The 144,179-nt window shown below is 37.4% G+C and overlaps 3 protein-coding genes across 5 annotated transcripts in view; 1 reads left to right on the top strand and 2 right to left on the bottom strand.

Annotated features, from left to right (window-relative positions):
• The window catches only part of WDR49 (WD repeat domain 49), a 135,696-nt gene extending 133,821 nt beyond the window's left edge, over window positions 1–1,875 (bottom strand). The window contains exon 1 of the mRNA XM_034663424.1: window positions 1,430–1,875. Coding sequence (XP_034519315.1) covers window positions 1,430–1,615 — 186 coding nt within the window. The 5' untranslated portion in view covers window positions 1,616–1,875. The remainder of the gene's footprint in view (window positions 1–1,429) is intronic.
• Window positions 1,876–23,952: 22,077 nt separating this feature from the next.
• PDCD10 (programmed cell death 10) lies at window positions 23,953–68,004 on the bottom strand. The gene is made up of 8 exons (XM_002917421.4): window positions 67,851–68,004; window positions 50,310–50,521; window positions 41,717–41,770; window positions 34,989–35,106; window positions 34,218–34,344; window positions 28,237–28,315; window positions 27,862–27,944; window positions 23,953–25,031 (listed from the first exon to the last, which is right to left on the bottom strand). The coding sequence occupies exons 2-8, from the start codon at window positions 50,403–50,405 to the stop codon at window positions 24,950–24,952; spliced, it is 639 nt and encodes a 212-aa protein (XP_002917467.1). The 5' UTR covers window positions 50,406–50,521; window positions 67,851–68,004; the 3' UTR covers window positions 23,953–24,949.
• Window positions 68,005–68,278: 274 nt separating this feature from the next.
• Window positions 68,279–139,714, top strand: SERPINI1 (serpin family I member 1). 3 transcript variants are annotated; one of them, XM_034663406.1, is made up of 10 exons: window positions 68,737–68,869; window positions 71,923–72,036; window positions 111,859–112,125; window positions 113,158–113,388; window positions 115,561–115,755; window positions 117,282–117,486; window positions 123,086–123,183; window positions 135,974–136,060; window positions 137,667–137,756; window positions 137,994–139,714. In XM_034663406.1, the coding sequence occupies exons 3-10, from the start codon at window positions 111,876–111,878 to the stop codon at window positions 138,068–138,070; spliced, it is 1,233 nt and encodes a 410-aa protein (XP_034519297.1). In that variant the 5' UTR covers window positions 68,737–68,869; window positions 71,923–72,036; window positions 111,859–111,875; the 3' UTR covers window positions 138,071–139,714. The 3 variants fall into 3 exon arrangements, with proteins under 3 accessions (XP_002917466.2, XP_034519297.1, XP_034519301.1); XM_002917420.4 differs by lacking the exon at window positions 71,923–72,036 and having other exon boundaries at window positions 68,279–68,869; window positions 137,994–139,713; XM_034663410.1 differs by lacking the exon at window positions 71,923–72,036 and having other exon boundaries at window positions 68,776–68,858.
• The last annotated feature ends 4,465 nt before the right edge of the window (window positions 139,715–144,179 follow it).

Raw genomic sequence — 144,179 nt, 5'->3', positions numbered from 1 at the left:
TGAAGAGAACACCCACCCCTAACTTCTGTAGCACTTTCACTCTCTAACATATCGACTTTATAATGTCGACTCTCCTAACAGGCCCTAGAATTCAGATTCTTTGTGTTCTTAGCAGAACAAACCGCCACATTTCTGTTCATTCCAGAGTCAAAGCTGTCAGTCTGCTGTCACGTGTCTCTGAATGTCCTCAAGCTGTCCAAGTGTTTGCTGTGTCTATCAAAACATGCCAAATTCATTTGGGGCATTGGACATGAGCAGCACTGAAATTTTGTGGACAAATGGGGTTGGATGAATAGCAGATATATGACAATTAAAATGAGAAAAGCATAGGGCAGAGCATGTCTTTGCTACTAAATAAACCGGTTAGATTATATTATAAAGAAATGATTGATATACGTGAGATGTTAATTTATTATTATAGGTAGAATCTAACTTATTATGCAAAACGGGACATTGGCAGACTTTTTCAGTGGTTAGCAACTTTTGGGGGGGAGAGATAAAGATTAAAATTTATGCCAATTACAGACAGATATAATTGTTCATTTCATCATGCTTTATTAATTTCGAGGTGGTATTCCAAAATGTTGTATGTCTGTTTCAAATTAATGTGGATATTCCCAAGCACCCTCAGAGGATCTTCTGAAGTCCTGAGACCGTAGTTTAGCAAACATAACGAAGTAGAAAGGACGGCGGCTCATGTCCGCCTAACTTCTGCTGCACCAAAGAGCACTTCTTCCTATTTGCACAAGAAACTAAAAATCATTCTGATGTATGCTGTTTACTGTGCTTAGCTGCAGAATTCCAAATTAATTAAGATAGAGAGAAGGACGTTATTCATGTATGGGTAAAATTCCTAAGGCCTGTTTTATGTAGAGAGTTAAAAGGAGAACTTTAAATTTCGTGTTGATTGGCATTGCCCCAATATTTACCCAAAAAAGTGGGAGACTGGTCCTTCGCCCAGGATCTTGGGACAACGAATTGCCAAAATTAGCTTTGAAAAGGAGCTGTGTCACTTGCAGTGAGGCAGGGGAGACTGTTTGCAAACTGCCTATTTGCATCCCCAGAGTTCTCCTTGAGTGCCCCATGCAAGGACAGTTGTACTGGGGGTCACCTTAGAGATCCCACGTTCCCCACTCACAGCCATAACTTCCGGGTTTCCAGCACTGTGGTGATCTCTAAGGAAAATTTCGTCCAAGAATTCATCCTTCCTTGATGGCAATGATATTCAACAGCAGCAACTGCAAACTAAATCATATTATTTGGCCCAAAGAACTGAGGGATAAAGTTACTCTGGTATTAAATGCAAGTCCGACAGATTCAATTCCCTGTTTGAACCATTGAATATATCAACAATTTTAAGAGAAAAACCTGTTTCACCCCGGTCTTCATGAACAATTCAAACTCTCCAGTAAAGAAGATTAAGGCTTACCTCAAAGGCACTCTGTATTTTGAGAAAGTCGCCCACACTGAGTTGGTTTTCAAGCAGGGCTGGGCAGGGGTCTTGGTCTGTGGCAGCTCCTGCTTTCCCGGGGCTCTGTGACCCAGGCGGGGGCGCCTTGTTCAACTCAAGTGCATTCTGGTAACTCATAATGGCTTCACCTCTTTTCAGCCGCATTCAACTACTTGGACACTTTTTTTCCCTTCAACAGGTGCCTTTGAAAAGAAACCCAGTTTAGCAACAGAATTTCAAAATGAAAGCACATTACAAGGCAGACAATGAGGAGGCAAGGTGTTTGAGCCTCGAGGTAAGGAATAAAAGCCCTCGACCCCCACCCTTCTTTAATTCCACAGTTTACTTTCAAAATCTACAGTCGAATCCTTTTAAAACACCCTCCTTACATTGTGTTTAATCTGGCTTGATTAAAAATGCGTGAAGCTTCCCCCACGTTTATACCAACTGATGGCAGAACGCAGCTTCTAAATCTCATTTTAAATGCATTAGAAAAGCAACTTCTCAAAATCTCTTTGGCTAACCTTGTTTGTTTCTATTAACATGTTGGGGCTTTAAACTCCATTTTCTTGTATGAGGCAGCTGTAAGGGCTTCTGTCCCAGTAAAGGGCTTGCCTCTGAAGGCCACCTTCCCAGCAATGTGGAATTCTTTGTTTTCATCTGTTCCTGCTGCCTTTGTATGTTTCCTGGCAACCAAAGTCAAGCCAACTAAAACTTTCCTGCACCAGCACCAACCCCCACCCCCTGACTAATTACTGACCTGGAGGTCTGAATATGTGACTTGAATGTGGGTTTTTTTTTAAAGGACCATTCACCTCACTTATTTTTAATTAAACTTCATTGCTACATTATTTAAAGGCAAGTTTTATAAATATATTTTCTATGAAGCATGTTATATATTATGAAATAAGAGAATTAGCCAAAAAAAAAAAAAAGAGAGAGAGAGAGAGAATGACATTCTGGAATTGCATGTTTTCCACATAGGAAACATTTCATTCTTCATTAGTAAGAATCTGTTCCTTTCTGCTCTCTCTGTCTTAGTTTCTATGTATCCAAAATGGGGACGTTGTTCAATTCATTGAATATAAGGGGGAAAACCACATCATAATGTGATGAACTTTTAATAAAACCATGCACAGTACCATCACTGATACAGCTAATACTACTGAAAGGGAAGGAAAAAAGAGAAAAGTTAACTCGGTGTTTTTTTTGTTTTTTGGGTTTTTTTTGAGTATTTACCATGTGCTAGGCACTACACTAAGCATTTTGCATTCTTTTTCTTATTAAGCTTTACATAACCCTGAAAAGCAGACAAGATCAGTCCCCACTTTACAGACGAAGAGGCAAAGAGAATGCCCGAAGCCACAGAGCTCATAAGGCCTGACCTACGGCAGGGTGGCTCCCAAGCTTCACAGACTGCTCTCGGGATGCGTGCTCTCTCTGCACTTTAGGGTCATCTTTGTAAAACTAAAAAGGTGTCCCCCGGTATTTTCTAAGGTCTCTTCCAGCTCTATCATTCTATGGGCTCGTGTTCACAAGACCCTAGGTGATGCACAGTACATTCCCTACAACACAGAGAAGGAAGCTGATGAGGTTACGGAATACACGTGAGGTTCAGTGGGGTGGAGTCCAGAGCCGACGACCAAGAAAGAATTCTTGAGGCATCTTTCATGCAAAATTGATGGTTTATTAAAGCACGGGGACAGGACCTGTGGGCAGAAAGAGCTGCTGCTTGGGGGTTGTGAGGGGTGACTGATTATATACTATGGGGTTTGGGGAAGGTAAGGAAAAAGGGAGGTTGAGAAATACTTTCATATGTTAAAGAAGATTCACAAGATACCAGAGACCTTGCCATTGTCAAGTTAAGGTTGTTTTTCCCTCTAGGAAGGCATTAACATGAAGATAGTTGAGAACTTCCTGGAGCCTGCAGAGTATAAGGACATTTAATTGTATCTACATTCCCTTCCGGAAGCTAGGTTATTGGTACAAATCCTTCTGTTCTTGTCAACTGCTAAGACCTTGGGAAACTGAGGGACACTTAAGTCTTGCAGGATTGTGGTGTCTACAGGTTAACTATTTCTTTGACCTTTAGGGCAGCCAGGAGTGCCTGAGGAATGTCACGTACAACCCATGGTGGGGGGGGGGTCAATTCCTGCTTTGTCCTCAGCTTGCCTTCCGTTCCCTCATCAGAAGCATCCTATGGGCATTCCTGTAATGGTTTAAAAAAAAAAGAAAGAAAAAGAAAGGTCATTCATGCGTCCATTTAATTTATCCATCTCTCTGCCCACGGTTCATTCCAAAAACCATTTATTAAGAACCTACTGTATGTCACATCCTGAATGGGACCTGGCGCCTGCACCTGAGGGGTTTACAAGCTTTGGGAGCAATTACCTGGCTGGATCATCTTTCATGCCAATCCCAACCTCTTGCCGTTTACAGCACCGTGTTGAGAAGGATTCTGAAGTCATAGGAAAAGAGTGGCATTATAGATTACAGACATGGATCACAGGCACGGAAGGGCAAAGGGGGGCAGGTTTACCATGCATTTGCCTTTCCTGATTTAGACTTTCATGAAAGTTAGGAAAATGTTTTGAAGCCCTAATATAAATTCCCCTAAGTTATCTCACAGAGGAACAAAACAGGTCTTTTTACCATCCTAATTAGAAAATTGATAATAGTTTAGAGCAGCTGAATCAGTCCCATAAATGTTTGTAAAATATTTTATAGTGATATTCTGGAGAGTTGGGCTTTGTTCAGGAAGAGACACTAATGAGGGAAGGCTGAGGAAACAGAAAAACCATTTTCTGAAGCTGTACCAGGAGAGGTAGGTGTCACACTGGCTAACGATGCAAAATTCTCTAATTATTCTAAGACCATGGAAGTGCCTGGCCTACTTAGCTTCCACAAAGATGCAGCTCTAAACGTTTTCATTAGTCAAAACAGTAAAGTCTAATGAGCAGCTAATAAATTACTGCAGAAGTTAATCAATTGACACAGTTTTCTTTATGTAAAATTACAGCGTTAGGAATAATTTTTGATCGTAAAGTCTTAAATGGTTTTAACCTTCTTCGTAACTGTGCAGGTAATGTTCGGGTTAAACTTCCACAGCACTGTAAAATCTATAACTAGCCTCTTGACTCTGCTGAAATTTACCTTCTTGTTTGCCATGAATCAATTACGATTGTGTAAAAACCTGCCACGTGGCCAGCGCAATAGCGGGCTCTGGGGGGCAATGTGGAGCGATGAAGACAGTCTGTGCTCTCCAGGAGGGGATGGTTTAGTCAGGAGACTAGGGGACCCTGGCCCCCTTCCCCTGTAGGGACCCGCCGACACTCACCAGTGCCGGGCAGGGGGGATGCGGCTCACTCACGAGAAAGGGCAGAGCATGCTCCTGGATCCACTGACCTGTGCTTCCTTTGGAACCTTGGCACGGAATCATTCTCCCCGCCGAACACGCATCCCTCAGTGTCCTTATCATAATTCCTCTGTCCACCCCATAATTTGTACCCACCCGTGTAAATGTGGGCCTCATCTTTCCTCCAATTCCCCTTCCTTTGTTTGCTCTCCCCTCACGCTGAAGCCCATTCTTCCTGACATGCTTCATCTTTGCCTAGAATTCTCCCTCCTGCTCTGCACTGTAACAGAAAGCAGCTTTCCCTTACCAACCCAGTTTTCCACCTAACCCTCCCAAGCCATGGCTGTCCCAGTCCCTGTTCCTCAGGGACAGTAGAAGGGTGAACCCTGGTATCCTTGCTTCTTGAACCCAGGTCTTCCCAACATGGCCCCAGGGGCCAAAGACCCCATAGCTCAGTTTAAACACAACCCCCTGCCAGAGCCAGAGGGAAAGCACTAGGCTTGCCTTGGGTACTTTTAAGCCCTCAATACATATTAGCTTCTTTCCTTCCTTGTTCCTGATTCCCAGTTTGAATTTATTACTCCTTCCACTCTGCAACCACAGCATTTTGTTTATACTTTAAGCACAGCACTTTTTCTTCCTGCTTTGCAGTGTAATTAGTTGTCTGTGTATCTCTGTCTGCTACTACATTAAGTCCCTGAGAACAAGGATGATCCCTCACTAACGCTCCGGTGAGCTAATACCAACACAGAGCTTTGCATACACCACACAATAGTACAGTCCTGTGTGCTCATTTATCAAATGGAATGGGCAGAATGTGAACTTCACCAATAGCTTTGAGTTTTCAGGGACGGGTCCTGGGGATAGGTGGCATTGAACCAGAAACACAGGAAGAATTCTATGAAAAATAAAATGAATGAGGGAAACAAAATTTAGGATTGGATCCTCAAAGCACTTAGAAAAACCATTTAAGCACTTTCGAAACAGAGCATTTTTATACATATAATTTCCATGTAAGGTGGAAATGTGTGGAGACTCTGCTCTCTCCCAGACACTGCTCTGGGCACCAGAAAAGCAATGATGACTGAGACACACCCACCATTGCTCAGAGACACAAGTAACAGTAAATATTGGTTTTAAATTAATCCTACCTTTTGAGAAAGCAGATCTTCGGTTAACTTTAGGCAACGTAATGTTTGCCTTTGTTGATCTGCCAACCAATGTCCAAAGTAACAAAACTGTATTTTCATAACAGCACTTCTCAGACTGTCCAAGTGTTTGAACACTGAGAATTCACAAAATAACGATATCCTAAAATAACTAAATATATAATTCTGCAATACATTGCATATCGTAAGGTTAAGTTCTGGTCTAAGCAAGCAGTGGCAGCCAGATGTAAAAATATGTGAAAGTGGAATGTAAAATTAACTCTAATTCTAAAAACAATTCTAATGACAAGTATTTCTACCATTTGAAAACATGCCTTCTACCACGTGATTTTCTTGTTATCAGTAGACACACAGGATCCACTGAACTGGATATTGAAAATCACTGTTTAATAATATTCTCAAGTTCAAAGAGCACCCAGGTGGCTCAATCTGTTAAGCATCTACCTTCGGCTCAGGTCATGATCCCAGGGTCCTAGGATCCAGCCCAGAGTCAAGCTCCCTTCTCAGTGGAGAGCCTACTTCTCCCTCTCCCTCTGCCCCTCCCCCCAGTTCATGCCCTCTCTCTCTTTCCCTTTCTCTCCCTCTCTGTCTCTCTCAAATAAATAAAATCTTTTAAAAAAAATATTCTCAAGTTCAATCTTTTCATGCAAATTCTGATGGGTGTTCCTGACAGTTAATCACTCTTGAACACCTTTTGCTTTAACAAATCCTTCTTGAAATTCCAAGTCCATGCCCAAAGTACCTGTGGGCTGTTGGTTAGCGGGGCTTTCAGTGGGGAGCCTCTTTCTGGGTGATTACTCTGAAGTAGGCTACCAAATTCCTTTCTGTTACCTCTCTGAGAGGACACTGCAGTTTATTCTACTAGGAGCTTGAGAACAGTTTGTCAAAGTCACCTTGATATCGAACACTTGCATCCATGTATAGAACCACTAAAACATAGTCATAAAATCATTGCATGAAAAAAGTGACTGGAAATCCAGTAAACATTTATTGATTTTCTCCTTGAAGAAAGACAGAAAACAGGTAGGTTGAAAATGAAAAATTATTGCATTCTAAAGACTGTTAGGCACTTACACAAACGTTACTCATGACAGCCCTGCAGATACTTAATATTTTCCCAATTTTTTTTAATGATGATGGAGCTAGATTAAGTATCTTGCCTAACCTTACACAATTTGTAAATCGCATAATCTAATAATACCATGAGATGGTCTCTGCTAAGACTTCACATCGATGATTTCATTTAATTTACTTTGGTATCCTATGATGCGGGCACTGTTATGGTCACCATCTTACAGATGAAGCAGCTGAGACTTCATCTTCAGATGATTAAATAACTTATCTAAGATCACCCAGCAAAGAAGTAGCACAGCTGGAATTGAAAACCCAGATCCTTTTATGTGTAAAACCCTATGCAGAGCGATCTGGTAAACACCAGGGTAAATTCGAAGCCAGTTTGGGATCTGAGATGTGTAAAAAGTGGGGAAATGGAAAGCACACACTAGGTAATGAAGTAAAAGGAGTTTAGAGTTTGGAGTCAGAATATCATGGTCAGGTCTTGGTTCTCTCATTTTCAGGCCCTGTGATCCTGGGCCAAATTGAGTAATGACTCAAAATAAAGATAGCAATATGGTTTATCGCAGAATTGTTTTAAGGTTAAAATGAGATAATATGGTCAAAACTGTGTATAAATTATAAAAACATTATGCACATGAATTAGCATTAATATTAGTACACAGTCAGAGGAAGGCAAATTCCCTGCAAACTCCAGGCAGGAGCTCATGAAGGGAACAGAATATTGTAACTGTAAAACAGAATGAAGCAAAATTATCCACATTATGATATTTTGTATTGAAGCCAAGATTCTGTAATTGTTTCCATTGCTTCTAAGATGTTCTTACATCTAAATTCATCCCAGAGAGAACAATGACCTATCAGTTTTTTTCAAGATTAGTTATTAAATGCAATTAGTGTGTGCACGTGTGTGCGTGTGCGTGGTTTTTTTTTTTTAATCACTTTGAAAAAAATTTTTTCTGCCTTAGGATTGCTAATGGCAACTATCAAAGTTTTCTCTAAGAAGACCTGGTCTGTTTGGCCCTGTCTGAATCTATTTTTAATAATAACAGAAATAACTTTTTCCCATTACTAAAGCAGTGTAATAATTGTATGTCATAATGTGACCCTCTTAGACAATTCGAGTGCCCAAATCCCCAGAATTAGGTGTTTTTGTATAAAGCATTAAGAACTTTTTTCTAGAAGGTAAGTGGATTTTATTCACTATGGATTCTCTGAATGGCTTAGCCCCAGGGAAGAGACTACATACACATGTGCATACACATATACAAGGGAGACAGAAACAGAGACCGAGAGAGGAGACATGTGAGAGTGTGAGACCAGGAGCTCCTCATACAAGTTGCCTCGCAAGGGAGGGCTATGGGTGTAGTGCTTTGGGTGAGCACTGACTGCACAGTGGGGTGGCAGAGGTGAAATCTGGAAATGAAAATATCTCCCAAAGGTATGCAATACAATAGGACAACAGCTCCAAGGTCAGGGTAAGGAAACTTGGATTTTCATGCGTCCCTGCCCAGATTCATGTAACTCTGGACATTTATCTTTTTTGGGCTTCAGTTTCTACAGTCCTAAGTGGAGACAACAATTGCTACATGCCCGATTCAAACACTTGCTTTGAGGTTCAGATGAGATGTGGAAATGCAAGAAAGACAGTTTATGTATAGAAATGCATGCTGTTACCATGCTCATTATTATTATTAAACTAATATAAAATGTAAATACAATCATTCTAATAACATACTGAGCACCTAGCACAGCTAGCTTGCTTGGCACATAGCGCCAAATAAATATTTATTGAGTGAATGTTTTAATAAAAAAGAGCTGAAAGAAAAGAATTAATTGGGATTTAATAGATATTTTTTAATCTGTTTCATACATTCTTTTTTCCTGGGCCAATCCTCCACTGATCACAACAACAGAAAAACCCCTAAAAAAATCCATACTACTATGAAAACTGTTGCCACTTCACCTTTGTTGACTCTGAGAAACTCTGCCTAGGAAAGCAAAGGGGAAAAAAGGCAATAAAAAGGAATTCAAAACTTATAAAAAGCAAAGTTCTGAGACAAACTGTACTTTAAAAGATTGAAAGCTGGGATCCCAAGAGAACCCTGCCTCAATAAATATTTCCCACAGAACACAGTGCTCCCAAACGTGGTGGTCTGATGAAGAGCCCTAAAGACCAGGGGGCTCTATTTCTCCATGGCAGGAGCAGCAAGAGTCAAATTAATATCAGAAGTACACTCCTAAATCAAGTTGTTGCAAGCGTACTCACAGAGAAGTCATCTTACAAAATGCAGATGGAGCTTTGCAATCATCGCCTAGACCAAATGCTGTCAGAGAAAATGGATCTTAATTTACTCAACATATCTTGATTTTGTAATTTTCAAGATTAATTTTTGCCAATGTCTGAAAAACATGAGGTCCTTTAAAGAAAAGCATTAAAAATACACTCTCGAATGAGGCAGGGAGTTACACATGTGTTGAGCAGATGGTAGGAGTGCTGATTATGTGTTTTCATGGCCACCTCAGGTGTGTGTGTGTGTGTGTGTGTGTGTGTGTGTGTGTGTGTGTGTGTGGTGCAGGGACTTAGCTCAGAAAAGTGTTCATCCCTATGAGAAAATGCAACAGTGGTAATGGTCTAGCACATAACCTTACCAAGCAGGATGCTACATTAGGGAAGTGAGTCAGGTCTCAAGGGGAAAATGATGCAAATTTATGACAATCACCAGCTCTTGACCTTGGGGAAGTTATTCAACTTCTCTGGTTTCAGAATCTTCATCAGTAAAATTAAAAGATTAAATGACATGATCTGTAAAAGTCCCTTCTAGTACTCAGTTTTAAAAAGAGGGGAGGAGAAAGGGTAAGAATGCTATGGGCTTCCCAGGAAGAGAAAAGATGCTATATTCTAGTAATAATACTGCATTCACACTAGCAGTAAGTACTTTTTAAAAAAATGATGACCATGAAATCATCATATGGATCAGCTAATGGGTCCGTCCATCAAGCATGTCTGCACCTGCCAGACCCGACTCCTGCATGACCAGCTTCTCTTGTCGGATTACCAGTGGAGATTTTAGCACTTAGTAACAGCAAATGGATTCTCTGACAAGAATACAATTGAAGTATAGTTGTTTATTCACCTAATCATTCACTTTCATACACTGATACTGGGTCCCAAGCAGTGTTCAGCACTGCTGATATAAAGTGACAAAGACAGCCCTACTCTCATGAAGCTTATAGTCTAGTAGGTGAGATAGACGAATCAGTAAAGATTATACAGTGCTATACTCAACAATAGTGATCACATATATTATATAACAACTAGACACACACACATGTAGATATTACTGCACTATTCTTGCAGTTAGTGTAGCTTCACATTTTTTTCAAGCTAAAAGTTAAGAGAACGGTGAAAATTTCGGGATTCGAGCTCAAGGAGGTGCAGCACCACTGATGCCCAGCTGAGTTTCTGAGGACAGCCTCACTCAGGGAAGTCACTGGCTCTGGGGTCAGTGCAGCTTTCATAGGTGGGAGTCACCTAGCATAGCACCCCTCCTCTCCACTCAGGTACCCGTGACAGTGCCCCCTCGCCAGTGGAGCCTGCATCCCCTAATATTGCTTGTTTCTGAGTGGCGGTTATTCGGTATAATCATTTGCAACAGTGAAGTATAGGTGCTTGAACCATTTCCTTGGTCAGATTCTCATTTTCCTTCATTCTGGTGTATGTAAACTCCTTATAATTCCCAGAGTTAACGTGGCAAGGGCAAGTTTACAAAAGATCCCATGCCAAGGCGTTTCTGAGGCTCAAAAAGGCTACTAAACGAGCCGTTAACATTCTTCTTCTAGCTGTCTTGCAAGCAACTTGGGTTTCCTATCCAACATCTTTTCCTCCTCTGCCTTGTTAATAGAACCCCCATTACATACAGAAGAACATCGTGCCCAACATCAGGAAAGACAATCTGACTTCCCAAACTCCCTTACAGGCAGAAATGACAATGACACAATTCAAGACTATGAAACTATAAGTGGAACACTGTTGGGGCACTAGAAAGCCTTTTGCTTTATATAAAACAGAAAAGGTCTTCCCTCTTCTCTTTATCCTGTCCTGAATGTCCACATGATGACTGGAATGGCTAAGGGAAAAGAACTATAAAAATCCCAGAAAATCAATACTTGAGCTACTTAACCAACATCAGCAGCTGTCTTATTCAAGATTTCTTGTTATATTAAAAAAAGAAAGGGGCGCCTGGGTGGTTCAGTGGGTGAAGCATCTGCCTTCGGCTCAGGTCATGATCCCAGGGTCCTGGGATCAAGCCCTGCATCAGGCTCTTTGTTCAGCAGGGAGTCTGCTTCTCCCTCTGCCTGCCCCCTGCCTGCTGCTCATGCTCTCTCTCATTATCTCTCTGTCTCTTAAATAAATACATAAAATCTTAAAAAAAAAAACAACCATCTATTTAAACATTAGAGTTTTGTTACCTTTAACTTAACACATTCCTAACAGATATAAACAACTAGGAAGATAACATTTGTCTTGTTAGAAAATACTAGAGAATAGGCAAGGTCAGAAGCAGTAATAAGTGCAGCATTTGGGATGCCTGGGTGGCGCAGTTGTTAAGCCCCTGCCTTCGGCTCAGGGAGTGATCCTGGAGTTCTGGGATCAAGCCCTGCATCAGGCTCGTCTGCTGGAAGCCTGCTTCTTCCTCTCCCACTCCCCTGCTTGTGTTCCCTCTTTCGCTGGCTGGCTCTCTCTCTGTCAAATAAATAAATAAAATCTTTAAAAAAAAAAATAAGTGCAGTGTTTGACTTGTTTGGACCCAGGTTTTCGAGAACTAGCTAAGTGACATGTCCAATTAAGAACCGGCCATGTATGCTGGAGTGTGTTCTCTTAGGTGTTTTGTATTTGGGGAGGAGGGAAAGAAGGGAGATCAAGATGGGGGATCAACGTAGATCAGCATTCTGACCACTACTCATAGGAAAGCGACATCTGAAATAATTTTTCCTCTATTTCTCTGCCTTTTGTATTTTGAACACAAAGGCAGCAAACGAATAGGTAAAGATTGCTGTTCCTTGTTGCTCTTTCTATTACCTGGGAACAGAGAAGTTCTGTTGCGTGTTTTTTTCTCTAAGGAAAAGAAAAAGCGGAAAACAAATAAAAAAATGTAGCTGTCTTTTATTAGTTAGTTATGGGTAGAATTTTTGGGATCGTTCTTTCCTAAATTACAAGAAAATTCGGATTAGCCAGGGGATTTGTGTCACTGAGCACTGCGCTCAGCCCCAGAATGAACAGCAATGAATTAAGACACCGTCCACCTCCTTTTTCTCTCTCCTTTCCTTCATTTTACTGGTAAATTATCAGCAAAGATAAGGTGGGTGGCACATATTGGGGGAAATGGAGAAAAGTAAGAGAATACATAGAGTGTTTTGGCATTAGGAAAATGATACTCCATGAATAGAGTTACCCCATCACTACCATGAGGCAATGCGGGCAGGCTCTTTGGGTTATAAAAACAAACTTACTTAGATAGCCAAGTGATGGGAGTTTGTTATATAGTGGAGGGCATGGGGGGAGAGAGGGAGATTGCGTGCTCAGAAGTAAGGAATTATAGAACAGCCAGGTTTGATGGAAGGTCATTCTGGGTCCAAACAACGGCCTGGAATTAGATTATTTTATCTCAATAACAATCAATTGAATTTTCATCTAAATGTAACTTGAGCAACTCACCAGCGGGTTCTTTTGTATTTCTACACTCTACTTTTTCACTATAAATGTCAACTTACCCCTCTGATCAATTTTCTTTACCTCATCTTTACCCATGGTTTCTGCTTCCTCCTAATGTTGGCTCATGAGTGCACCTTCTGCTTTATAGCTCCCTATATACTTTCAGCTTCCTTTCCCACTGCCAACCAATTTGTAGAATTATTCAGTTTAGAATTGGGAGCAAACATCTGAAGCGACCCAGCTCATCATGATTGAAGAGAGCCATACTATAGATGGGCTATCTCAAAGGCCATCACCAGAAATTCAGTCCTTGGACAAGATTGCTGCCCCATTCCAGTCAGCATAGCTGGGAAGGCTAACAGAAATAGTCAAGATCCTTTTCCTGCAGCAGTGACCATGGTGGGGCAGTTTCCCTCAGAAGAAGAGTCTGGAGGACACCAAGATGACTCATCTAGCACTTGTGAGGACCAGCAAAAAAGGGGAAAGATAAGAAATATGTGAGTAGAGTGGCTGGCAGAGAATAAATTCCTATTCATACTCGCAAAACCAGACACTGTAGGTTAATTACAGAATACAATGAGGTATTAAATAAGCCCATGAAAAGCTGATTTGATTTAGAAAGATGACTGCTATTTCCCTGCAGTGGTATCAAATGATGGTTTATTTTCTCAAAGACCTTAGTATACATGCTTGAAAAAGCTTAGCATTTTGCTTGGAATATAAATGTCAAACTGTCAAAATCATAAAAACTCTCTAAAACAATTTTTGGAAAAAGCTTAATAGAAAAGAGAAATGCACAAACATAAAAAGGTCAGATAAAAATGCCAATCAAGAAAATAGGAGAAATTGAGCAGTTTTCAGCTATTTTCACCATCATAGAAATCTTAATTCCATTTAGAATTTAATCTGTGTAATTTCTTCATTTTCAAATTTCCTTTGAAATTATATCCTAATTTGTCACTACCCAGGGAAGGTGCCCAGGTGAAGGGCCACCTTTCCTTAAGCACTGTTTGCTTTCTTATTTAACATCCTTACAAAACAGTAACAAATAAATTATTTCATGTTGAGTGAAAGATTTTGATACAATTTTAAGGTAATGTTTCGATTCCTCCTCTAGGATCTTTTACCCTAATTTCTTTCTTTATGAAGTCTTGCAGCTGAAATTCATTACATTCTTGTGGTTTTTCTCTTTCCCCTCCATGGATTTGTAACCTCCTTACAGCCTGTGATGGTTGTATTTGTGCGTGAGCTTGAGTGGACCAGGGATTGCCCAGCTAATTGGTCAAACATTATTTTGGGTGCTTTTGTGTACTTTTGGATGCATTCAACATTTTTTTTTTTGAGATTAATATTTAAATCATAGACTACATAAAGCAGATTGCTTCTGTAGCATGGGTGGGTCTCATGCAATCAGTTGATGGCCTGACCAGAACAAAAAATCTGACCCTCCCTGAGATAGAATTCTCTCCTACTTGATGGCCTTCCCATTAACTTTTTTTTCTTGTCCTCAGACCAGAACTGCACCAAAGTTCTGGTTCTCAGGCCTTCCAACTCAAACTGGAACTAAGCCATAGACTCTCCTGGGTCTCTAGCCTGCCCAAATCATCCTGCAGATCTTGGGATTTGCCAGCCTCCATAAGCAAATGAGGCAATTTCTTATAATAAATCACACACACACACACAGAATCAATAATAGGTTTTATATATATCTAAAACCTATTGATTCCATTTCTCTGGAGAACACTAATACAAAGTCCTACTGCCCATCTTCCATCCCATCATCTCCTGGAGGGGAGAAAGCAATGAGGGAACCAAGGCTTAAAAGAAGGCAAAAGAAATGGGGGGGGCTAGTATTTTGGGGGGTCTCTTAAGTGTCCCCAAATTTTACAGAAGAGGAAACTGAAGTTCAGGAAGTTGTGATTTATATAAGGTCACACAGCTAGTGTGAAGAAGAGCTTTTCCACTCATAAATTTTATGAAAATAAAATTTACAATGTAATTTCCACTTACACATAGTCTTCTAATAAAGTATAACATGCTGGAAATAAGGAATCCCTATATACTCATGTTTGAGTCAGTTGTTTTGTTTTGGTTTTTGTTTTTCCCTCTTGTGGGACCCTTTCAGGAATAACTAGTATACTAGTAGTAGACCTTCATCTTTCACAGTTTTCTTTTGTGATGTTACCCTGCTCTTATAGCACTTCATTAATGGGTACTCACCATTTCCTTTGGCTGGTATCTCCTTGTGCTCTCTTGCTCAATTCTTTGTGGGACTGGTCTCCATTTTATCACATGATAATATCAACAATACAACTTAGTTTTGTTGTTTTCAAAAATACTCTTCTATTCAACCACAGGTACCAGATTTGCTTGCCCCACAACTCTTGAATCCCATACTCCAGACAGCCAGGCAGTATCTTGAATGGACCTATAGACTGAATTGTGTCATCCACATTTCCTATGTTGCAGCCCTGATGTGATGGTCTGGAGATGGGACCTTTAGCAGATAATTAAGTTTAGATGAAGTCATGAGGGCAGGGCCTTCATGATGAGAGTAGTGCCCTTACAAAAGCTACCAGACAACACTTGGTCTCCCTCTCTCCCAGGTGAGAACACAGTGAGAAAGCAGCCAGGATAAACGTTCTCATTGGAACCTGACCACGCTGGCACCCTGATCCTGGACTTCCAGCCTCCAGACCTGTGAGAAAATACATTTTTGTTGTTTAAACCATGCAGTTTATGGTATTGTGTTATGGCAGCCAGTGAGTTTAGACATCATTCATAACCCTAAATTTTACTCAAAATTCTTACTATACATCTCTTATCACAATTGGTATTATGCATAGTTCATTGGATGACTGGAAAATCATTGAACTTAGTCACATTATTTCATAATTTAAAGCCTACATTTTAAAGCCCACATGTTCCATTTAAGCAACATGAGTATGCTACTTAGAACTTTCTCGAAACAGAAATTTGTATCCCAAGTTAGCCTGCAGGTTAACAGCAAGAGCAGCAAGACTAGGGAAAAGAGGAAAACAGAGCTGCTTTCCTACTAGTGCTGCGTATGGGCAAAGGGGACAGGAAAAACTGAGAACAACAGCTTTCTGTTGAATCTGTCCCAGTGGAAAACACAGTGAATGATTTACCTCTAAGACCCAGTCTTTTAATCCACAGGTCTTGGGAAGTTCAGGTTTCACAAACTAGCAAAATTATTTTAAAAACTGGAAAAGGACACTCCAGGTTTGGAGAACAATGGTGGTTGTCTGATTCTAAATATCCCCTTGGCCTCCTAAATGAAATGATAAATTCAAGAAGGAGAGTAAGTTAGACCTGAAGTGATTTCAATTTTCAGCATTACTAGGAAACAGAGAACACTGCAACATTCAAATGACCTGTAAGTAGAGACCAATTCCAACAGATTCCCACTTCTCTTCTGCTGATGGCAAGCCTGTGAGGAGAACAAGTAAGGGGAAGTTGAAGAGATTCTGTGAAATGGAATAGAAAGAAACAGAGGAGTTAGGAACGGTAAAGGTAAAATCATCCTTAGAAACTACAACATTAAATGACAAAATTCTGAACACAGGTGGGTGCTTGATAGATGGTTCACAGCACTAGTTGCACAGAAGAGGCAGGATTGGAAGTGCAGCTTTGGTAAAGCATTGCATCCACAGAAGAATGAGGCAGGAGAAGGAAACAAAATATTTCAAAGAAAATGAAGTATCTGGTGGTAATAAAAAAAAAGAAACAAGGCACTCTAGCTTTCTCTTTCCCCAACATCAACACAAATCATTTCTGCTACTAAAAATCCCACTCCCTCCAAAGAGGAAACCCAGAAGCTAAAGAAAACTGTAGCAGCACACCCCAACTAAATAAAATATCAAGTAAGCGTATGGTATAAGAAAAAAACTAGACTGAATTAGAAGTACAAGTACTATGAACAGAAATGTACAAAAATAGGGAGAAAGAGATAAAATGAGGGTTGGTTGAATGCAGAAACAGAAAAAAGCAAAATTATGCCAGATTAATTGCAAGGTGCTCAAGGGAGAACAGACTTGGATAAAAATTTAATAAAGTTATCTTGTAGAAAAACAGGAAAAAATGCAAATAAAAATTAAATAAGGAAGTAACAAAAAATCATAGAGAAAGTAGTTGAAATGGAAGTCAGGCAAAGAGCATCCACCATATGTTTAATTGATGTCCCAGAAGGACAAAAACAATCCAATATGATTAATGTTTAAAACTGTAATCCAAGAAAACTTTCCAGAAATAAAAGACCTCAATCTGCACATAGAAAGGGCACACCAGGAAAACTGACCTGGAACGATCAATTCCGATACATATCCTAATAAAACTATTAGACTCTGAAAATAAAAATTTCTCAGACCTTCCAGCTCCTACCCCCAAAGTGAAATAAAGACAAGAGAATTAGACTGATAACAGACTTCTCAAAACAAAAAAACACACCAAAACCCCAAACAACAACATACAAAGCAAGACAACAGTGAAGCTACATTTTCAAAAAACTTAAGAAAACATTAACTAAGGATATTATATACAACCAAGATATCCTTTAAGTACCAAGAATAAAAGGAAAATAATGTTGAACCTAGAAAAAATCGGAGAATACTAGATAAATGTGTAATATAATATTTTAAATTATTTAAGGGAAAACAATTCGAGGATTGGGGGAGTACAATGCCTCATAAGAAAACTTAGGCAAAAGGACTCATCAGAAGCATTTCATATATTTAATTGTAGAATTTAGATCATTTTCTATGTTTTGATAAAGAAGAAAAAATACTATTAAAAAATGGGAAAGGGATGGGGTGCCTGAGTGGCTCAGGCAGTTAGGCGCCTGGCTCTTGATCTCAGCATAGGCTTTCATCTCAGGGCTGTGAGTTCAAACCCCACATTGGGCTCCACGCTGGACATGGAGCCGACTTAGGGAGATAAAAAGGGGAATGTAGAAAAAGAACAATGACTCTCATTTAGTAATAGGTAAAAGTCAAAGGATGGGATCCAGAACTGATACCCAGATAGTAAAAGTTTAAGTAAGAAAAAAGGGGATTGAAAGTCCTACAAAATATTAATATAAAGCCATAACTAGAATAAAAATATAAACTTTCCTAAATGCCAAAAGGAATTTTTTTTTTCAAAAGCCAAGAGGGCACACCAAGTAGAAAAAGATACATAGTAATTATACCATAACACATGCAAAAACTGTAACAAATAACAGAATTAAGTCCAAACATTCAGTCATACAAATAAATGGGAATGGGTTTAACTCAAGGTCAAAAGACAATTTCAAAAAGGATTACACTAAACACAAAGAACACTTATAATGTTAAAATCCACATTTCACATTTAGGATGTAACAGGTATGAATATCTACAAAACAAATAACATAGCAATCACCTACATGAAACAAATACTACAAGGAATGCAAGAAGAAACAGAACACTACTAATAGAGACTTTAACACAGACAAGACAGGTCAAGTAAACAAAAAAATGTAGGAATATACAAGAACTAAACAACATAAGGTGAATTTTTGGATACATATTGAATATTATATCCTAATAATAGAGAACATAAAATCTTCTCAAGTATACATGAAACATCATATGGATATGCAAAAATTTGATCATGTATTAGGGCACAAAGAAAATATCAGCAGGTCCTATGAAGTTATTACAAATAATACTTGCCAACCACACTGCAAATAAAAATAGAAATTAAAAATGCAACCAAAAAGGCTCTTCCACTTAAAAATTAAAGATACTGCAATAAACAAGTCCGGCAAAATAGGGAATAGAAACAAAAATTACAGAATTTCAGAAAATTAATGACAATAAGTACAACTGTAGGATTATATTGTAAGCAGTGATCACAAGAAAAGTTCATAGCACTAAATACCTATATCAATAAAAAATAAAAATTAGTTACATTCCCAACTGAAGGAGCTAGGGAAATAACAACAAGGTAAAATAAAACCCAAGGAAAAAAATGATAAATACAAGAGCAGAAATTAAAAAATTTTAAAAATCAACATTAAAGAGGTAGAGAACAGAAAAACAGTTAGTCAAATTAATGCATAGAGTCCTGGACAAATGAAAACAACATAGACAAAATGTTTGCTAGTTTAATAAAGAAAATAAAGGGAAGAAAGTGCATATATACAGAAGTAACAACAAATAGCTATTGATACAGAGAAAAAAAACTTTAAACATAAAAGATGCCACTTCAAATGAAATATATATGAAAACCTAGAGAACACTTTCTTAGAAAAATATGGTTTAACAAACTGATTCCCGTAAAGATAGAAAGCTTACAAAAATAATCTGCATACAAGAAATAAAGTTTCCAAAGAATTACTCCACAAAAAAGAACCAAGCCCAGATGGTTTCATGGAGGAATTGTTAAATTTGTCTACATAAAAAATAATGTTTGCATGATTAAAAAAAAAAAAAAGCATGAGCAAACTCAAAATCATGAAAAAAGATATAAAAATGGTCCTTAAACATGAAAGATATTTAACTTCACTCATTGTGGGGAAAGCAAATTAAAGCTACAATGAGATACCATTTCTCACTTTTCAGATTGGAAAAACTCAAAAGTTTGACAATATATTGAAGTTTTGGGGAAACAGGACGTCTCATACATTCCTGGTGGAATGCGAATTACCACAACCTTTACGGAAAAGACTTTGGCAATATGTAATAAAAGTACATATGCATGTCTTTTGACTTAGTAATCCCACTTCTGGGAATCTACCCTGAAGGTATACATCAAACAAAACAGAAATACGTGTAAGATCATTCGTTGAAACTCTGTAATTTTGCAAAACACTGAACTACTTGAATGTCCAAGCACAGCAGATTGATTGGATAAACTACGTACATCCACATAGTGGAACGCTAGGCCACAACAGAGAGATGGGGGGTGGGGAGAGAGAGAGAGAGAGAGAGAGAAAGCTCTATGAACGTAAATACAGTGATTTCTGGAGATGCTAAGTGAAAAAAGAAGTCCATACAAGCATTATGTGAAATAGCTAATAAGCACATGAAAAGATGCTCAACTTTGTCATTAGGGCAAATTTAAACCATGAAATACCCCTTTGTATCTATAAGAACGTCTATAATAAAAAAAATTAACAAATGTTAAGAGAGGATGTGGAGAAACAGGAACCTTCATATATTGCTGGTGGGAATGTAAAGTGGTCCAGTCACTTGGTAAACAGTAACACAGTTTCTTAAAAAGTCAAATACAAATTAATCCCGCAACCCAACAATTCCACTGTTAGGTATTTACCCAAAAGAAATGAAAACCCATGTCAACAAAAAGACTTGCACATGAATGATCTTGGCAGCATTACGCCTCACGGCCGAAAAGGAAGCAACCCAAATGTCCATTAGCCATTAAATGAATAAATAAAACAGGAGTTCATATAATGGAATCCTATTAAGCAGTAAGAATACTGATAGAAATGCTGACATATGCAAGGACGTGGATGAACATAAAAACATACTAAGCAAAAGAAGCCAGACTCAAAAGGTACTACTGTATGATTCTATTTATATGAAATGTCCAGAAAAGGAAAATCTATAGAGACAGAAACTAACTAGTAGTTGCCTGGAACAGGGGAGGAGGCAGGGTGTGGTAACCTGCCATGAGAAAAGTTTACTGGAATGATGAAAATGTTCTAAAACTGGATTTTGGTCGGGTTGCACAATTCTTTAAAATGAGTGAATTTTGTGAAATTATACCTCAGTCATTTTATGGATATATGTGAATATTATAATATGTACAACATGCATCAATGAGTTGTGTTTTTTTAGAAGGCAAGTATATGGAATGGCCAGCCCTTCCAGTTTGCCCAACTATCCCAGTTTTAGCACTAAAAGTTCCATACCCCGAGAAACTTCGGTCTTGGGCAAAAGGGCTGATCTCTCTATATGTATGCTACCTTTATTTTAAGAAAATGGGGGAGGGGAGGTAAGAAAACACCTTTATTATGTTTCTTCAAAAAAAGAAGCATGGGTGGGGGGGGAACAGTGAAGTTGGATACCTATGAAGGGAATGGGGAATGGGGCAAAAGGGATATGTATGAGAGAGTAACACTTCTCACTAAACCTTTGGTATAGTTATATGACTTTTAGAAACATGTATTTAGAAACATGTAGTATTTCATGTATTTTAAAAATTAAATCAACAAGGATGTGAGGTATGTGTGTAGGGGGGACCTTCAACTTGGAAAAAAGCTGAAACAAATGAATCCAATTTATTTCAAATAAATAACATAATCACAGTGAGAGAAAAAAGAATTAACCCAAGTAGTTTATGAACACAGAATGTAATTATATATCCTTATCATGGGGCAGAGTACAGGTAGGGAGAGACTGCAAACAAGCTGTTAGGTGTTTTTTACAGTGACATGGGCAAAAGCAAATCTACGAACTATTTTAGATGTACTACAGGATTGACCAAGTGAAAAAACTGACTTGTGCCAGAACTCTGAAAAAACAACAGACATAGAAATATGGAATGTGGAAGTCAAGAAAAGACCCCTGAGGATGGACTGAAATTGGAGGTATTAGTGTGAACTCATGATTTCTGAAATCAAACACAATGTGTATATAAGCACATGTAAAATGTACACGGCACATGCATATTTATGTGTTTACGGACGTACATGCACATTTCCTAATTCTGTCTGCTGACAGGCCTAGAAGCAGATGACGTCAGCAACCAGATCTATGGGTCTAATATCATTCACCAGGGTTTCTTGGAGAAACTGCTGATTCCAGATCCTGGAACATCTTTAAGAGAATGTGCTAAATAAATAAATAAATAAAACTAAAACGGATGCCACAAGGACATAGGAGCCAGATTGAAGGAGCTCCTACTGAGCAAATTTAAGACCATTTAAGCACCAAAGTAAGTAATGAATTATAAGCCACTGAAAAAATAGACAACCAAGGGTCCAAAACAATAGTAAATATAAAACTGTACACACACAGGTGTAGATGAATGAATGGATGGCTGGGGGAGAAAGGGTTCCTGCTGACAGTAGAATGCTGAGTGTCAAATAGAGGAGGATGCAACGCCGGAGTCAGAAATACCAGCATTTTGCAACTAGTAAAGACTGATAAGCAAAAACCACCAAAGGCTGCTAAATCCTGGTGGAAAATTTTGATGTTATAGCATGGACTTAAAGAGTCTTCTTCAGATTGTTTATTAGACACAAAGTAAAAACAGTAACTATATATTGGAGAAACTGAAAAACACCTTAACCAGGTGACCAAAATTAACATCACCAATGAGGAGCACACACCCTGTGCCTCCAGATGTCATGCTCTGATGACAGTATCGCCGATGCAGTATTCTGAGAATGCCTAACCTGAATCTAATGCAAACAACCCCAAATGAGGAACTTTCTATTAAAGGGGGGAGGGGAACAAAAGACTGCATTCTTCAAAAACATGTCATATCAATGCCATAAAAGACAAAGGGGGACATGGAAATGATCCAGAGTAGAGAGGACTTGAGGGCAAATGAACAACCAAATGATAAAAACAAAAATGGTAAGGTTTAAACAACAGGGGAATCTGGGTAAAAGATGTATTGGTGTTCTTTGTATTAGTCTTAATTCTTGCCAATTTTCAGTAAATTTTAAATCATTTCCACATAGAAAGTTAAAAAAAAATTTAGGATGAACTGATATTGGGCTGTGAACCTCATGTTTTGCTAACAATCTTATTAAACTGCAATCATTAAAAAAAATTCCGACTATTATATCATTTTGCTTAAAAAAAAAAGTGTGAGAAGCAGCATTTTAAATATCCAAAACTTAGTAGTCATACCCCCCCAAAAAAATGGTCCTTTAAAAAGCATAAATTTAGGGGGCACCTGGGTGGCTCAGTCATTAAGTGTCTGCCTTCAGCTTAGGGCGTGATCCCAGGGTCCCGGGATCGAGCCCCACATTGGGCTCCCTGCACCACTGGGAGCCTGCTTCTTTCTCTCCCACTCCCCCTACTTGTGTTCCCTCTCGCACTGGCTGTTTCTCTGTCAAATAAATAAATAAAATCTTTAAAAATAAAATAAAATGCATAAATTTATATTTAAGAAAAAACTCATCACATTGTCCTAATTCCTCTCATTTCCCTGTGGACAAGGGGAGTTTTGTCAGTGTGGTGTTAGGGAATTAGTATTCTAAACAAGGTGTGTTTTCAGCAATGGATGAAGTACAGATCAGTGGAAAGAGCATGGAGGCAAACACGGAATTCAAATCCTGGTGCCAGAAGTTACCAGCTTTGTAACCTAAGTTCCCTTAGCCAGTTTCCTCACTTGTAAGGCAGATAGTTTAATCATGGGACTGTTAAGAGAATTAAATTAAATAAACGTATCTAGCACTTGACACAGAGAAGGGTGCTCAACAAGTGTCTCCTCTTCCCTTTCTTTCTGTTCTCTGGAGATGAATCTGACTGGGACCATACTCGCCTTCTCCTCACTGATCTAAACGTGGACCCATTAGGATTATGTAAGAAACAGCATTATCCTGAGAACAAACCCTCCTTCAGAGTAAACTTTCTGGTAAACTTCATGAAAACGGAAGCCAGCGATACTGGAGTGAAATGGAAAGATAGATGGCTTATAAAAACAGATGATTTGGGGTATGGCTGGTTAACTGGTGAGTTCTGTTAAAGAGGTCAAGACAATCGGAGGGAAGATAGTATTAGTCTGTATTAGAAAAGTTTGCTGCTCAGAAAAAGATAAAACAGTATATTTTTTCTTCATATATTCACAAATCTATTTTGCAAACAACCATCTGTCTATTTCCAAGAATGAATAATTTATATAAAAAAATAAATTGTATTAAAATCACCAATTCCATTTGTTTTACCAGCTATGCATTTTAAAAAAAATCAATTCAGTAAAATATCCATAAATTATGAGATTTCATCCGTCTATTGGCTTTTTTTTTGTTTGTTTCTTTCCATATATTTCCTGTTCATATCTAATAGGACAGTCTCCTTTTATATTGCCAATGATAGTAATTCTTTAAAAATCTATTTCTAAAAATAAAGAAAAAAGTTTAAAAATAAATTGCATTATCGCAAAGAAATTTATGTTGCCAAACAGAAATTTAGTTTAACATTTAAAATCTTTATAAAAGATAAACAAATCCTGATTTTCCCTTTATTTTATCATAATTGAAAAATGAAATCACTTAACATGACCACTTGATACATAATTTCCTTAAAACTTCTCTATGGTGAAACAAAGCTCTATTTAAAGAGTGTCTATAACATTTATAACACTCATGACAATTTCAAACCAACTAGCATTAGCATAGCTTCAAATTACTATCAGTTGTGGCTATTTTTAGAAAAAAGGTACAAAGCTTACTATGGCCCAGCATACTAGAAAAACTTAATTTTACATTGTCATAGAGTTCAAGAAGTGACATTATAGTGTGAAGACACTATAAATTGCCATTTCTTTCTCGTAAGTCTCTTAAAAACAGGCTGCAAAAATATTCAGTACCTCATATATATTAACTAACAAAAATATTTCCATTGACTACCTTTTGCCCAGAGTGATTAAGGACCAAAAAATAGAATTCTTGTTGCTTTATTATCTGATAAACTGCTAGTAAGCTCCCGTTAGAAGTTCTTTAGACATTACACCAAGTCATCTTGGTCTTCTGATCATATATATATATCCATATATATATATATATCCATATATATATATATGTATTTTTTCAAGTAAAGAAATGTTTAACAGATGTAAACTATTTATTGAATATTTGCCACCAAATATTGTTAAATACATTATCTTGCAGCATATCGCTTTCAAGTTAAAATGTCAAACAAACACCAATATTTACAATTCTTTTAAGGAATGTTATATAATGACACATTAAGGCGTAAATTCTTTTGGCTTATAATTCTTAAAAGAATGATAATAGCAAAAGTGATGCAAAATCTTCAGTGTGAGATTATGATTAAGCTACATTTTACAAAAATATGGTGTAAGATGGCAATAATCCCATTCAACATCCTGGATTAGATCCCTTCAGGAGGGACTGATAATTTATACAGTCAAACTTTAAAATTTACAGATAAAGGCAGTCCAATACTGCCACTGAGAAGTACATCTCTTAACATATACAACTTTCAGGCCACAGTTTTGAAGGTCTGAAGTATCAAGTTGGTTTGATGAATTAGTCGGTTGGCACTTATGAACACATTTATTGCCCTGTTAAAAAAAAAAAAAAGCATTAATTGTATCCAAAAAAATCATCCTTTAAAAATATTATACTTGATGCCATCTACTAACAGTAGCAAGGAAATCATTTTAGGGAAAAAAAAAAGGGGGGGGGAAGTTAGTACTGAGGACCATATGTTTTATACCAGCTTGGAATTGAATGGGCCTGCATCATTTGAAACTATCTAGGAATTACTGCCCCCTAGTGGTTCCGACTGGCAATAAGGTGCTGGTGGGCTGCTAATGATAGGTGGTGCCTCAACAACCAGATTTCACGAGGTTGAACAAATAACTGGCCAAGGGGATTCAAATGCAGTCTCCAGCTCTGGTTTCATATCAGTTACCAAAATAATATCTGCTCCAGTATTACACGCAGCCCTAAAGTCTCTATATCAATGGATATAATAAATACTTAAGAAAAAGTTAACTACTTCACATTTGATTTATCCCAATCTCTCTTACCTTCTTTCAAAAACAAAAAACCAAACAAAAAACTACTGAGAATTCTAAACTACTTTTAGAATAAATCTACTTTTAAAACAAAATAACCATGTGGTTTAAATATTTAAGAGCTGACAATATATAAAAATATGTTCTTAAAAAATTCCTTTCTGCTGCACACATTTATCCTACCAGCCCATCTTCATGTGACTGGAAGAATGATGCCCTAGTCCCACTGTGTGGTCTTATCAGTTTCTCAGTATCATAGCTAAAACTTGTATCTTCATCCTAGACATTTCTCAAAAACGAGGGACCAGAGAGAATTAGTCGCATGAATGCAAATTCATCCCCCTACTGGAGGATGGCTCATAGAACAGGCTCTATTAACAGTTTTCAGTTTCAAGAAAACAGGTACAAAAATAAAATAAAAAATAATGCCACATTATTCATATACAAATAATTATAAAGAAGCTACTGAATGGAGAAAAAGTCATAGCAGGGAGCCTGAATAATCCATATGCAGAGTACATACCTTCAGATTAATGAAAATTAGGCTCTAAAGGAATTTCTACCTTTCGATGTACTTATTCCACGACAGTTCTTAATTAGAATCAGAAATAATGATCCCATCATTTAAATTATTCTTTTGATGCGTTTTGGTTATTTTGGCTTAGCAGTGGAGACCAAGAAAGGACAGATCTAAGTTTATTTTCAGAACACACCTGCAAGCTTATTAAACTAAGTCATCAAGGAGCATCTCCCCTAGACTATCTGAAGAGTAACAAAACCATTAATAAAATGTAGCTCAATATCTTAATTCATAATATAAATGTAAGATTTCAGCCTATTTGAACTGTTAAAAATAACTGAAAATTAACAGACAATTCTAATGTATTTTTATTATTTTTAAATATTATTATAATATAATGTTTGACATGGATATAGGGATCTTTAAACTTCAATGGCAGGAGAAAATGTTATAGGTCCCTGTCAATGATATATGAAATAATTACTATTGAGATTGTTTTTCTGACTTTAAGCACTGTCAGAAAATGGTCTTGTCCACAGAATTTCTAGTATTCTATTTGAGATACAAAGAACTCTCTATAAGGTACAATGCTACAGGAGACATGGCCTCTCCATCAGCTTGTACTTTATATGTACTTACGTAAACTGTGTACGTAAAAACACAAAGTTTTTTGGTTTTCTTGAGTGTTCTATAGGTAATTGTATGTAAACTTAAAAACAACATCCAATTTACCTTTTCAGTATGCTACTTATCTTACAGAACAGTGAAAGCCTTCCTCCTTCCAAAGAGTGGGTCACAAACTGTAGTACTTTTAAATCACCTAGAATACTTTTTATAAGACTTAAACCCTGGTCCCACTCCAAGCGACCAGTATCAGAACCTCTGAAGTTGGGACCAAGGCACTGGAATTTTAAAAAACTGAACCAAAGTGATTCTAATGTGCAAATGGGATTGAGAATCACAGCTTTAACTTTAGTTCTCAACAGACCTGGCTAAATATCAGTATTATCTGGAAACTTCTTAGAAATGCAAATTCTTTGGGCACCTGGGTGGCTCAGCCAGTTGAATATCCGACTCTTGATTTTAGCTCAGGTCATTATCTCAGGATCCTGAGACCTAGTTGAGCTCCACAGGCAGAATGCATGAGATTTTTTCTCTCTGCCCCTCCCCCAGTTCACATGCTCTCCCCCCCTCCCTCTCTCTCTCAAATAAAAAAAAAAAAAAACAAAAAGAGAAATGCAAATTCTTGGGCCCACCCTAGACCTCCAGAATGGAGGGGGGGGGGCTCCAAAAGCAATTATATGTACATGTGTAAAATGTCTATTTTGTTCTTTAATAAGCCCTCCAGGTGATTCTGATTCTCCTCCAGTTGGAGAAGCACAGCTTCGGGGGCTGGTAGAGTAGGCCAGTAAGCCAAACCTCACTTCCCAGGTTTCTGTACAGCCTGCAAGCTAAGAATACTTTTATATATTTAAATGACAAAAAAAAAGGAATATTATTTACGTGAAAATCAAATAAAATTCAAATTTCAGTGTCTATTAAAAGAGTTTTATTAGAACATGGCCATAATGTCACTTGTTTCCATACTATGACTGCTTTTGCACCACAACAGCAGAGTGAAGTAGGCAGTTCCGACAAGCCCACCAAATCAAATTATTTGCCATGAGGCCTATTTCAGGAAAAGTCTGCCAACCTCTGCTCTAGACTAGTTATGGCTAGATTATCAACCAACAGTCTATCTTAGTTACTAGTTAAGTAAGAACAATATAGTAAAAGGGTTTATATGGTTTTAGTATTATACAAAATCACATAATTTAATTTAAAAAAGGGATGATAAATGACAATACTTACTTGCCATCTTTAAAATAGGTTTTCAGAGTATCACTGAAGCTTTTGGAGTACTTTACAAATTCTTTCTTTTGGTGTTCAAGTGCCTACAGACATCAAAAAGAGTAAGAAAAAATATTAAGTAAGAAAAGAGAAATATCACAAAAACCAAAATCAAAGACAAGAGATTACACAGAATACAGGATGGACTTTATATTACAAATTAGAATTTTTAGAAATATTTACTTAAACGTATTTTAATTCAAGGACAAAACCAGTGGTTAATGATACAAAGCTATTTTGAATAATCAAACCATCTTAATATTTAATTCAATAAAACAACTAAGGATAAATCAACATCTAGGGTGGCAGCTTATATAAGGCTTCTACTAAACTTACCCTGCGGTTCTGGTATTGATACTTCTTGAAAACATTATTCACTGTATCAAGAAGTTCTTTTATTGCACTAGCTATATCCCTGTTGGATAAGAAAAAAAGAATCTTCTTAAAATCAGTTATATTTAGAAGAGGGGTGTATATATTTTTTTCTTCTTTTTTTTTTTTTTAAGGATTACTAATCACACTGTTAATTACCACACTAACAATGCACCAAGCCCAAACATCTGACTAGTTGGCTGGATGGAGTTTTTTAGCCTGTACCCTTCTGTGATCCTGACTTCTCTTGCACTGCTGACCAAACGTTCTACAACTAGCTTCAAACTTCCCAAATCAGTAACATGTCATTCAGCATTACTTACTCAAATTTGTAAGAATTACCTCTGCTTATCTTTCCTAGCTATGATTTTTCCTTTCTCTGATGTAGCTGAATTCAAGCTACTATATTCTCTACTTTTTCTATCTCATGAACAATTATATGAAATTTTACTATTACACTTAACTCACTTCTTTTTTTTTTTTTTTAAAGATTTTATTCATTTATGCGACAGAGATAGAGACAGCCAGCAAGAGAGGGAACACAAGCAGGGGGAGTGGGAGAGGAAGAAGCAGGCTCATAGCGGAGGAGCCTGATATGGGGCTCGATCCCATAACGCCGGGATCACGCCCTGAGCCAAAGGCAGACGCTCAACCGCCGTGCCACCCAGGCGCCCCACACTTAACTCACTTCTGTATTCATCAGCACTTCAAGTTACATGCCTAATAGTTTTGATGTTTAAAATGAAATATTTCCTTCTCAGACATAGCTCTTCTAAGACACATCTACCTTCTAACAACTGCCTATACCCCTCTTCCAAAAACTTTGCTGTTGTTATTTCCTTTGGAAAATATATTTAAATTCCTGAGAGAGACAATATCAGAATATTTTTCTACCTTAACATTTTCAGCAATTATCTTTGGACTATATATGCATCAACACCTTCCCCCACCCCCGGCTTTTTAAAGATTTTATTTATTTGATAGAAAACAGGAAAGCACAAGCAGGGGGAGTGGCAGAGGGAGAAGGAGAAGCAGGTTCCCCGCTGAGCAGGGAGCCTGATGCGGGGCTTCATCCCAGGACCCTGGGATCATGACCTGAGCCGAAGGCAGTTGCTTAACCAACTGAGCCACCCAGGCGCCCCAACCTTCCTCCCCTTTTAACCAGATAAAGAGAAGAAATCAGTAATTCTCATGAATTGACTGTTCTTCCTAGCCATTAACCATTTTTCCCCCTAGAATTTTCTTATCTTTTGTATCTATGCTCTTTTCAATTTTCATCTTCTAACTGCATAGCAATTCTTTTGGTCAAACTGAACTTAAACTTTTGCTGTGCAAATGCAATGCAAGTGTGAATTATTAAGACCTAAATCTAAACTATCCCAAACATCATCTTTCATTACTTCTTAATCACAAATGTCAGATTTCAGTTATTTCATACCTAAAACATTTCAGCTTTACTAAAGAAAAAACCAAAAAACTCCGTATCCAGATTTCTGTGTGTATATGTGTGTTTCACAGCATATTTCTAGTAAATAAGTCTAAGAATTACAAATATCCTAAGATATACAGGATTTGGGTATAAAAAGTATTTTAGCCTATTCTGAAATAGTAATGACATTTATATTAAATATTTTAATAAATAATTACTTATTACCTCCTGTATGTCCAACATTGGTATTGGGCTGAACATTAAAATATTAGATTAAAATAGGACAATGAATGTTACATAGAAATGGTATCTGCCCACTCATTTTTTTCTCCTTTGCCTCTAGTTTAGGGACAGCAGTTTTAACTTACATTAACTGCTCCTTTCATTTATGGTTTCAAGTAAGCTGACTCCTGTATTGCTGTGATGTGCATAAATTCACCACTGCTTAACAAAATGATGTCATAAGACCATGACACGAGAAAAACTACAATTTCAACAAATAAATATTTGGAAGGTACTTCAAATCCACAATGAGCCCATTTAAAGCAGAACATAATGGAGCAAACTACAGTGATCAAACAGTGAGGTATTTATACATAACTACTTTGTAGAATACTTGAATACTTTGCTTTAAAAAAGGGATTATAAAAATGTGCTTTTAGGGTCAATCGACAAGACGAACATATGCTCCATGTACAATGATAATGGCTAGATTCCACAGATCAAAAGAGCAGATCAAAAGACCTGAAAAGAAAAAAAAAAAAAAAAGGGCAAAAAAAAAAAAAAGGCAAGAGTTTTCTGAATGGTACCCCAGACTTACTAATGAATATTGGGAATCTGTCTGTACTTTAAAAGAAAACTTAAAAAATAAGTCCCCCAGGTGATTTTGCTGATAACCAAATTTGGAAACCCATGTTTGGGAACCTAGAGCCTAGTACTAAGGTTTGATCTATCATTGGCCACAGAGCTTTATAAAGAACTCTATAGAATGACCCATGCTGTTTATCCCTAGGCCTGGCATTCTCTAAAAACAATCTGTGGCAATTTACATCAAATATTACATCATCTGTATGTACACAGAACAGTATTTTTATTTAAGGCGCTAGGGTTTGCACCAGGGAAGCTAAATTATATTAGTAACTAAGGGTTTGTTTCCTACAAGAGAAAATAATCAGCACCAAAAAATACTCCAGACAATTAGACCAAGAATGGGAGAAAACCGGAGGGTAAAATAACTACAGTGTAATTATAAACAGTCTGGAGTTAAGTGAGTCTGTGACAAGCGACATACAGTATGGGTATAGAACAGAATTTTAGCAATTTACAGTTTTTAGTGTGGCAACTTTGGGGAAACATACACTCCAAAGAGAAGACAACAGGCATCAGACGAAATGCAAACATACATCTTATCAAAACATGGCAATGTTTGTAAGCCAAATTTATATAACATATATTTATGTGAACATTCTAAAGGATGAAAATTCCTATGCTGTGTGTTTAGTTAGGTCTAGACTGGACATCTCTGGAAAAGCTACTCTGAAGCCATCAGGAAAACTAAACTCTGGTGAAATTTAGCACATGAATATGCAAATACATATTATAAGAGTAAGTAGATATAAATGCATGGCTTTCTGGTTTATTTAGTTACAAGTCTCTCTACTAGTCATCCATTAGAAAGTATCAGACCTAAAAAAAAAAACCCTATGAATTAAATTTATTAAACATTTGCATAAGCTTAAATGTAGTCAAACAGAAACATTCATTAATCAAAAGAACTTTTAAGATCACAGAGAAAAGGGGGAAAGAAAACCCTTATTTCACAAAGCTAGTATGTGCTGTGAGCACATACCAGGTTTGTGTGAGGCCCTGTATGTACGTCCTTTCTCTCAATTCTTAAAGTGTTACCCTCATCTTCATAGGCAGAAACTAGAATAACAGAAGCTAAGCAACTTATCCAGGGTCACACAGCTAAATGCAGGAATGGAAATTCAACCTAGGTCTGCTAACATACACAAAAATACCTGGATATTTGTTAGCTGACAGGAATCTTTTTCTACTTAATATAACCTATGAAATCACACATAGTACTTGGAATAGTTAGTATTTGATACATGTTTCTTGAAAAATACTGCTAAAACGAATGAAGAAGATAACTACCTTAAGTACAAAAAAGTAAAATATTTTAAAGAAAAAAACACACAGTACGTTGTGCCTGAAGGATAAGCCATTTTTTATTCAGGTGCAATTTTATCTACTAATTTATTAAACAATTAACCATGGGGACAATATGTATCAAAATGTGTCAGTACGTATCAGTGATACAAATAATTACACCTTACCTATGTTAATTTATACATGGTCTCATAAATATATATTATCAACAAACTTTCCAGGGTCAATTATATCTCCTAAAATGGTTAAGATATAAATTTTAATTGCCAATACTCTTGATTCACCTGTGTGGAGTACACTCCAGAAAACAGAACTGAGGTATTACTACTGCCCCATAAATGAAAGACAAGCCCCTAATTCAGCCTCTGTCAATGACTACTACGGACAAGGCTCTTTGGCTCCTGACCTCAACTTCCTTATGATTAAAATGTGGCTGTTTATACAGTGTTTTCAAACCTATCTGTCTAAAGCCACAATGAGTTCAGCAGAGATGCCTTGCGGACTCCCCCCGAGGGGTAAGACATGTCAAAGTAGCAGGATGAGGGCTCTGGGCCTACCGTATTTACCCCAGCTTCACCACAACACTCTTCTCTCTCTTACCTACTGGCATTCTATATTAAGATATCTTTTATTGCACCTCTTCCAGACAGCTCAGACTTTTTTCAATCACCAAGTTAAACCAGCACTATTCATCTCAGATTGGGAAGCAGCAGAGTAGACCATAGAGTCTGTCTGGATTCGAACCCAGATCTACCAACTTACCAGCTCTGTGACCTTGGAAAAGTTACTTAATTTCTTCACCCATTATAGCATTGTTATAGTAAGTTAACATATGTAAAATGCTTAAAAAAGGACCGAGAACGTAATTCTAAGTGACTACTATTATTAAGAAGGCATTCATTCAATAAACCTCTCCTTCAATGACCTGAGGCAAAAATTTGCTGAAAATATTATTTTAAAATGTCAGATCGTCATAGAGAGGTAGCACAGATCATAAACAAATGTACAATCATCAAAACAAATTAAAATCTTAAATTATTTGAAAATTCTAAAAAGTTGTTTAAGCAACTGTGTGCTTCTGATAATTGGCAATTTATCCTTTTATGAGCTAAACATGTTTACTTTATATTAGACTAAAAATAAAAATCCATAAACAGTTGACTATCTTCTTTTTTCACATATTAAAAATAATTAAAGGAAGCTGAGGCTTTCCTAGCAAGGTAAAATATTTACCTTGGGATTTGTTCCCTGTGACATGAATTTTAGCTAGGCAATGAAAAGTCTTTTTCATACTTTCAGGTTCTCAATTAGAAGACCTAAAAGAGGAGGGTCCCTCCTTAATAGCTGGGTTGTGTACCCATCACAAACCATTGCTTTCTACAATGGGATACTCTGCCCCCTATACCACTCAAAACAGGTGCCCAAACTAGCTAAAACAGCATTTTACAATGTCAATTACAAAAAAAAAATGCTGTTTCCAAGAGATGAAATCCAAGATGAATTTACTAAAAGTGAACCTCTTTCCATTCTTTAAAGATACCAAGTACGATGATGCAGCCTCTTTCAGAAAACAATAACAAAACCGATGCTAAATCTTTCCTTTTCAGCAATTTCTACTTGTGGTTTCACCAAAAGGTTGTATTGACAGTACCGCTCTAATTATTCTAAATTTTCTTCATATTATATCCAGTCAGGCTGAAGAAAATTGAAACTCTTTACTCACCCAAAAATTATATTTGGATTTTTCCCTCACTTTCCCACCCTCTCAACCCCTGAGGAGAGTGCCCCTGGTTTGAGAACCACTGCTCAAGGATGACCTTTTTTGCTGCTGCTCACCAGTCAGCCCCCGGCCCCCTGTGTATTCTCGGTCTTATTTAACCTGTATCCCAAAGGTAAGGACTTGGAGGTTTACAATTTGGCCAATATTTAAAAATGCTATTCAAGCCTGAGAGTACATTACTCATTCTAATGACTTATGCTATTTCTGAAACAAAAATAATACTACTGGTATCCTTTGTAACCAATACAATAATTTATCCAATTTCTCTATTTTAATCTGACATTTACATTTTTGCATTATTTTTGCAGTCTACACTACATTCCAATTTATGTACATTTCATTCAGTTTTCATATTAACATTCTAAAAAATATTATCACATTCTAAAGCCAAATACCACAGCTTAGAGGTTAATAATCAAAATACAGCATTAAAAAATTTCAAGTCTGATTTCAAATTAAGATTTCAAATTAATATTAATATCGTACCAAAATAAAACACCTAGAATGAGTGGTTCCTTTGAAGTACTTTCAAGAAAAGGAGAACCAAAGCTAAAAGTTGCTTACTTGATTGTCTGCAGAAACCTCACTCTGTCATTGATCTCATCTGGGATCTTACTGAGAATTTGTTTAAGTGCTCGTGCCTTTTCATTTAGGTCCTGGAATTCTGGCTCTGGTCGTTCAATCATATACTCTGATAAAATAAATACATAATAAAAACCATCATGCAACTCCCTGTCAAATTCAAGTCTATGAATTCCCAACATTGGTTAAAGATGTGGCGGGAGAAGAGAAAGGGAAAGGAAAGGAAAGACAAGGTTGCAAGGCAGAATTCATTAAAGTTCAACTTAGTTCAGAAATAATATTATGGCTCTCCCCAAGTATCGGAAGATGAAAAACTAAACATTTTCAATTTGGGATAAACGGACACTCCATAAAATCTTAAAACAAACAAATAAAAGATAGGCTCAATCAAATTTATCAGGTTTCTGAAGCTATATTTCATAAGGAAACCTTGACGTAATGACATTCATAACAAATAAAAGGACAATATATATCTGTCAAGGGGGAAGAGGAGTTTAATAAAAACCTCTATACTGAATATGTAATGGGCTCATGGTATCAAAACCCAAACAACCTCTAATATCCTTAGCACATTCTTGAAATCTCAAATCAAAACACAAAATAATTACACAGATTTTTCCCCCATTATCACCACAATAACAACAGTTAGAAAGGGGAGGAGTAAGGCAGGGGCAGAAGAGCTATTTGTCAAATAATGACTTGGAGGAAGTGCTTTTCAACAACTGTAAGAAAATTAAACAAGGCTCTGACTACCTTCTACATCATCAGCTGCCATTCGAAGAAGGGACTCTGTAAAGTTAACTTCTACACTTTTTTTCTCTAAAATTTTCATAATGATGTCTTGTGTGAGTCCTGGATTTTCTTTTTCAGCCTATAAGGAAGAGAAAGCTAGTTTTAAGATACAGAAGCTCAATCAGCACTTTTTTTTTTTTTTTGCTCTTTCAGCCATTTCTTTTTATTTGCAGTTTGTGTTCAATGCAAATCAATTCCATAACATGAGAAGTTACTATGAATCAAAGCATAAATACACAAACACAATATACAACCCAAACCAGATGTACAGCATTCAGGTATGAAACAAAATGCAGTGCTCATTCACACACACAGTAGCATGAGATCTGTTGGATATGGTTGTTCTTGGGTAGGTTCCTAAAGATGGGAAAAATGACTTTGGTTATCAAGACTACTGTGGCCGTATTAGATACTGGAACATCCAAGCACCAGTGTGTGACCATGTGAACAAAAGACCTTAAGAGTATCTATTTTTAAAAAGCTTTCTGTGCATTGAGGCAGTTGTAAAAAGATTTACTTTCCAGAATAAAGTCCACTTTAGGCTTAGAACCAGGTTCTAACTATCTAAAAATATTGACTAACAGAAGTGTTCCAAATGTGGCTATTCTGATTCAGAGTTTAAAAAAAAAAAAGGTATTTACAGAAAGAGTACAAAAGTTTTTCCGAATGTAATGTAAGCTTCCAGCCTTCACTTCCCCAATACTCAAAATTGAGTTACAATTTTGGCTCCTGCATGTATTTTGCCTTTTTAATTTCAAGATTTGTCAATTTTACCTTCAAAACAGATCATTTTTTAAATTATAAAAAGTATTCAACATATGCAGAAATAAAAAGCACTTTGAAATTAGCTGAGGTCAATGTTCTACTCTTTGGAATCAGTTTAGCTAAATGAATCTGGCACTCTTGTTGAATAGGAATAAGTGATCAGTATTATAAACAAAAGGTACTCATTATGCTTCAATTGGGGGGTCGATTCCAATCCATCACTGCCCCGGCACATGTCAATTACTGTATAAAAAATCAAACGCAATGTCAAATCCAAAGCTTTAGAGGAAAGAGTTCAGTTCCCAAGAAACAGTGATAGCTTAACAAGGTAGAACTTTTATCTAGAGTACATAGGCATTAAGTTAGCGGCAGAAACAATGCACTGAGGATTTACAGTAACACCTGGAAATTCCTTCTAATGTATACATAATAAATAGAATCAGGGAAGCTTTTCGTATTAACTGTTTTACGGCCTTAAAAGATTTAATGAACCAAATATGAAAACTGAATCTGTTTACATCCCATCTTTTATATCTAGGTGAGATAAAATTTATTCTCATTGTCAAGGTAAAATTTTACAAGTCCGTATTTCTTAAGCCACATTTAAAGAAATTATCTCTTAACTAATTATGGATGTTGTCTCTTCATCTTGTACATGAAACTCCAGTAGAATTAACAGACATTCATCATCTAGTCAAACCCTTCACATGTTCTTCAAACCAATCAAATTTGGGAACCTTAACATTTTCTGTGTCAATAAAATAAGGTGTAGAATTAGCAGGTTCAATGAAGACTTTTTTTGCTTGTCACGCTGGATGTCTAGACACCATTTGGATTGGGTTTAGAAGATTGGGAAGTATAGATGTTTCTTGGCCTGAGTCTTTTAACAGTAGAGATGCAGAAGGGAGAACAAGATCACGAAGAGACTGGCTGTTGACCGCAGAGCCAGCTGCTGTGGTGGTGGTATTAGGTGGATTTGGGGTAGTCAACTACTCTGGGAGGAAGAGTTACTTGAAAGTGTTACAACAGCTGTTTGATTTGAATAAATCTGCACGGGTAGGAGCAGCGCCAGAAGCAGTAGGCCCCAGTCCAAGCCTGGCCACCATTGCTCAGCCCATGTCTGCTCCTTCAGTGTCAGTGCGCGACGCATCTCATTGGATGCGGGGTGAATGGAGAACTGTTGGCTGGCGCAGGAACTGTTCCTGGCACAGGAAAGGTGCCTCAATCAGCATTTTAAAGCCAAAACTTAATTGTTTAGAACCTGCTGGGCCCTTCTTAGAGTAATCAATTTATGACGGCAGAAATCTCTGTAAAATAGATGTGGTGATGGCATTCACTTATGTTTTGTCGGAGCTTATGCGTTGGTGACTTATTACAGCCATGGTCCCATTTGCCATTTGAACACAAAGTACTTAACATTTCCTATTTCTCCTCTACACTCACTTGCAATCAAACTAGTAACAAAAAAAGAAATAAAGATTATATATATTTTGGTAATCCTTCAATTACTCTGTTCAGTAGTTTAAATACACTAAAGAAAAATTTTTAGCTTCTTTTTCATTAGTTAATATTTCAACTTGAGGATCAAGCAATAACTCATCTTACCACATTTTGCAGATTCTTTGCATTTAAATGAACAGGATGTCAGGAAAAACAAAAATGAAACAAAAGATGGGATTTCTTTTGTGGGTTTTATTTAAGCTATATAATCCTTTACTTTTCCATATAATGATTTTCATTTCCTATTTTACTTCTGAAGCAAAAATATTTCCTTTTGTAGCAAGAGTAACTTATAGAACATCATTTAATCCTTTTGCTACCTCCTGAGCTTGTTTCACTGATGAGTTTGCATTAGTTCTATGTTACTTACACTCACTAGGGCACTAAAATCTAGCCATCTCAAGACTAAACATAGAAAGCTCTGAGTTTACTAAAGTTAATTTTCAGATTTGGGTTTTACCCAGTAATTCTGCCCCATTTTATTATTTTTAAAAATTTTGTAATGACACTCTAAGTTCATTTCTTTTAGGATGACTGCCAATTTTCATCATTATGCTGATGATTTCCTATCTTTTTTGCCCAATATTAAACAGCAAATAGAAACACAATTCATGATCCTAATCAGACAGCAATCTATTTGCTTCCATATGTGTCAACCACATTTAACCTCTGCCTTTCAATTCCATTCTGGTATCACTGCAGATCCAGTTTTCTTCTGTTCCTACTGCTCTTTCCATTATAACATCTTGTTTCTCATTAGGCTTCAATATCAAAAACTGAAAGGTTATGGAATGGGAAAAGAAAATATTCACATTTATCTCAATCCTGGGATCATTTTCACTGCTGTCATATGCTATTCAAGGAAATCATTTTGATAGATGATTAATAACAATAAAGTGTATTCTACCAAATTCCATTTCCTCTATAACCTGTTTTGATTTTTCCTTCCATGAATATATATTTAAGATAGAATCTATTTTTAAAAAATAAGAGATGACTTTAAAGGAAAAGTAGTACAAACATGGGTTAAGATGGTGTCAACATTATTAATTTGGTGACCTTCCACAAAACTATATACACTATTTAGATAAGCTAGTATTTGATAAAGTGGTTTATCTTCTTTCCCTAAGTAGCATTAAATTACCTATATAATGCATTACTTTACGAGGTAGGGGAATACTCTCCATGTGCTTACAAAATATGCCAGCAGAAAAATGCTCTCTCTCTGATTAAGTTATAATAAATTGCCAAAATCATTAAATGCTGAAACCTGAGAATAAAGTTTTCAACACCAAGTTGGTGTGGAGCCCCAAACTGCCAAAACTGGAGCACTACAGAAATTTAACAGAGGTCTCTAACTTTCTCAATTTACAAGTGTTCTTAGTGCTAAGAAAATAGTGGCTATGTATTGAGTAGTTAGGTTCAAATAACTTAGTAAGTACTTGTGTCCTAACAACTGTCCTTAAAAAATACACAAATTGGAAGAAAAACATTTTATTTCATTCTTAAATAACCATGATTACTTATTAATGAGATGCATTCACCTGTTGGGCACTACACAATTTCTCAAATGTTGGAATTAGACTGAATCCTCCCATCCTCATTTCCTATTGGACACTGATCTTCTTGTGGTACTTACTTTTTATCACAGCAATGGCCAAAATTCTAACTTCACAAAAATAATGACATCACTGAAAGGAATATAGCCCAATCTAGTATGTTGAAATTGCACCTAGCTACCTCAAGCTAGCATAGTTCACACACTATCAGATGTTTAGTATCGTTGTGTTCTTTAAAGTTTTAAAATAATTCATGGCACTCTTCTGAGTTTGCTGTGGGACCCCAGGGTGCCTCGGCACCTAGCTTGGGAAAAACTGTGTTAGTATCTTCTGGGTGAAATCCTAATTAAGTTCTCCTTCCTTTTCATTTTAAAAGCCTTACATTACCCAATTCCTCTGATTGACAAAATAAATAGATCTGTGCTTAAATTGGAGACTTTTAACTATCTATTCCTTCAGGTTTTCTCCCAGAATACAACCTTAATTCTGTGGGGATCCAATTTTTATGAAGAATCCAACTGTGAGAGAAAACTATCCCCCAAAGGCAGTAATATCCACTCTCATGATTCAGCGATTCTCAAAGCACAACCTATCAGAACTTTCCAGAGGAGAAAAGAATCAAAGAGAATAGGTATCTTAAAAGATAATATTCATTAGCATTTTATCTTGGGGAAAGAAAACAATTTTAATCCTTTTTCTCATGATAATAAGAATAAATATTAAACCTTGATAAATGACACTTGTGGTCAAAGAACTGGAAATATGCACATATATTTTAGGGATATATGGGTGGGTAAGGCATTTATTTTATTTATTTATTTTTTGAGAAAGAAAGTATGAGGGGAAGAAGGAAAGGGAGAAGCAGACTCCCCGCTGAGCAGGAAGCCTGATGCAGGGCTTGATCCCAGGACCCCGGAATCATGACCTGAGCTGAAGGCAGATGCTTAACCAACTGAGCCACCCACGCACCCCTGGGTGAGGCTTTTAAAATCTTTTTTCAAAAAGTTGTAGTTTCAAAAACACAAAAATCTTCATCTTTTAAATGCATACCTTTTAACTCCATTTGAAATTTAACAAATTAAATATGATAATAAAAATAAATCAATGCAAAACTGACTAATTTGTTTTTCTCTCAAAATAACTTCCACTTTCCCCAACTGACAATCAGTGCCATGGATAATAAAATTTATCCATACGTTAAACCAGATCATAGCCACATACTTTAAACATATTGTTTGCTTTTAAATTGTACTTTAGTGTTAAAACATCAGATTATATGTAAGGATATTTATAAGAAAAAGCTTAAAGAAATTCATTATTTTATCTCTTTTAGAAATGACACTGAGGAAATCATCTACTACCTCAGACAGAGTCCTCCTTATGATGATCCACGGAAGAAATTTCTCTCGTTCTTGATATCAGAAAAGCTAAAAAACTGACTTTTCCTTATTAATACTATATTGTGCAACAGGTCATCTTTCCTTCCTTTCTTTGGCCACAAAGAAAATAGTCGGCAAGTTAGCTTAAAATAGTTTCCATCATGCCTCCCTAATAGCCAAATAAATATGCCATTCTAGAGCCATACTGAAGCTCAAAGAAAAAAGAAAAAAAAATTGATGGTGTTGCTTCATTCATTCTCTTCATTAACCCAGTGATTTGTCAGAACATATTTTAATTAAGCTACTACATATGTATACATAGGGACTGCATTTTAGAGTATTAATCACATCAAAATAGTTCTAATACAATACACACAATGTAAATTATCGTGGTGAGGTAAGAGAGATGTCTAGTGACATTACCTCTGCTAGCAGTGAAGAGTGGTATCAATAAACTACCTTTGCCATAAAAAGAATTCAAGCTTGATGGATTTATAGTTTTAATCCAATAAAACTTAATTATGAATTTATTCCAGATTTAAACATTAAAATACTTTACCTGAAATATAAGTTATTTTAGCTATTGATGGGAACAAACACACAACAAGTAAATAAAAATTGAAGTTTTGGGCACCCTGATATGGACTGGGAAAGAAAGGGGTATGGATAAAGTTTTATATGAAAGAATGCACCCAGGGTGTAGAATAGGGCTATCTAATAGAAATGTAACACAAGCAACAAATATCATTCATTCTAATTTTAAATTCTCTAGTGGCCATGTTACAAAAGTAAAAAGAAATACGTGAAATCATTTCAAGAGTACATCCAAAATATTGTCATTTCAACACGTAATTAATAAAAAATACTAATACTGAGTTATTTTACATTCTTCTTATAGTAAATATTCAAAATCTGGTGTGTATTTTATACTTGGGAGTACAACTCAATTTGAACTGGCCATATTTTTAAAGTACTCAAGAGCAACACGTGCCTAGTATTTATCCAACAGTTCAGGTCTAGAGACAACAAAAAAGTTCACTCTGAGTGACGTGGCTGTTATGTTTGCAAAGTGCCCTTAATCTGACCCCCACACAGGTCTTGTTTTCCCATCAAAAATACTGTTTTATACTTATGTTCTATAAGTAAGCAATATGAAAAACATCTTTTTGAATTATAATTTTACAAAAATTTTTAAGTCAAATAACAGAAAAAGAAATTCAAAAATATACCCTAAAGATAAAGAGAAAAGACGCCAAAGAAGTCAGTTCCAAAGCACAAAGTGACAAAAAGATGAATGCTAAGGAAACAGCACTTGTTTCAATTCACTTTGGGGAAGTGTTTTAAGCTTTACGGAGTACACTAAAACAGATGTCAGACAGCCAAAGAGGTTTTCACTAAAAAGAAATAAGGTGGCAATTATCACATGGTATCCAGATTTATATACAACATACATTTTAATCATCATAATAAATTACGTGCACCTCACCTTAATGAAAGCTGCTCTCAGTGTCTGAGCTGCAGACAGGTTTACTCGTTCTAGCTGCAATATAAATTTTAAAACTCTATTAATATCAATTTCCTTAGAAAAAGCACATTTCTGATATTCCATTCTATAGTAATAACACTGATACAGCCATCATTTGATCAACAGAAATACTGGCTAATGATTCTAAATCACCTTAATTCTTCAAATACACAGGTCATCTAAAATTTTCATTAGAAACCATGAGAAATTAAGGGACGTATGAGTTATTTTTATTTTTATTTATTTTTTTTAAAGATTTTATTTATTTATTTGACAGAGATAGAGACAGCCAGTGAGAGAGGGAACACAAGCAGGGGGAGTGGGAGAGGAAGAAGCAGGCTCATAGCAGAAGAGCCTGATGTGGGGCTTGATCCCATAACGCCGGGATCACGCCCTGAGCCGAAGGCAGACGCTTAACCGCTGTGCCACCCAGGCGCCCCGATGAGTTCTTATTTTTAAAAACAAGACACACTCTACCTTAAAAGTAGATTTAAGATAAGCACAGAATGAAAAATAATATCAATATCAATGTGCTATAGAAAGAATAAGCACATTTTCTTCAATTATTAAAAATTATTAAAAACAGGGTTCAAGATCAACTCTCAGTGCTCTGCTGCAAGTATAGAGCAAACTGGATGTGCACTGAATAGAAAATGATCAACACCAAGAAAACATTTATTATTTAAGATTCTTTGTACTCATTACCTTATTCCTTTTTAATTATTTTACAGTACTTCAGCCAGGGATTAAGCTGAGGTTAGTCTATTTTATTAATTAGCAAACAGCACTGACAAAAGGTTTGATACTAAATAAATACTGCAGATCATCTGTCCTCTATATTATCTGGATTAAAAAAAGGTTACCCAAAATGCTGAATCAAAAGTTCAATACCAAAGCTTTTAATTTTAATATCAAATATGTGAGGTTTATAATTTTGAAAGATACATGTCCTTATTATATACTTAACAATTCATTTTTCAATGAGCCAAAAAAGACATACAATTCCATTAAAAAAATGCCATTTGTTGAAGAGTTAACTGCTAGGCTTAAAATACACCTTCAGTTAAATTCATATTTTTTTTTAATCCCTAAAGATTGGGCTAATTAACTCAACAAAACTCAATATATATATATTTTTTTTGTTGGGGACAATACTGAATGTTCAAAAATAATGCTAACTTTTATAGGATTTTTATGCAAGTGGAATCTTTTTACAAAAATCTTATAAACAAATCATATTCGCAATAAATATTCCTTTCAATCCCTCAAGGCAATAAATTTAAGTTTTCCTTTATAAACAACATATCTACAAATCCAGTAAAATCTAACATTGCTTTAGTAGATAAAAGGGAAGACACAAGAGAACCAGGTAGGCAAATACAGCAAAAAAGCAACTACGTAAGTTTATAAAATTAATGAAAATATGCTGCCACAAATGAAAATTTTCTTTTTCCATGGAATTCATTTAATTGTAAGGAATCCTATTTAAGATTAAAATAATAATACAGCTCTTCTGATCTCAAGTTGTGTAAGGGAGGGAGAGGCAGACAGACAGGATGAATGTTCCCATTCTGATAGGAACCATTTCCTTATTTGGGTTTACACCACACTCTGACCTCTTTCAACAAGTCTGAGTCAGATGTGTACCTTCAAGTTTCAGCATTATTAACTCATTCTGTACTGCCCTGACTGGTATGTGAAAGGGTCAAGGCAAATAAAAGAGGCCCAGAAGAGTCAGCGAAGAACTAATAAAATTAGCCAGACAGACATCAGATTTCTAGATTAAGTTTACTTATACGTGTATCTTAGAAAAGAAAGGGAAAGGTCAGGCATATACTAAATCAAATCTGTGAGCTGTGAAGCACTTCAACCAGAACTCTGTGGGAGTCATGCTGGGATACATTATATACCCACACATCTTGCAATAAACCCCTAGGCTTCATTACTCATATGATATCCCCATTGCCCAGGGAGTACCAGGCATACAGGCATCTATATACTTTTTGAATTGAACTTAATCTCTCATCCATAAATTTATCTAAATTGTTCGTGAATCTATAATTTTCAGCTAATACTTAGCAAGATATGTTTTTATCTTCCCTAATAAAAAGTACTTCCCTTTTAGATCTTTCACTTGTGATAGATGATTGGATGATAAAATCATGTTCACCTTACTTTTCATGACGGTATAAGGTTCTGACAGTATCCTAGTAACAGTTATCATTTACTTAGCACCTATAATGAACTTTGTTATGTATTTTTATAGAGAGCATCTCATCCTCACAATCTGTAACTAGCTATCATCATCTCTATTTTATAGACGCAAAAATTCAGTTTGCATAAATTTACCCAATGTTCAATAGCTACTATGTACAGAGGCAGGATTCATAACAAATCTGTCTGAAAACCTGTGCACAAGCCACTTAATGCTATCCTGCCTCCCTGAATTCACCGTTTCCAGACTGGCATCCACTCTCTCACTGAATCTCTTCAACTACTTAAGAACTAACAAATTCTTGAGTTTCTACCATGTGCAAGAAAGTCAGTGTGAGAGATACAAAGAAATAGATTATAGTCCTGGAACCCAAGATCAAGTTAAGTAAGCAGCTACATGGAACTGGTGGGATCACTATCAGCTGAAGTAGAAAAAAAAAGTCTTTATAAAGGTGAGATCTGTGAGGAATGCAGCCTCTTAAAATCACCTTCCTTGGTCACTTGCCCACTTATGGGTTTCTTCAGGGTTGGTAACATATGGGAGTAAAATTTTTATGTAAGTTTGGAACAGAAAAAATTTCCATTTTGCTTCCAATACTTCCACTAATTAGTCCAGTAATTTTTTTTAGCTTTTGAGATAACAGTTGTTGGCTAGGGTATCTTTAAAAAGCCAATGCAATCATTTCTTAGTAGTAACTGGTTCTGAATTCAAAGGAGGAGGGAACATATGATTATACCTTGCCTTAATGGATATCTGGACAAGGAGGGGCTTTCCTCAGGTCTCAGCCATCTAGGAATTCCATGTCACCAGTAAAAGGGTAAAGGAAAAAAAGAGAATAAGCACAAGAGAACAGGGCAACTAATCTCATTTCATCAAAAAGATAAGGAAATGCCTCCTGAAGTCCCAGCTAGAGGGAAATGATAGTCTGGGTGAACCTAACAGCCGGGCTCTCACCCCAACCTCACATTCTGCCTCCTCTGTTTTGTAAGCTCCTCCTGTAATTTATTCTTGATAGGTACTGAGAGCACTATTAACTGCAAACTTGTCAAATTTAACTCTCTATAATGTTTATAAAAATATTTCAAAAGCTTACACATAATTTTGATTCCCTAGAGAGTGCATTTATTGCATTGGTCCCTCCAAAGGTATCAGTTCATTCCTATACTTATTTTCTAGTTATCAAGCCCATCTCTTACACCTGTAATTAAAAAAAAAAAATCCATTTAACTCTTTGGTTACTCAAGTTTTATAGGTCTTGCATAAAATCTTTTGAAAGCATTCTTTCTTTTTTTAAGGTCAAAATAATCAAGGCTAGTTGGTTCTAAATTCTCTACAAATTTTGCTTCCTCAAAATCAGGCATGATTTCTCCATACTGACATCCTTCTCCCCTCCCCACAAAAACTATTGATCCTATTCTTTAAAAGGAATTTCAAACAGGGCCAAGACACAAGAAAAAGAGGCGCCTGGGTGGCTCAGCTAGTTAAGCATCCAACTTGATTTTGGCTCAGGTCATGATCTCAGGGTCCTGGGATGGAGCCCCTAGGAGAGCTTGGCTCCCCACTTAGGAGGGAGTCTGCTTGCCCCTCTCTCTATGCTCTTCCCCCTGCTCACATGCTTGCTCTCTCGAGCGCATGCACTCTCTCTCTCTTAAATAAATAGATGAATCTTAAAAAAAAAAAAAAAGACACAAGAATAAAAGGTACATCTCTTATGACTCAAATGAAAATGAGGTGAGTCAGGTCAAAAAAAAAAAAAAAAGCTAGAATGTAAACAGAAAGACTCAAGAGGCCACCTATTAACTTTTGTGCTGCCACAGAGGAGACAAATGCAGTCATGTGTTTTATACATATTAAATGCAGTAACTTTTTCTAAAATAATCCATTTCTGGGGTTGCCAAGTTGTCCAGCAAAAATGGTAAGCAGAGCCACCTATTATAAAAATGTTTCATTAAAAATTGCCTTTGAGAATGTAAAACTCTAAGGAATGATCACAATTTTATCAGAAAACTGGACGAAGACTTCTGAATAACAGCTCTAACACTTAACTACATGCCTGGTACTATTCTCAGTACTACTATATATTAAGTCATTTATTTCACAGAGTTATGAGAAATAAGTATATTACTGTTTGTCATCAGTTTATAAACAAGGAAGGAAAGAGAAGACTACATAGCCTAGAATAAGGGGCAGAGAAGTAATTCTTATGCAAGATACTAACTAATCACCTCTGGTTGGTGGGACTGCAGGTAAAACTCATGCCTTTACTATGAAGAAGTATGTTTACTATGCCCCAGGTTTAGGGTTTGATTTTTTTTCTTTCAATTAAAAAAAGGGATAGTTAGGTAATGTGAATTGGAGAAGTATTCGCAGATTTCATCTGCTTACTGAAAAAATTAAGAGTTGCATATTCTGCTGCGTTGGTAGAAATAGCTGTGTTGGATGCATCTGAATAGATTAATTACTTATTCAGAGTACCATTTTTGTGTGATTTATAAACAAGCATAAAAACCCTTGGTGATCTAAAATTCATATTTGGTTGCAAAATTGTTTATTCCTATCTCAAAACACAATACATATTTCTTCAGAAATTATACTTCACCTTAAAACAATTCCTCTAAAAAGTCATAGGAAATGATGATACATGGTGCATATTTTCCCGGAATGAAGAACTGAACTATACCTCTCTCCTCCTCCATACACAATCAGAAGAAAGTAATACAGTACATGAGAACCTGATCTAAGACTTGTCATGAGGCTTTTATAAACTCGTTATTCCATAAGGTAACCAGGAGACCTATTTCACAGTACATTTACAACACATGCAATACACTTGTACTCTGAACTCTGCAACAGCTGATTAAATAAGAAGCCTACTCCTTCCCCAGCTGTCTTGGCATAGCTTCATTAAGTTTAGCAAGCATCAAACTCCCAGAATGCCATAGATAACATTGCTTTGTGAGCAGGAGTAATAGTACTAAAATTTCCCAGGTGTAAGGATGCCCTACTATCTAAAATCTGTTCTACAAAATGACTTTCAGACTACCATTGTTACTACTATGGATATAATGTTACGGTGAGGATGCATAAGCTTTTTTAGCTCTTCCAATAATACACTGTGGAAAAAATTAAGTGTATCATTCAGCTCCAAAGTTAAACATTTATCCCTACTCCAGTACTATTTTCTGTAAGATTAATTTGACAATCATTTTATCTTTAAATCTGCATAGCAGAGAAAAACAGAGCCAAACTAAATTTTAATTTCCCCATTAGTAGATCTGTAGAAAAATCTATGTTTGAACTACAGTCAAATATTTTTTTTAAATATTTTATTTATTCATTCGACAGAGAGAGAGATAGCCAGTGAGAGAGGGAGCACAAGCAGGGGGAGTGGGAGAGGAAGAAGCAGGCTCCCAGTGGAAGAGCCTGACTTGGGGCTCGATCCTGGAACGCCAGGATCACGCCCTGAGCTAAAGGCAGACGCCTAACAACGGAGCCACCCAGGCGCCCCTACAGTCAAATATTAATGTTTAACTGATTAGGTATCTTATTTTAGATGTTATATTAATACACTGGAATGTCAGACAAAAATGCTAGTATTTTATGCCTTTCAACCAAACACTTCACATTTGAAGGCACAATTATTTTATTCCATTCCTACATCAAGTCCCAGATTTCATCTGTATAAGAGGAGACCTACTACCACTATTCCTAAAAACCTGTTATTTCTGAACACTTGTTTTTAAGTAACATGACCGAAATAATTTTTATAAAAAGCTTGATACCATGATGTTAGATCATAAATTCGAGAAATAGACCCTAACAATCTGATACAGTATCTCTCAGTCTGCTACATCTAACCATTTCATTTTCAAATTCAGTTCTAACAATTAATTCTTGAACCAACTATGAAACATTTGGCAACATGTTCTAATTCTGGCCCATTAACCCACATATTTTTTAGATATCACCTGGCAAAAATCATTGCCTTTATTTCTAGAAGAGATTTACCATCCATTCACAGCCATTTCTTTTTCTTTCAAATTAATTTTTCTTACACATGAATAAATTAGAAAAGATATCTCAGTATTAATCCCAATAGTTCATTTCATCAGACTCTCATATCCTATATAACTATTTTCCAAAGTCAAGATTCAAATAAAATCCATTTTCCTTATGTAAGAAAAGATCACTCTAATTGTTAGGCAAAAAAAACTTCTCTCACTCCACTTCACTAACTAGAGGATCAAACAGAAGCTCTGCAATGTAAACTGCTCTTCCTTCAAGTACAGACTGAAAATACTAGATAAATACAGAAATGCCGCATACAGCTTGGCCCAAGAGCCCACAAGGGTAGCTAGCTATACAGACCCAAAAAGAGGGAGCACCTCCAGGTAGAACTGCCATAATGGTTCTTGACGTCCCTGAGAAGTTAAACACTAATCATCAACATACGTTACTTAATAGTTTCAGTGACTGTCTTACCTCATACCTGGTACGATGATAATTAAATAATGTATTTGCAAGATGTTTAAGAACATAGTTAGCTCCCTATGGTTCTTAAGAAGCGGTATAATGCCTTTTTCTTTTCCACATCTCTGGACTCTAGCAGACTACTCAGCAAATAAATGGCTGACGTTTAGTTAATATTTACTAAACAGAACCGAAGCACTTGCTTCCAACAGTAACTGTAGTCTTGTAATGAATGGGTACATATTAGAACAAAATGGTGGAATTGATTACTGGAGTGTTGGCTATACCTGCCAGAGATAGGTAGACCTAAAACAGTGCCTCCAATGCTACCATATTAGTAAAACAGGGACAGGTTTTTCAAAAGATGCCTCCTATTGCTTCCTCTTTAGTAACAAAATTTCTAAATTTCCCAACCTCCTTTGCAGCTAGGCGCAGTCATAAGACTAAGTTCTTGCCAATGAGATGTAAATGGAAGTCTTGTATAGGACTTTCAAAAAGGTTACTGGAAGGAAGCTGAATTGGCTGGAAGCAACAAGCCACCCTTCTATTCCATTTTTTTGTGCCTTCCAGACAACAACTTAGGACATGATGAATGGCGATTCAGCAGCTATCCCACGTGCTGAGGTGACCTTGATAACAGAAAGTAAGCACTAGGATACCGAGTCATAAAAACGCTAGCACTGAACTGCTTACCGCCACAATTTTTATGCAAGAGAAATAACTTTTATCCAAGCCACTGTTTTTGAGCTTTCTTTTATGGTCACCAAACCTAATAACACTATTTGATAGCATCTAGAATTTTAAAATGTATGTCTGAAATGCAACTAGGTCTGTGATTTCCAAGTTGAAGAGGATGAATCACTCTCTACTGTCCCCAAGACTTAAGACCACATATGCATCAAATACATTATTATTAAACCTAATAATGTGGGAGAAAGGGCTTTGAAATCCAGAATCTTACTCTAATACAGATACTTTACAAAAGGAATAAAAAGTCATTGGAAATAGTGAGGGTTTCCAAGTTACAGCAGGAACAATAAGGTCAATGGTGTTGATAGCTTTATAATTATATAGCAAAACAAACAAAAAGAGCCTAATTAAACATACCAAAAGGCTAAGGCTGAAGCCACTGAATTTGAAATCTTAGATTTTAGTTCTAGGTAATTTCAGGAACACCATTTCACATATTAGGAACTCACTTCACCATTAAAAGGAGGGGAGTGATTAAATTATTTCTAAGGAATTTCCAGCTCTAATTCTCTAACACCTCAGCATTTTAACATTAAAAGAAAAACTGAAAATGTATTAAGTCCTAGAAAATTCCTCAAATATAAAAGCAAATGCCTCTTCTCTAGAAACTAAAGCAATGATATCTTCCACTTATCAGTAAAAATATGTTTTGTCTCTACTGACTAGAATTCATCAGGGTATTTTTATGCCTGCTCTTCTGACTACCTAAAATGTGCTCATCCCGAACTCAACTGTCTGTTATTTATCTTTCAATCTTAACATATATATCTCATCTTCAATGAGGCTGGTGCTGACCCCTAAAGCAGGTCCTACCTGCTATTTTATTGGACATACCGTTTTTTGTAACTTCACAGCACTTACCACAACTTCCCATTTATATAATTACTTGTAGTCTTTTGTTCAATGTCTGTCTCTCCCTCTATAATGAAACCTCCACATGGGAAGAAATATATCTAGGTTCCCCCCTCCCCACTGTTTTACGTCCAGTCCTAGTACAATGCCTAACACACAGATGAAATTCATTTACGTATTTGTTATATGAAGGAACAAACAAACAAACAGAATTAGGCAGGCAACAAGAACTGAAGAGATCAAATGAGGAAATGTTTACCCACTTACCTCATTAAACACAGGATACATGACTGCATAGAGGGGCATAGAAACCATGGAAGTGGTCTCAGCTTCATTCTTCATCTCTTCCATTGTCATCCTCATTCAAAAGCCAACTACAGTAGAAAAAGCAGTGCTAAAATGCAGAGGAATCTTCATTCACTGCAGTATTTCTTCTCTTTTTTTGTGATAAAAGAATAGGGCACAAAATATATACTGACCTGGTTAAAAGGGAAGAAAGAACAGAGATTTACTATATTAAGGGAAAACTACACAGCAATAACTTTTTTTTCCCAGTGTCTCTCTTATGAACAGCTGATTTGTTAATATATCTTACTTGTGAAGGTACCCCTGATCAGTAAGACATCTTTTTTCCTCCTTACACTCAAGAATTTGCCCTTTCTTCAACTAATTTTCCCTCATTAGGTACTAATTCACAAAGCTGTGATTCATGAACCCAGTCATCTTTAACGGAGAGAGAGCGCTCCCTGAACCACCAGGAATAATCATGCATCTAATTCCATAGCATATATAATCACAAAAGTTAATACAAGAAATTATCAACAAAGTGTGTAATTACAGCATTTATACATAACATAAAAATACAACTGTGAAATACAGAAAGCATAAATGTTTATGGAGAACTGCATTAAGAATTAAGAAAAAAGAAGTAAGGTGTTTAGATTAAAATCTTTTTGCTAATAATTCATTGATTTTTCCACCAAAATAACAACAGAAGCATAGCCAAGCACCAAAGATTTAAGACAAATCTTAAAACTGGGAAAATTCTACCAAGGGAAAATGTTATTTAATTTTGACAGTGGTATTTTTTAATCTTTGTCCAAATTTGTCACAAAAACTAAGTACAGAGATCCACAGACACTGACAGTTTGGCATTAAGATACTGAGAATTCAACAATATAAAAGAAATTTTGTCTTGAAGAATTGAGGAAGGATGTTGGTTTTTAAGAGAAAGCAACTGTATTTATTTCCTTTGTTAGGCTGAAAAATAAGCCTAATTATAAAGTGAGAGTAATATTAGTGACATACCTGTATTTTAAACAATGTATACTGGTATACATATTTAAAAACCATCAATTTTGAATAATTTCTACCACTTATAAAGTAATTTTCAGATTATAAAACATTTTTCACATGCTTTTAGTCCTCACAATTACTTTACATTAACTGTCCTAATCTAATGGAAAAGCAGGTTCTGAGATGATAAATGATTTGACCAAGAACACATATGAAGAGGCCCAAGACTTGATCCTAATACTCTCAATCCAGATCTGATAATTCCACATTAAAAACAAAAACAAAAAAACAACAACTTAGTTTGAAGTAGAGACAAAGAACCTCAGCTCACCTACCCAAGAAAACACCCAGAAGTTATTCATTCACTGAATAAATGCATGTTTAGCATCTACTCTGTAAAAGATGCAATGGGGGGTGATTAAGATGTGATCCTAACCATTAAAACTTATCTGGGCCAGACTGTGAAAGATATAATCAAAGGTCTGAGTATGCAGAGCTTCAAAAAGCTCTAATAAACTGTCCCATCTGAGAACTGCTTACTGTCCTTCCATAATCCCTACCAGTGAAGGGGAACTTGACATCTACAGAAACCGTTTAGTCCCATTTCTGGTAGCTCTAAATATGGAAAGTTTTTCCGTTTTGGGGCTGCGAGCTGCTCCCTGAGCTCACAGGACCAAATCAATAAATAAAAATAAGAAGGCCTGGGGCGCCTGGGTGGCTCGGTCGTTAAGCGTCTGCCTTCGGCTCAGGGTGTGATCCCAGGGTTCTGGGATTGAGCCCCACATCAGGCTCCTCTGCTGGGAGCCTGCTTCTTCCTCTCCCACTCCCCCTGCTTGTGTTCCCTCTCTCACTGGCTGTCTCTCTGTCAAATAAATAAATAAATAAAATCTTTAAAAAAAAAAAATAAGAAGGCCAATTCCTAAGTTTTATTCTATAGGGTAACAGAAAACCATTACCTGATCAGATCATTTATTTAAGCAGACTGCTTTGGTCATACTGTTAAGGATAGAATGGAGGAACATAAACTGATGGCAGGGGAAACTTAAGAGACTTAGTATAGTTATAAAAAGACCAACCGGACCTGAGCAAGTAGCAAGAGGAAGAAGGTAAGTATCAATTATGACCCTGCTGTTTCTATTTAACTGGCCATTTGGTAATCTACTTTTCCACTTTAGAAATAAATTGTATATACTTTTTCATATTAAACTTGGAACAAAAAAGAGGGGCTGAAATGCAGGGATAGTAGTCAAAATGAAAATGATGGATACTGGATGCACAGTATAGACAGTAACTGAAGGTACCAGTATCAATGAAAAAAAAACAAAACAAAACAAAACAAAAATAACCCCACAAGTGAGAAATAGCAGAAGAGGGTCAACACCAGAACTTGAAGAGCTATCTCATGGGGTAACAGGAAAAAAAAATTTTTGTTTATTTAACAAATATTTATCCATTACCTATACAGAATTAGGCCTAGGACTAGCTAAGGAGCAGTGAACAGGACAAGACAAGACAGTCTCTGACCTCATGAAGCTTATACTATGAAAGGAAAGCCAGAAAAATGAACAACTATCAGTATCACAAGGGAGAAGTCCGGTGGGAGAATTGGGTGAGAGAACCAGCATCACAGAAACCAGGTGTTTCAAAGAGAAGGTGGCCCAAAGGTTTAAATGCTCCCAAGCATGGACAATAACTTTTTAAAAATTGTTGGATTTCTTGATGAGGTCATGAATAATGCTGAAAAAGTAACGTCACTTGTATACTGGGGGAAAGAACTACCCACCTGTAGGACCTGAGACAGTGAGCTGGTGAAGAAAGGTGATCTCAGTAAAAAGGAGGTGAATTCCTAAACTAGGCTCAATTGGATTATTTTTGTCTTTTACTCTTTTGAACATGTATGTATCCCTGCATATATACAGACAGAGGCAGACAGAAGTGAATGGATCAGTAAAAGTAACCAGAGTCATTGAGAATTCCTGCTGGCACCTACCTGTCTACCCACTAAACCTGTTCAAATACTTGATTTTTACCTTTTGTAAGTAGCGGCACTGAATTTTTTTTTAATTGTGTTGAATCAATAGTATTGTCCTACATCAGGAGTTTCACTTAAGATATTTATGATTCAAATTTAAGAAAAACCAAACATATATATGTATTTCTTGCCTCTAAGACTAACTTACAGTACTATCAGCTACCATTTGTCATCAAAAAGAAAAGTATTACAGGGGCGCCCCTGCATGGCTCAATCAGTTAAGCATCTGCCTTGGGCTCAGGTCATGATCTCAGAGTTCTAGGATCAGCCCACGTGGGGCTTCCTGCTCAGCGGGGAATCTGCTTTTCTCTCTCTCTGCCCCCCCACCCCTCCCCACTGCTCCTTTTCTTTCTCTCTCAAATAAATACAGTCTTTAAAAAAAAAAAAAAGTATTATAGCAATATTATGAGCTAAATAGGTATCTGTCCTACATCACACTTACCTACCTTTTAATACTGTTCCTATGGAAAGTGTTCCAAAGAACCACGTTACAAGTGAACTTCTCAGAACACACATTAACCAACTGGGGCCACTCACAGTTTCATTAGTGTTTACATGAGATTAAAAATCAACAAATTCAATAAGGCTTTTTAAATATGCCAATTTTAGTTCAAGTTAAAATATGCTGTCATTCTTCTACATGCTTCTTTATTTGAAATGGTTCAATGGACAACCTGCCATTACTCCAAGCAATAAAGAGCCTGTTAACCTAAAGAGCAAGGGTCAACTAAGCTGAGCAAGAGGTTGAGGTCCTGCCCCTTTGAAAATGTTTCTTCCTTTCACCATGGGTGTTGCTCAGGCCCAGGGCAGCTGGGCCGCACACCACCAAAGTTTCAGCTCTCTAAGGGACACTGGCTTCTGAGGTGAGTGCTGGTCATGCACGCAGAGCAAACTGAACATTGGTAACTCCAAATCCCAAATCTGGAAAGGCTTTAAAAAGTCACCTCATCTACCATGTAGTACAGTAAAAACTGCAGTCCAAAAAATGACTTGCCATGGTTATAACTGCTACGTAATAATAAAAAATAAAAATTTAATGTGGGTATAGGGGCAACATGGCAAGAACTACTTAGTTTCCCATTTCCTATATGTTGCATCGGGGGGGGAAAGTTTTCATTTCAAAGTAAGCTTTGTTTCTCGAGGAGTTAGCATCACAACATTTTTAAAAAGCCAGACTATAGATGTGAATAACTTAAGACAAAACATAATACTTGTAAGCAACTTTTTCTTCAAAAATACCTGTGATATGGTAATACCATACAAATGGAATATAAGCAACCGGTTCATTTATACTTTCCCCCTTATTTCTCTGAATGTTCAAAATAGCACTGCTAATTTCTGACACAAGATGCATAAGTATTAAATTACTTCCTGCACTTAAGACCATTATTATTTGTTTAAAGTGAGGGGAAACAAAAATAGGTTCTTGGCCATCTCACTGCCAAAGTCTTAGTCTTAGAAGCTTCTGTCCTGCCCTGCCCAAAGAACCAACAGGAGTCAGTTCGTTTAAAGAACTATACTTAGATATATCTCAAGGGGCAGAATCAACATTTCCTGAGAGAGCCTCACTTTAATCCATCTGGGCAGGAGATAATTCTAGAGCTGAAGTTATTACTCACAAATATAAGGAGTGTTCACTGGTACTTGGTACTAAAATACACAGTTCTTGGGGAGAAAAAGAAAGCTCCTAAATAAATTCCACACTTAAAACATTTGTAGACAGGTATATTTGTCTTGTTTTTCTTTATAGTCAAATCCAAAACTCAGCCCTCTCACCTGGTATTAAATTCTTATAATTCCTTTAATTTCCCTCCTTAAAGGGGGAAAGATTGATTGATTGATTGATTGATTTTGATTGGACCCCCAACCTATTCATGAACATTTAGCTAAAAGAAGCTTATTCATTCTGGCAGTAAGCAGAATTCACGTTTATGCCACCATCTATAAATATATTTCTTTTTCCCAACAGAGACATTAGTCAGTGTAGAAGGTACATAGTAGACAATAAATGTTTGTTGAATGAACAAATTAATAAGAGATGGGCAATTTATAAGTTGAATCAGTCTTGCTAATACTTTTCAAGTATCAAGCCTAGCAAAACAAAACAAACATAGAAATCTAATTAATTCTAACAAAATCTAATTTACCAGTCACGTTTACCAGCTTTTACTACTTCTTGCTATCCCAACCTCTTCCTAGTATAAGCTAAGAGAATATTAGCATCAGATGATTGCAACTAAAATCAGAATTCCAACAGAAATTTACAAGAAAACCAAATCAAACTAAAGAAAAATGAAACAATCACAGATTATAAATTCTAATGTCTTTTATTTGGGCTGCTAGGATATCTTTTAGATCATGGGACAAAACCGGCATATAATTTAACAGTTCACAAAATTCTCAAAGTGCAAGAATTTCCAACGTAGTTTAGCTTTGCTTTATACATCAAGATCCAAAAAGTTATCCAGCTTTCAGCAAAAACCAAAACTTTCTCTACTGGACAGGGTGAAGGAGTGGTGTGTAGTTTCCAAATGTTGGATGACTTAAGCCCTCACAATCACTTCAGTCCTTATTAAAGATATTCTCAAGAGGACTCAGTCAGAATCTCCAAGATGGGGTCCCGGATGCTGTACTTTCAGCAGACAACCCCAACGATTCTTATGAACAGGACAAGCTGGAAACCACTGATATGGAAAGAACAGTGCCTAGAGTCAGAAAAACTAGCTGCCGAGGCCAGGCTCAGGGATTTGAGTGAAACTGACCAAGTATCTGAGACGGGTTCTTTTTGGTTTTGACTTCGTGGAAGTTTCACTTAATCACTGGCCTTGTTTTCCCAACAGAAAAAAAGAGGGAATAAAATTATATCACTTTAAAGGCTCTGGTACTCTAGGGGCGTCTGGGTGGCTCAGTCGTTAAGCGTCTGCCTTCAGCTCAGGGTGTGATCCCAGAGTTCTGGGATCGAGCCCCACATCAGACTCTTCCACTCCCCCTGCTTGTGCTCCCTCTCTCGCTGACTGTCTCTCTGTCAAATGAATAAATAAAATCTTAAAAAAAAAAAGGCTCTGGTATTCTAAATTTCAGCGATATCAAATAAAATTTTATTACTGTGATCTACCACAGGTTCAAAAGTAATCTATGGGAAACTAAAAATTTTTTTTATCAGATCACAAAAACTATTTACGAATTCTCATAGAGAGAGCCACCCCAATAATGGGTTGATTCAAGGTTTCAAATACCTGACAACTCTCTGCGTTCTCTCAAGCACCTGGGATCGTGAATCATACCCGTCAGGCTCCTAGAGAAAATAAATTTATTCTAAGGCTGTAGAGCTCAGTCTGGCCATTTAGCACAGCTGAAAAGGTGAGCCTTTGATAATCACAACCTACCTTTTAGGGCCTTCTCACCTCAAAATGCTGTAGCCACTTTTAAACGAGACAAAATATTTAAAGGAGAAAGCTAGGAAAAAGGGACACAGAGGTATAGGGTTAAGTAGATCCTACTTAGACCAAAATAAGCTTAAAACCTTCAAGATATACCTACAACTCTCTCCTTCCTCTGCAAATTATATTTTCTATAATAAGGTCTTCCATATGTAGTTTTCTTTTTTAATAAGGTTATGTGGAACTCCACCTCCCTGAGAACGCACTACATGCACGCATAGTTCAGTTTTTACTGAATTTTGCATTTAGGGACATCTAGAAACAATCCCTTGTTAATGGTTAAATGTAACATATGACACTTTGCCACCCTATTTGTTTACATATATCAAAATTTTTTTCTACAGATCTTCAAGGTATCAGTGGAGAATTTGTGCACAGCTATGGGGAAAAAAAGCCTAAACACTAAGGTCTGAAAACAAGGGCTCAAATTCTGCATATTGTCATTATAAACCATCTTATCTCTGAGCAAGGCACTTCACCTCTCCATGCTTTAGCTTCTTCCTTTAAATGGACAAAAACCAAGCAGCACACTTGAAAGAGATGTAGTTAGAATAAAAGATGAGGCGATTTCTAAATCAAACCATAAAACTTCTATATTAAATACCTGTAATTTACTAAGCACTGTGCTTTTGCACTTTTAAATAACTATTTGAAGAAACTACACATTCCACTATGAATTACCACTTCACTGGAAGGTCTAACCTCTCGATCAAATTTTTAAAGGCACCCTCTCCGTTATAACACAATTTCCAGGTATCTGATACCACTAACGGCTGAAGGACTCCAGCTACAGTTTTTTAAAAAACAGGGTAAAAAAGATAAAGTCTTCCATATCTCTGTAAACATGATTGACCAAACAAGCATTTGCTAAGCTGTTAAGAAGTAACAGAAGTTCTAACTAAAACATCTGAAAGCTAAGATGGCTTTGAAAACAGGTTAACACTAGCAAATTAGAACACAATGACCCATAAAGGAAAAATGCAAAATGTAGAAGTGCTCTAAATTTAACTCCGTTCCTTTATCATTCTTTGTCAATTCCTATATGCCTGTCACAGACAAGTGTTACTTTACTAATAAGCAGACTTGGTTCTAAACATACACTTACAAATTAGTCACTTAAAACTTACGATTTATGTTTCTGTGGAGAAATAAGATTCTAAGAAACACTTCAAAATCCACAATGTTACCTAAAGGAAAATAGGAATAGCACTGCTTCCATTATACTTAGCTAACATTAATAGCACTGTCATTAGAGAGGTGAGTAATAAGCACAATGATTCTAGAACCAGACTTAACCTAGATTCAATCCTAGACCTACCACTTGCTGTATGGTGTGACCTGGGGCAAGTTACCTAACTTCTTTGTGCTACAGTCTTCTCATCTATGAAATGGGAGTAATAGTCTCTCTCTCTTAAGGCTGATGTGATGATTCACTAAGTTGTTACAGATAAAATGTTTACAACAGTGCATGGCACACAGTAATTTTTCAATATTAGCTATTATAACTACATTGTAATCTAAGATGAAATATCAGATCTCTTTTCTAGAAATCAGGTCTCCTGCACAATCATCTAGCCAGGAAAATCAAGGATGCTTGAAAGATAGATAAAGAAAGATAAGTGATTTTAAGCCTCTTTAAAACAAGAGAACTGTTGTTTTCGAAATAAGATCTTTTTATCAAGAGAGATAAAACACACTAAACTGTTCATTCATCCAATAAATGGATGAAGTCACTAGTTTACCACCCCCTAGCCCCTCCTTCTCATAGGAGCTCTTTAAGCAACTCTATCTCCACAGTTGGAAAACTACTGCTCTAGGACAATCAGGACACAAGCATTATAAACAAGTCATTATGAAGAACAAAGGGGGAATGAATGGTCCCAAAAGTAAGGTTAAGTGCTGGCAAAACCCAGATTTTTCCATAACTCAGTTCTAAGTCTCAATCTCTCACCAGTAAATTTACCCTTACTCTTGTCATATGCTTATGCATTTAAGAAATTTAAATGTTAAGACCCTAAAATTTTAAAATGAAAAGAGCCATTATATATTATTTCATCCCATCTCCAAATTTTACAACTTAGAAAAGCCCACAGAAATTCACATTAAGAAACAAAACAGAACGGTGACAGACATTTCAAATATGCTACCGAGCTACCACAGCCTATTGTACAGGACATTTTAGTCTGCCAAGGGAACTACTTCTAGACTAACCTGCCCTGATCTTTACGTCATCCATGAGTCAGTCTGCTTACAGCCAACCCCCAAATTGCACAGAGAGTGTTTGAAGACTGAGGCCAGCAGGAATGGGGCTCTGATTTAAAGGTGGTACTGAGCACAAATATGTGGATCCTCAATTTGATGCTGCTGAGACCTGTGACTCACTCACCTTAAAAGTTAACCACATCATGTCAGTGTATGCACTTGCCTATTTTGGAGAGCATAGTTTCTTGTGGGGGAGGGGGAGTATTGTTTCTTAATATAGAAATCTATAAAATGAGAGCACTAGGTATGCTCTCAAATTTGAAACAAGGACCTGAGTTTCAATTTTTGCTCAGCTGGGTGTTACCATTTAAGCTATTCATCTCTCTTTCTATACTGAGAAATTAATGAGAATATTGAAGTACTCGCCTTACATGGTTATTAAGAGTACTAAACACATAGGAAGCAGTTAATACAGTGGCTGACACACAATAAGCATTTAATTAATATTGTTACATTTTATTTACTTATTTTTAAAGATTTTATTTATTTATTTGACAGAGAGACATCACTTGCACAAGCAGGGGGAGAGGAGAAGCAGGTTCCCTGATGAGCAGAGAGCGGGATGACACAGGGCTCGATCCCACAACCCTGGTTGGGATCACGACCTGAGCTGAAGACAAACGCTTAACTGACTGAGCCACCCAGGCGCCCCTGTTACTGACATTCTAGACAGAATTCTATGAACATGACATAGCAACAAGTCTGGAACTAGGGTGAGGCAAACCAGACCACTTTGAGCACAAAACTTAGCTCTGACTTGTATGACACAGAGTAAGTGCCTCCTTAAATTTTGTACCCTAGGCCCCTCATTTACCTTACACAGGTCCACACCTGCACAGCACACACAATGACAACCTTCTTATTGGTATCACAATGTCATAAAGGTCACTTTACATAGTGTATTAAAAATTTTATTTTCTCCTCCATTTCCCAAAATGGAGGCATAAAATACCTGGACCACCAGAAAAAAAGTTGCATATCGTCCAAAGCAAGCTACATAGCTTTAGAATACTTAAAAGAATTTGGTTAATAAGTGAATTTTTAAAATTATCTGCTAAGCCTATGTTAAAATTACTTTTTATTCTCTTCTTGTAAATAGATCAACTTTAGTAGAGAAAACTGGCCCAGAAGCACACCGGGTAGCAGATTAAAATAAAGATACAATCAAAGACCTCAAGATAATTCATAAAAGGGCACAACTTACATAGGATAATAAATAGCTGACAACAAAATCAAAGGGCTTGTTACCACCAAATTACCTGCTAGGAAATGGGAACAATAAAAGTAACAAAAACTGGCTTCTAAGATATTTCTGCACAAGTAATTCAGGGGAAAACAGTTGTGACAATTCTCAATTTTTTCCTATTCCAATGCTTAAACTTTTGTTAAATCCTAGGCTGAACAAAATTTAAATGAAAACATTTGTTGTAGGGCAGAAAACAAATTCAACCCCTTGAATACGTTCATCTTTTGTTATAAGTTTTTAACTTAGTGGCTCATCAATCAAATAATGCTCAACTGAGTAGCCATTAAATGTCAGAGGTACATATATTTTCCTTTTTATTGGTATTTGTGATCCATTTTAATTTCTCCAATATAATGTTAAAGCTTTCCTTTAAAGTCCCTTAGAAATTCAACTAAACTTAAACCTTCATACTGTCCCTATGTTCTCTATGCTTGAAGGTACAATTTAAAGAGACTGCACCACATGGGTTAGGGCTACCTGTTGTGTATCACTTTCAATCTTAGATACCTACCATTAATCTTAATGACTCTTAATTGCCTAAGGTCCTCTACCAAATGCAATATGTATTTTCTTTACCTTACTTTACAAAATTTCTTTGCACCAAAACACTGCCACAAGGCACTCAAATGTTGATAAAATTGTTAGCTCCAGATAACAAATTCACTGGGTCATTTGTTTAAAACTAAGTGCTAATAAGGACAAGGTTTTACCTTGATGATAGCATTTAACTTCACTTCAGCTCCTAACTGTTCTCAAATACAAATGCTATTAGTAGCATACACACACAAAAAAATGAGGATATCTGCTTGTATATATAGTTCCTCTTGTAGCCTTCCTTTTAAAACTGTAACTTTTTAAGGTTACAGCCAAATTAAGGTTACACCAAAATTAAGATAGGACCCCAGAAATCTGCAGTTTTGACAACAATGCCAGAATGCCAATTTTATTATGGATAAAGACATCCAGAAAGCATATATATTTCTGAATAAGAGACCACAGCAAAATCCAAAGTTCTTTGGAATTAAATTAATTAAACCTTGCAACACTGTGAATTGGTATAGAGAGCAGTTGCAGCCTAGAGGCCAGGTCTGACTCATCTACCATTCCCAACTGGCTTTTGTGGTGGTAACCTTATATAAGTCTAAGACAGCAGAAGGGGTGTAACATCTTAGGGTTTTGTCATTCCTTAACTCCAATCTCCACTGGAGTTCCAGTCCATCCTGAAGACAGGATGGTTGAATGAGGCATGAAGGCATGTTTCAGTACCAGAGACTGATGGTAAGTTAGAGAAACTAATTTTTTTCCCTTTCTCTCAGCTCTGACCCAAAATTATCAAATGAACCGATGCACACAAAAGTACTTAATATGTAAGGAAGGGGGTAAACGAGGTCAAAAGATAAAAAGAAAAAAAATCAGAAAAAAAATATATTAGAAAGGCTAACTGCCCATGTAACGGTCATCCCATCGCCTGCCCCTTCTACCCACTAAATGATAAACACATTAAAGAGAAGTTTTATTCCTTTCTCCATTTCCTAGTAGCTACTGCAGTACTTTGCATAGTCAGTCTAAGTCAGCAAGTGTTAGGTGGAGATGTGGTGATGAAAAGTCAGAAAGTCCAAGCCCCTGAGGGTGGTGCAGTCTTGCAGGGAAGAACAACAATGAAGAAACACAACATGTCAAGCTGCCACTTTGCACAACTCCTTGAGCACACCTGTCTCATGTTATACATATACTTTCTGTACACAAGTTCAACACGCATGCTTAACATTTTTTGAAGAAAACAAAAAAAGAGAGAGAACTATTGAAATCCATAGGTGATCATAATTCCATTCCATGCACTTAAGCCCCAGTATGAAAGACAGGATAGACATGGATCTGTTATTCCCCCGGCCAGACTTAGAGACACAGTACTTCTCACTATGAGCAGCTCACCACACTATGATTCCTGTGTTATACATATTTCTTTTCCAACATGGCTCTGAATAACAAGTCAAATGCTTCACCTACTACTCAAAGAAAAAGTAATTCTATCCCAGTGCTAAAGGAAAATTGGCTGGGTGAAAGTTATGTTAGTCTCCAATGTGCTAACCCCCTACAAGATTTTCTCGAGTAAGTTTAAATATAAGAAATTTTTGCCTGCCATACTGACCTTAGCATCTAATATAAAAGTTCTCTGTAACCGCAACTCTAAATCTAACGGCCCTCCAATAGAGCTCAATCATTACATCATTTTTACAGCAATGATTTAAAATATGGTCTCTTGAGTGAGGCAGCCTGGATTCAAATCCTAATTCCAAGCGATTACTGGTTATATAACCTTGGGCAAGTCGCTTAAACTTTCTGTACTTTAATTTCTCCCATTTAAATTGGGGATAATAGTGCCTCTACCTCATAGGACTGTTGCAAGGATTATATGAAATCATGTGGCATGCTTAGGATGATGCCTGGCACTGAGTTACTGCCCAATAAATGCTAAAGGATTATATCCCAGCTCATTCTAAATATTTAGGGTAATTTCTCACATAATATATACTCAATAAATATCTGACAAATGAATAAACCAAAGTATTATTAAGCAATCTATACTTACTTCTCGTAAACTTATTTCCAAGGGACTGGCCTCAGTAAACAGTAGTGACTACCATTTAATATGCTGCACTGCTGTTACCTAATAATTCATAAGCTTGCTGATAAAATCCTCTTTTTTCTTTCTTTTAAATAGCAACAATTAATTGATTCTAAGCAACCACAGAAAAGTAATATTAAGACTGAACAGATTCAACTCACTTTTTGGGTAGTTAAAAAAAAAAGGTTATTCAAAAATATAAGGGTGATTTTGAAAAATAAGACTGTAATACTATACTACACCAAAGATGCAATTAATTTTGTAGATAAAATTTAAAAACTGAATTTTTCATTTCTACAAAAATGGACCACCAAACTACAGTTTTTATCTTTCTGCAAATACATTATTTCTAAATGCTGCAATACAGGTGTTTTCACTGGTTACACTGTGTGTGTGCCCCCTCAAAATCAGTATCTAAGACTACAACTTTCTGTAACAGTTCAAATGCAGTAATATATGCAAAAAAAAAAATCACACTACTTAACTTCTAAATCTCCTTTACAGTTTATTTACCCTGAAATTAGCTTAAAACCCTTAGTAATATTACCTATTATAATGACCCTAACAATCCAAAAACATGTAAGAAGCAGTACTTCAGATTTATTCTCCACATACTGGTTATACTAGGTAAATATGAATTTCTTAGATAAAAAGTATCATAAAAAATAAAAAATAACATAAAAACTGACTTCTTTTTAAAAAAAGTAAGTTTAGGACTTACCAAAGACTTACACTTATTAATAAAAACTAAGAGCATTATCAAATTTTAAAGCCAAATACTAGCAATCATTTTTTGACAATCTCTCGTGGGAGAGGGAATTGGTAAATTCATGAAAGCATATAAGGTTACAGCAACTCAGAGCTGTTCAATTTATTCTACGTGATTATTACAGTATCGCAAAGGATTATTGAACTTGTTTTCACAACCAAAATCTGACACAAATTTATCCCTGAAATTTGGTTTGCATGTTTTTAAAATAATGATCATTTTATTCTCCTAAGTATCTAAGTTTAAAGCAAATAAGGCATTACCTTAAGACCCAGTGAAATATGAAAACCTTCAAGAAGCCCAAAATATAAGCTCCTTTGAAATAAGCATGACTCCATTTTACAAAGTCACCTTGTCTAAAGCAGACGATATTAAAAGTAAAATTCAAAATTACATACCATGGTTAAAAAACAAAATGAAACAACAAAGAAAAAAAAAAGCAGGATTCTGTTCAGGACAAAATGAGATCACATTAGGGAAGCACAGAATCCATTAAAAGTTTGTTTCCTCCACATCTGTATTTTGTTATAATGAATGTTGCTTGCAAAAAGCAGGACAGTGATAAGGTCTCCAAAATGCTCTGTTATACACAAAGTTTGCTGTAACAGAAAATGACTCCTTTGTCATTTCCCTATAGAAAACAATCTATCCTGATTTTAGAGACCTCCAGAAAGAACAAACATCTTTCTACAATTTATATTCTAAAACTTCTGTCATAACTCCTTTCATCTAAGGGTGTAAAGCAAGTCTGTTTTTGTATTTCTGTCCCCAGCACAGTGCTGGAGGCACTGTGCATTAATGCACTCATTCATTCAATCATTTACTCACTCATTCATCAAGTATTTACTGAAAACTTATTTTCTTCCAGATACTGCCTAAGTAGTGAGGTAAGGCACAAGACAAATGAGAGGGTCCTACCTAGGTAGCTTATAGTCTAGTGAGAGAGACAGACATTTAAGAAGTAAGTAAAGGGGCGCCTGGGTGGCACAGCGGTTAAGCGTCTGCCTTCGGCTCAGGGCGTGATCCCGGCGTTATGGGATCGAGCCCCACATCAGGCTCCTCTGTTATGAGCCTGCTTCTTCCTCTCCCACTCCCCCTGCTTGTGTTCCCTCTCTCGCTGGCTGTCTCTATCTCTGTCGAATAAATAAATAAAATCTTTAAAAAAAAAAAAAGTAAGTAAAGAAATAATTCAGTTCCCATTGTGATGACGTTACAAAGATGTACAAAGCTGGTGAAGATACACCAGGAACTTACTATTCTAAGTTCTAGTTTTAGGAAGGAAGGGTCAAAGAAGGTCAGGAAAGGTTCCCCTGAGGAATGGCATTTAAACTCAGATCTGCAAATTAACTTGGAGTTTGTCAGATTTAGGAAGGGAAGGGAGGGCAGTCCTGCAGGGAGATGGAACATGTACAAAGGTTCCCAAGTCAGGAAGGAACTTATGTATGTAGTAATTGAAAGGTGCAGTAAATAAGAAAGGTTGGGAATAAGTATGGAAAGCTGGAAAGAAAGCAAGGATAAACTGTCAGCATTAAAAAGAATATAAAGAGAATTTGATTATTTAAGTAATTTTAAGTCCTTTTCTCATGTAAAATAAATAATTTTAGGAACTATTACTATTATTCTATAATAGTAAACTCTACAGTCAGAAGACCTGGATTATGCCTTAATCCCACCAGTCACTAGTTTCACGATCTTACACTTAACCAATCTGAATTTCACTCTCTGTGTAAACAGGTACTCAATTATTTTACCTACTGGGAATGCAATGATAATATAGAGTCCTGTTCTCATGACCTTCTACCCTCAAAGATAGATGCATATGGGAGACATCCTAAATCCTGTAAGAGATGACGTCCAAAAGCTGACACAAGGCTTCTGCAAAACCAAAAATGAGAACAAATGTGGATACCGGTGAAGTGAAAAGTGTTATAAAAATATAAGTATACACATAACTCTGGGAACCCTAAATTCTTCAATGTGCAGAGATCCAAAATGACCACAGTACACCAACATGTGACTGAAAGATGATAAATACAATAAAAACCCTACTTCATCATTGCAATATAGGTGAAATATCAAAACTATAATGGGCCTCAGAGATGAAGGACAGAACTGAAGCCAGGACAAAAACTACACACTGAACAACTGCATTAAATTAATTTTACTTATTTCCAAATTTTCCTAACTTTTAATTCAAAGGCTCATTCCATAACCTCAGAGCTGCATGCCAAAAGTTAGAGAACTCACTTCACACTTCCCCCAACAAAAAGGAAATGCCTACACTGACATCTAGAAAACACATTAACACTCTTGCTTTATTATCACTAACTCATGTTCAGTTTACACTCTATATAAACTACCATTTCCTTCTATAATACAGCATGGAGCCAGTTAACCCCACATAATTTTCTGTTTGTTTAGTTGGTCTTCCTTCCTTGTGTACTGCATTACTCATGGTGCTATGTTACTCCTATACTTCCTACTTCATTCTATAATATCATATCTCTATTCTATTTTAAAGGTTATATTAATTTCCAGACCATCTTAACTTCAATCATAGCGGAACAATATACAATATATGATCCTAAAAAGCGTTTGTGCATTCAAAAGTTAAACACTTAATATTTGCAGAGTACATTAAAAAAGCAGCATATTTCAATGGTTTAATTCTATTAAAGATCCAGTAATATTCATGAGCTATAAATGGTCACACTAACAATTATAAAGGATAAGACCGTTACGAGGATACTGCTTTCTACTCAATATAAACGTCCGATTTTCCCATGGATGAATTAAAAGTCATTTATAATGCTAAGAAAAATAAAATAGTAAGCGCTTGATGATTTTACACACACACACACACACACACACACACACACACACTGGAGACAAGAAAATGAGGGGAAAAATAAATAGAAATCAATAAAAATGTGATGTTACTTCTAAGAATAACTTCTTTTCTAATAATGAGCACAGTAAACTCTCTTGATGCTACATTACTTGTAAAAAGTGTAAAACACGTTTTGTGAAAGAATTCCTATAATACTGTTGTCAGGTTTACAAAATCGGAGTAAAAACCGTCAGTCCTGGGGTAGGGAGGAAAAGAAATATCTTTTAAACGTAAGGAAGGGATATATTTTTTGACATTCTCCTATCTCATTATCTACCGTTTGAAATGGTACAGTCTGTCACTTAGTATACCCGTAGTAAGTACGCTGAAACTCATTCTTATTTTTCCAAAAAGTCAGTGTGTGTCCCGGTTTTACTGAGGAATTTCTCCCAACTCAAAAAACTCCTTACCTTACAAAGGGCTTCTCAGAAATACATGAAATGCATTACTTTGCAATTTCCCCCAATCACATCACAAAACCACCCACCTCCCTACTCTTTCTTTCTGGCGCTGCAGCCCTGATTCAGAAACTGGATTACAACTGTATCAGATTCAGATCAGTCCCTACGTGTGTGACCTTGGGCACGTCACTTATTCCCTCAGTTTCTCATCAGCATCCGAAAAGTGTCTTTGAAAACAGAACGGGTGTAAAGATACCCTTGGAATTACACCTAACAGGGTTAAGGTTTTCTGCTTAGAGGCAAAATTACCTCCTTAGAAGGGCCACATCATGAAACTGGAACTGAATCCGTACATCTCTGTCAACATTTGACTCTTCCTTTACAGTTCTCCTCTTCGTTCAAAGGGCATAACCTGAGTCACCCCAAGAGCAGACTCCCAAGCGCCCCTTCCCTTCTCCACTCCTTCCCTATCTTACTTCTAAAGCAGGGGGAAAACAGCAGCCACATCTCCCCGCCCCAAGCCACACCTTCAGAGGACCCCACCCCAGGCACATCCGCCCTCTCCCTTCTCCAGGGGCACCAGAGGCCAACCTCGCCCTTCCCCTCCCGCCCCCACCTAGAGGAGACTTCCTGGAGGCGTTCAGGCCCGAGCAGGGCAGGCAAACCCGCTTTACGCCACTCGCGTAGGGTAACCTCGCTTACGCCCATAGGGCCCCGTTCCCAGCCCCGTCCGCTCCGCCTGCCAGAACCAAGCCCGAGTGCCTCAGCCACGGCCCCTGTGTGACCCCAGACCTCTTCTGCTCCGCTCGGGGCTACAGGGACTGGGACAGAAGAGCCACACCTTACCGGCAACTGAGACACTGACTTCACTTCCCACCTTTGGAGCCCTCTTCAACTCCCGGATCAATTCACTCCGGCGACGCCGGAAGGACCCGAGAGGAACCAGGCGTTGTCCGGAATCCTGCCCAGCCGGAGTCGCGCAGGGGCCTATGGGGACTCGTAGTCCCGCTCGCCGGCGTCGTCGGCAATTTCTGCACAAGCAAGACTACAATTCCCGGCAGGCTGTGCGGTAGAGCCTAAGGCGATGGGTGGGGACACTTCTAGCCAATAGTAAGAGAGTTCCCTGCCTTTGCGGGAGGCGGTGAGACCGAGAGAGAGGGTGTTCGAAAGGAGGAGGAAGGGAGGGGTCAGTTCTCACCTGCACCAATCGGGGTGCTGGGTCGGCCCTGCAGGCGACTCACCCATTGTGGGGGCGGGCTAGCAGAGCAGAGGAAGGAAGGGGGTTGGGGGGAGAGCTTGAGGCGGGTAACGTGGGGCGGCTGAGCTGTGGATGCTGCACCAGGGGGAGGAAGCATCGGGGGAATCGCCGTCGTAGAGGGAGGTAGCGGTGTGGGGATGCGTCCTGGCCGGAGGAGCGGCTTCCCCGAAAGCGGACAAACCCCGCGGCCAGAGACCTGAGGGTCGTGGGGAAGGGATAGTGTGAGCTTGGGTTTCTGGGGGAGGCTCCCGGGCGGGGCAGGAGGCAGTTCCAGGTGTGAGGCCACTGACTGAGGTGAGAGGAATGCCCAGGGAAAGGGAAGCGGCGGAACAGCTGCAGAAGTGCACGGAGCGGGAAGGTACTAGGGCAGCAGCTTCCCGCCGCCACCAGCCGGGGCAGCAGCCGGAACAGCAGGGGGAGGAGCAACAGCTGCCGAATTCGCCAACTAGAGGAGGGGGAGGCGGAGCTTGGGTCCCTGTAGCAGCCGGAGGCTCAGTCTGGACTCTAGTTTCCCGGGAGAGACGAGAGCAGGAGCACGAGCGGAGCGGAGCGCAGTCCTCCGAGCATCAGCTCCAGCATCCCGCCAGGGGTTGCAGGTGTGTGGGAGGTAAGCGTGGGTGCCTCTTCTGGGCGTCCTCACACTGCCTGGGAGAAAGCGTCTTCCAATAGGAATTCTGTCAAGGCACAGCTAGAGTCTCTGGCTCGGGTTAGGGAACTGGTGCGAACCCTTTTAGATGAAAGATGTACATTTTGGACTTTGTAAGGGGGAGAAAAGCAAAAGGTGGCTTGATTCTGGGTATAAAGGGCGTGGTTAGTGTTTCTGGTGTAAGTTATACCATTAAAACTATTCAGGGACATGTTAAGATTGAGGGAAACCCTGCTAATTGAGGATAAGGTGGATGATATCTGGATAGGTGCGTAGCTGGTAAAAAAAAGAAAAATTTTGTCATTGATATAGAATTACTTCAGAACTCTTTCACTAGGAAAATAACTTTGCATTCTTCTTCAGTGTCTACCCTGTACGTTGTTTTATCAGATTGTCCTGCTACCGACCTGTTTTCCAGGGTGGTTTACTGCAGGTTCCTAAAATTGAAAGAGATTTGTATTAAGGAAGCAAATGCAGGCAGGAATAATCAAGATGACTAGACCTATCAGAAGTATAACTTTGCCAGTAATAATGTAAAAACGTTTTAACGGATGGATACTTAGCTTTCCTGCCAGTGGCTCTAGAATGTTGGAACAAAGACCAGGACTCAGCCTACAGTGGGAACATATGGTGTACTTAATTGCTGCTGCTTATTCTCTCATTCGGGTCTGGTAATATTTGTACATTAAAAAAAAAAAAACTAAAGTACAAGAAAAACTGTGAGGATCTTTTCTGTTTAGGGAGTATGTGCCAAATGATTACCCTTAGTATGTGTTGTGATAGGTTTAGGCTTAAAACACATGTAATAGTATCATAAAATAATAATTTATTCTTGGTATTAAACCATGTGCAATTTATTTGAATGTTATTACATACCTGTGGATGAAAACATGTTTTAATTCTAGGTGAAGGTGAAAGTCCCACCTCCCTTTGTGTAACTGTCACAAAACGCAGCCTCTCTTTTTAGAAAAGTATGTAAATAGCTATTTCCCTAGTCATTTTCTTTTTGTTACAGAGGTCTTCAGATTACATGGCTTTTAATCATAGTAGCATATTGCAGCACATTTTGCTCTGAAATGCTTTCATTGTGACAATTGTGTATTCCAGGGTCTGGGCGAATAATCTGTATTTTTTTTTTTAACTAGGATCAATACAATGGGGTAATTGCCTTCTATTTTCTTGTTTTCATGCTTTTCTCATTTACTTAGGATTTTTGGATTTTATTTTTGTAACACACACAAAATTCCTTTTAGAAAAGAAATGCCCAGAAGGAATTCTCTTCATAGATTAAAGTTCTATCCTACTGAGTGCTACTACTGATAAGACTAAATGACTTACCAGTGTATTTACTCCTCCCCTCCAGCACCCCCTGCCACATTCTTACAGAGAAATATATAGATGGACAGATCTTAGAAAAACAGCTGCTTTTAGACTGTCCCTAGGCTGATCAGGTATTAGAAGCAGCAGAGAGCTTAGAATAAAGAAAAAAGCAACAGTAGCCACTAAACTTAGCCATGGTAAAGATCCAAGTTTATCTTTACTATGTCACCGGAGAGTCTGTTAATCCACATAGCCGATGAGATCCTACGTAAATGATTTTAGGAGGAAAAAAAATGGGTACTGGAGCATAGTGAGGCTTGGAAAAGATTGTGTTTACCCTTGTTGTTTGTGATTAAGTGGATTGTTCAGAGTTAGAGTCTTAGAATCTTTCTTAGACTCTGCCACTGATTGATTTTGTGAAATTGAATACTTGCTGTCACTAATTTATTTACCCCATGTAATAATAATAATTACTAGTAAAATTGGCAATGAAGTTCTTTCACAGCCTTTATTAAAAGATCTTTTGAAAGTGTTTGGTTGGGAATCAGTTAATAATCAAATAAATGGAATAGAAAATAATATCAAAACAGTTGAAATTCAGATGTACTTTGAATCCCAACTATTTCTAGGTCTTCTGCTGTGAGGTATCGTAAAGGATAGAATCTCACTAGAAGTGGGTGAGTTTGTGGTATTAAAGTACTGGATTTTTTGCCTGCTTCCAAGATTTGGATCCTCTTTAATTTGTCAATGAAAGAGATTGGGTTCCTATATCATTTGGGAGTAAGAGCATGTTTTTATACAGGAGAAAATCATTAGCAATATATAGTACTTCGGTATTTGTTACCTTGAACTCGTCTCAAGAGATTTTAAATTGGTGTTCATATTAAATCTCAGATAACCTGAAGACTTCTTGACTATATGCTACTGGTGTTAAGATGATTCTTTCTTTATGTGACAGTATATACTTTTATGTAAAGCACTACTGAGGTTAAAAGCATATTGTTTATTCTGCCCTTGATTTTTACTATTTGTGTATGGCTATTATTGAGCATATGATATGATGAGAAAGAAAAACCAATGGAGTGCAGAATATCTCTCTGGAATGGACAATGCTCTGGGGATCACTGTTCTTTTGCCAAAAGACTTGGTTAATTTCAAATTACGATATATTTTGAAGTTTTTTTTTTATTCAAAATTCTGACTCTAAGCTTATTGAGTGAAAATAATTGAGTGGTGTGGATTTCTCCTTCTAACAGGATTCACTGATCCATGCAGCACAGAGTGAGACTTTTGTTCAAGATCAAATGTTTTTTGGTGTTTTGGGAAGGTGATTTATAGAGGGGGATAGATATGAAAAATACTATTTGATAAACAGTTTGAGAAACTGTCCTTAGCAGGAGAGAAAAGAGATTTGATCTGTTTTGTTAAATGCCTGTGAGTGGTTCCATGACCTTTTTTCCCCAATCATTTCTAGAAACCTAATACCCATAGTGGGAGACAGTACTTTCCTATATTGTCATTTTAAACTGGAGTCAGACTGACATTAATTCATTAGATTTTGAGGAATCATGGGTTATTAAAGCAAAGCAAAAAAAGATCCTTTGTGTATACGTTCACTTCTAAGTGAATGAGTTATTTGGATATAATATTAAAAAGAAGTAAAAACCTAAAAGGTGTTTCCCCCTTCATAACAGAGATCCTTGAACCAGACACTAAAGATGAGCAAGAACACCCCTTCCCCCCTTTTTACAGCAAACTTCTAAGGTTAAATACTGCTTTGGGGGGTCAGGATTAATTATTATACAAAGGTAAGTATTTGTTTTTGTTTTGTTTTCAATCTTCTAATGTTTTCAAAATTTAGTCCTTAAAGTTCGGTAAATGTGTTTTAAGTAACTAGATTATTAGCTCCTGGAGACTACATACTTCTTTCCTATCTCCTGCTTGTTCTGAGTATCGTGTGTCACGCTCAGCATAAAGTGGTCCTATAACCACTTACTGATTTAGAACTAGTGACTAAGACTTTTTTCGTGTACACATTGAGACATTTTGCATTTTGATACACAGAGTTAGGTTGACCTCAAAGGATAATTCCTATACATTAGGCTTTCTGAGAATGTCTTTGTGCTGGTTGGCCTTTGCAAAAGTATCCATTGGGCCCAATTTCATTTAGATTGTGTGGGCTGCAAAGACTGATCTACAATTTTTTTTTTAATATTTTATTTATTTATTTGACAGAGATAGAGACAGCTAGCGAGAGAGGGAACACAAGCAGGGGGAGTGGGAGAGGAAGAAGCAGGCTCATAGCAGAGGAGCCTGATGTGGGGCTCGAACCCATAACGCCGGGATCACGCCCTGAGCGGAAGGCAGACGCTTAACCGCTGTGCCACCCAGGCGCCCCTGATCTACAATTTTGTGTGCCAACATTTCTAAATTCATACCAGAGATAGGAAATATGGATGAGGGGAAAGTGCTGTCCCACTGGTAGCAAACAAGGTCTGCATTTTCTAGCCAGAAAAGCCTATGGCTCAACACCATTTTACCTAAGTAAGATACCTTTGTTGAAGTTCATTCATGAAACACATATTTCATTCCATAAAAACTAAATTTTGTTCTTCCATTTTTCTAATCATTTCTGTAAAAAAAAAAAAAAAAACAAGAAAAGAAGTCGGACTGTGTTTAAGCACATGTGGAGCTGGCCATTTATTGTCTTTTGCATTCAACCTTCCAGAAACGAATTAATCTAATTAGTGTTAGAATGAAGAATTCAAATGTGATTTTCCTTTCATTATTATAAGACCTGGAGAAGTTGAGTTAATTACAAATACTTTTTTAGTACTAAATTTAATAATAGCAGATATTTAACTGTCTTTGCTTTGCTTTTTAACATCTTTCTAGCATGCAAATAGATACAGATTGGCTTAGAATTGATAATTGATTAACCTTCCTTCTTCATGTTCCTTTGGCATTACTCTTCATGCTTAGCATTGTGCCTTGTATAGGGTTAGCTGAGTTCATAACTGTCTTCCTCACCAGATACTTAGTAACTTCAGAACTGAGTTTCATTTACCTTTCTATTTAAGAGCCTTATATAACATCTATACTTGATAACAATTTGTTTAAATATTTGGCACCCTATAATGAAACATCATTTTACATTTTTTACAAACAAGTACAACTAGAAAAGTGAATTTTTCTTAGACATTTGTTTTAGCACCAAATGCAGCCCTCTGCCCACAACAATTGCTTATATTGAGCTAAATATAAATATTGGTGTCTACTGTTGACTTTGTGAATGAATAGAACAAACATTGCTATTAATTGCAACCTTGCATATGAATGTAAATTCATATGAATAATAAATTTATTAATTGTATGCCTTTTGGAATTTGGTCTCTCTTTGCCTCTAAAATTTTGCTGACTTAAAGATGTACTTTTAAGTAACATTCCCCAAACATTCATACACACACTTTCTATGACTTTTTTTTCTCCTGGACAAAGAAATAGACTTAAAGAAAGACAGATAAATGTAATAAGAGGCCTTATCTTAACTAAAATTTAACTGGTCTTCGATGTTCAGTTTTTTAGTGAAATGGTTACATTGGGAGGCCTGATTCAGGCTTGTTAAACCTAAATTATACAGGTATTTGTCATCTTTGAGTGAGCATGGGGAAGGGATGAATTCTGAGATTGAGTTAAGTGTTCAGTGCTAGCTTTCTATACATCATTAACTGCTGAAGCGTACATGGTATCTCCAGCTCCAGCCACTGCTTCAAGACCTCCTTCTGCATCTGCCTAGGAAAGGAGACTTCTGAGCTCCTCACAGCTCCTAACTTAGTGTGGGAAGGAAGGCAGATGGAATTTATTTTGATTTAATAATCCCATTTTCCTAAGTGTACCGTTTTTCTTAGATTTATCTCATACCAGAGTTCTCCATAGCAATAACTCAAGTGTCACAAAGTGATATCTATTGCACAGTCTAGCAATTTAATGAGACCTAACAACTTGAAGCCCATTTCCCTCGTAGCATCTTGACTTCTTTTGAATGGGCCCAAAACAGCTCACTGGAATGTTTTTGATATGTTGCCCATATCGAATTGCTTCTGTCATTTTTTTTTGATGACCTAAATTTTGCTTTGAAAAACTGACTAGTTTTATTTGAGGTCTTTAGCCCTATGTCACTTGAAGAGTTAATAAACTTTATTTTTTCCACCTTTTAGTAGTGTGCTATAAATACGGTATTATGATGTATAATTTTGCCATTCATTTAATTGTTTGTACTTCACAATGCAATCTAAAATCATTGAAGCAATTAATGTTTTTTAGATACAGTCAGCCTTCCAGTTAAGAAACCTGTACAAAGTATTCTAATTTGCTTACAGATATTAAATTTCTTGTTCTATGTTCAAAGCAGATTAAATTATATTTTATATCGTAAGTCATTTGACATATAATACTGGATAAATTTTGATAATACCAGTATCCTTACAGCCACATAACAAGGGTATAATTTTTGTTTTTACTAAATCAGGGAACTTTAAAAAATTATATTAAAATTAAATGCTAATAACCTGAAATTATAAAGGCCTAATAAGAACTATTCACGTTTTTTTTTTTTACTGTAACAGCAGATTTAGCTAATAATTACTAATATAAAGTTAAACATTTTCAAGGAGAAGAAATCTTACTATCAAGATTACCTGAAAAAGCAGATTCTTACTCATATGGCCCAAAAGTAATTGACAATTTAAAAAAACAGTTTTATAGTACATATCAATTAGAAATGCTTTCAGCTTCAAGTTTTATATACAATAACATAAGACAATAGGGATTTATTATTCCAGAACAAGAAGTCTAGAAGTAGGTGTTTACTTTTTGTTTAGAGGCTCAGTGTTGTAAGGGTTTTGTCCTCATGCTTTTTCTCCTGCTTGCTGCAAGATGGATATTCCTGCTGATCCAGATATATTCTAGTTCAGCGCAGGAAGAATGGGAATGGCTGTACGTCTTGAGTGTTTCTCTTTTAATCAGGAAATAAGAGCTTTCCCAACATCTTCCTCCTGCAAATGCCTACTGTGGACCTGCTGGCCCCTAGCATGTAGATGGCCCTAGCTTATTTAAGAGAAGCTGAGGTATTAAGAACTTTTGGCCTTTGTGGTGGATAAAGCAGGGAAATAGTGGTTTGAGAATGATTTGGGGGTAACCAGTTGATAGTTTCAGCTGTTGTCTGATAATTAAAATAATGTTAACTTTAAATTGTATTTCTTCTCATTCTAACTGACTCTGCCTCATGTTTTATTTGTTTTCCCCCAGGTTAGAAAATGCTAACCTTCTTATACCCAAGTTTTCACTTCTGTGACTACCAAACTTCAAGTCTCTGGGCAAAGGCATTCGTCAGAGACTGACAGTATCTCTGGTTGAAGGTCATCTGGCCCATACCACATTTAACACTTGTCCTGTAATTTTTATTACAGACATAATAACACCTGAAAGGATGCTTCTGTCTACTTTAAACTACTTTAAACCTCAAGGTGTCAGAGAATCTCCATGTAGCCTGCATTTGAAAACAAATGAAAAACAATTAAATATTAGATTCTTTTTAAAGAAGATTTGTTTAGCTGCCTGAAAAAGCAAAATAAGCCATTGTTTCATAGAGAGGAGCTCATTCTAAAAAATTTTAATCCTGGAAAATGGTGTTATTACTCGTTCCTAAAATGTGAAAAATGTTATCAACATCCATATAGTAATTAATACCTAAATTTTGACTAATTCTTACAAGGACACATCTTTGACTTACAGTTTTGATAAACTTTGATTCCTTGAGGTTAAGAAAGTCTGAGGAAAAAGTGGAAACTAAGAAAATGTTAACAAATACATAGTTTTTCTACATTAAAAAACCCTCATAATCAAAGATGTTGACCATAGAATCTTGGTTATATTACAGTTGTCTACTTTTCCAGATCAGCATCTTATTTTTCAATTTTTACATTTTTTTTAAGATTTTATTTATTTATTTGACAGAGAGAGGCAGCTAGAGAGGGAACACAAGCAGTGGGAGTGGGAGAGGGAGAGGCAGACTCCCCGCTGAGCAGGGAGCCTGATGTGGGGCTTGATCCCAGGACTCTGGGATCACGCCCTGAGCTGAAGGCAGAGGCTTAACGACTGAGCCACCCAGGCGCTCCTCAATTTTTACATTTCTATCATGTGATTTCAGGTGGGTGGCTTTATCAAAATTCTACAATACAGTGATAGATAAATTTCTAAGCTACTTTTACAATCCGTAGTGTGGGGTTGGTGCCTTAGATACAACAAAATGTATAAAGTCACTTACTCCTTGGCATAATCTTGGCTTTGAGGAAGAAGTAGGGCAGTGTGATGTGTTGGTTAAGAGCACAGGGTGGCACACTATGGCCTGTAGGCACACCACTTTTTTGGTAAATCAGGTTTTATTGAAACACAGCTATGCCCATCATTTACATATCATGAAGATTGCTTTCTTGATACAACAGCAGAGTTGAGTCATTGTGACAAAGACCATATGGCCCAGAGCCTAAACTATTTCCTATCTGACCCTTTTAAAAAAGTTTGTCAACCATTAGTTAAGAATGTGGGCTCTGCAGTCAAACAAAACTGGGTTCAAATTTGGTTTTGTGGGGCGCCTGGGTGGCAGAGCGGTTAAGCGTCTGCCTTCCGCTCAGGGCGTGCTTCCAGTGTTACCGGATCGAGCCTCACATGAGGCTCCTCCGCTGTGAGCCTGCTTCTTCCTCTCCCACTCCCCCTGCTTGTGTTCCCTCTCTCACTGGCTGTCTCTATCTCTGTCGAATAAATAAATAAAAAAAAAATTTGGTTTTGTAATCTGTAACTTGACTCAAAGGCTATTTATGTTGATATAATGAGATTTCACACAAAATGCATTGCAGAATACCTGGCCTGTTCATAAATGTTACTTTATTAAGTGTTAGATTTTATTGTTATGATTTATTGTTTTATGTGAACTATAACTTTTAATTCAAATGAAAACTAAAAACTCTAAATTTAAGTACTCCCTAGTGCTAAAATAAATGTTCAGGAAACTGGGAAGGCTGTCATCTAATTGTAAAACATTTTCAAGTGTTGCACAAAATATTGTATAGGTACAATGAGATCAATGCAAAAGTGAAACAACCTCAATGTATGAAAAAGTAAAGCCTAAACTTTAAAACACAATTAAGAGTGAATAGCATATTGAATATTGTAGGAAGCCATGACAGTCAATTAAGAAAGAAGTTAAGAATTTAGAAAAAAATGATATTTAGAAGTGAATATACTAAAGAGGAGGCATCACTACCAGTCTTATAGAAATAAGAGATTATTAGGGAACACTATGAACAATTATATGGTATTAATTATATAACCTAGGTGAAATGGGCAAATTGTACTAAAACACAAGCTTCCAAAACAGAAAAAGAAAGAAAATATGAATATATACTCAGAAATCCTCAACAAAATACTAGTAAATCAAATCTGGCAACAAATAAAAATTATATACCATGATAAGTGAGGATTTATTCCAGGAATGCAAGGTTGGTTTAACATGAAAATTCTTCAGTGTGATGTACCATATCAGCAGAATAAAAGGCACATGGTCATCTCAATAGACACAAAAACATTTGACAAAATTCAACTCATTTTCATGATGAAAACATTCAAAAAATTAAGAATAGAAAAGAATCTCCTCACCTGATAAAGGACATATACAAAAACCCAACAGCTAACATCATTCTTAATGGTGAAAGACTAAATATTTTACTTCAAAATCAGGAATAAGAAGGATGTTGGCACTCACCTTTTATTCAGCATTGTGCTAGACGTTCTATCCAGCACAGTTGGGCAAGAAAAAGAAATAAAAAACATCCAGATTGGAAAGGTAGGAGTAAATCCACCTTTATTCACAGATGAGATGATCTTGTATGTAGACAACCCTAAAAACTCCATACACACACACAAACACACGCAAAACTACTACAACTATTAAGTTCAGCAATTTTGCAGGATATAAAGACATCAATTGTATTTTTAATGTACTGGCAATGAACATCCAAAAACAAAATTAAGAACATCCAAACAGAAAATATTTTAATCCAATTAAAACAGCATCAAAATAATTGAATACTTAAGAAGTACTTGTACAAAAAAAATGATGTACAAAACATCACTAAAAGATTAAAGAAGACCTAAATAAATTGAATATATCTTGTGTTTATGGATTGAAACACTCAATATTGTTGCTATTTCCTAAATTAATCTGCAATTCCAATGAATCAAAATAGATCTTTTTTGAAAAAATTGACAAGGTGACCTTAAAAACTTATGTGAAAATGCAGTGTACCCAAAACATATATATATTTTTTAAAGATTTTATTTTATTTTATTTTATTTGACAGAGAGAAACAGCCAATGAGAGAGGGAACACAAGCAGGGGGAGTGGGAGAGGAAGAAGCAGACTCCCAGCAGAGGAGCCTGATATGGGGCTCGATCCCAGAATGCCGGGATCATTCCCTGAGCAGAAGGCAGACGTTTAATGACTGCACCACCCAGGCGCCCCCCCAAAACATATATTTATTAGTGGCATAGCATTGAGAGTCCAGAAACAAACCCTTAAATTTATGGTCAATTGATTTTTTGACAAGAGAAAGGATATTCTTCAACAAATAATACTGAAACAACTGGACATCCACCTGCAAAGGAATGAAATTGGACCCTATCTCACACCATGTACAAAAATTGTAACTCAAAATGGGTCACAGGCCTAAACATAAGAGCTAAAATTGTAAAATGCTTGGAAGAAAGCATAGGAGTAAATTGTCGTCACTTTGCATTAGTCCAAGATTTCTTAGATACGACGCCAAAAGCACAGTGACAAAAGAAAATATAAATTGGGCTTAATCAAATTTAATTTAATTTAAATTAATTAATTAATTTAATTAATTACAACCAATTAAAATTAAGCAAAAGATTTGAATAGACATTTCTTTTTCCAAACAAGATATACAGATGCCCAATAAGCAAATGAAAAGATAGAATGAGGTTGGTCACTAGGGAAAGGCAAATCAAAACCACAATGAGATACTACTTCCATTAGATGGCTAAAATAAAAAAGACAGACAATAACAAGGATTAGGATGTGGAGAAAATTGAACCTTTATAAATTCCTGGAGGGATTACAAAGTGGTGCAGCCACACTGAAAAACAATTTGGCTAGTACTCAAAATGTTAACCATATAGTTAGCATATGACCTACCAATTCCACTCTAGGCACATGCCTAGTAGAATTGAAAAACTATGTCCACACAAAAACTTGTACACAAATGTTACAAAGAAGCATTATTAATAGTAAAAAAGCAGTGTAAACAGGGGTGCCTGGGTGGCTTAGGGTGCCTCGGTTAAGCATCAGACTCTTGATTTCAGCTCAGGTCATGATCTCAGTGTTGTGAGATCAAGTCCCGGGTTGGGCTCTGTGCTGGGCATGGATCCTGCTTAAGATTCTCTCTCTCCCTCTGCTTCTCCCCACTTCTAAAAGGCAGAAACAGCCCACTGCCCTTCAATGAATGTGTATAGCCATACGATGGAATATTATTTGATCATAAAAAGGAATGAACTGATAGATGCTACAACATGAATGTCTCTTGAAGACAGTAGGCTAAACAAAAAAGGTAAGACACAACAGGCTATGCTTTATATAAAATATTCAGAATAGGCAAATCCATAAAGACAAAATAGGTTAGTGCCAAGGGACATGGGAAATGTAGAGTCACTTCTGATGGTTATAGGGTTTCTTTCTAGGATGATGAAATGTTCTAAAATTAAATAGTGGTGATGATACAGCTTAATAAATACATTAAAACCCACTAAACTATATACCTTAAAAATGTGCATGTAAAAATGTGAGTACAGTTGACACTTGAATAATACAAGTGTGAACTGCACAGTTCCACTGATATGTCAATTTTTTTGATAAATACAGTACTATAAATGTATTTTCCTTATGATTTTCTTAATATTTTCTCTAGCTTTATTGAAAGAATACAGTATATGAATATATGCAAAGTATGTATTAATGAACTTTAAGTTGTCAGTAAGGCTTTTGGTCAACAGTAAACTATTAGTAGTTAAGTTTGGGGGAGTCAAAAGTTACACATAGATTTTCTACTGTACCGAGGTCAGAGCCCCTAATTCCCACATTGTTCACAGGCCAACAATATATTATAAAATATAAAAATATATATAGGGAAAAGTTATGGAAGACTGAATTATAAGGAACCCAGACTGCAGACAAAATAAAGGAAATAGTCTCATTTTATATAATTTAATCTCAGAACACCAGGCAAAATTAGTGAACAAAGGCCAAGGTCTAGCCATGCTTTGTTAGAGTTGTTTTTTCACTTGTTAGTTTTTATTTTAAAATTAAAGGGAGGGGGAACCTTAAAGAACTGCAAATAAAAAAAAAAGGGAGTGGAAATCAGCTTGTCATTAGACTTCCCTTCTGCAGCATTTAGTAATGGAAGGTAATAAACCAATGTGTACAGAATTGCAATGGAATAAGTTTATGATTCAAAACTGGTTCTCCAGCTGGGGTATGATTCAGTGTGCATAGGAATAAAAGAACAGTCTTCTCATCATACAAAGGTAGACACACATACCACCACCACCAACAACAACAACAAAAAACGCACACTTACTTGCCAAATAATGAGAATCAAGAATTCAAGATTGGGTCTATGAAATAATGAAACAAATGACATTTATATAGTTGCTGCTATTGTTTTGAAACAAGATGTTACAATTAATTCTTATAAAATAAGGTTCCTATGGTAGGAAAAAGTTAATAAAATTCTGGATCAAATTCCTCAGATCACTTCAAAAACAGGAGGCTATAAGAAAGTGTATTAAATGCCTTACTGTGTAGATCATGGATTCAGTAGATTTTTTTTCCCTCACACTCATAGAAAACATATATTTCAGAACATAGGAAAGAAATGTGATCAATGCAAAAAGAAAAAGATAAGCATGACAAAATGCTAAACACACATATTACAATTGCCAATAGATTTAGTTTTTTATTGAAAGATAGAAATTACCATGCTGGATGAAAAACAAAATCAAACTATTAGTTTTTCAAAGAGACAAAGCTAGGCAAAATGACACCAGCTTAAAGTCAAAAGGTGGCAAAGCACTAATAGACAAAAATTAATTTAAAAATAAAGGGTGGCCATATTTTTAGAACAAGACAGAATTCAAGGCAAGGGCTTTAATTTGGTGAAAAAAAGTATTTTATATTGGTAAAGACATAATCCATACAGAACATTCAATAGCCATGAGCCTATTTGTACTAATTGTGTAGAATTAAAATATGTAAACAATCTGGAAAAGAAAATATGGCCTTGGTATCAGATCTGGATTCATGGGAAACAAGTAAATAAACGTACAATGTAAAGAATAAAGAGAGGACAGAAATGGACTTGGGAAGAAGCAGAGGTGAGGTGCTGACCCAGAGATGACAGTAATGACAATGGAGATTCAGGGAAAATTTGGGATACACAACAGTTTTTGTCCCTGTGTTAGCTGCTGTGAAGAGATTATGAAACAAGTCAGAAGTCAGCCCACAGGTAAGTTTGTGTGTGTGTTTACTGTATTTGAATACCGGTTTTCCACAATCTCCACCATTCTCTTTTGTCTTATATGGGGCTACTTAGGGTCATTTACCTTACATCCCTGGCTTCTGCAGGCATTTCAATTTGTGACCCCTGGAATGAGATAAGGGGAATGGCTAAGGAAGAAGGACTAAGAAAGTCGTGAGTCTGAGAAATAATAATTGTTCAAAAAGTAACAAGTGCATACACTTAAAAATGGTTAAGATGGGAGAATTTTAATGTTTTTTATCACATTAAAACATAAGTTTAGAAACCTAAAAAGATAGTAACAATTATGAATCTACTGAACCATTTAAATCTGTCTTAAGGGGACTGTGTTTATTCATCTGCATTTAGTTTGGTTCATATTATATTGAGACATTGATATATGACTATGTAAAAATTTTCCTTTTCCTTCAGAGCAAAGAAGTCAACTTTAATTAAAATTCTGTCTCATTTCCTCTCTTTGCAGTCTTAAAATTTTTGTTGTTGCTCTAGTTTATGTTCATATCACCTTCCTTTTATGTCACCCTATTTGGAAAATTTTAGTTTTTGGTTTGATACCTGCTTCTTAAGTGCCACAAAACATTAATTATGTGTTTTACCCTTATAGGAACATAACGTTCGGCTAGCTAACTAGCATGAATAATCAATCCATCACTGAGAATCAGTAACCATATATAACAAACCAGAGTAATTGCTATCTTTATACAAGTAAAGACAAGCATTTGATTGTAAGGCTGACAACACCACAAGTTTCTCTTTATGTATTTGTTTAATAGTACACCAGCTGATATTTTAAGAAATGTTTTCTTTCTCCCCATCAGAATAAGTTGTAAATGAAAACCTTTAACAAGAAGATTTCATTTATCAAATGGATCCAGAATTCCTACCAAAACACCAAACCTTAGAACCCAAGAAGTAAGCTTCACAACCCAGCCAAATTTGTTGCTGTGAAGGTCACTTTGTTTGTTAGGCCCTTAAGCCCTATTCAGAGCCTGTTTACTTCCAATAAACTGCTTAATTGACTGTTTACTATTTAATTTGTATGTGTAGACAGATTAACAATGATTCAATGGTGCAAACCCTCTCAATGATATAAATGAGAGGGAAAAAACTAAAACTAAAAAAGTGTAGTTATCAAAAGGTCACATGTCTTGACAACTCAGTGAAGACGTTTTTCTTAAGCCAGATGGAAATTGGAGATGTGTGAAATCACAAGTGCTTACCCTGCTGAATGTGCTTACCAAGGAATAGGATTACTGGGGTTCTCAACAGTCAGAATATGGTGATAGGTTGTCAATGGCATTTTCAGGCTGTCAGCCTGATTGTCAGGGTAGAACTAATTGGTAAGTGGTATGTAGCATTAGCGTGTCTGATTTGTTTTAATGTCTTTTGCAATATCTAAGGTAATAGAGAAGCCTCTAATGTAAGCAAAAGATTACTTTCAATATGTGAAAGGGCAACATTTTAGAGCTGTAAACTATCCCATGATTTAAATGGGTTTTATTCGAAATCGTATTTGTATTAGGTTGAACTTCATGAAGTTGCCAAGATTTGACTGTTTTTGTATTCCAACCTACATAGTATTGTTCCAAACTGGGAATGTGTTTTTCAAGGGAAACTAAAATATAATTTTGTTTCTAGGTGAGTAATAAGCATGCCTTGTGTCCCTTTCGCCAGGCCCTGTTCTCACATAGATGATAATTTTCTCTCTTTATCCTCCCAAGTCTTACACATAATGGAATTTCTTAGAACTTGGCCATAGGCCATCTCCCTCACACCCCCCAGGAAATCTCATCCATCCTGCTAGTCTTAAATGTGCTGACAACTCCCAAATATATCTCTGCCCCAGACGTGTGCTCTGAACTCTAGCCTTGTTTATCTAATAGCTTCCTTAACTCCCAAAGTGAATGTCATGTAGGCATCTCAGATTTATCTAACCAGAGCACAATTCCTGATGACCTTCTCTCAACCCTCTCTGTTTTGGGTCCAATCTTCAACATCTAGAGAAGGGCACCTTCACCCACCCAAGTGGTCTAGGAGAGCCCTGGAAGTCATCTTTCCTTTCTGTTGCTATGTCCTGTCCAGTCTCTCTCTTAGTAAGAATTTCCAGACTCTGTCTGCTCCTTTTCTACCTACATCAATACAGCTACTATCTCCTTTCACTTAGATTGTTGTAATGACTACTCAATTTGTCCTTAGGCTTCTACTCTGGACTCTAGAATCCATTTTGTAAATATCAGCTTCTTAAATTGTTCTGCATTTTGGAGAAAGCACAGCCTCCTTGCTACCTACAAGGCCCTGTATGATCTGGCCCCTACCTACTAAGCTGGCCTCCTCTTTCCCTTTTATTTACTGGTTTCTTTCAGTTCCTCACAGTCACAAAGCTCTTTTCTGCCCTTGGGCCGTTGTGTTATTCCCTCTGTCTGGAATACTGCTTCTCTCTTATTTATCCTTCAGCTCTCAGCCTACATGATCTTCGCTCAGAGAGGCCTTGTCTGATCCCCTCTCCAATAGGAAGTAGGCCCCCATGAATCTTTCATATAGCACAGTATGTTTTATTCATTGCACTTAACACAGTTTGCAATGAAATATTTGCATGTATATTTATTTGGTTGGTGTAAACTGCAAGAGGCAGGCTGCTTGTCTGCTGTGCTCACCACTGTGAGGGCCCAGAACATAGTAGATGGTACCTGCTTAAAGTGAGAAACAGCCTATCTTGGATGTTTGTACTTGAAGACCAGACTGTTCAGAAAGAGGTTGTGATAGGTCAGTGCTCTGGAAGTATGGTGTATAGGACACGGAACACGGACTGCTCCCAAATCTCATCTTCGCTTCATGGGGTAACACAACTATTCTGAGGCCCTAAATTGTAAGCTTTGACAGCAGATACTTTGTCTCTTTTATTCACTACTGTATCCCCAACACCTAGAAAACTGCTTGGTATATAGTAGATGCTTAATAAACACTTGTTGAATGAATGAACTTCTGTTTCCTCTTTTGTAAAGTTCTTGTCTCATGATGGCAGGGTTTAAATAAAAACACACACACACGTAAGTGCCTAGTACATAGCAGGTACTCAGTAAACGCCAGAAACTCTAATGTCTTCTTCAAAATGTAATTCTGATTTTTTTTTTTTTTTTACACCACTGATTCTCTAAAGCTCTGGGCTCCCACAGAGATTGAGAATGAGGGACAGTGGGGTGGGTGCATCAGCCTTTGAGGCTTTGTTCAAACTACATACACTTACCTCACCTCACCTCCACTGCCTACTCCAGAGTGGCTGTTTTTCAATATATTCTGTTCCTCAGGTGTGCTGAAGCAGAGGTTAAGAAACACCCGCCGAGAACCAATGTCACTGGAATGTCTGATAAATGAGGGCTGTTTATCAGAAGACAAAGTTCTTAGTCCAAAGTGCACGCGCGTGTGTGTGCGTGTGTGCGTGCGTGCGTGTGTGTGCGTGTGCAACTATATAGTGAGCTGCAGTGGTTCTGTAGCAGTGCCGCTGTCTTTCTGTTGGTGAGAAATTCCAGTTTGTGTGCTGGATAGAGTGTTCGTCGGGATCTATCACCTTGGATTTAATTCTAAAGACAGTTGCCAGTCCATCATTTTTTTTAAGAAAAGGGGGACGGGGGCAAGAGAGATGTCTTCTCTGAAATCATGTGTGAACCTTACTTGAAGCTCCTTTTTCAAGGGAACTATTTATACTTCCAATGACCGATCGGAAGAGACTCAGTTATGCCACATTTACCTTTGCTTTATCTCAGTTTAAGCATTTGTGAGCTCTGCAATCATTTTTATATCAGTTAATTAGGCATGAAATCCAAGCGAGAGAGAGAGATGAGGATTAGAATCACCACAGGATGTCCACAAATCCCAGAAATTGGGGCAGTGGGAATTCATCAACCAGTAGAGCCACATATCCCAGCCAGACCCCTGGCTACGGAGACACAACTCTGACAAACAGAATACATGAAAGTGCCTCTTAAAGTCCTCTACTGGTCTATAATTGTAAAATGTTTACAAGCATTTGGATTATTTATGCATTTGAAATATTTAAGCAATTCGAAGTGCCCTACTTCTGTGGAGCATATATTTTCATAAGTTGTAGTTTCTGGCATAAAGCTGTTCTTTCTATAGTATATGGAGGCTGTTCAAATTTGAATATTTTAAATGTCAACATAGAATAACATTAAGGTTTATGACCTGGCTTCAAGAAAATCCACAGTACAAAATCTGAATTTACACATCCTTGGGACACCCTGGGAGTGTCACTAATCAGATGAATCCATCAGAAGCACAACTACTTCTGGTAGAGCTATATTCAAGAAGAGAAGTTAATTGAACACACCTTTAGGATTCCCCATAGTTGTAGCAAATTGTAGCATTTGTCGTTTTTCTGCTGCCACTCTATAGTGCTCCCAGATTTGAACAGCTAAATCCTTTCATTTCCTTCCACTTGAGGATTTCTCAGTCTTTCATTGCTGGCCTAAATGCCCACTCACCCATGGATTTCAAGGTTAAACTGACCTTGTCCTGTCCCCAGCTTCCACGCCCAGGTCCCAGTAGTTGTGAGGCTCCTGGATTCCCCCTAGCACTTTCTCTTTCTCTGTGACTAACCACCTAACCTTGTTGGCCTTCCTGAGTTACTTCTTTTCTTCCTTTCCTGCTGTTCACAAACATCTTTGATAACTTTCCTGCAGCCTGAGGCAGCACAGTGAGCCATTCTGTTGTCTGAACTGGTATTTTCAAACATATTCATTCAGCAAATCTACTCCTTCCTCCACTTTTACTTTGATTTTTCACATCTAGCAGATTATGAGGTTTACCTCTCACTATAAGCATTACACATATAACCCCCCATCTACATTTCATAAATGTATCTGTAAAGGGGAAAATGTTACATTTTAATCCATAATGTATTTCAGGACAGTAGTTTGGAAGCACTTCCTAATTAAGAAACTGAAAGAAAGCACATGGTATTGTGGTAATCCCTCTAATCTGACCTCAGAGTAAATTAAGATTTTTTTTTTTTTTTATCTGCAACACACCTTCACCTCTGATTTGGAGAGGCAAGTAACCAACTATGCTGATAGATTCAATATTTTTTAATCAATTTACATGTGAAAATAAGTTCTTGTTTTAAAGAAATTAAATGACAGTATTAGACTCCTTCAAATGAGCTCACTGTGCTATTGTTATGCTTTATAAAAAGATGTGTTATTTTAGGTTACGATGTTGGGAGAGGAGGAACTATAAGAAGTCTGTGGTGGACTGGCACCTTATAAGATGCAGACCAATATCACTGTTCAGACTTGAAATTGTAGCAAATATAAAATGTGAATTTGATGTGACATAAATAGTCTTTTTAAAAATATCTTGGTTTTCATCTGTTTTTTCTTCTCTGTAACCTCGGAGATTATAGTTCTAGCTATTACTAGCTTTTTTTTTTTTTAAAGATTTTATTTATTTGAGAGAGAGAGCACAAGCAGGGGAAGGGGCAGAGGGAGAGGGAGAAGGCGACTCCTTGCTGAGTGGGGAGCCCGATGCGGGGCTCAATCCCAGGACCCTGGGATCATGACCTGAGCCGAAGTCAGACACTTAACTGACTGAGCCATCCAGGTGCCCCTAGCTGTTACTAGCTATTAAAATGAGTGTGTGTTACTGTTTTTCTAATTTTTTAAAAAAATTAAACTTCCAAGTAAGTATATCTGACCATCGGTCATAGGATAAGGCATCTTTCTGATTTTGGAAGAGGTAGATAAGCAAATGCCCCTTATAATTAACATGGCAGTCATAGCCATAAAAGCAGTTTCTAGTCTACCATTACAATTATTTAGATTAGCCATTTGATTTCCATTAATCAAAAGAAGAAAACTAAGTAACTGCAATATGCAACCAACTGTCTACCTCTGACTTTAAAAATAACGTATTCTGAGTCTCCAGTGATTTTTCTCATGTCACAAGTCTGAGCCTCTGCGTGAAAAATAGAGTCCAGGGCTGTATGTAAATGAGGTTTTCCACCCATCGGGTATCAGCTCTGTGAGATTCAGTAAGTATTTAAACAGCTACGAAGGATTTATTAAAGAGAAAAGTGCATCTATTACTGATTAGGATATTTTGAGAGAAAGGCACATTAAACAGCAATTTTTAAATAATCAAGTTAGTGAATCACAGTATCAAATGACTTTACTGCTAAAAAGAATCTTAAAGATCAAAGACTAACCCTCCTATTTTACTGATAAAGCCAAGAGCTTTTTCTAGAACCACCTGGAACATTTCAGCTTTTTGAAAGGACCTCAGTTCCACTGAACTTCAAGGTCACTAAAAACAGTATGTAATTGTTGCTTATATCCATGGTATTTGCACGGTGCTAGGGACATATTAAACATTCAAAGTATAAGTCTGTGTGATGAGTTAATAAGTAACTTTACGAACAAACATGGTCACCTGTCTGTTGCACAGGGACTTATGTTACACAAATCATACTCAAGGCTGGCTTTATCTGTTTTCAAAAAGTTTACATTAAAGTAGCCTAAACTGGTAATAATCTCTCTCTCTTTCTCTCTCTTTCTCTGTCTCTCTCTCTCTCTCACACATGCACACACACCCACACATACATAAACACACCCACACAAAAGTACACACACACCATAAGATATAGTTATTGATCTTCTTGCCAGCCTCCGTGTATTCAGATGAACCAGGGATATAAATGTCCCTACACACCCTTCTTGCCAATTGCCAGATGGGTAAATCACCAGCTAGAGTACAGATGTCTAGGATATTCAGTACCCTGAACCTCTGTATGCTTATAGGTGTTTTGTCTTCATTTTCGGAGCTGGTAGTATCTGGATCCCTGTGTCCTTGATACTCCAGACATTTTTTTCAGCTATACATTTTAATTTTTTCTCATATGCCACATCTCCAAACAGGCATTTCTTGGGGTAGATTGATTTTTAGCAAGGCTTTGATCTATGTGAGTTGAGCCATCTAAAAAGGCCATAGCAAATCTAGGACAGCATGAGAAGTAGAATAAATAATGATAGAGATAGACTATATAACCCATGGAATAAAACAAATACCTATGGATCCATACTGATACAAATAATTTGAATATATAAGTAAATGAGAGAAAAGAGATAGCTCTTTCTTACACTTGAATTCCAATTAATGAATCTACAAAGAATAATGGAAGTAGAAATTTCACCATTTGGCAAACACTCTGTTAATTGTTGCAGATAAGAATAATCAATGGTTATGAAAATTAGTGGCCAAAAACATGTTGAGAAATAGGATATTTGCAGTCTTAATATATCTACACACAAGATACTTTTTAAAAAAATGGAGGAGACGGGGGTGCTTGGGTGGCTCAGTTGGTTAAGTGTCTGACTCTTGATTTTGGGTCATGATCTCAGGGTCATGAGATTGAGCCCTGCCTCAGGCTCCGCACTGGGAGTGGATCCTGCTTGGGATTCTCTCTCCCTCTCCCCGTTCCCGGCACCCCACCCCCCACTCATGTGAGTGCATGTGCTCTCTCTCAGAAAAAGAAAAAGAAAGAAAGAAAGAAAGAAAGAAAGAAAGAAAGAAAGAAAGAAAGAAAGAAAGAAAGAAAAAGAAAGAAAGAGAGAGAGAGAAAGAAAGAAAAGAAAGAAAGAAAGAAAGAAAGAAAAGAAAGAAAGAAAGAAAGAAAAAGGAAAAGAAAGAAAGACAGACTAAGGAGACATGACAGCTAAATGCACTGTGAGACCCTGGATAGAACCCAGGACCAGAAAAAGGAAGTGGAATACTTGGAAAATTTGAATAAGGTCTATACATCAGTTAATAGTAACATAGCAAAGTTAAATCTCCTGGTTTTGATGATTGTGCATCAGTTGTAAGTAAAATGTTAACATTTGGGGAAACTTGGTAAACTAGGTAAAGGGTATATGGGAACGCTACTTTTTTTCAATGTCTTTGTAAGACAAAATTATTTCAAATTAAAATTTTAAAATATTTTTTAAAATAAATAAAAAGGCCATAACACTTTTCTGATATTTGAATGACCCTTCATAAAAGAAGCCTAAGAGATAAGGAGGTTTTTTGATCCACACTTGACATAGGAAGGAAATATGTGCCAGCCATTTCAGTGATTTGCTAAAGGATACCCATTATGGATCCGGGTTTCTGTTCGATCCCATTTTTCTCACTATAGCCCCTTTGTTCTCATAACCACTTCACAAGGAAGATGGAGAAGGCATTATTATTCCCACTAAATAGACTTGGAAACAGCAAGAGGAAAAGATTTGCTGCTTAGTGGGTGGTAAAGTTAGAAGTCAAGTTCAAGTCTTCCCACTCTCAATCCAGTCTCTTTTCATTCATCCGTAAAAATAGCTATTTCTCTGTTACTCTCTTTCATTCAACAAGCTTTTGTTTAGAATCTTCTAGTCAAAACCCTACACTGAGAACTATGCATACAGAAGTGTAAATGACTTGTGGGGGCTGACTTCAATGAGCTAGTTACGGAGAAGCAATAGAAGTTAACCAGGGGGAAGGGCTAGCGATATCATTCTAAGCAGGAATTGTAGTAACTCAGCCTCCGAAGATGGCAGCGAGTACAACAGAATTGGCCTTGAACCAGCATCTTTGCAGTCCCATGTATTACTGCTCTGCAAACATTGAGCGTCCATGCACCAGTGAAAGGTCACTTACAGACTATTGAAAAGTAAACTTTAGTTTCTATTTGCTGTGGGGATTGTTTTAGAATCTACTTACATTCTGCTTCACTGGCAAGCTTGAATTAATCTTGCTGCCCGAATATCTCTGTAGTCCCCCTGGCTAGCCTCATCAGTTCGTCTGTGTGGTGCCATCAATCAGATTGTACTAAAGTTATAATGGTTCTGCTAGGAGAAGAGCCAGCCACCAGCTAGACAACTAAAGTCAAGAGAAGACACACCTACCTGGCTTTGGAACTCGTCATAAGCTGTCCTGACACCAGGGCAATGGAAGGCAACTGACCAGAGAACGAGCCAGGCCTCCAATCTTCCCACACTATCCCTGGGTTGAAAATTCATAAGCTGACAGCAGGAGATTCTTTAGTTCCAGTAGTCTTGCTCTAAATTGTGCGCTGTGTGTGTGCGTTTGTGTGTCCGCGAGTGAGCCCTCTAGCTTGCGCATGCGTGGTCTTGACTGCTTTAAAATCCTTAATCTGCTTAAACTGTATGGATTATTTAAGTGGAACATCTCCCCTGTATTTATCTAATCTGACAAAAGATTATACAGTTCAAAGGATCTGAATTTGCCTTTCCTCCATTGGTTTCACACCTGTGTTCTCATTAGCCTATGCAGGGGATGATTTCAACATCATGATGATTTAAGGTGTTAACATTGAAGTTTTATTTGCCACAATTCTGCAAATAACAGTGGCCAAAGTCAGGGAGAATAAGATCAGATGATTAATCCCTGAATGGTGGGTAGTCTTGAATCTTTAGCTTTGGAGTGCCATTGTTTTGATAGCATTCGGGATATATGCATCTGTATTTCAGCAAGATTTAATACTAGTACAGCTCCTGATACACAATTAGTGCAGGTGAACTCTTTGCATGTACAAGAGCCCTCTTCAGTCTAACCCGGAGCAGGGGAAAACAATGCTGCTTCTATGGTTTACTCAGGTATGATTTTTTGTTGTTGTTCTGAGCCTGCCTTCAGGTATTTGAGTAATAGACTTTTGAGATCACAATTTTGTTATAAGTTTGTTCATTGCAAGATTAGCCACTGAGTTGCAACACCTTTAAGTCTTGAAGAGTCCAGATAACAAACTAAACTTTCAGGGGTGGCAATTTCAGTGTGTTAAACTATTCATTGGCCCCAGATTAAAAACTCCGTGGGCCTGTACTTAATGACTGAGGAATTTGCCCAGATTCTCTGTTTAATAAAATTGAAGTCCCAATTGTATCAGCTTCCAAGTGTATCATTAACTGTATTAGTTTAAAAACATTAAGCCATGTTAGGCTTACAAATTTGATTGATGTGTTAGAGTGGAGGAGGGGTGAGTAATACCTGTATTATCTGACTTATGTTTGTCTTTAAATGGTGTGTTATCTTTCAACCAAAATTACTTGATCTACATTAACCCTCTAACACATGTTCTACTGATGTCCTAACTTCATAAGACATTAGAGTGATTTCTGTTGCATAAATGATAGCTTCCATTGCTTATAAAATGTGCTTAGACACACTCAATGATGTCTTCTTCAAACTTATATTGCATTGATTACATCTGGCAGTCCCATATGGTGAAACTTAGTTACAACCCTTCCAATTAAATTATGGTTGGAAACCCACTTCTGGAGTGCAGCTCAGCGATCTACTAAATTCCTCAATGACATTCAGAACATGAAATTATTTTGAGAGAATAAATTTACAGTACAAGTGGGAGCAGAGAAGAAGGTTTTCAATCTGTATTAATTTATTTTTCAAAATTCATTACTTGCACAGTTTACTTTCCAAGCTAATTCTAACCAAAGATGAGTAACGCTGCTTTGGCAAGAGTATGTGCATATAAGATATTTCCATATGTTTTAGAAGAAATACCAAGTTCAGTGCTTACATACGAGTAAGCGCAGTGAAAAATGTTCTGAAGGCAGGTTCTCTAGCACCTGCTCCCTGGCTTGTTCTCAGCTAATGACCTTATAACCTATTTCATGGAGAAAAAGGGACCCATTAAAAATCTTCCACAGTCTCCTGCTACCACAGCTCCCCACCTAAAAAGCATCTGTACCCACATACTTTGCCTTTTCCCCTGTGTCTGTAGATGAATTATCTGTGCTTCTATGTAAGACCACCGCCGACCTGGACACAGGTGCTCATCCTCTCTCCTTGCAGCACCACTTCCGCAGTGCCCTCTCCTGAATCATCAATCCCCCCTCTCTCGCAGCATTGTTACTAGGAGACGAACATCCTGTTTTCTCTTATACCTCAAACAAACAGGCTAACAAAGTAGACCCTTTCCTGACTAGCGTCTATCCAGACTGACAGATTTCTCTGTTCTTCAAAGGGGCTGTCTTTGCTCAGTTCCTAGACCCTCTCTTCCCATTCCTCCATAGCCACCCACTCTCCCCCTCGCCCTCTCCATTCCACCTGAGTTAGCTTCTTGCTGATCTTAGGACCAAACAGACATGCTCCTTCCTCAGGCATGTGCTTTTGCTAATCCCTGGCCTCTGGATCTAGTTATCAGGGGCTTGAAGGGGCTTTCTTGAAGCCTTTGTCCAGAAATCACCTATTCAGTGAAGCCTTCCTCATCTTTTTTATTTAAAACTACAAAATAAAATAAGATGAAAATTGGGAGGCAGACCATAAGAGATGCTGAACTCTAGGAAACAAACTGAAGTTTGCTGGAGGGGAGATGGGAGGGGGGATTGGGTAACTGGGTGATGGGCATTAAGGAGGGTACTTGATGGAATGAGCACCGGGTGCTATATGCAACAGATGAATCACTAAATTCTACCTCTGAAACTAATAAAAAAAAATAAAATAAAACTGCAATAGGCCTCGTCACCCTTTCACTCTCTTATCCCCTTTTGCTGAGTTGTCCCCACCCCCTGCCCCAGGATATTTATCACATTCTAAAATACTATATAACTTATTATATTTTCTAAATAAACTCCATTACAGGGATTTTGGAAGATTCGAGTGTTAACAGGCTAAGTTGATGTAGGTCACCTTTACAAATAAATCCAATGACCCACGACAAGTTGGGGCTGTTGAGGGAAAGCCTCCTGGACTTTGATATCAGCCCTGAGTCTCTACTCACTATTCACAGGGTGGTCTTAGGCTACCTACCCTCTCCGAGTCACCTCATTTTAATTAGCACTCCGCTATGTCTTCCTCCCCCGTTGCTCTCCCTGCTGCACTGTTTTCACCTCAGCTCTACTTAACACAGATCCTTGTGGGTATCTTACCAACTTGGTTTTCACCCTTGAGTACATCACACAATCCCCTGAAATATCTCTTAAGAATACTGGGGCCCATGTCTAGAATTTCTGATTCAAGAGGTTGGTGATGTGTCTCCTAGCCTGCACTTTCCTGCTTTCCTGGGAAATTCTGATGGGCAAGTCCCCAGACCACACACGGGGAAGTGCTGATTGAGAGAAATAGTTTTATTAGCTCCCTTTTTAATACTAGGTTATAAAAACATTTTAGAGTCATGTCATTCTGAAAAAATTATGCTTCCCCAGAAGCCATTTAGTCTGGGACTTTTGCCTCACATTAATGATATTAACTATCCTTAGAGGCTACACGCACACACTATCTAATCCTATGAGATTCTCAGTCTCAAAGTAACTCGCCCCTCTGAGGACATCTTTTGTTGCCTAGTAGAGTAGCTCAATTACAAAAAAATACTTGAGGAGTTTTAAAATGCCAGCCATGTTCATTGCTAAAAAGTGAGGAACATCAAAGAGAAGCACAACCCAGAAAGACAATGGACCAGAAAGCCTTCCTGCCACAGACACTGCAGAGAGCCATCAACAGATGATGCTGACTGCTGCCATTATTAAGCCATGCAGGTTCAAATATGAACGTAATTTCATTTCATTAGCACAATTACGTTAAGGCAAGTAATTTTGAAATACGACATGTTCTGTGATAAGGTCATATACCCACAGAACTATTCCTTAGTAAGTAATCACAAGGTAAGTTAGGTTTTATTCAATTCAGAATTATTGAAGCCTGGAGAATCTGACCTGTGGGTTAAAAAACAAAAGCACACCAATGACAATTTATTATTTGTCTCTTAAACTACAGTCATATCACAGTTAGCTGTGTCCAAGGAGAAATTTGTTTTACCGTACCATTGAGTTTTCCAGACAAATGAAATGTATCTTGGTAAACATCCCAATATTTTGTTTCTGATGGCTTATGGTAGTTTATCAGACGTGTATCAGACATCCCATATGGAGGGATGTACTAAACAGAGTAAGAATTATTTCTGAGATGGCTGAAGGACATCCTCATGAATATCTTACACTGGGTGCTGCAGTAATACCATGATTCTCATAGGAAATGTGCCTATGGTAAATCGTCCTGGGCTTTCAGTCTCTATGTCAGATCTGCATAGTTTTTCATTGACTGTAGAACAACATTTTTTGTGGCTTCTTCCTAAGGTCAGTATGCGGGCTTCCAGCAGCCTTTTTCTCAATTTTTTTTCCTTTTAATTGCTAAAGATAGGGAACCAAACCAAAACAAACATTTATGTTAGGATTGTATATAGAATAAAAGTAAGCATTCTGGAGTAAGGACCAAGGTATGCCCTTCTGAGTCAAGTATACAAGCTTCAATACAAAATGTGTATTTTTAGGGATTTTTATTTTTGACTATTTTTACAAATTTAAAGATTTTGTTTGTTCTAGTTTTTCCATTGCATTCTGGATTACAGAGATCATCTGACGTTGTGATCTTTGTGTGAGATAGAACCATAACACCAATCCTAGAGATTACTGGAGTGTTCTAGAATTTCTAAGAGGTTTACTGTGTTTTTGCCCCATTTTTTTCTGCAAGTCAGATGGCCTGAGCGTCATTTTAAATATTAAGAGTTAAGGCCTTAATATTACTTTTATCAGTCTGATACGTAACTAATGGTACCTCAGTGTAGTTTTACTTTTAAATAATAATTATCAAAGAGTTTGACCACATTTTTCTGTGTTTAAGAGCTTTTTAAATATCTTTTTGATTAAAGATCTATTCATGTCTTTTGCTTAATTTCCATAGGATTTTTGTTGGTTTTATTGATTTATAGAGGTCTTATGTATAAAGTAGGAGAATTATTGTTTTAGCTGTAATTTAAGATTTTTTAGTTTGCCACTTGCGTTTGACTTTACTCAAGTGTTTTTTGCTATAAAGATTTTTTTATTTTTGCCTATAGTTGTATTAATCTTTTCTTTAATGGCTCCCAGTCTTTGTCACACTTAGGCCTTTTGTAATTCAACACTGTATGTGGGTAATACCTCTTTAAATATTTAAACAGTACATATACTTATATACACATACATACACAGATGTAATATACACACATACATATGTATATATATATATGTTTTATGTATGGAAAATATATGTGTATGTGAGTATACTTATATATGAATATATTTGTAAGTTCTCAGGATTTTTCCTTGGAATTTCAAAGCTTCAATTGTCACTTTAAAAGTTTGACCCACCTGGTATTTATTTCAATTTAAAGTACAAAGTACTGGGGCGCCTGGATGGCACAGCGGTTAAGCGTCTGCCTTTGGCTCAGGGCGTGATCCCGGCGTTGTGGGATCGAGTCCCACATCAGGCTCCTCTGCTATGAGCCTGCTTCTTCCTCTCCCACTCCCCCTGCTTGTGTTCCCTCTCTCGCTGGCTGTCTCTATCTCTGTCGAATAAATAAATAAAATTTTTAAAAAATAAAAAATAAAAAAAATAAAGTACAAAGTACTTATCTTCTTTATTTTTTAATATACAGATATTCTGTTCTTCTGACACCAGTTAGCATTTCCTGAATGATCTCTTACTCCACTGATTGGACATGCCAAGTTTTATCATATACTAAATTATATTTCTAACCACCCTCTTCTAATTATTATAGTTTTTAAATGCATTTTAGTGTCTCATCACTATTATTTTTTCCCCAGAATTTTTTGTTTTTTGCTATTCTTGCTTAATTTTTCCTCTGTGAACTTTAGGATGGCTTGTCTAATTTTTAAAGGTTGCTATTTTTATTGAAATTGCACTAAATGTAGAGAGTAATATCTTTATGGTCTTGAATATTCCTATCTATGAATAAGTTGTCCATTTCCATTTATCTTAGTCATTTCCCCCATTGTCTCGTAATACCGTACATGATTTTTAAAGTTTGTTTGTTTCAACCAACATCCAAATAAAGGCCAGGCATTGAAATCTCTTGATATGTCTTTCAAGTCTCTTTGAAGCCACTGGCTTCCTGCCTCCCCAGCCCTCACTGCCCTTTACTCCTGCATTTTATTTGTTGAAACTGAATCAGTTGTACTGTGGAGTTTCCCATGGCCTGGATCTTGCTGACTGTACCCCTATGGTGTTGTTTAACATGTTCATCTGTCCTTATTTTAGGAACAGTGTTACATAAGAAGATGAAACAGTCTCGTCTTTTTTGGTGTCTATTTTTTAGCAGCTTTTCAATTTTTCTTTTATTTAGGTCTTCCTTATTTTTTTCTAAGTATATTCCTAGGGTTTTTAATGATGCAACTCCAATGGAGGGTAGTTAGACAATATTTATCAAAATTACAAGTACTTGTGTCTTTCAGCCTAGCAATTTAACTTCGAGGAACTTATCCTGCAGAGATAATTGCACACCTGTGAAATGATATATTTCCGAAATTAGTCATTACATCATTTTTTTGTAATAGCAAAAGATTGCAATAATCTAAATTCCCATTGGTAGGAGACTAATTAAGTAAATTATGGCATGTCCATACAGTAAAATGCTGTGAAGCTGCTAAAAAAAGTAAATAAAATAAAATAAAATAAGGAAGCTCTTTATGTAATGATAGCAAATAGTTTTCAAGATATGTTGCTAAATGAAAAAATGAGGTTGCAAACCAGTGTATATAGGATGTATATTATGTTATTATTTCTGTAAAAAAGGAAAGGGGAAATATATATACTGTATATACATAAGATATCTCTGGTTGCTAACATTGGTTGGTTCCACCAAGGGAAACTGGCGGACTAAGGAATAGGAGATAGAGGGCCTTCACTATAAGCCTTCTCATATCTTTTGAATTTTGTTGTCTGTGAATGTTTTACCAATTTAGCTTTTTTTAATTAAAAAGCTAAACTATTGTATTGTACTATATAGCAAGTTAAGATCCTAATTAATATATTTTATACTTAAACCCTATTGTAACATTATTTGCCAAAGGTAGGAGCAATACGTTAAAGGAAGTGAGATTTCATCTAAACATTATGAGCTACCTTGCCGGCATGGAAGCCAATCAAACACCGAGATGTCCCACATACACATACATGCACAAACACAAAGCTTACATACACACAGGAATTTAAGCACAGTCAGTCTTATGGAGGGAATTCCCACATTCAATATGAGAAGTGGATCAAGTGACCTCTAAATCCCATCCAACTGGGACAGCAAAGCATAGTAAAAATAGCATAGGGTGGGGTGGGGTGTGCCTGGGTGGCTGGTTGTGTAAGCCATTGACTCTTGATTTTGGCTCAAGTGATGATATCAGGGTCCCAAGATTGAGCCCCACATCGGGCTCTGGCTCATCACAGAGTCTGCTTGTCCTTCTCCCTCACCTTCTGCCCCTCCCCCTGCTCTCTCTCTCTCTCAAATAAATAAAATCTTTAAAAAAAAAAAGTAGAATGGGATTTGAAGCCTTCAGATAGAAGCTCAGATCCCCTTTGCATTCCTTAGTAAGCCGTGAGAACATGGTAAAATATCTTAAACTCACTAAGTTTCAGTTTCTTAATCTGCAAAATGAGGTTACCTTCTAGCTTGTTATGAGGATTAGCAATAATTTGTTATTATGTATAGATGACTAGTCCATTATAGGATTTTAGCCCTAGAAGTCCCTGAATTAATTGGTCGCTGGGGAGAAAACCAAGGTAAGAGGATCTATTTTATATGAAAAATTTCTCTTTTCATTTCAAAACTTAGATAGTCCTAGCATGTTCTTGAATTTTATTAACAATCCCCTAGTCCTCAAGCTCTCAGACTCTCACTTGTAGACTCTCAGGCAATACTAGAAGTGAGAAAATATGACAGCATATTCCATCCTATTTGAGTAGCCTCTCTTGAGCTTAACTCAAGTTGAGCTTTGACTCTCATTGTTTTTCTTATGGGGACTATAACTGTATATTTAAAAGACAGATCTATAGATCTGTTTCAGCATAAAAGCTATAAAGCTCATAACAACCTGAGGCCCAGCCTTCCGTCATTCTCTGCAGGGCCAATTATCTGTACGTATTTTTTTAAAAGTCAACTTGAGAGAACGATTTCATTTTATCCTAATTTACTTACAGACAAGTCATTCGCAAGAAAGACCCTGACACATACCTTGGAGTCCTAAAAATATTCTCTGAAATTTCTCTGACACACCTAGCTTTAACTTTCAATAATGCTCAAGACGTGTAAGAAGCAGCCCCCCAGTGAACAAAATGAAAAACCCACATGCTTGCCTGCATTTCACTGTGATGCTTCTGTGATCTTTCGGTGGTTAACTAAGGAGACGGACACATCCTCACTGGGTGCTAGGGCAGAGAGTGCTAGTACTCAGCATGAGAGCCATGGAATATCCTTCCCATTTTACCCACCCAATGATGGGAAAAGCCTTGAGCTGCTCTGTAAGGAGTTGATAAGGGACAATTTCTTGTCGGTGAGGATCGTTAAACTTAGAAGACAGTCAGAAGAAAATAATTAGATCCGTGTCTCTCCAGATCTCTGATAATGAAAGCGGTTGCTTACTAGTCAAATTGCTTGAAATGTGCAGAAGTGCACTATCTCCCCAAACTACTACGACGACTACTACTTCTCTCTCTCCTTTTTTTTTCCTATCTAACATTAACACTGGCTTATTTCCTTAATTCATCTTTCTACAGACTTCCTAAAGCTGCTACCATATTGTAAATGTGGTTCTGAAAATTACAGGGAAATACTTTCATGGAGCCTTTTTATATCTACTTAATGTTTTACTTGTTTGCCCACACTCTGAAATAAAAATTACAAGTTGCCTTTTCAGACACTGACAGTGATGAACAGGAAGAGGAAACCAAACTTTTTTTTTTTTTTTTAGAAATCCCCCTATTACAATGTGTGTGGCAGGTTTATAAATAGAGTTAACAGGTGGGTATTTTCAGGTAACATTAATACAACATTAGTCAATATCAAGGTAATTTTGTATTTTTTGTTTATAGGAGTATTAAAAAAACAAAGCAGTAGGGGCGCCTGGGTGGCACAGCGGTTAAGCGTCTGCCTTCCGCTCAGGGCGTGATCCCGGAGTCCTGGGATCGAGCCCCACATCAGGCTCCTCCTCTAGGAGCCTGCTTCTTCCTCTCCCACTCCCCCTGCTTGTGCCCTCTCTCGCTGGCTGTCTCTATCTCTGTCAGATAAATAAAATCTTTAAAAAAAAAAAAAACAACAAAGCAGTAAAATTATCTTTTGACACATTCTTTCTCACTTTCATTTTCCCCATAGTAGTCCTGCAAAAGACTGTCTAGAAAATAATGTAGGTAACTTAATTTCCCCAGGGTACAGTAAGTAAGCCACAAGTATTTTTTTGTTTTTTCTTTTAAAGAAAGAGCCACCTAATTTAGGTTGGTGTTTTGTGTCAGAGAGATCTTTCTGTCAGTATCTAGCATTTCTAGCACAAGGTGAAAAGAATTTTAAGAGAAAATCATAAGTTTTTTCAGATTTCTTAACTAGTATGCATTTTAAAAATGTGAGATATGATGACTTTTCAAAATACTGAAATAACTATGAAATAAAAGGTAGCAAAACGGGGGTGCCTGGGTGGCTCGGTCGTTAAGTGTCTGCCTTCGGCTCAGGTCATGATCCCGGCGTTCTGGGATCGAGTCCCACATCGAGCCCCACATTGGGCTCCCTGCTCAGCAGGAAGCCTGCTTCTTCCTCTCCCACTCCCCCTGCTTGTGTTTCCTCTTGCTGCCTCTCTCTCTCTCTGTCAAATAAATAAATAAAACTTAATTAAAAAAAAGGTAGCAAAACAGCATACAAAAGTTCTAATCTTCGGCCTGATACATAGTACATTCTCACTAAATAGGTTGAAACATATGAACATGCCAACATTTGACCGCTTTGACTTATAAAAATGGCAATTTCACAAAATTTGGCCTAATGTTAATATCCTTCTATAATCATCTTGGTGTCAGAAACCCATGAGTCTAGAGGCATGTGGGTGGCTCAGCCAGTTAAGCGTCTGTCTTTGGCTCAGATCATGATCTCGGCGTCCTGGGATGGAGCCCCACCCTGGGCTCTGTGCTCAGTGGGAAGTCTGCTTCTCCCTCTGCCCCTTTCCCTGCTCATGCTCTCTCACTCTCTTTCTCTTTCTCTCAAATACATTAAATAAAATTTAAAAAAGAGAGAGAGAAAAAGAAACCTGTGGGCCTACACCATTTAACCAAAAGAGTACTTGGATCTTGGGAATATTATAGTTATTAGCCAAGATAAGAAAACAGATTTGTGTGGTGTCAATAGACACTGAAGCGAAATGAAACTACGCATTTCACCCCAGGAGAGTTTAGAGATGTCCTCAAGCCCTCATATGTATTCTTATAAAATAAGGCAAGATGTTAAAGCTAAAAGAGAAAAATAACAACAGCTGTAAGGGCTCTTAAAGCTAAGACAGTAAAATAGTGGGGAGAGCTGGAGAATTCAAAAAAGAAAGACAAGGCAGAAACACTATAAATATAACCCAAATAGAATTTAATATAAATACAAATATAAATGCCTTATATCTGTGCTATTTTGGTGTGTATGGCCAACGGCCCTAACTACTACTGTCCTTGGTTAAGATATAATCACATTACAATACTGTATTTACAGTTCTGACTGTACATCATAAAGACAGGCTTAAAACTGGCTTTGAATGCTCTGAAAGCCTGCCTGTGAGAATTTTTTCTTTAAATAATTTCTCTGGATATATTACCTCCTTCCCCAGCCCTTCAAGATATACTCAAGCATTAGCAAATGAGTGGAGGGTAAGTTAGGCTAGTGTTGAGAAGCAACCTTACATCTGAGTATTTTCAGGGACATAGCTGGCTTTTAAAAACTTTATTGAAAAAATTAATAAAAACTTTATTACACAAGCAATATTTCAATATTGAGAAATTAGAAAATCCAATATTTTTAAAGCTCTGAATAAAAAGCTGGACATCTCTTTAAGGAATGCATACCTGACACATGAAGGAAAACACCGCAAAAGCATATCTCTTGCATCATCCTGTTACCTTCCGTATCCCTAGCACCTAGTACAGGGCCTGGTATGTAGTTGGCAAGAATAAGTAGTTATTGAATGAATGAATGAATGAATGAATGAATGAATGAATGAATGAATGAGTGAATGATTGAGTGAATTAAATTCTGGGTATTGCATTCACATTTAAAATTTATGGGTTTTTTTTTTAACATCTATAGTAGCTCATTAAGAATCCTTTCTGTACAAGAAGTTGTTCAGTACAGATGACTCAGTTTTCTCACCTATAAAATGAGGGTCTGGTCAAGGTGTTCTCAGCAGGAACATTCTGCAGTCTTTTAAACAGCTAAACCCTAGGCTGGGTAAGAGCAATCAGCAGGGATTTCTTAAAGCATTAATGGGTAAGGTAAGACCATTAATGCCTGGCTTAGTTCCCAAATGGCCTTGAGCCACACATGACCTTGATTGATGATGACTTTTTAACCCATCTCTTTGAAACTGCTCCCTGAATCTTGCCTTAGGGCTTGTGTGTCACTTGTTCAGCTCTCCTGACAGCATTCCAAAGGAAGTCATTCATTGGCAAGGACAAAGTCTCCCTGCTTGTGCCAAACAGAATTATTCATTACCATTTTATGGAAAGCCCAAGTCACATTTCCAGGAGGGCTGGGATCTGCCAGCTCACTGATGCTCGTTGGCATTGACTTTATTTTCCCTGGTAGTTACCTGCGTTAATCAAAAGCCTTTGGAATTCCAAATGGAGCCTCTTTATCGAGATCTCTTGATGAAAAGGAATATGTTTATAAACAAAACATCTTATGTAAGGAGAGATAGAAAAATTAGTAGTATGAACTACTAACTCCATAAAACATCTCCCCTTACATAAGATGTTTTATGGAGTTCATACTACTAATTTTTCTGTTTTTGTTTTAAACACTTGTATTTGGTCACGAACCAATGCTATGAAGAGTAGATCTATTTGGACTACTTCAAGCTCTGCATTGTCAAATATGGTAACCACGAGCCACATATGGCTATTAAAATTGATTAAAATTAAATAAAATTAAAATACATGTTTCTCAGGTGTATTGGCCACACTACAAATACCCAATAGCCACAAGTGGCAAATGGCTCCCTTATTGGACAAGTACACATATATAATATTTATGTCATTGCATGAAGTTCTGTTGGACTGTATTTTTCTAACTTTTTGAAGGACACACAATAATTGAGTATTTTGGGTTTTGATTTTAGAAATTTGTTATGGCCTAACATGGGAAAATGTTTGACTAGAGACTTACTTATTCATCATCTGTTTATTAAGTCAAACAATTTCCCAAGAGGTTATCTTTGCTGTGAAATGTTCTTGAAAGTTTATAACCCTTATCTCCCACTAGTTAGAGGATGTTTGGCACCAAAAATCTCCAAAGCTCCTTGGAAGAAAGGAACTCTTGTGAGTCATGGTCCATCTTCATTCCAATTAACCTCCCTCTCGTTGCTGAGGAATTCAGACTTAATATATTTATATTTACCAAAGCACTTTAAAAATTCTGGGGGAGTTTTAGTACATCTTCCCTTGGTTATTTCTCAACATTTCCAGGACTGATTAGTCCCTAAATAGACTCTTCCAGGCCTAAACTTCCTCTTGGATGCATGCAAAATCCCAAGAATTTTAGACCTGTAGCATAGCCAGCTCGGTGCCAGCTGCTATGTGATCCATAGTTGCAAGCCACAGAGTTCTAGTAAATCATTTTGGGGACCAGTGATATAGCACTAATTCAACCAATAACAAGGAATATTCAGTGAATAGGAAAAGACTAATATTCCAGTTCCTTCCTGCTCTGATTGTTGGATTATCCCATGAAAATAAACATTTTTTGAAAGAAAAATTTCTAACTATAAGGATTTTTAAAATTAAAGGATAATTATTTTTGAAAGGTTATAATCTTGACTCTCAAACAAATATAAAATGAACAGATATCAAAGATTTTATTTAGCTCATTAACTAAAGAGAGAATCAGTAAGCTGTTACAACCAATTCATTAGAGAATCCAAAAAGCAGATGAATATATAAACTCATGAGAAATTCTATGGACTATGAGAAACAAACTGAGGGCCTCAGAGGGGAGGGGGGTGGGGGAATGGGATAGACTGGTGATGGGTAGTAAGGAGGGCATGTATTGCATGGTGCACTGGGTGTTATATGCAACTAATGAATCATCGAACTTTACATTGGAAACCGGGGATGTACTGTATGGTGACTAACATAATATAATAAAAAAACATTTAAAAAAAAACCCCATGAGAAATACTGAAATACATTTGCTTAATAGATGCAGAACTGGTCAATATCCACAGGGCAATAATCAATTGCATTCAATCATACACGTACTCTGTGCATTTTTATAGACAAAAATCATTTGCATCACTATCAATTATCTTCAACTTAGAGAACTATGAAGTTGTTCAAAGATGATGAAGGGCCCAAAACTCGTAATCAGATTCACTGGAAGGGTATGTTCTAGATAATTCATAGTCTTCCATTGAAGACATGCAGTAATCATCTGGGTCCATTTGCAAGTCTTTTCATAATTTTTTTCTGGTAAATTACATATCTGTAGCTTACTCTCTCCATAGTTCTGTCCCTTTGATTTACCTGGCCATTTACTCCTTGTTTGAAAGATACCAGGTAAGATTTCCTTTTTGCTTGATGCAATAGAACAGGGAAAAGAACATAAAGATGTGTTTTTTTGCAAAATGTAAGAGAGTATGGAAAGAATCACAGGCTAGATAGCTGAGGGGAGAAGCAAAAGAAAGAGAAAAAGATGGAAGGATCATAATTTCATAGATGTCGTGATTACAGAATTAAACCTCCTGCACTCCTTATTTCCTTGGTTCTGGTCCCTTGGTTTTTAAAATACATCGCAATTGAAGCAGTGTTTTCTTTTTAAGGAGAAAGAACATTTTAAGGAGAAAAATGTACAGTTCTTTTTAAAATATAGCACAATGAAGTATATTTATATGCTAGCATATTATGCCCTTAATAACTAAGATTTTAAGTCTGAGCCTTCCTCTCATCCTTCTGAATCACTTCTGGCCATTGTTTATCCGGCACATGACATGATACTTTTCATAATCCATTTTCTGATCAAAACTTTCAGCACCTTTGTGATTGAAAATATAATCTTAAGACATTTCAAAAACCACTGGTGCATTCTCTCCATATCCATTTGATTATTTGATTACTCCATCTCCACACCCCTCCACACTTTTCTATAGCTAATTGGAAAGTTATCAAGAAACTACTGACAGCCTACTACCTGAGCAATAGTCCTTCACAAAGCACGCATGGATCATTTGCCTTTCCTGGGTTTGAAAACACTGTGATTTATATTGAGAGATTTGGCAAGTTCTTATGCCTCTAATTGGGCTCCTTGGCATCCAACAAACAGTTCTTTTGTATATATCCCAAGGACAAGAGATATAGATCCTTGCACAAATTCATTTACATACATGGGTCTTATATTCGTGGATCCTTTGTAAAACACTCGGTTGTTGTGTTACAAGAAAATCAGTAGGTTCATTTCTCGAGTGATAAATGCTTGCATCACTTACAGTAAACTTACATCCTCCCCTCTGTTCACTGCGTCCGTGGCCCTTTTTCTTTTTCATGCTGCCATACAGTGCTATTGAGGACAGCTCTGGGTCCAAGTTTAAGCAAAAGTTTGACTGTGGGAGGCACACCAATGAAAAAAAGTGGATTGAGGAAACAAGGATAAACAAGTAGCCAGAAGTTTACACTCTTCTGTCTCTGACGCTTACACATGAAACGAGCACACTACAGCTTGTATCTCTGAGGATTGACTGGTTTCTTTGGACATTGATCATAAGATTTATTCTAATTTCCAAAAAGTTAAAATTGGGGGTGGGGAGAAGCACTATACACATTGCCATTGAAGAAATTTGCTAAATTACAGGTTGGTATAATACAGACTGTTTCACAAGGTCATGACTCCTTTTTTGTTTCTCCCCACAAGATACTATTTGTTTGAGAGAGAGATCACAAGCAAGGGGAGGGGCAGAGGGAGAAGCCGCTCACTTCCTGAGCAGGGAGCCCACTGCAGGGCTTGATCCCAGGACCCTGGGATCATGACCTGAGCCCAAGGCAGATGCTCAACCAACTGAGCCACCCAGGCATCCCAGTCATGACTCCTTTTTTGTGTGTGACAAATTCTTTGACAAATTTTCCAGCTTCACTGCTGCTGACCTAGGTCAACCCTTTCTCTTAGTAAATCAGAGAACAAACGTCTGGAGACCAACCTGTTCCAGATTTCACCAAGTGAACTAGTACTAACTAAACTTAGAGCAGTAGTTTCCAAACACTAAGTGCCAAGCCATGGGGTGGCGGGGTGGGGGGAGCGGAAGAAGATAGAAAAAGTAGTGAAACCACGAATTCAAACATATCCACTCTGAAGAACTGACTTCTTTTCATCACAAAATGTTCATTCTTTTATGTGATTGTAAGAGGCATTATTTTTGTTAAACTGTTTAGTCCCCATCCCAATGTATTAACTTAATAAAAATAAAAATTTACCAACCTTATATTGGTTCCCTCAATTAAAAAAATAACTACATGCAAAATTCTGAGAATTAATACGCCAGAGTGCTTCAAGATAATGTTCTTTGCTTTAGGCATTTTTTCCTTAGTTATTTTCTATGGCTGTTTGTTGTTGTTGTTGTTGTTGTTGGAGTAAGGATCTTCCTCAGCCATGTTTTTTCACCTTCTAAAGAACACCTTTCTTTTTTACTTAGTTCACAATTATGGAGCCATTTTTTTTACATTTCAAATAATTGAGCTATCCAAAAAAAGCAACAAGTTGCATTTATGAATATCAATCTTTCTGTAAATAAGAATAACTATTAAGAAAGGTTTTTTTTTGTCTTTCTTATTGTGCTAGATTTCCACTCTGTGATTACTCACACCTCAATTATAAGATTTAATTCCCTGACCTGTTTGAATGAAGTGTTTGCCAAAGCAGATTACTCACATACACATGCCCCCAACCTATCGTACCACTAGCAACATAAAGGAGAGATGCAAGAGTTAATGGCGATTTATTCGTAGCTCAGCTATTCTGGCTTTTCTAGCACAACAGCCCAATCTACTACTATTTTGGTACTGAGGCCCCTTGCTTTTATGTAAAGGCCTTTTACTCGGTAGCTTGAAAATAATGAATCTACAAAGTAATGCTCCATGTGAGAGTAATTCATTTTAGAATGTGTTAATTATTATGACTGATGGTGGGGCCCTGGCATTTTGTAGACTGATGTTAAGACAGTAACGTCTGGGTAGCACCTTTTGTGATTTTTCAAGGTGGTGCGCTTGTCTGTTAATGCATCCCATGTCCAGCCATCGCGTTATGCCAGCACTGGTGACAGTGCCACTTTGTCAGACTGGAAAGATGGTCTCAGACACAATAAGGAAACACTTTATCAAAGGGAATAAAAAATGGAAATGAGCTACTACCTGTGGACTACGATTAAATTAGCTTCGAGAATTGAGGGGTTGCCTCTGCTCTTGCTGTTCCTCCCTATGCAGCATTTGTGAGCCTTTACATCTCGAGCTATATTCATTCAACAAATATTTGGTACCTACGATGTGTAATGCACTAAGTGCTTATTCTCTTTTAAGATAGACAAAGAGGAATGCACTTCTATCTGTGTCTTCAAAAAGCCGAGGAGATGAGCTGACTCGTGTACAGAATTATCCGTAATAGAAGGAAGCAGTGGTATGTGCTGTTGGAGAGGTAGAGATAAAATGTGCCAACATTTCAGAGGAGGGGAAGATTGCTGTTGTAACTGAAGAACCAGGAGGGTATTCATGAAGGAAATAGAAGTGGAGCAGAACCTTGAGGAGTGGTTAGGATTTGAACATATGGAACCAGGTTGAAGTAGTTCCAGACAGAGAACGACACAAGCCAGCAACAGGAGACAGAAATTCTGGGATATGTATTGCAAAAAGGAGTCTGGCTTGAATTGCAGGATCCCTGAAGGAAGGGGACTAGTGGTAGAAAGATGTTGGATCACAGTACAGTGAGACTAAAGATTTGGGGCTTTACTCTGGAGGCATGAGGAAGATTGTGAGGCTTTGTAAATATAGGAATACCTGTTCATGACGGTACATCAAAACAATTCATCCAGAGCCTATGCCTCCTTTGGATTGAAGAGGGCAGTAACGTGGGCTTCCGAGAATGGATGGAAGTCATTGGTGGAGTCCATGAGGATGAATTAAGAGGGAGAACTGCCACTATGGCTATGGGAGTGGTCATGGGTTAATGGATAGAAGAAGTGTCAGGAACACAGTATGGAATAAGTGTTGACAGCTCATTGAACGTAAGGGAAAGAGAGGTGCAGAGGAGTCAAAGACTTTGATGTTTTAAGAAAGAAAGGAAAAAAAAAAAAGAATAGGTATGACAGAGTCCTGTTTGAGCCACCTTGAATTTGAAGTGCTGGCAAGAGTCAAAGATTAAGACAATCCCAAAACAATTTGCAATGCACATTAGGAATTAAGATAAAAGGAAAGCCAGAGCTAGAATTTTACTTACTGGGGAATTATATGAACAGGGATACTAGTTGAAGTATCTTTGTTTTGAGAGAAGTTCACCAGCAGGCACAAGAAGAGCAGTACACAGAAGTGGGCCAGGAGTAGATCCCTGGAGAGCACTCCCCACTTACAAGGTAGAAGAAGGAAAGGAAATCTTCCCTTCTCCCCAGAAGAACAATGCTCAGAAGGAGTAGTCAGAGGCAGCAGGGGTGAAGGGGCCAGCGCCCAGGGGTGGGGTAGTTAAGATCAGAAAGGCGGGACCAATCTGGCAGAAGCCATTTTTTTCCTGCACACTGGAAATTTTGCCTTTAAAAGAGGGAAAGATCACTTAACTATAGATAAAATGTGTGTTTCCAGAACAGAGTTCTTTAATTCTTGACTGAAGAGTTTCCTGATGTAACTCGCTCCCACCATTCAGAGCCATACCGCTTCTATTCCTAGCAGAGCGTGTAAATCATGGCCTGCTGGGGCTTGCTGCCCTGGGAGGAGCCCTCTCTCAGACAAACGGTGTTCTTTCCAGGAGTCTACCAGAAGCCTGAAGATACATTTAGTGCTTTTGACATCTCTTTCCCCCAATAAGGAAACACAGCAGAGCTGCAGGTCCACCAAACACTGCTTCTTCCTGCGTCTGGACCATCTGCTACAGACCAGGGGTTCCTAACCTGAGCCCAGCAGTTACCTCCGCCAGTGAAAGCAATGTTCTGTTAGCCACATGCATGCGTTTTCTGAAGAGAGTGCTTATGCTTCTCCTGATTCTTAAAAGAATCTGTTTTCTTAAAAAGAGAAGAACCATTATAATAGATTACATGTTCTTGTACAATGCTGTGAGTGTCTTGAGGACAAGATCCCGTGCTTATACATTCTGGTATCTTCATGGTACCTCTTTCAATCTTGGCTGAATGAATGGCATTTCATAGTGCTATGTTAGATGTGCCAACAGGAAGGATAAAATACTCATTTTGGCTCTAAGCCTCTTCCTTGACTTAACAAATATACAGACCTAGGAAACATATCCTCTAATGATAATGCTTTTTGTTAGTATACTTGTAGCTTAAAATGAGTTCTTCAAACACACACTGTTTCATTTACGTGTTCAATAACTGTGTGGAGTTGAGACTGGCATCTTCATTTCGTGAATGAGGAACCTAAGACTGAGAGAAGGCCTGCGATTTGCCGAAGGTCATACATAATGTGCTAGCTTATTTATCTCATGGCACATTCATTTGTAAATAAAAATGCTGATGAATATGATAGACTTGGCCTTGTTTTTCTAGAATGCTTGTTGGTTGGCAATAGGCTGGCTTTTGTTTTATATGAATGACACCTTTTTGTTAACCTAAAACTTGATACTCATGTGAAAAGCAATGGTTTCCAAAGAGCCATGTTCCTGAATGACGGGTAGATGCCACTATCATCCAGCGACTTCAACTTCATGGGCTTTTACTAGGTAACATCAAGCGAAAGTAATGAGGCCCGGCTTTGGGTCTTTGCGGGTATGTCCGACAGTGGGAGAGTGTCAGGATTAAGAGCATGGGCCTCTGAGTCGGACTTGCATTTCTGCGTTCTAATAACCAGTGTTACATCCTAAGTATTAAATACCAGCTCTATCTTAGGGTCTCTTTCAACCTAGAAGGGTAACTGCTAAATTTCCATCTGAATCTAGAGATTGAGAAAGTTCCCCTATTCTGCTTCCCCCTTTTCCTGGGGTCCTCTGGAGCCCAGAAGGAGGAGAGACTGCCAAGGTGGCCTCCCACCGATGGCCCCAGTCCGCAGGCTGGCTGGCTGGCAGCTGTGTTCCCTGCCCCGGGGGTTCAGTCCCAGCGCTGCGTGCATCACAGACCCAGTTCTGCAGCAGTGCGCTTGCTCTCCCACAGGCAGCCACCCTTGTCTCCCACAGCGTGGGGTGTGAGTCCATATTTACATACAGGCTGAGCCTTACCTTCCTGAACAAAGGAGAGTGATCTACACCTTAAAACAAAAGCAGAGGGATAAACAGCAGTGCTTGGAGTTGCTCAGACAAAAAAAAAAAAAAAAAACCAAAACTGATACCTAAAACTGCTCCCTAAAATGTGAAGGACTTACAAATGAGTAAGCAGTTGTCTGGAAGTTGGAAGTAAAAACACTACAGAGCAAGGAGGACATTCTGACTCAAAGCCCTGTTAGAAACACCTTGCTTTTAAGTAAAATGTGTATGTATGCCTCCTGTTAACTGAGTAAAGGGGACCATTAATGCTCCATGCTCACTGAAGTATGATTTTCCAAATGTGTTCACGCAGTATCACTTTACATGCTGTTTTCATGATAATTTTTTTTTTTCTTGAAGGTCATGAACAACTAATCCACTTAATTGTTTGACTAGGCAGTTCAGCTTTTAGATGCCTGCAGTGACAAAGAGGGAGAATACAAGGAAAAAGGGAATTCTGTCCCAACTGGGTGCCTGTCAGTGTGTGCTGTATGTGGGGAGACAGGGCTTCTGGAACACTGGTGTGCCAGGAGGAAGAAATATTATCCAGAGATGTCTGGGCATTGACACTTTCTCTTCCAAAGAGAAAATGGTTCAAGAACCAGATAAATCTGATATTTAGATATATTCATTGAAACAGAAGCATCCATGGGCTGATATAAGCTGAAATGGTAATATCAGCCTGAGTATAAAAGGACAGTGTGCTAGAAGGCTCCTCCCTGCCCAGAGATTACCACTGGGAGCAGCAGCCCATAGGGAGCAGCCGCGGAGGGGAAAAGTGCACAAGGACGCGCTGAGCCTGCCTCTTCTCTGGGTTACCACTTCCTGTGGGTTCTGCAGCTGGGCCTGCATAAACTGGGGCTGGTGGCAGGTGTGTGTCTGAGCTTTTCCTGCCAGTTGGCAACCCAGTTGCATGGTGCATTAATTTTATAAATTATAGTAAATGGGTAGAGCGACATTTTTAAATGCCTGACTTCACTAGTTCATCTTAAACCCTGTAAATACCTTTTGGTTTCTATTATTGTTTTCCTGGACCTATGTAGTTAAGTGTAAGCTAGAGTAAATTGTTTCAAAATCATGACCAAAATACATAGGGTGAAGATATGAAAAACTGATACATTCACCTCACCAAACATGGTCTATAATTTTCCATTATATACGTAGCTATACACACTCTTAAGTCCATGAAGGTGGGGACCAGGGCTACCTTGTTCCTGGAAATAACCTCAGAATTTAGCAATGTTATTTGTTCATTTGACTATTAGTTGCCTTTTTAAAAATAGTATCTTCCAACATATCCTTTAAAGGGGCTTTTGTTAGGAAATAGTAACAAAGTAAATGTTTAGAAACTCCGTTTGCTTTACAACTTTGCCAAGAAATAATTCTTATTTTTATTTTTTTGCCTTTGACTCCATTCTCAGAGATAATTAATGATTAATATGGAAATTACTGTTTTCTAGGCTTGAGCTCTCCCAACATGGCTTTCCTTGGACTCTTCTCTTTGCTGGTTCTGCAAAGTCTGGCTTTAGGGGCCACTTTCCCCGATGAAACCATTGCTGAGCTGTCAGTGAATATGTATAACCATCTTCGAGCCACTGGGGAAGATGAAAATATTCTTTTCTCTCCACTGAGTGTTACCTTCGCTATAGGAATGATGGAACTTGGGGCCCAAGGGTCTACCCTGAAGGAAATCCGTCATTCAATGGGATATGACAGCCTGAAAAATGGTAAGTGTGCTGAAGTTTAATTTTTCAAGGTGGTTTGACTTTAACATTCAACTCAGTTATGTTGTCTTGGGCCATAGGTAGCAATACTCACACAATGTGAGACAGTGATCTCATTGAGGTGGTATGGCTAGGAGAACCATTAGGAAACCCAAGAAATGTATTAATTCCTGGCTGCATCCTTAGCTGAGTTAATCTAAGAAACTTATAGATTTTATTTATTATTATTATTTAAATAAGCCTCAATGTGGATAAATAAAAGCAAGCATGGTTCTTACTGATTTTCCAGTCTAGAGGGAGAGGCATGTGTCAATCAATTATCAAATAAATAAATGAAAATTTACAACTGTGGTAACTGCTATGAAGAAAAGCAACATGATTCTCTAAGAATATCAGAAATTTTTGCTTAAAGCCAATTGTATCTTCATTTTTTAAGTAACATCCAGTAATTTTTTTGAAATGTTTTATTATTATGAAAATGTTATGTATTGGGGAAAGTTTTTAGCCAAAAGGTGTTTTGTAATCATTTTGACGTGATGCATGATTTCTATTGTAATGTTTTTAATATACATGAGAATCGACTCATTAAAAAGTTAAGAACTCCCTGATTTCTAAGGGACTTTTCTAGTTATAAGGCAAAAAAAGCCCAGTGAAAGTAAAATTTCAAGGAATATTTTGATTTTTAAATTAGGTAATTAAGCTTAATTCTTATTCCTGTTAAATATAAAATGAAGACCAATTTAATGAGAATAACCTAAGTACTTTGAAAGGAGACAACCAAAAAATCTCTATAGATTCTACTGAGACATCAGTTAAAACGAAAAATAATACCAGTGTAGAATACTCAAAGTTAATTTGAAAATCTAGAAATGGCACAAATATTGGAACCTGCTAGTCATGTCGATGTGGGGAAAAAACTAGTGCTCTTCCCTTGGGCTCCTGTCTCATCAGTCTCCCTTGCTGTGTTTTACTGCTTCACGGTGGTCATTCACTGTCTTTGTTCCACTAATAAACTTATTGTTTGTCATTTTGCAGGTGACGAATTTTCCTTCTTAAAGGATTTTTCTAGCATGGTAACTGCTAAAGAGAGCCAGTATGTCATGAAAATTGCCAATTCCCTCTTTGTGCAAAATGGATTTCATGTCAATGAGGAATTTTTGCAAATGCTGAAAAAATACTTTAAAGCAGAAGTAAATCATGTGGACTTCAGTCAAAATATAGCTGTGGCCAACCATATTAATAAGTGGGTGGAGAATAACACAAATAGTACGTCATTTGGTTCCTTTCTTTCTCTAGTAGCTTAGTTTTAACTCTCCTCTACTTCTGAAATTGTCTCTTCACTCCATTTGAATTTTTGAATGTTAGCATTTAGTTGAGTATCTAATAATTATTTTGTATAAATTAGTCTTTTTAGAGGCATTGCTTATGAATAAACATTTTTAAAAAAGATTTTATGTATTTATTTGACAGAGAGAGAGACAGAGAGAGAGGGAACACAAGCAGGGGGAGTGGCAGAGGGAGAAGCAGGGTTCCCGCTGAGCAGGGAACCCGATGTGGGGCTTGATCCCAGGACCCTGGGATCATGACCTGAGCTGAAATCAGATGCTTAACAAATGAGCCACCCAGGCGCACCATGAATAAACATTTTTGAAAGAACTTAAATGTTTTGGCATGTGAAGAATCTTGGCACTATGATAAATCAGTCTGAAATCTGTCTCTTCAATCATGGTTTTCCTCTGCATGGTAATCTTAACTACTGTATGGGATTTTGGTTGCACTGACTTATTTAAGAAGTTAGATACCAGTTAGGATGGCAATTGGTGGGCCTCTTAAAAATATACTTAAGATAGAATTAAGAGTTAAAAATCAGAGTTGGGCTTTTTTTTTTTTTATAAAGATTTTATTTATTAATTTGAGAGAGAGAGAGAGACAGAGTGAGCACAAGCGGGGGAGAGGGAGACACAGACTCCCTATTGAGGTGGGAGCCTGACGCAGGGCTCAATCCCAGGACCTGGAGATCATGACCTGAACTGAAGTCAGACGCTTAACCATCTTAACCTTCTGAACTACCCAGGCCAGCCGCCCCCAGAGTTGGGCTTTTAAACGACAGAACTTGATTGGTAATCAAAAAAATTGTATAGGATTTCTTAAAAAAAAAAAAAAAAAAAAAGAGAGCAGCCCATTTTAAGCCCAAGTAAGTGGAGAATTAAAAGAGACACATTTATTTTCAAATTTATTTCTAATCTTGGGGTACTTGACTGGCTTGGTTGGTTCAGCATGTGACACTTGATCTTGGAGCTGTGAATTTGAACCCCACATTGGGTGTAAAAAAATAAAATCTTTTAAAAATAAATAAAATTTGTTTCTAGTCTATTCTTTAAAAATGTATTTAAGCTTTCCAAATGTTTCGTATTTTACCATTTTATTTTCTAACTTTACCATCAAAATACTGAAATTAAAATTTAAAAAATGAGGCCAAATTGAAAGTAGATTACAGATGTTTATTAAATTAATTCATATTGTCAAAACTCCCCAAATAATGTCAATCTAATATATTTTATTTTGGAACAATAACAAAAAAAAACCCTGACCACATGCCCTATGTCCTATAATCCCCAAAATTCTTAGAAAATTCTTACAAAACCTTTGTAAGCACCTAAAGAAGTACTATCATTAATAAAATGAGAGAATACAAATTTTGGTCCTAACTTTTTCAAATATGATGTTAAAATGTAGGATAAAAGAAACTTATGTTCATATTTTAACATTCAAATAATAAGTCAAGAATAATAATCCACTTTGAATAGATTGAATGATTAAAAGCTGTCTATTTCCAAAATCTTTTTAAACATTTTTAGCTATCAACAAAGACCCGGTATCTTTGAAAATAGATTGGTAAAGGAGTATTTCAAATGATAGATAATAAGTCATCATGAGTTCAATTGGCTTTTACTCATCTGTTTTCACCTAGTCTAATGCAGTTGTTATATTTGGTGGAAAGATATCTAATATATATGGGGGAAATTTTTTAATTGGTTGACATTTTAATCATGTACATTGTTCAAGAATAAGCTCAGTAAAGATCATCGAGTGCTTACTTTGTGTTAAGAGTTGTACATGTATCATTACAATTAGAAAGTGGTAAAGCCTGAGATTCTGTTGTATGTGGTTCTATGGTTTCTACAAGAGTCAAGATCCTACCAGTGTTATTGCAGGTGGGTGTGTTTTAGATCTCCTTAATCTGTAACTCTGTGTGTGTGTGTGTGTGTGTGTGACGTTTTTCCTTTGAAATCAAGATACTTTCAGTTTTTATTGTAAATTTGGTAATGGTATACAGTTTTTCTGGTTACTCTATCAGATGGTAGTTTGATAGTTTTTGGATCCCTTTCACCTTCAAATTTAATATGAATCTTCATCTATTCATTTCTTCCTGAATAGGTCTGTTGAAGGATTTGGTATCCCCAAGGGATTTCGATGCTGGCACTCACTTGGCCCTCATCAATGCTGTCTATTTCAAGGGGAGCTGGAAGTCACAATTTAGACCTGAAAATACTAGAACCTTTTCCTTCACTAAAGATGACGAAAGTGAAGTCCAAATTCCAATGATGTATCAACAAGGGGAATTTTATTATGGTAAGACATTCTGGCTTTTATTTCTCTCTTCTTGCAGTATATTAACAAGTTTTTAAGAAAGAACATGAAATATTTATTACTCAAATATCTTGTCAATCTTGTTTGGGCTACAATTCAATTTCCTTGGCTCCATTTTCAAAGGCCTCTAATTAGATCCTGAGTGAATATTATATGCATTGACAGTTTTCCAATATACTTCTTTAATTTATAAAGTTGATTTCAGAGTGAAATCACAGAGTGGCCTTATTCATGTGCAAACACCTGACCTTGTATAAGAACATTCTGGGTTACTCCAAAAAGCCATTGGCTTTGGGGTGGTTGTCAGCGACCCATATGTTCCACTTTGCTCTTGCTTTGGATTCCTTACCACTTTTTGAATTACAAGCATTTCTAAAAAATTTTGCCTTCAGACTGTGTATGTATGGTCTGACATAATTATTCTTTCATAGTTTTATTTATTGCAAGTCTATGATTTGTGATATAACTCAATTTTCTTGACATTATTTTCAAAGATATTTCATCGGACTTTTCAGAAGTTTAGGGTGTTAATCCTTCTTTTTTTTTTTTTTTTTAAAGATTTTATTTATTTATGTGACAGAGATAGAGACAGCCAGCGAGAGAGGGAACACAAGCAGGGGGAGTGGGAGAGGAAGAAGCAGGCTCATAGCGGAGGAGCCTGATATGGGGGCTCGATCCCATAACGCTGGGATCACGCCCTGAGCCGAAGGCAGACGCTTAACCGCTGTGCCACCCAGGCGCCCCATTCCTTCTTATACACTACTTGAGAACCAACATGTTTAATGGCCTAAAGGACCTAGATCAGTTATAGGAAAATACTCATAACAGAAGCATTACATTTTCTTTTTGAAAATGGGAAAATTTTAAGGTAGCAGCAGGACCATTTGTTTTAAAGACTTCTTTATTTTTTTTATGGAAGCCTGGTGAATTTAGCTAAATTATTAGAACACAAAGCCCATTACCTAACTAACCTCATTACCTAATTTGAAGGCCTTAAGCACCACTAATACCCTAGATAACTACTGTAGAATGTAATAGATTTCATTTTGACTATGCTATCTTGGCCTCAAAACTTTTAGCCGTGGTAATAATAAAGTCCCAGGTAGTACGTGGTTAATTTTTCCCTACTTAGAAATCAGGTGGGTATTTGCAAATGTGAATTACATCTTACTTGGATCCAGGGCTTTATTTTTCTAACCAGGACTTAGGATCATTTCTAAAGATATTCTTTAAATATATATTCATTTGAAGTATCTCATTTAAAAATAAAAAGTAAATCTAGAGAACATATGACAATTTTGATATAATTCTAGGGATTCTAAAATAAAATAAATTCTTTAGGACTGAAGAGTCACTTGATTTCAGGGCCGATTTTTTTTAAAACCCTCTTTTTCTTGGATGCCTGAATTTCTTATATTCTATACACTATTTTGGAAGAAAGTTATAACAAATTAAACCTTTTATTTGATCTGGGATATGGGCCTTGATCACCTGTCTTTTTGTTTTAGGAGAATTTAGTGATGGCTCCAATGAAGCTGGTGGTATCTACCAAGTCCTAGAAATACCCTATGAGGGAGAGGAGATAAGTATGATGCTGGTATTGTCCAGACAGGAAGTTCCACTGGCCACTCTGGAGCCATTGGTCAAAGCACAGCTGATTGAAGAATGGGCAAACTCTGTGAAGAAACAAAAAGTGGAAGTGTACCTGCCCAGGTATGAGGCTCCTGTGGGACCCCCTCTGATAGCATGGAGGGAGACATGTCAATGTAGGTTCCAACTCAGGAAAACTCTGGCCACTGCCTTTGAATTTTACGTCTTACCTACTCTCTTCCTCCTCCCTCCTTTCCCCTCCTCTCCTCTCCCTTCTCCTTCTTGTAAACTCTTCTTTTGTACCCACGAGGTCCTGCCCAGAGACCCAAGCTCACTTATCGATTCACTCAGCATTATTTACCAAGACCTAGTTTCAGATCCGAGTCAATATTCTTAGCTTCATTTTAGAAGATTTCTCAAAAGATCGTCTCTGAATATCATTTGCATTGGCAGTCTTCTGTATTTCATTAATATTTAAAGTTGATTATAGCTGGAGAGAAAATAATCTCCCACGTTGTTGGAAGAAGCACAAGCAAGTTACTGTGCTCAGTGCCAAGATGCAACCACAAATAAGGAGGAAAAAGCTGAAATTTCTCCCTGTGGATTCAATAGTAAAATCTATGCAGGGCCTTGATGTTCTTCTCAGCCCTACCTCTGGCCACTCCCCACAACAAACCCTTTGTACCATGTGCTACCCATGTGCACGTTGCTATGCTACATACAGATAGCATGCTTCTTGCCTGCCTCCAGGTCTCTACGCATATTTTTGCATTGGCCTAAAATGCTCTTCTCATGTTTCTTTGCCTGATACTGATATTGTGTGCTTCTCTGTATATTTTTAAAGAAATTCTTTTTGATAAAATGAGAAATTCAGTACAGTGTTAATGTTTCCCTTATTAAGTTCCATGAATTAAGTGCAGCATGTCCAAATGCTTCAATTCTGTGAGGATGCAAAGTTATTTAGGCGTATTTTAACAGAATTCTAAATGAATGCTTAATAAGTATCACATATTCTAATTCAACCACATTCACTAGAAAATGTGGCCTCCAGGTCCTGTCCACTGAGAAATTGAACGTGGCAGCAGAAGAAAATTAAATTTTCATTTTCTAAGAGATACTCTTCAATTATGAAATAGTTTAGCTTGCTTGCTCATATTAATGCCTGACGCTAAACTAGGCACAGTTAATTACCATGTATCCATTACTCCAGAAGTTCTATGAACTCTCCCTCTGCCTGGTTAATGCATAGAGAGAAAGGCTAAATAGCTAGATAACATGAATCTGGTTTCCCTTTTGAAGAAATTGATTGTTTTCAAATACTGATGTGTAGGTAATAATCAATAGGAAACGATCCACCCCTTCCATTTGATAGTATTAGGATATGCTAAATGTTCAATGAGGGTAATGATGTTTATGACCTCACTTTAGCAAGGGTAAAAATGTTTTATGAGCCATTTCCTAGGTTTACTCAAGTGTCTGTCTTAAAATGTTTGTATAGCTTTATTCACGTGGAGATATTACTCTGAAACGGCAACTTTGCATTTCTATAGTTTGACCACATTCCTGTCCTGCTGCACAGGTGTTCTACTTTCTATTGTATTAGATTTTATGCATATAGGTTTCAAATGCCTTTTTTAAAAGGTATAGGGTATGTCGAGGGGGGAGAAAGGGCAACTACTTTTGTATTTTTATTAGTTTTCCCCCTGAATTATAAGTCCTACAGGAATCAGATGCTGAATTGAAACTGTATTTTTATCCAAAATACAAAACTCTATTCAGGAGAGGGTAAAATTGCTATACTTCTGTGATATCACAAATCCAGTGAAATGCCAAAAGGTTAATGCACAGTCATACGTTTCTAAGATTTAAATGAGATTACCAGATACTCTTCCAATTTACTCATGCTAGCAAAAACAGTTTGGCTAGTATAGTAAAAAATATATGTAAGATATCTAAGAAGCACTTTAGAATAATGCCTAGCACAGAGTAAACATCATGTAATTATTATCTGTTATCACTATTATTATTTATTTTCAGTGTACATTTTAAGTCCTAGTATTCGTCTTGTATTAATCCATGGGTAGCTTTATATATACTTTTCTAACAGTAAGATTTTTTTAAAAAGCCTTGTTCTGATGAACATTACCCTCTTCATTGTATAAGGTGCAAGAAGATTGTTCTAAAGTGAATATCAAAAAACTTAATATTTGGAATGTAGAGGTACCTGGCTGCCATATCTTTCCATTCTGACCTCTGTAGGCTCAGATTTATTATTTGTGATCAGAGTGCTAGAAATCAATGGATATAAAGTGGTTTTCTATTTTGTAAGCAGAGACCATCCTGTTGTTTTGAAATGGTTGTCTTAGAAATTAAGCACTTTAGTTTCATGTTTATAAAAGAAAACTAATGCATAAGCCATCCGATTTTGTTCTTTGACACGAGTGCTTTTTATTAGGTTTTTCTACAGAAGTGTCTTGATTAGTTTCTTAATTGCTTACAAGTTTTATAAACCTCCTTGTATGTAATATATATTTATTCCTTTCTAACACTTGCTTTCCACACCTGAGTCTCTGATGCTTCGCCCTCTACATACCTCTTCAACTTACTCAGAAAGTTGCAAATGCACAATTACATTATTAAAATAGGCATGCTTTTTTGGGTTTAAAAAAGGTGTGTTGTGACTTTTTATTTTTAAGTTCAGTGGGCGAAATGTAAAATCTACCTATAGTTTGTTTGTTTTTAAATAGCCATTGTTAGAATTATAGTTAGTGGTGAGGCACTTTGCGGTCAGACAGACCTTAGCTCATATCCTCATTCTACCACCTACTAGGTGTGTGACTAGGGCAAGTTGCTTAGCTTGTCTGAACTTTGGTTTGTTCTTCTGTAGAATAGAGATAACAGTACGTAATCTTCATAGGATTCTGTGATGTTATCATAGGATGATTAAAGAGATACCATATGTAAAAGAACTTGCATAGTGTCTGGGACATTGTGAGCCCTCAGGTATGGGAGATGATAATGATTATTTTATGAATATTAGTCTAGAGTAAGAGGAAAGAGACAGTAAATGGATAAGAGCTATTTCTCGGTAGTTTGATAAGGAAACAAAGATGAGAAATGGATAGTGGAAATATTCACATTCTGTCTTCAACTTTGAACAAACATGCTGATGGTCACCTAGATTTTTTTCACTTCAACGTATGTGTATTGTTCTATACCAGACACTATAGATATTGAAATAAAAAAGATACTAGATTTGACTAATTTACATCTAAAGCAGCAGAGATGAAATAGCTATTTAATCAAATTACTCCACCACCACTAAAGTGCAAATATACAACACCTTAGCATCTATAATAATGTGAATGTTATACGTAACTGCAATATCATAAGTGCTATCAACACAATCTGCCCTTTATTACATGCCTCCTACATACTGGCACCATCCTGAAACTTCTAGGAACCTTCGGGACACTTGGAAAGCTTAGTTGATGGAGCATGGAACTCTTGATCTCATGGTTATGAGTTCGAGCCCCATGTTCGATGTAGAGATTACTTAATAATAAAATCTTTTTTTTTTTTTTAAGACTTCTGGAGGGGCACCTGGGTGGCTCAGTGGGTTAAATGTCTGCCTTCAGCTCAGGTCATGATCTCCAGGTCCTGGGATTGAGCCCTGCATCTGGTTCTCTGCTTAGGAGGGAACCTGTTTCTCCCTCTCCTTCTGCCTGCCACTCTCACTTTCTCTCTGTCAAATAAATAAATAAAATCTTAAAAAAAAAAAAAAAGACTTCTGCAAACTTTACTCAATCCCTGCAACAATACTGTGAGGCAGGTATTATTAATGTCACTTCCTACATGCCAAATCCAAGGCTCAGTAATTAAGGAACTTGTCCAAATTCAACCTGGCTAAATTACCGTCCTCCCCTGAAACAATAAACCTCAGAAGTGTGAAACAAACCAGATTGCTCTTAAGAAGTACAAAGCATCCTTACTGATCTCTTCCTTCACTTGCCTATTTCAGGTAGATCAGGACATACAGAATACGACCTGGATCCGTGCCCCTGCTCTGCCGTTTATTAGCCATATGACCTTGGTCAAGTTATCTCATCTTTCTCCTCCTTGGTTTCTTCTTCTGTTAACTGAGGATAATAATAATACCTACCTCCAAGGATTTTAGTGATATTTGAACTAATCTGTTACATTCTTGGAATAGTTTTTGGTATAGAGTAATCTCCATATAAGTGACAATCAATCAATCAATAATAAATGTAACACACACACGCAAAACACCTTAATCAAGCCATTGAATGCATTCTTTGAGACATTCCATACTTCCCTACTCATCCCCCTTTTCTACTTTCACAACCAACATCTGCTTTTTGTAGGAAACAAAAGAAACAGTGCTAAGTCCAAGTTAAAGTGAAGGATATGGATAAAATTCAGGACTTGGTTTAATGTGTTTGCTATACATTTATTTCTCTATTTGTCGTATTTTCCATAAACATGAACTTGCTAAAACTATTTTCACCCAATTATTCCTCTTGATGTCTGAGTGTTGTTTATAGCAACAACTCCCTTATCATTCTTAAAACCAGACATCAGAAATCATGCTAATGTAATGTTTTGTGACTGTCACAAACTTAGCTTTTTTAAGGATACAGCCCATTGCCTAAAAACTTACATTTATTATCTTTATTGATCGAGGAGCAACATCTTAGGAGAAAAGGAAATGTTTACTTCTAGTTGTTCTCACTTTTTATGAAAAAGTAATAACCTTTGCTTAAAAAAAAAATAACTGCATTTGTGTGTCAATGCAGCCATGTTTGCTCCATGGTTTTCACTAAAAAGATGGGGGATATAATTCACTGGTTTGGGAGAGACTCTATATTAGGACCAATCAGGCTCTCTGTGGAAACCATTTTTAAAAATTAATATTCTGTTCATGACCACTGTACTTATTTTCATTTCAGTTTTAAGTAATGTTTTATTTCTTCTTGCAAATGTGATGCACATTTATGTATAATTCATAAAGCCCATTAGAACAAAAAAATACAAATTTGTTATTCTTTTGCTTAAAAAAGAATCTCTAATATAATTGTAAAACTGTACAGTTTTTAAGATGTAATATTTAATTCACTTTCGTTGATTAACATCTTTTCTGTGATGCTACCTGGAAAACAGGCTTAGGTCCTGGAGGTTAATATAACCAGGAAGATATATCTTTTTAACATGGTAGCTTTTATGTTTCCTTCCTCTGAGTGTATGGAGTTGAAATGTAAGACGTATCTATTATACAGCAATTGGATACAATGTTGGCTCTCCCTTTCCACAGGGAGTTGAGAAGGATGCTCTGAAAAGAATGAATGTAAATGTTTGATTAGCCATTGACAGCTTAAAAAAATCCAATATATTAGTAGGTCACACGATTTTGAAGGCTACTCATTTACATGTTTTATATTCTTGACCTCAAAACACTTATTCCACCATATATATCACAGTTTTGTGTCCACATCAAATAGTTTTCCTACTTAATACTTTAATACTGTTCTGATACATTATTCTTTTTGCTGTCTCCTCTTTTTATAAGCACAATCAAATACTAGCAGTCAAAAGCCAGTTTTAGCATAATTTATCATTAAAATCAACATATCCAACATTTTTATTCTTGTCCCAGGTAAAAGGATGCTGTAACTAAATGCTTTCCCCCCTATGTGTTCTCCAGGTTCACAGTGGAACAGGAAATTGATTTAAAAGATGTTTTGAAGGCTCTTGGAATAACTGAAGTTTTCATGAAAAATGCAAATTTGACAGCTTTGTCTGGTAGGAAATAAACACCAATTTTTTAAAAATGTTATTATTTCATGAAAGATTTTAAAAATGATGATGTTCTCAGCACCTTAAAGATTTAAGGGTCAAAATTGTTCCAGGGGGGTGGGGGAGATGTAGAGGCTGCTTTTAGGCAAGAGGTTTGAGCAATAGAAACTTGATCAAGGCAGAAGAGCCCACAGTGACCCCCTGGCTGAATGTAGACACACACACTCAGAGTACCCGTAGGCCCTACCTAACCAATGGGCTACTTGCAACCCCGCACAGTTACCAGAAAAGGAAAAATTCCATACGTCATCATATCTCTTCACTTTCCCCCTTTAAAAACAGCCTCCACCCACTGGCCTCCTGGCAGACAGCCTCTCCTCTGCTGTCCTGCCCGCTGTTCCCTTATGGTGTATTCACTAAACTTCTAGCTCCTTTTAAAAAATTAAATAAATAAAAATTTTTAAAAAATGATGATGTTGAACCCTCTATTTACTATGGAGTTCTGAGGTAAAATAAAGTTATCATTTGCCAGATAAATATAACAAATATATTTACCTTCTATACACAAAGCTATAAATAACAGTCATAACATTAAGTTTATATTATTCTGGTCCACGTCTTATCTTCAACAGTAGATATTCTCCAGAAGACCTGTCTTATACATCTTTAAATTCTCCATCCTATCTGACACAATGCCTTGTAGATAATCAATAAACATGTTGATTTAATACCTCAATATGTCCAGTTACAGTAAATTATATAGGAAAGAAAGAAGGAAGAGAGGATAAATGCATGCCTGCTGTGAGAACCACACTTTTTAAAAGAATACCTAATGAGATTATGTAAAGATTATTTGAGGGGCGCCTGGGTGGCACAGCAGTTAAGCGTCTGCCTTTGGCTCAGGGTGTGATCCCGGCGTTCTGGGATCGAGCCCCACATCAGGCTTTTCTGCTATGAGCCTGCTTCTTCCTCTCCCACTCCCCCTGCTTGTGTTCCCTCTCTCGCTGGCTGTCTCTATCTCTGTCAAATAAATAAATAAAATCTTTTAAAAAAAAGATTATTTGAAGTCTTCAATAAGAAAAGAGTGGTTTTGAAGAAGTAGCTTCAAAATATAGCTGGCATGTTGGATGTTGAGTGATTTCTTTTAAAAATCCCAAGGCAAGGGGAAACTAGTTGAATTATTGGATTCGGATGTCCTAATTTGTTCAGGGTAAAAATCATTAACATATTAGCAACATTAAGTACTTAGAACATGTAAAATCCTTTTGGAAATATTTTAAGCAGCTAATCCCAAGACACTTATCATTGAAATAAGGTACCTGTGAGTTTAAGACTTAGCTTATATAATGATGTTCTATCATTTCTATAGAATATGGAAAATAAAACAATTTTCTGATGATATCAAAATAAAAAAAGAACCCAATGTGTAAGTCCTCTTTATATGCAATTTATTGGCCCCGACTCTCCAACCAGAGAGCTGAGGCATAGAAGTTTCCGTAGCAGTTCATGTGTTACAGGAGAGAATTTAATTTTCCTCTCCTCTAGTAAGAGCCTATAGAAAATCAAGCTGACCCAATAATAACTTCTAAACCTGGAGTATGAGGACCCATGGATTGAATTCAGTCAAGTGGATGCTCTACCCTGAAATTGCATATAAGTATGGACTCACGTGCACGTGTGCATGCACACACACAGAAAGAAAAAAGAGAGTGGAGATAGGTTCATAGCTTTCAGGAAACTCCCAAGGAGTTTATAATCACAAAAGGGCTTGCCCTCCTAGATTTAGAATTGGACAGATTGTTTTCCAAGCAGCACTCAGCGATGAGATGATGTTGATGTATTTGATACTACAACTTTTACCCCCCAATTACAGAACTTACATCTCAAAACGCTGGTAGAGTTTTTCTAAATGTCTACTATATAAATGTTCCTGTCCACCAGAGAAATGCAAATTTTGCTCGAGTAAAGGTTTTCATGGCTCACATCCAAGCTCCTAGGGCTCTGATCTTTTTAGCGGGGTTGTCAAGGAGGTAGAACTGGTGGAGGTTCAAAAGCTAATGGGTACTTTTGTGCTTGAGTCAGAAATATATTCGTGGCTCAAGCATGGTATAATTTAAAGTTCTTATGTTCCCTTCCTCAGGAATTGAGAGAATCTGTCTACCATACTGGCCAAATTCCAACTGGATAATTACATTCCACTTTCTTACCGTGGCTCTATTTTCTGTTTTATTAGCGATTCCTCACTGTTTCACCCAAACATCTCGGCAGTTATTTCCCCCGCATACAGTATCTGCAGCTTTTCAGTCCTGAGGGAGTTGTGCTGCAGTGGCAAATCAATTATTGTGGTCAGTGTAGCTTATAATGTTTGACATATCTGGGAGGTTTATGATGTAATATTTAATTGCCTCTAGTATGTCCAGAGACAATAGAGAATAAATATGTATTGTGAATGCAGATGGTTGGAAATTTGAAATAACACTCAGATATTTCAGGGTTCATATAGTCTATGTGTGAAGTCTCTGTTCATTTGACCAAACCTCAGTCAGAATTGAATCCTTCTCAGAGCTCACAGCTGCATTCCCAGCGCCTGGCACCTGGCTGACACCTAGTTGGCACACAGAGGATGTCCACTGAAGGAGCAAAGGAGGGAGGGAAGGAGACAAGAGGTTTCTTCGCGGCCACCTTCTATATTACATTTCTTGGAACACTGAACTCCTTAAAACATTAGTAAGAAATCCAGGATTGGCCATCCTCACCCACCACCCAATTCAAGTCTTCAGGATAACTTGATGAAAGATCTAAAGTCAACTTCTCAAGCTTTCAGTGGAAACTCTTTCATTCTTAACTCCCTGGTTTTGCCAAGACCTTGGTAACCTCAGCATGTCAGCCCACCCCAAACAATACTTCCTTTTTCTCCTTCTCCCTCCCTGTCTCTCTCCTCTTCTCTCAACCTCTCTCTCTCACATACACGCATGCACATACACATTAATTTATGAATCATTCATTCAAAAACTACCTAGTGACACAACTATAAAACTTCCCTCTCTGCTTTCACTAGATTTGATAGTATTTAGGCACCATATGCTCTGCCCTCCATGGTTGGTGTCCTTTTCACAGTCTAGGTTTCTGCCTCTCTAAATGATGTGAAAATCCCACCGATTAAAGTGTCTATGATGCTTAGTAACCCCTACAAGTACCCAGGAAAGTTACTAGCATGTATTTGATTATTACTTTCTACCTTAATGAATTTCATGGGGAGAATTTCATGGTGTTTAAGATACACATTCATCACATTCAATGCCATGTCTCTCCTTTTCATTTAATAACTCCTCATGAGTCAGTTGGTGTGAGCACAGGACCAGGTCATAAAAATGAAGAAATGACTAAGATATCATACCTGCTCTAAAGAAGGATACAGACTTGTGGGGAGAGAGACATAAACAGTTGGATTTAATAAAAAGAAGCACAATAGAAATGCCTTATTGGAGCGGTGAGTCCAGGACACACCAGGACAATTGTGTCCTCCAGGGAACATTTGGCAATAGCTGGAGACCTTTTGGGTTGTCACAACTGGGGAGAGCTACTGATATGTATCTGGTAAAGGCTGGGGATGCTTCTACATATACCTAATGCACAGGACACACCCCACAACAAAGAACAATCCAGCCCCAAATGTCAATAGTGATGAATCAAGAAACCCCACACTACGGAAAGCATTGCGGAGGCAGGGAGGGAAAAGAAAGTCAGCAGGCAGAATGGGAGCATATTGGTTCAAAAGATGGAGGGGGAGAATATAAGTATGCAGTTAAGCTTTCAAATGCATTGAACATTTTTGAATAATGTCTTAGAAAATGATAGCAATGGTTGCCTCTAGAATACAGAACAGAGGCTCCCCAGTGAGAGAGGAGATTTTGTTTCATCTATCGCCGTGCACTGTTGGGGATTTTGCCTTCTGTATGTATTGCTTCTTCAATTAAAACTCTTACTTGTAAACTGGGAAAAACCTTAAAAAATTGCACTTAGTAGAATTCGTAAATTCAAAAGCACCCAGGAAACAATTCAGTACTATTGTGACAGTACTCATTCTTAAATTATGCAATGAAATTTTATCTTTCTTTAAAAATAGCAAATATGTGTTAGCAGTGGAAAAACAACCCTGCTCCACATTTTCTTGCTTCTGGGAAAATTGAGTGACTTGAGAGTCCTTTGCTGAGACCTCTTGAATCCACTCTTTCATTCTCTATCCCACGGCATCCACCTTTATTTCAGACTCTCATTACTGCTGCCCCTGACGATTTCGATAGCCCCCTAAACGGTTTCCAGTCTCTTTTCTGTCTAATCTGTCTTCTCTACCACTGCCAAGATTAATCACCTTAAAACCCGCTCTCAGGTCATCCCAGTTCCTGTTCAAAGCCTCCCTTCAGTCTGCTGTGCCCTGCCCACTGCTCTGCAGGGCATTCAGACCTCAGCTCCGTTCGCCTTAACTCCGGCTGATTCCTTGCACACAGCTTTTGCTGCGCCTCACATCTCCCCAGGGCCCCAGTTTTATAAAATCTCTCCCACCCAAAACATCTCCTGAATGGATCTTCAGCTCAAACATCCCCAATTTCATCAAGCCACATGATTACACCAACCAGAAGTAATAGCTCCTTCGTAAATTCTACGGCATTCTGTACTTTTGCTTATGCTGCATATCACATCTGATCTCACATTATCATTATTTATGCATCGGATATCTTTTGCCAGAATTTAAACCTCTCCAAGATTGATCCCTATGTGTGTTCAGGGAGCACACAGTCCTTTTCTGCCTCGTACTCACTGAATGAAGAAATGAATAAGATGAGATGCTCTGTATTTATTGTGCTTATTTTTTTTTTATCTCAATTTGATGTCTGTGGCTTTTGTGAAATTCCGTTAACATAAAACATAGTAAAGACTCATACAGTAAACATGGAATCTAGAGACTGCTGAGAGTCATTTTCTTCTCAGGCTCGATGTAAAATGCTAGTTGCAGAGAGGATCCTGTTATAGAGTAGGGCTATTTTTGTAATGGAAATGAATGACTGTCAGCATTTGGATTAATAGATAATCCTCTTGGAAGGTGGAAAGGGAAGGAGAAAGAGACGACTAAATCCTTCAGCACAAAGTACAAGCTTTAATAAAGGAGCCAGTAAAATAAAGGAATTAAGAAGACACAGCAAAAGCCACATTTGGGTCGGACTCAAGTGCTTAGATTTATGCCAGACTGACTCTTCCATCCTGCCCTGTTTGTTCAGCTCCTCCTTGCACCCTAAGTCAGAGGACTGTGTTTCTCTTCCAGAGCCCCACCTGAACTTCCCCTCTCCTTTCTTGCCTGGGCTATTGTAACAGCTAACAAACTTGATGGTCCTGCCCCTAGCCGTCTCCTCATCTGATTCACGCTTTACAGAACCTGGCACAGATATCTTCTAAAATCAAAGCAGATGTGCCCTGTTACTTCTGGATGGAGCCCAGTCTCTCCAGCCTCATAGTCCAAGCTCTGAAAATCGGGTGTATCCCTTGCCCTCCCCACCTCCTTATGATGTAACCAGGTTCCAATAGGACCTTCAAGTCCTTGCTGCTGCTTCTCTCACTTGACAAGTATAATCCTTTGCTTGGAATGTGCTTGCATGCTTCTCTGACTTTCCCTTTTCTACTTATCCTTCAAGAACCAGCCCAAATGGCACCGCCTCCAAGAAGCTTTCCCTGTTATCTCTCCCTTTCAAATGGTTTACTTTCCTTCATCTGGGCTATTGTGGTGCAAAGTGCTACCACAGGTCTACCTTTTCCTTAGATTGTTTGTTCACATACCTGTCTCTGATCTCAGAGCTCCTCAGAAGCAAGGGCTGTGTCACAGACGACTTTCTGTCCTCAGAGCCCAGCATGGTGTGGAGACCAGGACAGATGCTGGGGGTGCGTGCGGTAGGAAGCGGTGCTGGGCCCGCCTCACTCCAAGAGTGGAGGCTTCTCTCAAACCTCTGGCCCTCCTCAATCTCCTCGCTCCAGCCATACAGGCCTTCTTTTGGGTCCTTGAACACACCTGGCTTGTATCTGCCTCTGCACTAGCTTTTCCCTCTGCTGGAAACTACCTTCAGGTGTTCCCATGGAAGGCTCCTTTGTATTCCTTAGGTCCCAGCCAAGTTGACCTTCTCAGATATGTCTTTCCCAACACCTCAGGTCAAAAAGCTCCTCTTCCCTCACCTCGTCAACACATCACCTCATCTTGCTTCTCAGTAACACTGACCAGACCCTGAAATTGTGGCCATTGCTCCATTTGTATTTTTATTGTCATTTTTATTTAATTTCTGCTTTCCTCCTCTTAGGAAGGAACTGTTTAGTTCACCAGAGTAAATCCAGTGTGCATCAACGATGTCTGGCACATGAGAGGTGCTTAGTACCTGAATGAATGAATGAATGAATGAATGAATGAATGAATCAGTAGTCTATAACAACATTTCTCCAGAAAACCAGCCAACCAACCAACCAAACAAGATTCCTACCTTGAAGGAGCTCAAATTGTACAAATCTTTCTAAAGTTCATGGGTGGGGCTGAAGCTAAAAATATTTCAGCAACTCAAGTACAGAGACGCTTTTGGTATTCTCGGGTTCTGTTATGGAACTCTCTTCATTTTGTTATTTTAAGCATGTCCTTGGTGACGCAGAAATCTATTTCGATGGGCTGTTTAGGAACAGTGCCACGAGCAAGCGGTGGCACGCACTGGTGTGATGGCCGCCCCGCCACGCCGTCTTCCTCACACATACCCCGAGCCTTTGGTGCCTGCATAATATCTCAGACGAACAGAGAGCCGGATAAATATTTGCCCAGTGACTGAATGAACGCCTTAGTATTTTGCCCTGCTTTCTTCAGAAGAGCTTGAATTATTGCCCAGCTCTTCTCTGGGAAACCTGGGGTTTGCTGGCCCCGTTCCCATCGTTTCCTTTGTGAAAAGCCGGCTCCTCACTGCCCTGAGGAAAGTTACTTGGCAGCAATGTCTGCTGTGGCCAGAAGGGAAAAGACTGCTTGGGGCCAGCGTATGGATTTTTTTTCTTTTTTTGCACGTAGTTTTGTCTTTGATTTATTTATTTTCTTTTTTAGAGAACAATGAACTTTTCTCTAATTGCTAAGACAGGCTCATCAATGTAAATCTCCTTCATCCCCCTCCCATTCTGGTCCATCAAATATGGTGCTTCCTTGGTACCCAGCAGTGTGCACAGAATTGCAGGGAGGGGATAAACTGGATGAGCACATCCAGGCCCTTAAGGAGTAGGTGCGTGGGCTCGCGGGAAGGACGGCCTTGATCGGCACATCATTCCACCAGGATGAGCAACTTCGCAGGACAAGCCTAGGAAGCTTGCGCTGTACGCCACGATTGGGCGATTGGGCGGCCACAGACCCATTCTCGTTGAAACCACTTTCAGCTTACATTTGAATGTGACTGCTTGAAGTTTGTCCCCAGAGAGAAAGGTTTCATTTTCTTTTTCTCCCCCTCAGGATTTGTGATGTGATTCCTTCGTCGCATTTTCTCCTACTGGTGTATCTAAAGGGATGGCGGCTTTCTATAACTTGACAGTCCTCAGGTCTCACTTACGTCTGCAGATGTTTGCTGTCTGTCGTGTAGCAGTTAATTACCCCCGGGCGTTGGAACATTGGATTCAGTCTTTGTGCTGCTGTCTTTGAAATATAGATGATGCCACCGGCCTGTTGGATCCCATTCCCTTAGGTCTTCTACTCGATCGGATTTTTAAGTGTTTTAGCCTGTGCGCGGTCTTTGCGTTCCTCCCTCCCTAGTGCTGTTGTCCATCCATTTTCTGGGGCATCAACTTTGGATGAGTGTCATATGTTTTATTTATTACAAGAATAAACTTTATAGCCACACCTGTGAACAGAATTGTGGTCATGGTGCCCGTAGAGGAACAACGGTCTTACAATAGGAAATAGCGAGTCCCTTTCATTGAACAATTACTAAATTCCTGTTTATGCTAGGTGAAACGCTGGAAACTTGCGCATGACCAGGAAACTCTCTTTTCTTTGGTTAGTTCAGTTATTAGGGCCACCAAATGCTAGAAGCCAGGCACACGAAGGGCAGTGGCACAGTCCTTGCCCTCAGGAATTTGACAGTCCAGGAAGAGAGAAAGATAGATGCAGATATGATATATCATAAAGGCTGTATGGGAATCAGAGCCTGGGTTCAGTAGGAAAGAGTGGTCCATTCTACTTGGTGGAGAACAGTAATCCGAAGAGAGCAGAAAAGGCCTGCTAGGCCTCGAAGCTGAGTCTCAGAAATAGATTAGGTGTCTGACTGTACAGGGTTGAGGGAGTTTGTGGGGAAGCAAAGACACAGAAGTGAGCAAGGGTGGTATGTTTAGGGGATTGCAGTTCAAATAGCCTGGAGCCCAGGGTGTGGGGTGAAGTGCGCTAAATGAGTGACTCGTAGGCAACCTCTCAGAGACCCTCACGCTGCACCCTAGGTCTGTGGGTACGCAGTATACGGAAGGCAAGGTGGGAGGCAGAGCCAGCACAAGTGGGGGACAGGGTTTTAAGTAGGGTTGTAGTGGCATAAACTGGCTTGTGTCTGATGAGATCACCCCAGAGGAAGGCTTTGTGTGAAATGGAGGCAGTTACAGCAGTTCTCAACTGCTGTCATTACACACTGTGACGTCCCTTGAAAACTCATTTAAAAAAAGTATTTGCATACATTGCTGGGTTTAACTTTCTGATTAAAAAAACAAAACAAAACTTTCATCTCTACATTAGTAGGTGAGCTTGGCCTATGATTTTCTTTTCTTAGACTGCCGTGGTTCAATTTTAGTATCAAGGTAAGACTATCCATAGATGACTTAGATTGCTTTTATTCTCTTTCTAGAGTTGAAAACGGATTTATAACAGAAAGCCCTATCTTTTCCTTGAAGGATTTTCTAAACCTAGAAAATCATCTAGGCTTGGATTTTTTTTTTTTTTAAGACAGGGGGAGGAGGGGAGGGCCAGAGGAAGAGAGAGAGAGAGAGAGAGAATCCTAAGCAGGCTCCAGGTCCAGTGCAGAGCCCAACGCAGGGTTCGATCTCACAACCATGAGATCATGACCTGAGCTGAAATCCAGTCAGACGCTTAAACCACTGAGCCACCAGGTGCCCCTAGGCTCACATTCTTTAATTTTGAGGAGGGAAGAAGTTTTCTCTACTAATTCAGCTACTTTAATGGTTACTGGATTATTCAGATATTCTATTTTTTCTTCAATTTTATAATTTATACATTTCTATAAAATTATCCGGTTGATGGCAAATGTCTTTATTTTCAAAATTATCTGCATAAGAAGCACAAGAATCTTTTAGGGAGATGGAAATATTCTGTATCTTATTTGTGGAGGTGTGTTCACAGATATGTCAAAACTTACCGGGGGCTCCTGGGTGGCTCAGTCGGTTAAGCATCTGCCTTCAGCTCGGGTCACAGTCCGAGGGTCCTGGGATCAAGTCCCACATTGGGCTCCCTAGTCAGCGGGAGCCTGCTTCTTCCTCTGCTTGCCACTCACCCTGCTTGTGCGTGTGCTCTCCCTCTCTCTGACAAATAAATAAATACTATCTTTAAAAAAAACCCGAAAACTTACCAAATTGTGGTGTGGCTTGTAAAATATATTTTGTTTTCCTCTATTGTAATTCTTATATTGTAAATCCATGCAGTTCACAATAAATAGGTTATACCTCATAAGCTGATTCACATACATCTGCAGGAAATGATACAAAGTATTTTTTGTGGTTTTAAATAATTCTCTCTGTATCTTTAGTCATGTTCTCTTTTGTCTTCATATTGTTTATTTGGGTGATCTCTTTTCTTCCTGAACCTTGTTAAAGGTTTGTCCATTTCATAATCTTCTAAATAACTAGCTCTGCGGGAAGAACCCTCAGCATCCTTGCTTTCTTGATCTATCCGCCATGGTGCCTTGCACCTCCTCCCCAACCTCTCACCATTTTGTGGGGGTCCCTCATAGGAGGTTGGATGACTGGAGAAGGGTACCTTTGTGGCAAAAGCCAGCATTGAAGGGATGAGCCTCCTCTTTCAAGGTGTCTAGTGCAGTCAACGGATCAGGCTCAGGAGCTAGGAGGCAGTTTCCTCTGCTCAAGTTGGCATGGCTCAAGCATCATTCGGTGTCTATGAGAACTCCCCTCAGAGTAGGTAAAGAGGGCTTAGCTGGCAATGTGGATATTCATTACCCTTTAGGAAGTACATTCTGTCACTTTTGCATTCAGGGCCATAATACTGGCTCTTGGTGCCTGACCCCACCTTCACTGGCAGACTGAACAAAATGGGTAGCAGGATCTGAAAAATAATATAGCATCAGTTAACTACTAAATAGTTAATATATTTTTCTGTCTTGGAATTCATGTGTTTGTTTTGCCAGCTAAATATATCTGACTAGTTACTTAATGCAACTTATATTGTTCTTTTTATTTGTTGGAAAAAAAAAACTAGTCTTCTGGATTTGAGGGAGCTAATTATACTTAACTGTTAAATGTAAAAGCTCTATTGCTTTTTATTTTTCTTCTAGTCATCAAATGCATTCTAGAAGAAAATATCATAATATGTGAGACAGACTCTTTCAAAATGCAATGCTTATATCTTAATACTAAATATAAGCTGAGAAAGTAATATCCCTATTAAAAGTGTATTCAGAGTTGCCACTCAGTAGTCTTGGGCTTATTCAAAATAAGCAGGTGCTGTGCAACAGATGTACCAAAAACATGGTTGAACACTATTCCCTATCAGTATAAGATAATTAAGCGTTTTTGAAAACTTGAAAGGAAAATGTATGTTGTGGGTAGGACTTGGTTACTGACAAAGTCTTACTAAGTCACCTAATGGGAAATGCACTGTGCTTTTACTAAATGGTGCATCAGCCACAAGATTATCTTAAATTTGAATTTGACCTCCTGGAATGGAAAAAGGGGGTGGGGGTGGGGGGCAGAAACTTGAGTAATCTTGTATCTTGCTTCCTTGTGCTATTTTTCTTTTTATGTATTTGAACCATCTTTTGTCCATTTTGTTTCAGTATTGAGGACAAAAGTTGGAAGCCCAACTCTGAAAGCTATTGCGTAGTTTGCTATGGTTGCCCTAACAAAGTCCCCCAGACTGGGGGGTTTGAACAACAGATGTTTGTTTTCTCATGATTCTGGGGGCTGGACATCTGAGATCAAGATGTCTTCAGGCTTGGTATCTTCTCAGGCCTCTTTCCTTGGCTTGTAGATGTCTGTCTTCTCATAGTGTATTAACATTCTGCAGATAAACAGGACCAACAGGGTGTGTGTGTGCATTTATATAGAGAGATATATCTATATCTATACAGAGAAAGAGACAGACAGAGAGACTGAGAGATTTACTTTAAGGAACTGGCTTGCACACTTGTGAAATTTAAAATCTGCTGGGTGGGCTGGCAAGTTGGAGATTAAGGGAAGAGTCCAAAGGCAGTCAAATGGCACAATTCCTTTTTGCTTAGAGGTCAGTCTTTGCTCTAAAGCCTTCAGCTGGGGGCACCTCGGTGGCTCAGTTGGCTAAACTCCTGCCTTCAGCTCAGGTCATGATCCCAGGGTCCTGGGATCGAGCACAGAATGGGGCTCTCTGCTCAGCGGGGAGTCTGCTTCTCCCTCTCCCTCTGCCTGCCGCTCCCCCTGCTTGTGTTCTCTGTCTCTCTGTCAAATAAATAAATAAAATCTTAAAAAAAAATAAATAAAGCCTTCAGCTGATTGGATAAGGCCCCCCACATCACAAGGGAAATCTGCTTTACTCAAAGTCCACCAATGTAAATGTTAATCTCATCCAAAAAAACATCTTTGGGTAAAACATCCAGAATAATAGTTTGCCCAAATATCTGGGCACAGATATCTTGGCCCAGCCAGGTTGACACATAAAATTAGCCATCAGACATGGTCTTCCCTCTCTATCTCTCTGTGTCTGAATTTCTTCTTCTTACAAAGACATCAGTTATATTGGAGTAGGGCCAGCCCTAATGACTTCATTTTAACCTAAGACTCTATCTCTAAATACATTCATAGTCTGAAGTCTTGGGGGCTAGAACCTCAACACATGAATTTTGAGAGAACACCATTCAGTCCATTACAGCCATTAATTTAAAAGTAAACATACCTAGAAAGACAACTCGAAGGGAGAATGAGCCCTCCAAATACTGAAAATGTGTTATTTCCTCTGACTTTAGGATAAGGCATGTTTGTGAACCCTCAGATAAGCCAATTAACTGGAATGGAAAGTAACTTTTTAATATTCACATTTCTACAATTCAGAAGTCAATTTTGTTTTTCTTTGCCAAGGCTATTTCTATTATCAGAGTAATTAGAGATTAGATTTTTAAAAACTTCTTACTCTGGTTATATCTGGATTTCACCTGTTTTCATTTTGTGCTTTAAACATTTCAGATTAGAGTGCAACTTGTGAGATGTTTTTATCTTGAGTTATGAACTAATTTGAAGTTGCTATTAAAAACAGAGCCACATTTCTCCTTTCTCTGGCAATAGAAGAAATAAACAATGGGAAAATTACCAATAAAAATGAAAGGAAACATTAACAATAGAGTATAAAATAAGGACAAATAAAAAACACATCTTCAAGGCTTCTCTGAAATCATAATATAATCTGACGACATTATCTCTTCTATTTTATATCAGTACCTTAAGTCCCTTATATTTTCCAAAGCTGTTTAAATAAAGGGTAAAATGCTCCTCTATTTCTGATACTGAAGAAATTCTTCTTTTCTCTCTCTCTCTCTTTTTTCAGATAACAAGGAGATTTTCCTTTCTAAAGCAATTCACAAGTCCTTCATCGAGGTTAATGAAGAAGGCTCGGAAGCTGCTGCAACCTCAGGTGCCAAGTTATAATTTTCTACAATCTTCTCAACTTTTCTTGATTTGTATTTTTAAAACAGTTTTGGCCGGGGTGAGATGAGGGTCATTTTTAGAACCAAGCTAAAAAACACTGACTCTGCTCTAACTTAGAAGTCAAGCTAATGCTGAACGAGCTAGAATTTTCTAAATAGAATACGAAGCACGCACTTACCTCCAGTGCCCTGACATGGACTAACTCCCACCCCTAATGAGAGGCAGGAAGACATTGGCAGCTCTGTGGGACAGATTTCCCCATGTGCTGCCTGTTTAAATATTTTAAATATTTTCTTGTCGCCCATTTAAACATTCTTCTTCTTACCTAATTACTTGTGGAAACTAGTTTTTTGTTGTTGTTTTTTTTAAGATTTTATTTATTGGTCTGAGATAGAACACATGTGGGGGAGAGGGGCAGAGGGAGAGGGAGAAGCAGACTCCCCACTGAGCAGGGAGCCCAACCAGCTGGATTCCAGGACCCTGAGAGCCTAACCTCAGCTGAAGGCAGACGCTTAATGGACCAAGCCACCCAGGCGCCCCTGGAAACTAGTTCTTAATTTTGTCAAAAGTTTTAATTTTTTAAAAGCACACACATAAACAAGATGTAATAGTTTTAAATAATTTTAACCGAATAATGCTGAAAAAAATTTTAAATAAATAATTCTAAAATGTTGACTCAATCATGTGTTCAAACAAAATGTTAAATGTCCTTGATTATTTTGAATGTTCCAATTTCCCCAGTTAAATGAGAATGATGTTTTTCAATGACTTTTTTCTTATTTATTTATTTTTTTGGATTTGTTTCAATCTCATGTTCAACTGCTATGTTCAAATTTTAGTAGGATTTTTCCTTTCTCTGGTAGAATGTAACCTATCATTTTTTTAAATTTCTGCATAAATTTGTCCACTAAAAGAATATCACCAGTTAAAACAGTGTTTTCAGGAGGAAATAGAAACACAGTAGTCTTAGGCATCACAAAAGCTTAAAATCTTACATAATTTAATCTTGACCTTTTCCTGACAATGAATCACCCTGCAGCAACTAGAAAATGATGATCCCATAATAAGGATCTCAGGGGAATTCAGTTTCCCGGCTGTAGGAAACATCATGCTTCTCTTACTGTGTATTTTCCCTTTAATCACTGCCATTCTGGCCACTTACTAAAAGCCTGGCTTGCTTGCTAGGTAAAAATCCCCATTTTAGACAAAAGGAAATAATGATTTGGGAATATAAAGAAACTTGGTTTTTTGTTTGGGGTGTTTGTTAATTCTCCCCCTTTCCTTAGCTCAAAGGTCATTTTGGTAAAGTCCTATGTATCTATGTGAAACTGAGAATAAAAATTTAGTAACAGGCAGAATATATTTTTCTAGTATTTTTGGTGGAATGGAGGTAGGAAACTGTGTGTGCGTGTGTGTGTTTAAAGATCAAGTAGAAATGTTACCACCTTTACAATTTTCTCTCTCTTTAAGTCTTTAAAATTTTGTTTCCTGTAAATTGTTGCCTTTGCATTACAGTAGATGGTTTTAAAAGAAATTACTCGTTAGTCTTTGCACATGCACAAACATGTAATTACTTTCTCCCTGCACTGTAGGAATGATTGCCATTAGTAGGATGGCTGTGCTGTATCCTCAAGTTATTGTCGACCATCCGTTTTTCTTTCTTATCAGGAACAGGAGAACAGGTAAGTCTGTAAGGAGAACAGAAGTTTATTTATAGGCCGAAAAGAGATAATTTATTAAAATTGAGAGCATTTTTTTCCATATTACTTATCAGATAATTTCTAATGTTCAAATTATTTTTTTAAAAAGAGAATTATTTATATTTTTATTTTTAGAACACTGCTGATTTTCAGCAAGAAGGAAAGTAAATATCCCCTTTTTTTTCACACCCTGTTTTGTTCACTTCCAACCCAATGCAGGTACAGTCCTCTTCATGGGACGAGTCATGCATCCTGAAACAATGAACACCAGTGGACATGATTTTGAGGAACTTTAAATTATTTCATATGCAAAATAGTAACTAAACGCATTATGTTTGCAACTGGTATATTTAAGATTTGTGTTTTACAGTATATCTTATGATAATATTTAAAAATAGTTCCAGAAAAAACAATGTATGTAAATTATACGCCAACTTGTCAAGGAATGTGATCAGTGTCATTGAGGTCATAGTCCTGTGCTGTCATTGTGTCTGTTGTGCTGGTATTTAAAATAAAAGTACATATTGATCATGTGAACAACTCTGTTTTCATTTTACAAATTGTAGTATAAGGATACTTCTAGGTAAGATTTGGAAACGGTGATGTTTGGGGACATCTTAAATCTTTCATAAAATCATGCAAAAGCAAAGCAGTGGAGTCAGTTGGCACTATTACACTCACCGTAGTAAGCAATAACAAGTCAGAGGAGGACAAGCACTCCCCCAAGCTTCTAATTGTTATTTCTCTGACGATGGTGTATAGTGTAGAATAAAAGAATGTAAACTGAACATCTTCTGTAGGCTCCATGATAAAACCTGATAGAAAAAAACAGGACTATGCAAATCCCTAGATTATGGCTCCAGTTTATTTACTAGGTCTTTAAAAACCCACTGGGCTTCAGCAGCCTGATGCAGATTAGAAACCTGGTGTATCACCATGTTTTGCGGCTGCAGGTAAAATCCAAATTACAACAAAGTTCCCAAAAGTCCCCAAATAAGCCATATGAGCAAATTAATAATAAAAATATGCCCTTCGATAGGTCACCAGAAAATTAACGAGAAAAACCATGCGAGGGCAGCTACTGGAAACTGGTAGGTCAGGGGCTGAATGCTGCCCTCAGAGATGTTCTTGTTCTTGTTTGTCCCTGTGGAGGGTTTTTATGTTTTGAACTTGAAAGTCTGTAATTAGGGTATCACAGTCCTGGTTTCTCCCATTGGTCACCTGATGGCACTTGGATGCATTTGTGTTTGGGACCCCTGGACAGTTACAGTAAGTACTTTGCTGAATATATTCATCTTTTTTCCTAGTACAAGTAGTCAGTTCCAGTGGGGGCACTGCCCACGTCTGAAGGTCTCCAGTGAATGACCTGATTATCCTTTGGCTGAGATAATGATATTCCTTGGGGCGAAGGGATGGGTGGGGGAAGGAGCTAAGGGAAAACTATTTCATCAGGTTTCATGAATGGAACCAGGCCCATTTGACACCACATTTTTGATTCTATGATTAATGGCTGCAAAAAGTTTGAAACATTTTCAGAACTTAACAGAAACAATTTGCATGTGACTCTCCTGTGTGTTAGGTATTTTGCTATGATTTGGAGCTGTCAACAAGAACTGATATTATCACTAACTTTAATTCTGTTCAGGGGAATAATTGTTTGAGGAAACCAGGGTTGGCCCCATACCTACTGAATTCTAAACTCTGGGGAAAACCTTGAAAATCTATGTTTTTAACAAGTTCCCTTGGTGATTTTGTTACACACTAAATCTTAAATATCGCAAAAATAAAGGATACGTGTGGAATGCTTACTTATATAGTAGTTGTTTAGATATGGTTAATTTATAAAAATTAGACCAATCAATAAAGTACCCTAAAGTATCAGAGCTTCTTAAACTTTAAGTGTAAGGGAGTAACCTGGGGATTTTATTAAAAATGCAGGCTCTTGGGGCTCCTGGGTGGCACAGCGGTTAAACGTCTGCCTTCGGCTCAGGGCGTGATCCCGGCGTTATGGGATCGAGTCCCGCATCAGGCTCCTCTACTATGAGCTTGCTTCTTCCTCTCCCACTCCCCCTGCTTGTGTTCCCTCTCTCGCTGGCTGTGTCTATCTCTGTTGAATAAATAAATAAAATCTTTAAAAAAAAAAATGCAGGCTCTTGTTTAGTAGGTCTGGGGTGAGACCTGAAATTCTGCATTTCTCACAAGCTCCCAGGTGATGTGATTGCTATTGGTACATGGACTCAGGCTGGTATCAAAACTCCACATAACATAAGGTTTGCATGTTTGATACTTTTATATGTAGAAACAAAAGCTGTATGATAGTCATACAACTTGGAGAGATTTGGGGGGTGGGGTAGTAGTCTACATTAAAAATGCAGCGCACTTACACAAAAAGAGAAAAAAATGGTTTATTCTAAAGCTTCTTTTTTCATGTACGTACTGTGGAAAAATGCAGACTTCCTCTACCTATTAGAATACTTGAAATATATTCTTTAAAAATATAGAGACATTTATAGGCAATATGCACAAAAAATTTATGAATACCCAAGGACACAATACTTAACACTGAATCTTTTACAGCTTATGTTCTCAGAAGACTTATAGTTTATTCATAAAGCCGAGATTGTTGTAGAACGGCGCTCTTGTTTTCATTTATAATGCACACAGATTGGGCTAACCGATGTTGGTTCAGTATTGATATTCAGAGTTTGCGATATTCTTTGTTACCATATCACTACTTGTTAAGCGTTACATATATTGCTATATCTGTATGTCCATCAGTCAACTAAATGAGTTACCTAAAGGAAGAGTAAACATCATTAGACAGCGTATGAATTTTATAATGCCCCAAATGCAATTTTTATTAGCTGATATGAGTAAACTCCACCATTCAGAATGTTTACCTTAAAATATTTCAATACAATTTAGATATCCCTTAAATGAAAATGGATTCTGCCTTGTTATTAACATGTCTGTGGAGTGCGTAGAAATAGAATACTTGATAGTACCAGGTTTTTCCTATTGTTGGACTTTGTTTATAATTTCTTTAATATCTTCTGTTCTGTTAAAAAGGTAACATTTCATAGCTCAGTTCCATTTCCCGTAAAAAGTGTAGTTGATCACACACACATGCACACACACACACATTGTACACAGCTTATGGAAATTTCTTTCTCTTTGAATATATGTTTTGAGAAGAAATCAACAATTATATATCTTTTGCTTCTATTTTAAATCTTTCCAGCTTTATTGAGGTATAATTGACAAAATTGTATATATTTCAAGTGTATAATGAGATTTTGTATACAAATACAGTGTGAAATGATTACCACAAACCGATAAACACATCCATGATCTCACGTATCTTACCTTTGTGTGTGTGTGTGTGGTGAGAAGACTCACTCTCTTAGCAAATTTTAAGCATACAATATAGTATTCTTAACTACAATCACCATGCTGTACCTTAGAATCCCAGAATTTTTTCCCCTTATAACTTGTTCATCTTTGGCCAATGTCTCTCCATTTCCCCCATCCCCCAGCCCCTGGCAACAGCCAGTCTACTCTATTTCTCTGAGTTCTACCCCCTTTTTTTTTTTTTAAGATTCCACATTATGAATGAGATCATACAATCTTTGTATTTATTTGGCTTATTTCACTCAGCCATAGTGTCCTGCAGATTCATCTATGTTGTTGCAAATGGCAGGATTTCCTTCTTTTTCATGGCTGCATAATATTCTTTTGTATATTTGTGTATATATATGTATATGTACATATATTACAAAGGAATAGTTATATTACATTTTCTTTATCACACATCAATGGACGCTTAGGTTGTTTTTATATCTTGGCTATTATGAATAATGCTTCAATAAACATGGGAATACAGATGTTTCTTCGAGATACTGATTCTGTTTCCTTTGGAAATATTTTAGATATTAACCCTTTATGTGTGATTTGCATGTATTTTCTCCCATTCTGTAGGTTGCCTTTTCATTTTGTTGATGATTTCCTTTGCTATGTTAAAGCTTTTTAATTTGATGGAGTTGCACATGTCATTTTTGCTTTTGCTGCCTGTGTTTTTGGTGTCACAGCCAAAAAATTATTGCCAAGACCCATGTCAAGGAGCTCTTTCCCTGTGCTTTCTTCTAAGAGTGCAAACATGGAGAATATGATACTTAGCCCAGCCGCTTTGTTTCATGTCTGCCAACAAAGTTATTCTTGAAGGAATGTTGAAGCTTCGACATGCACATAAAAATAGCTTATGGGAAAAAAAAATCTGTGTCTCGTGAAGACAAGGCGAGAGATTTCCATAGAAGAATCAGTTTGTTTGTATTTTATTAATTACTATGGTCCAAAGTGTAAGAGAGAGTTTAACATTAATCAGCTCAGAGTTAAAGGTGCATCCTGTTCATGTCGGTTTCTGATTTTGGTGAGACAGAGATCCATATATTTGTGAAAAGGATGTTTAATTAATGAAAATAAAACCAATGCAAATAAAACACATGCTGTCCTTCATCCAAATACACTCTTTATTATATATCAAGTATAGATGAAATTTTCCTCTATTTGAAAATGGCAGTTTTTGTTTAACTGGGGAGAAATAAAGTGGTTATGTGTGACATATGGCATGTTCCACAAAATGTTTCTTCAGCAGTCATCAAGCTTCCAGCTGATGTAGCAGTTTTTTTTCTCTTCCTCAAATAAGAGACAATGTTTCATCTCTCTCATTTTCTGAAAGTTTTGTGATAATTCATGAATACATAAATCTGACATTTGTTCACACAATTGCTCTTTGTCTGTTATTCAAAGAAAATTGCTGATGGAGAGATTATCTTTTTCTGTATGATTGAGTGACCCCCCTCTTCTGGTGTTTTCTGCTTAAATATTAATAACCAGATAGCTATGGAAAAAACACAGGCTGTGATATGGGAGAGAACCAACTGTAAACATCAGATCTGCCACTTACTACATATCTGTCCTTGGAAAAAGTTGTATAATCTATACTTTCAAATAATAACATCTACTTCATAGGGTTGTATTAAAGATTAAATGATATAATATGCATGAGGAATATAATAAGTATTTGATACATATTAATCACTCATGGAAGGCTAGCTATTAGCATTAACAATCTCGTATTGCAGATCTTCTAAGGCATATAATTTCTCACACTTTAACACTTATGAAAATGTAGTGATCGATAGTGTCTCACTATGGTTGGGAAAGGTGGCAGCAATGACACAGAGGCGTTGTTTGTGCATATAGTAATCTTGTTGCATGACGATCGTCTAACTGTAATCCCCTGGCTTTTCAGTCAGAACAAATCATAATGACTATTTGAGGAAGCATCGTAAATCCTGGTTATCGTCTAAAAACCTTTCATTGATTTTTTTCTGTAAGATAGAGTGCCAGTTTCACAATTTGTAGAATAGTTGTCGATAGCTTAGAAGAAAGTTCTAGAGACAGAAATTGCAGTCTGGGCATGACTGTGTCACCAATGCTCTTAGGGGCATAGAGGACAATGGTGTGGGCAAACACAGACATCAAGCATTGCACAGAAAGTGACTTGGATCTGGACTCTGTGTTTTAGAAACACCGTATTTTGCTTTACTTTGTGTTGTATTTTGCATATTTTCATTTAAAAATGTATGTAACTATGACACATAATAAAATTTATTTAAATAAGTCTACAAGACATACTTAATGTTTTGAATGAATTTAAAATAAATGTGTATTCTACTCAATGTGCCACAGTTTAACTGAGTGACTTTTTTTTCTTTCTTAGTAGTACATAAAACAAAGGAGTATCTTACAATTTATGTCTTGAATTGGATGAAATAGCACATTATTCACATCAACACTTGTGAAGGAATCACATTTATTAAAGTACATAGCAAGTGGAAATGTTGTCACCTATAATTTCCAAAAGACTGCCTTTATCAGCCATTAGAAGGGTTATTTAGAAGTTCAAATTCAAAAAGAGAGGAGGGAGTAAGTGAGGGAGGAAGGCAAGAAGTGGGAAAGCAAATATTCACAAGCTACCTGCAAATGATACCTGCTTTCAGCAAAATGACTCTACAATACCAGGGTAAACTTGGTCATTAAAAAAATATCTGAAAGAAGATTTTTTCTGGTCTTCATCACATAGAGGTGAACATTAATAACCAAAACATGTCTATGTTATGAGGGCAGGGGAAAGATTTGGGAATGTTGAATCCAGTTTGTCTTTAAAAAAAAATTACATTTCTTAATGGAGCTTAATTACATTCTCGCTTTACATACTGTACATTCTCATTAGAGGCAGTCCGGGAGGAGGCTGACCACAATCAGATTTAAATTGCAGAGGTTTCATTTTGCCCTGCAAAAATTTTTTCGCTTTCAATAAAAATCTTTTCTCCAATAAGATTC

This window comes from Ailuropoda melanoleuca, chromosome 1, assembly GCF_002007445.2.
Source record: "Ailuropoda melanoleuca isolate Jingjing chromosome 1, ASM200744v2, whole genome shotgun sequence".
Taxonomy (NCBI): domain Eukaryota; kingdom Metazoa; phylum Chordata; class Mammalia; order Carnivora; family Ursidae; genus Ailuropoda; species Ailuropoda melanoleuca.
The sequence above is the reverse complement of the archived record's forward strand: the minus strand, read 5'-3'. Positions and strand labels throughout refer to the sequence as shown.

Bases quoted from the DNA above. Each gene is read 5' to 3' on its own strand.
- SERPINI1 (XM_002917420.4), top strand. From the start codon at position 68,566: ATGCCCAGGGAAAGGGAAGCGGCGGAACAGCTGCAGAAGTGCACGGAG. The intron at 68,870-111,858 runs GTAAGCGTGGGT...ACTGTTTTCTAG, and splicing joins GGGTTGCAGGTGTGTGGGAG to GCTTGAGCTCTCCCAACATG. The intron at 123,184-135,973 runs GTAGGAAATAAA...CTCTTTTTTCAG, and splicing joins AAATTTGACAGCTTTGTCTG to ATAACAAGGAGATTTTCCTT.
- PDCD10 (XM_002917421.4), bottom strand. From the start codon at position 50,405: ATGAGGATGACAATGGAAGAGATGAAGAATGAAGCTGAGACCACTTCC. The intron at 28,316-34,217 runs GTAAGCAACTTT...CTTATCCAACAG, and splicing joins AGGTTTCTGCAGACAATCAA to GGATATAGCTAGTGCAATAA. The intron at 25,032-27,861 runs GTAAGTATTGTC...TTTTTTTAACAG, and splicing joins ACCTATTTTAAAGATGGCAA to GGCAATAAATGTGTTCATAA.